Genomic DNA, 144,179 nt, shown 5'->3' with positions numbered 1-144,179 from the left:
GAAGTAAATCAACAACAGAATGGCTTAAACAGAAGGAAATACGCCTTCTGGAGTGGCCCAGTCAGAGTCCTGACCTCAACCCCATTGAGATGCTGTGGCATGACCTCAAGAAAGCGATTCACACCAGACATCCCAAGAATATTGCTGAAGTGAAACAGTTCTGTAAAGAGGAATGGTGAAGAATTACTCCTGACCGTTGTGCACGTCTGATCTGCAACTACAGGAAACGTTCGGGTGAAGTTATTGCTGCCAAAGGAGGTTCAACCAGTTATTAAATCCAAGGGTTCACATACTTTTTCCACCTGCACTGTGAATGTTTACATGGTGTGTTCAATAAAAACATGGTAACATTTAATTCTTTGTGTGTTATTAGTTTAAGCAGACTGTGATTGTCTATTGTTATGACTGAGATGAAGATCAGATCACATTGTATGACCAATTTGTGCAGAAATCCTTATCATTCCAAAAGGGTTCACATACTTTTTCTTGCAACTGTATATATGGTTCTTTGACAAAATGTGTATATTTTTGATGCTACTAACTTATTTGTACAAAGCCCCTTCCAAGTTGTTTCCCTTCTTCCCTCCCTTCTTTTTTTATGGGATGCCCTATTTTTTTCCTGAGGAGTTTTTTCCCCCAGCCAATGGGGACACAACTGTTTTTTTTTTTTGGAGGGGGGGGGGTGTAGCACCCACTAGTGTAGTGCAACAGTAGTAGTGTAGGTTTGTTAGTGTAGGTAAATTTAGTTTAGCTCAGGACTAAGCCTGAGCTGAGAATTTGGGTCAGGGTTCAGTGAATCAGGACTAGGTGACTCCTTCTGACAGCTTCCCTGGTGCCTCCCCCTGGTCTAGAATGTTGTAGAATCTTCTAGAGCTAGTGGGTGGAGGATAGGAGGAGCTGTCTTGAATATTTGTGAGGCCTCGGCCAATCCCCAAAAATGGGCTGGTAGGGTGCAGAGCTTACCTCATATATAGTCGTGGGCCATGCCAGCAGGGGCAGTCGGGTGGAAGATGGAGATATAGTGCAGAGGAGGCTGTCGGTGGCCCACAAGGGTGCCCCCTAGTCTGGGGGTGGGTGACCTTGAGCCAGGGCTTGGGTGCTGGAAGCATCCTGCCACAACACACAGAGGGAGCCCTCCCCAGAGGCACAGGACCAAGAGAGAGGATGGTGTGAGTAGTTTAGCACTACTGGGAACTTACAAGGGGGGAGACTGCCACATGTAGCCAGTTCTCCCTGAAGACAGCAGTGGGCCAAGTCTTCATCCCTTCCCTGGGAGATCTCCTGCAGAGTCAGCTGGTTGGGCTGGTGAGATAGTCATTCGGGTCGCCTATTAAGAGAGTCAGCCAGATGGGCTGGTAAGGAGTCAGTCTGGAGGATAGCTGTTGAGAAGTTTGCCTGGAGGGATAGTGAAAAGGGAAGCTGCAGCCAGGTGGGTTGGCAATGCCTGAGGTGGTGCTGGGATCAGTAGCCACAGGAGGAGGAATACAAGCTAATCACTGTATATTGCTACAGAACAAAGGGACTGTGATTTCCTGCCTGCAAAAGGGCTCTGAGTTCCTGCCTGCAAAGGGCTCTGAGTTCCTGCCTGCAAATGGCTCTGAGTTCCTGCCTACAAAGGGCTCTAAGTTCCTGCCTGCAAAGGGCTCTGAGTTCCTTCCTGCAAAGGGCTCTGAGTTCCTGCCTACAAAGGGCTCTGAGTTCCTGCCTACAAAGGACTCTGAGTTCCTGCCTGCAAAGGGCTCTGAGTTCCTGCCTACAAAGGGCTCTGAGTTCCTTCCTGCAAAGGGCTCTGAGTTCCTGCCTACAAAGGGCTCTGAGTTCCTGCCTACAAAGGGCTCTGAGTTCCTGCCTACAGAGGGCTCTGAGTTCCTGCCTACAAAGGGCTCTGAGTTCCTGCCTGCCAGGAATATACAGGACAGGATGGAGGTGAGGTGACAGCGCTGTGTGGGGGGTCAGTACAAGAATATACAGGACAGGGTGGAGGTGACAGCGCTGTGTGGGGGGTCAGTACAGGAATATACAGGACAGGATGGAGGTGAGGTGACAGCGATGCATGGGGGGGTCAGTACAGGAATATACAGGACAGGATGGAGGTGACAGCGATGCATGGGGGGGTCAGTACAAGAATAGACAGGACAGGATGGAGGTGAGGTGACAGCGCTGTGTGGGGGGTCAGTACAAGAATAGACAGGACAGGATGGAGGTGAGGTGACAGCGCTGTGTGGGGGGTCAGTACAAGAATATACAGGACAGGATGAAGGTGACAGCGCTGTGTGGGGGGTCAGTACAGGAATATACAGGACAGAATGGAGCTGACAGCGCTGTGTGGGGGGTCAGTACAGGAACATACAGGACAGGATGGAGGTGACATCGCTGTGTGGGGGGTCAGTACAGGAATATACAGGACAGGATGGAGCTGACAGCGCTGTGTGGGGGGTCAGTACAGGAATATACAGGACAGGATGGAGGGGAGGTGACAGCGCTGTGGAGGGATAGTGAAAAGGGAAGCTGCAGCCAGGTGGGTTGGCAATGCCTGAGGTGGTGCTGGGATCAGTAGCCACAGGAGGAGGAATACAAGCTAATCACTGTATATTGCTACAGAACAAAGGGACTGTGATTTCCTGCCTGCAAAAGGGCTCTGAGTTCCTGCCTGCAAAGGGCTCTGAGTTCCTGCCTGCAAATGGCTCTGAGTTCCTGCCTACAAAGGGCTCTAAGTTCCTGCCTGCAAAGGGCTCTGAGTTCCTTCCTGCAAAGGGCTCTGAGTTCCTGCCTACAAAGGGCTCTGAGTTCCTGCCTACAAAGGACTCTGAGTTCCTGCCTGCAAAGGGCTCTGAGTTCCTGCCTACAAAGGGCTCTGAGTTCCTTCCTGCAAAGGGCTCTGAGTTCCTGCCTACAAAGGGCTCTGAGTTCCTGCCTACAAAGGGCTCTGAGTTCCTGCCTACAGAGGGCTCTGAGTTCCTGCCTACAAAGGGCTCTGAGTTCCTGCCTGCAAAGGGCTATTGCTAAAATATGACTGAAGCTGTCTGATAAACCAACAGTGATTCAGTTGGGACCAGCATGCAAGTGTGTACAGGAGGAAAGTATTAAGTGAAGTGGGCATCCCATAACCTCCCATCCCTATCCAAGTTATTAACCCTCAATAAATAACAAAAACAAAGTCACGTACTGTTCTCTGACCTTGGAGTGCTGAGGAAACATATGGTGTGCCTGGCTGTGCAGGATAGGGAATCCCGGTTCATCTAAGGCCCCTAAGGGGGTGTGCTACATTTGGAGGCTCTTCCGGGATCTTGCCCACGATAACCTGCACTGCTTTTGCTCCTAGCACCTGTGGCCCCTAAGGGGGTGTGCTGCACAGGAAAGGATGGACGTCTAGTGACAGCGCTGCGTGGGGGTTCAGTACAGGAATAGACAGGACAGGATGGAGGTGAGGTGACAGCGCTGAATGGGGGGGTCAGTAAAGAAATATACAGTACAGGATGGAGGTGACAGCGCTGCATGGGGGGGTCAGTAAAGAAATATACAGGACAGGATGGAGGTGAGGTGACAGCGCTGTGTGGGGGGTCAGTACAGGAATATACAGGACAGGATGGAGCTGACAGCGCTGTGTGGGGAGTCAGTACAGGAATATACAGGACAGGATGGAGGTGAGGTGACAGCGCTGTGTGGGGGGTCAGTACAAGAATATACAGGACAGGGTGGAGGTGACAGCGCTGTGTGGGGGGTCAGTACAGGAATATACAGGACAGGATGGAGGTGAGGTGACAGCGATGCATGGGGGGGTCAGTACAGGAATATACAGGACAGGATGGAGGTGACAGCGATGCATGGGGGGGTCAGTACAAGAATAGACAGGACAGGATGGAGGTGAGGTGACAGCGCTGTGTGGGGGGTCAGTACAAGAATAGACAGGACAGGATGGAGGTGAGGTGACAGCGCTGTGTGGGGGGTCAGTACAAGAATATACAGGACAGGATGAAGGTGACAGCGCTGTGTGGGGGGTCAGTACAGGAATATACAGGACAGAATGGAGCTGACAGCGCTGTGTGGGGGGTCAGTACAGGAACATACAGGACAGGATGGAGGTGACATCGCTGTGTGGGGGGTCAGTACAGGAATATACAGGACAGGATGGAGCTGACAGCGCTGTGTGGGGGGTCAGTACAGGAATATACAGGACAGGATGGAGGGGAGGTGACAGCGCTGTGTGGGGGGTCAGTACAGGAATATACAGGACAGGAGGAAGGTGAGGTGACAGCGCTGTGTGGGGGTGGGGGGTCAGTACAGGAATATACAGGACAGGATGGAGGTGAGGTGACAGCGCTGTGTGGGGGGTCAGTTAGGAATATACAGGATAGGATGGAGGTGAGGTGACAGCGCTGTGTGGGGGGTCAGTACAGGAATATACAGGACAGGATGGAGGTGACAGCGCTGTGTGGGGGGTCATTAAAGGGAACATACAGGACAGGATGGAGGTGAGGTGACAGCGCTGTGTGAGGGGTCATGACGGTTGATACAGAGGACGTTATCTCACCGGGGTCCTTGTCCATCGCTGCTTTCTGACTGCAGAGTCGGACTTTGGAGACCAGGAAAAGAAGCTGTTTCTGGCAGAGGGATTTGGTTCCTCGGGGGCAGACTTTCCTCTGGGGGGGTGCGGGGCGGGATCCTCCAGAATCTCGGATTTCTCTCTTCTGCCGGATTAATTTACTGGCAAGTGCAGCCATCACTGTGTCCGATCCTCCCGGTGTGCGGCGCGTCAGCTGTCATGGGTCCCCATGTCTCCACATCCCTCAGTGGGTCCTGGAAAGTGTTCCCCTGTCCGATTCAGGTCTCCAGGTCCCGGTATTGGGGTGTCCAGTTCAGGTGTCCAGGTCCCGGTGTTGGGGGAACCAGTTCAAGTGTCCATGTCCCAGGGGAACTGGTTCAAGTGTCCAGGTCTGGTGTTGGGGTGTCTGGTTCAGGTCTCCCGGTCCCGGTGTTGGGGTGTTTGGTTCAGGTCTCCCGGACCCAGTGTTGGGGTGTCCGGTTCAGGTGTCCAGTCCTGGTGTTGGGGGAACCAGTTCAAGTGTCCAGGTCCCGGGGGAACCAGTTCAAGTGTCCAGGTCCCAGTGTTGGGGTGTCTGGTTCAGGTCTCCAGGACCTGGTGTTGGGGTGTTCTGTTCAGGTCTCCCGTTCCCGGTGTTGGGGTGTCCGGTTCAGGTCTCAAGGTCTTGGTGTTGGGGTGTCTGGCTCAGGTCTCCAGGTCCTGGTGTTGGGGTGTTCTGTTCAGGTCTCCCGGTCTCGGTGTTGGGGTGTCTGGCTCAGGTCTCCAGGACCTGGTGTTGAGGTGTCCGGTTCAGGTCTCCCGGTCTCGGTGTTGGGGTGTCTGGCTCAGGTCTCCAGGTCCTGGTGTTGGGGTGTTCTGTTCAGGTCACCCGTTCCTGGTGTTGGGTTGTCCAGTTCAGGTCACCCGTTCCCGGTGTAGGGGTGTCTGGTTCAGGTCACCCGTTCCCGGTGTTGGGGTGTCTGGTTCAGGTCTCCCGGTCTCGGTGTTGGGGTGTCTGGTTCAGGTCTCCAGGTCCTGGTGTTGGGGTGTTCTGTTCAGGTCACCCGTTCCCGGTGTTGGGGTGTCCGGTTCAGGTCTCCCGAACTCGGTGTTGGGGTGTCTGGTTCAGGTCTCCTGGTCCCGGTGTTGCGGTGTCTGGTTCAGGTCTCCATGTCCTGGTGTTGGGGTGTCCAGTTCAGGTCTCCTGGTCCCAGTGTTGGGGTGTCTGTTTCAGGTCTCCCGGTCCCAGTGTAGGGGTGTCCAGTTCAGGTCTCCCGGTGCCAGTGTAGGGGTGTCCAGTTCAGGTCTCCTGGTGTCCGGTGTCCGGTCACTGCTGCCCATCATTGATGTGCCGACACAAAGTATGGTAATTCCTCATCTTCTCCTTTATAACTGTTGGTGTTTTATAAATCCCGTATATTAATAAGCAGCTCTCCGGATTCGGCTTTGTCTGGCAGAGAACGCTCACCAAAGCTCTGCTCTTCGCGTGTCTAATGTGTCCCAGTCTTCTCCTTCCAGCGTCCCGCTCCCCCCTCCCTCCTCCACCAGCACCCCTCCCTCCCCCCTCCACACTCCGCCACCACCGGCCGCCCAGACTCATCAATCTGCATCTCCATTCACTCCTCGCCGTTATTGACTGACCTCAAGTAGCAGTGCGATCCGAGTACTACGCCGCCGCCGTCCCGACACCTCGCACAGCGCTGTCACCTCACCTCCATCCTGTCCCCTACCGTATGTCTACACTCACCGGCCACTTTATTAGGTACACCCGTTCAATTGCTTGGTAACACGAATTGCTAATCAGCCAATCACACGACGGCAACTCAGTGCATTTAGGCATCTGGACGTCGAAAGACGACTTGCTGAAGTTCAAACCAAACATCAGAATGGGGAAGAAAGGGGATTTAGGTGACTTTGAAGGTGGCGTGGTTGTTGGTGGGGCAGACGGGCTGGTCTGAGTATTTCTGGGATTTTCACACACAACTATCTCTAGGGTTCACAGAGATAATAATCTCTGAGGAATGTTTCCAAGGAGGTCCAGCCCGGTACTAGCAAGGTGTACCTAATAAAGTGGCCAGAGAGTGTGTATTCCTGTACTGACCCCTCCATCCTGTTCTGTATATATACAGTTTTTCTACTGATCCTGTAACCTTAGATACAGAAGGAGATATACAACATACAGTATATATATTCATGATTCAGTGGTCACTAGAATGGAGAAAATGTTCACAATTTAGAATTAGAATACATATATTGGGTCTGGCTGGATATCGGAAGAGTTAACACCTCGCTGCCAATGAATCTCTGACAAGACCCCGCAGGCTTCATGGCTGCAGATAAGGATGGACAACTATCACAAGCCATCCAATTAATTCTCTGAACCTTGTGACGGGAAAAATCAGCGGGTGGTAGAGGTCATCCCATGCTGGAGGCACCGGGCCGTTTTCAGTCGTTTGTCATTTTTGTAGATCAGCAGGAATATGTTTCATCTCTCATAAAACCATTAATATTCATTGTGAGGAGATATGAGTTATTCCTTCTGATATAGTCCTCCCCATCGTCCACCCACTAAATCACTGACTGCCCAGGAGATTGCCAATCATTTCCAAAACAAGACCGATGATGTGATGAGACCTTCACTGATCAGATATCTCCCATAACAGAACTTTTCTGCCACCACATGCCGTACATTTCACTTTGGACAATGTAAACTTTTTTTCTGATGCCCACCTTACCACCCGCCCCCTGGACCCCGTTCCCTCACAATTAGCACAATCATCTTCTGGCTCTATATAACACTCTCTAACTCACGTCTTCAATCACTCCCTCTCTACTGGCAGCTCTAAAACTGCCCGCCCCCCCCCCTTATTCTTGGAAAGACCTTGGTATACCCCACTGGGATGGGCAACCTAAGACCCAGCTCCTTGCTCCTGTGTACTCCCAGAACACCTAGTCTAGAACCACCTAAGCTACCACCTTGCTGATAACAACCTTGCTGACAGTGGCGGCTGGTGCGCAAAAGTTTTGGGGGTGGGCGCAAACAAACTGTGCCCATCAAACGCAGCCACTGTTCCCATCAAACGCAGCCACTGTGCCCATCAAACACAGCCACAGTGCCTATCAAACACAGCCACTGTGCCCATCAAACGCTCCCACTGTGCCCATCAAATGTTGCCACTAAGCTCCAAGTGCTGCCATTGTGCCCCAAATATTGCCACTGTGTCCCATGTGCTGCCACTGTGCCGCAAATGTTGCCGCTGTGCCCCAAATGTTTCCACTGTGCCCCAAATGTTGCCACTGTGCCCCATGTGCTGCCACTGTGCCCCAAATGTTGCCACTGTGCCCCATGTGTTGCCACTGTGCCCCATGTGTTGCCACTGTGCCCCATGTGTTGCCACTGTGCTCCATGTGCTGCTACTGTGCCCCATGTGTTGCCACTGTGCCCCATGTGCTGCCACTGTGCCCCAAATGTTGCCACTGCACCTAAAATGTTGCCACTTAGCCCCATGTGCTGCCACTGTGCCCCATGTGCTGCCACTGTGCCCCAAATGTTGCCGCTGTGCCCAAAATGTTGCCACTGTGCCCCATGTGCTGCCACTGTGCCCCATATGTGCTGCCACTGTGCCCCAAATGTTGCCGCTGTGCCCCATCTGCCCGGCACTTACCTTGTCTTGGGTAGGCAGCAGGTGACGGCGGCAGGCGGCTAGGGGTGTCCAGTGTCCTCCATCTTCCCTGACCCAATGTCTTCTCCCGCCCAGTTCTTCTCTTGTCCTCTGATGTGATTGGACGCCTGATTGGTGTTCAATAACAGTGCCTGTTGCTTCAGCCAATCAGGTGACAGGTAACACAAACCCGGTGGACCTGATTGGCTGAGAGGCGGGTCAATGTTAGGAAAGCGAATTCCTTCGCTTTCCTAACATACAGCAAGAAGCGAAGTGAGTGAGAAGTGAACGCACAGCGTTGCAGCCGTTTCTCACATTTTTGGGCGCCTATTAGAGCCTACGGCTCTAATCAGGTGCATCCAAAAAACAACCCCGGCGATGTAATTCAGGTGCCCGGTGCCCGAAAAGGGTCCGGACACCTGAATAGGGGGTTTCAGCAGCAACCATAGATAGGTTCATGCAATGCATGAACCTATCTATGGTAAATAGAGAGTGACAGGAGAGGAAAGCGGCGCTTCTGCGCCCATTATGGACGCACCGCCGCTGTTTGCTGACCCCTTTTAGTCTGGCTTTTGCCTGCAACAATACAAAGAAAATTCCCTGCAGAAACGCTCTAAGGACTTACTATCTGCTAAAACCAATGGCCACTTTTCCATACTCAGACTCTTATGCCCCGTGCACACGGTTGGGATTTCCGACAGGAAAAAGTCCATCGGAATCCCGATGGGGAAAAAAGAGTCCGATGGAGCATAGACACGGTCGGGATTCCCAACCAAAAGCTCTCATCTGACTTTTTCCGACAGGAAAACCGGTCGTGTTTATAGGGCAATCGACCTTTCTTCTGCCTTTGAAACAGTTTTTCCTAAAACCACTCCACTTCCTTGGCTTCCTCTGCTCTTTGTTGGGTCTATTTCTACCCATGGCAGTGCACCTTCACTATCTCCTACAACTCTACCTCCTCCTCTCCTCTTTCCATCGTGGTCCCCCAAGGCTCTGTCCTTGGATCCCTACATTTCCTCCCTGGGTCAGCTGATAGCCTTCCAAGGCTTTCGAAAACCATCTCAATGTTGAGGAGACCCAAATGTACCTTTTCTACCCTTCAGCTCCTCACCCATCACTTATTTACTATCGGATATATCATTCTGGATGTCTAACCATTGCATCAAACTCAAATCTTTCCAAGTAGTGTTGCTCACGAATATTCGCATTGCGAATATTTGTTACGAATATGGCATATTCGAATATTCGCGAATAACTCGAATTTCGCGGCCAATATTCGCTATTCCGAATATTCGTATTTTTTCAATTTTATTTTTAAAACAGATCACATCCTAGTGATCTCCATCGACGTCTAAAAGCATTGCTGGTATGATTAGAGACCCTGGGCCGAGTAGCTAAGCTGAGGCTGTGACGGTATCGGTATGATATCCCCGTCAAGCATTCCCTCCTCTCCATACAAGAACATCACAGGATCATCACACATGAGTCAAGGCTTAAGGCTGGAACAACACAGACTTTTAATAGTAAAAAACAGAGCTTATATGTGGTTACAACTGTTACAATGACAAATCTCCGCCCCCCCTTACACAGTGGGGGGTCTTCAATACAGCTCCCTTGAAATAAAGATATTTCTTTGAACTAATCAGTATCTAGCCGGTTTGGCTCGGCATATAGAGAGATAATTACCACAATGAAGCAATCAGCATAATTAACATGAGCCACTTATCTAATCACAGTAACCAGTAAACACAGGGCTAGAACAATTAACATTTGAAACAGGACTGGCTGCAGAAGGGTAAATACCATTAACAGCCTTAAACAAGCAGGGAGGATTAACCTGAAGCATATAGGTAAAAAGTCCTTCACAATGGCCCCCCTTTTTCTCCCTGCTCCGGCAAACCCGGTTGGACCTTCCCTGGTCCAGTAGGGTTGACGGGTTCAGAGCTTTTAGTCCGAGGTTAACTTCGTTTGGCGTGACTGACCTCCCTTGGCAACTGCTTCCGACTTAGGTATGTCACCGGGTCGTCAGATCACACGCCGGTCAGTCCCCAAGTCTTTGTGCGATCTGCAGAGTCACCAGAAGTCAGTGTGAAGACGGCGAATGGGTCTGTGCGCCGCCGTCTAGGTGTCCCGCCATGGGAGGGGCAGGTTATGGCTCTGAAGTGACAATCACAGGAGATTCATAAAAAGGAAAAGTTATATTTGTTGAAATGCTGTAGCACTGGTGCTCAGAGTCCGGGGGGGGGGAGGGGTCTCAGAGCCCCATAAGGTCAGCCACCCCCTGCTCCCTCCGCAGCCGCCGGTTCTCCTCTTTGAGCTTCTCCAGCTCCATCTCCAGTTCATGGAGCCTGGGGGGGTCAGCCCGCTGTGACCTCAGGTGGTTGTTCTCCTCCTCCATGCGGCTTATGCACTCCTCCAGCTCTATGTACTCACGGATCAGATCCTGCTTGCTCATGTCCTGCAGGCTTTCCACGTGGTCCTTCATCATCAGGAACTGGGTGGTGGTGTAAGGGGCCACCGGTGGGCCCTTGGCGAACATCTCGGCCCGCATCTGGGGCGCCTGCTGCGATTCAATCTCCTCCAGTCGCTTCTTCTCCTCCCAGGTCCGCTGGTTATATGACTTCCAGGACCTCTTCTTCTTGGAGGGTAGCTGGCGGTGCCTCTTTCTGCCCAGCTCCCTCCAAGGCCCCTCCGGCTCATGGCTGTCGCCCATGACCAGCTGACAATGGTGTTCCCTGTTGTCCGTAATAACAGATTGTACCATGAGGGCTTCGTAAGGGGTGCCCAATGGTTCTTCCTGACCCAGCTCCTGGGGATCCCAAGCCGAGTCTACACAATGGGCTGCTGCTGGTGGGCGGTACCCAGGTTGAGACCAATTTGACCTGGTGTTGTCATTCAGGGGGCAATTCTGCTTGAAGTGACCCAACTGTTTGCACCGGAAGCAGCGTTGTTCGTTGTCCTCCTGGCGTGGATAGCGAGGGCTCGATGTCATCGATCTGTTAGGCGGTTGGTATCTAGCGGCTGGTGGGTGTGAGGGCGCCGTTGGTCGTGGAGGTTGTACCCGTGGTGTGACCTGGTTTGTCTTGCGAGTATCCGCATATTCATCCGCCAACTTTGCGGCCTCTGGTAGAGTCATGGGCCTGCGATCTCTCACCCAATCTTTGACATCCGTCTGGATGTGATTGTAAAATTGCTCCAGGAGCATTAGTTGCAAAATGTCCTCTGCGGTGGTGGCCTGGCTGCTGTTAACCCAGTTAGAGGCCGACAGGGACAACTGGCATGCCCATTCCGCGTAAGAGTCTTTTGTGGTTTTGCGTGAGTCCCTGAACTTCTGTCGGTGGGACTCTGGGGTTACTGCATAACGAGCCAGGAGCACTTCTTTAACCCTGGCGTAGCTATGGATATCATGATCTGGCACTGTCCGGAAAGCATCAGAAGCTTTGCCTGACAGTTTGCCTGACAATATTGCAACCCACTCTCCTCTAGCTATTCGGTGCAGGTTACATTGTCGCTCAAAGTCTGCCAGGTAGTTATCAATTTCACAGTCCTTTTCATCAAAAGCTTTAAAAGCGCTAAACGGAATCTTCCTTGCGTCTGCTGTGCTGTACTCACTGTTTGGAGAATGTGCGGCTGCTTGTTGGACTGCTGCCAGTTTTAACTGTAGCTCTGCATCTCTTATTTGTTTATCCTTCTGTAGCTCTGCGTCTCTTATTTGTTTATCCTCCTGTAGCTCTGCGTCTCTTATTTGTTTATCCTTCTGTAGTTCTGCGTCTCTTATTTGTTTAGCCTCCTGTAGTTCTGCGTCTCTTATTTGTTTAGCCTCCTGTAGTTCTGCGTCTCTTATGTGTTTATCCTCCTTCGCTAACAGGTCCATCACTTTCAGCACCACATCCGGCGTTGGGTTCGGGCCGAACCACGCTAGCTTCTCTCTCATTAGCTTGTTGGTTGGTGACTCCTCCTGAATCACTGGTGTCTCCATCTCTTGTACTGCTGGCGTTGCTGCAATCCCGTCCTCCTGGTCCATCTCCATTAATTCTGCTATGATGACCCGCTTGGTTTTGTTGCTAGCAATCCTTCCACGAACTTCCAGTAGTTCTTTTAAGCAGGGTGTAAGCCTTCCATTCACTGTTCCCAGTGTCTGCTTGGAGTCCTGGTGTAAGGGAGAGTAGAAGGGAAGATCCCGCTGCTGCCAACCAATTGTGACGGTATCGGTATGATATCCCCGTCAAGCATTACCTCCTCTCCATACAAGAACATCACAGGATCATCACACATGAGTCAAGGCTTAAGGCTGGAACAACACAGACTTTTAATAGTAAAAAACAGAGCTTATATGTGGTTACAACTGTTACAATGACAAATCTCCGCCCCCCCTTACACAGTGGGGGGTCTTCAATACAGCTCCCTTGAAATAAAGATATTTCTTTGAACTAATCAGTATCTAGCCGGTTCGGCTCCGCATATAGAGAGATAATTACCACAATGAAGCAATCAGCATAATTAACATGAGCCACTTATCTAATCACAGTAACCAGTAAACACAGGGCTAGAACAATTAACATTTGAAACAGGACTGGCTGCAGAAGGGTAAATACCATTAACAGCCTTAAACAAGCAGGGAGGATTAACCTGAAGCATATAGGTAAAAAGTCCTTCACAGAGGCGATCCTTTTATGTTGCCGAATATTCGATTTCCGAATATTCGCGAATACTTTCTCCGCCCTTCTTTTGCATCAGAGCCAATCAGAGTTCTCCTACCACAGTTGTCATAGGAGAGAGTGGAGTGTTTATGTGCGTTTTTCCAGTGTATCACATCTTCAAAGAATTTTCCATATTTTGTCCCGTGTCATCATCATTTGCATTTCACCTCTTTAATGAGAATAATAACTGTTTAACATAAAGACATTTAAGAGATGTCAACGTAAACGGTTTACTTGTATTTTCCAAATCTATGGTTATTCAATATTTATTAAACTAATCAATATACAAATTGGTCAAAGTAAACCCTCAAATCTATATAATAATATATTTATTTTATTAATACCTTGTTAGTTGCAGGGTCCATTACGTAAAACCACACTTTTTCCAAAGGGCAGGTGAAATTGAATGTTTCAAAATTTCGCAATCAGTTTCACATTCGCATTAGCGAAATTTCGCCCAAAAATTTTTTTGATAAAATATCACGAATATTCGATTTTAGCGAATATTTCACGAATATTCGGCTATATATTCGTGATATATCGCGAAATCGAATATGGCGTATTCCGCTCAACACTATTTCCAAGACCAAGCTCATAATATTTCCTCCTCAAGGTTCTTGTTCCCTTGACTTTCCAATAAGATCAATGGCACAACCACGCCCAACTATCAGTTCCTCCCCTCATGCCAGTGTGTAGGAATAGTCGTTGACTCTGACCTCTTCTTAAGACTCCACAGCCAATCACTGTGCAAATCCTGACACCTTAAAGCGGGGGTTCACCCTAAGGCCCCATACTCACGAGCAAACATGTCTGCTGAAACTGGCCCGCAGGCCAGTTTCAGCAGACATGTTTGGTCGTGTGTGGGCGCGAGCGGGCCGAATTCCAGCAAACATTTGCCCGCCGGGCCTTTTCCCAGCGGGCAAATATTCCTGGACTTGTTTTAAAACAGCCCGCTGGAATTCAGCCCGCTCGGACATGTACGGTCGTCAGTACAGACCTACCGTACATGTCCAGGCGCCCGCCGTCCCTCGCATGCGTCGAATGACTTCGACGCATGCGTGGAAGCATTTTAAAGGCGGGCCGCCCACGTCGCCGCGTCATTGTCGCGGCGACACCGCGTCATCGACGCGGCGACACCGCGGACACGCCCCGCGTATTGTTTACGCGCGGACTTCTGTACGATGGTGTGTACAACCATCGTACAGAAGCCCTCTGGCAGACATGTATGGTGAAAACGGTCCGACGGACCGCTTTCACCATACATGTTTGTCCGTGTGTACCCGGCCTTAGAGGGCACTTTTTCCCCTTAGATTCCTGCTCGTTTTTACTAGGGGAATCGGCTATTTATTTTAAAATATGTGCAGTACTTACCCATTTACGAGACGCATCCTCTCCGTCGCTTCCGGGTATGGGCTTCGGGAATGGGCGTTCCTTCTTGATTGACAGGTTTCCGAGAGGCTTCCGACGGTCGCATCCATCGCGTCACGATTTTCCGAAAGAAGCCGAACGTCGGTGCGCAGGCGCAGTATAGAGCCGCACCGACGTTCGGCTTCTTTCGGCTACGAGTGACGCGATGGATGCGACCGTCGGAAGCCTCTCGGAAGAATGTCAATCAAGAAGGAACGCCCGCTCCCGAAGACCCATACCCGGAAGCGACGGAAGAAGATGCAGCTCGAAAACGGGTAAGTACTGCTCATATTTTAATATAAATAGCCGATTCCCCTAGACCGAACGAGCAGGAAGCTAAGGGGAGATTTTTTTTTTTTTTTTAAATGGGTGAACTCCCGCTTTAACCTCCTTAACATCTCTTAACCAATGACACCAAAACCACTGATTATCACCGCTGGAGTTTTTTTTTCATTAATAAAGGAATTTTTTCTAGGGTGTCTGTGTGTTTTTTTTTAACTATTTACACTTCCTTCGTGAAATGGTAGAGGTACAGTGTACCCCATTACCAATTCACATAGGGGGGGGCAGGTCCTGGGGGTCCCCTTTGTTAAAGGGGTCTTCCAGATTCTGATAAGCCCCCCGCCCGCAGACCCCCACAACCACCGGGCAAGGGTTGTGGGGATGAGGCCCCATGTTGAGGGCATGTGGCCTGGTGCGGTTCAGGAGAGGGGGGGCCGCACTCTGTCCCCCCCTCTTTTCTGCGGCTGGCCAGGTTAACATGCTCGGATAAGGGTCTGGTGTGGATTTTTGGGGGAACTCCACGCCATTTTTTTTTTAATTTGGGGTGGAGTTCCCCTTAAAATCCATATCAGACCTAAAGGGCCTGTTAATGGAATTTGGGGGGACCCCCACGCTATTTTTTTTATTTTTATGAATGAATCATCTCTGAATTGCCAGAGCCGACAATTCATTAGAGCCGCAAAGCCGGTTTTAAATGCCTTTTTTTCTTTCAGAAATTACACTTTGTGCAGGGACAGTTCTATGTACAGGAAACATGCGCTTTTTCACATGCTGACTTTACACCCCCCCCCCCAGGTACTAAATTTAAAGTAATATTACACTTTTATTGTTTCACTTTTAGCATTATTAAATTCACTGCTCCTGAAAAAACGTCCGTTTTAAAAAAAAAAATTTGCATTGGTACATGTTTCCTGGGACAGGACCCGGGTCCCCAAACACCTTTTAGGACAATAGCTTGCATATTAGCCTTTAAAATTAGCACTTTAGATTTCTCCCATAGACTTTAACAGGGTGTTCCGCGGCTTTTCGAATTTGCCGCAAACACCCCTAATTGTTCGTTGTTCGCCGAACAGGCGAACAGGCAATGTTCGAGTCGAACTGGAAGCTCATCCCTACTCCCTTATTATCTCTAGCCTCAAATATGTAAATTCCCACCTCATTGGAATATCTTTACACAGGGTATCTCCTCCTCATGCCAGACTCATCTATCTTAGCGACCACTTAGTGTCCTCCACCCTTCTCTGCCAATCCCACCACTGGCCTCCTCTCAGTGTCCTCCACCCCTCTCTGCCAATCCCACCACTGGCCTCCTCTCAGTGTTCTCCACCCCTCTCTGCCAATCCCACCACTGGCCTGCTCTCAGTGTCCTCCACCCCTCTCTGCCAATCCCACCACTGGCCTCCTCTCAGTGTCCTCCACCCCTCTCTGCCAATCCCTCCACTGGACTCCCCTTAGTGTTCTCCACCCCTCCCTGCCAATCCCACCACTGGCCTTCTCTCAGTGTCCTCCACCCCTCTCTGCCAAACCCTCCACTGGCCTCCCCTTAGTGTCCTCCACCCCTCCCTGCCAATCCCACCACTGGCCTAACAAGAACCAACAAATCCATCGACATCTCTGCCCCCAGCTACATCACCAACCTCTTCACAAATTATCACCCAAACCCATGCTCACCTCCAAAACTTTTCCAGACATTTTCCCATTCTGTGGAACTCCCTACACCAGGGGTGGCCAACCAGTGGCCCGGGGGCCACATGTGGCCCGCGGAGCCCTCTGATGTGGCCCGCGACCTCCTGCTCTGGAATGGTGGGTTGGCAAGCCCAGATCGCAGGTTGCGACCCGCCATACCACAGCATCAGTGTTGTAAATGAAGCTGGTGGTAGAGGAAGAAAGCGGCTGCGGAGCAGAGCCCCATAAGCCGATGCTTCCTCTAAAGCGTTGGCTTTTGCCACAGGCGGAGTCTATGGCAAAGTTCAGCTAACCCGCAGGATAGACACAGGTGCACTACGTTGCATCCGCGGTGTGGGTAAATAGCAGCACATCAGTGTGAAAGCAGCCTTAGGCCTTTTTTCACACGACCAGCCCAACCAAATGGGAACCTCAATTCACCTCTACAAAAAACAGAAGGGAATTCGTCCCCTTCCATCTGAGTGGATCGGAGGGCCTATATAGTATCCGTGATCTGTCATCCGCCTGCTCCGCTCATTGTGGCCCTCGACTGGTTACCAAGTTGCTTAAGTGGCCCTCGCTCTTTAAAAGGTTGGGCACCCCTGCCCTACACCCATCTGTCTAACTATTTCCTACTCTGTCCAACCTTAGGTGTCAGGGCCTGGACCTGAATCCGGCACCTCTGCTGTGTCTGGGAGTAATACCACGACCTTTTTCGGGTTGTAAAAAATTACGTTTTTTTTTAATGTCATTAAAAACGATTGTGTGTGTGCTCCAGAGCATTTTTTCACGATGTAAAAAATGGCCATTAAAAATTTCGAACATGCACTAATTTTTCACTTCGTTTTTAACATTGTCGTGTGTGGGCTTTAATGACGTGGAAAAAACATGCATGCTCAGAAGCAAGTTATGAGACGGGAGCGCTCGTTCTGGTAAAACTAGCGTTTGTAATGGAGTAAGCACATTCATCACGCTGTAACAGACAGAAAAGCGCGAATCGTCTTTTACTAACACAAAATCAGCTAAAGCAGCCCAAAGGGTGGCGTCATCCGCATGGAACTTCCCCTTTTATAGTGCCGTCGTAAGTGTTGTACGTCGCCGCGCTTTGCTAGAGCATTTTTTTTTCACGATCGTGTGTAGTCAAGGCCGGTTTAATGATCGGGTTGAAAAAAAACCTGCTTTTTCTAGACCCTTAAAAACTTAATTTTTTACAACCCGAAAAACGGTTGTGTGTACGCGGCATAACTCTTGTCACTGAGCCACCTAGGATGCTGGACAGCTCCCTGCCTTATTGCTTGGGCAACCTTGCCTTGTTTCTCTTGAACCCTTTGCTCCTCCCATGAACATTTAAGCCATGCCTTTGGACTTCCCGTTTGCTAGATTGTTGTGCTCTTCTCCAGCCGATATCTTTCTCGTGTCTCTCCAACTGCCATCCATATCTCCACAACCACTCAGGGCCGGTGCTACCACTAGGCAAACTAGGCAGCCGTCTAGTGAGCCCGGCCACTGGTGTTCCTACTCTTTTCTCTCTACAGCAAGCAATTAAGTCTCAGCATCCGCAGGCAGTGTCAGAGGCGCAGCGGCGGCCGAGGACTGTGTCTGTGTCACGACTCCCGAATTAATGGAAGCAAGCAAACATTCATTGATAAGCACTGGTAAGCTGCATTTGATGGGCGCTGGTCAGGATGCATGTGATAGGTGCTAGTAGGCTGTATTGATAGGTGCTGGTGAGGCTGCATTTGATGGGTGCTAGAAGGCTGCACTGATAGGCGCTGGTTAAGGCTGTATTGATGCACGCTGGTGAGGCTGCATTTGATGGGTGCTGGTGAGCAGGGCCGATCCGCCCTATAGGCTCACTATGCAAGCCGCTTAGGGCCTCGCAAAGCTGCGGAGGGCCCCTGAAATTACTAGAGGCCCCGTCTGGTGAGATGTCATTTTCGGCCCCTCTCCCCGCTTCTCAACTCGCTGGCTGCATGGGAGAAGAGGTAAGAAGTCAGCACCCCCCGCTTCTCACGTTAATGTAAGATGTCATTTCCGACAGCAGAACACCCCCCTCCCCCGCTTCTCAACTTTAATCTTTAATTTGACATGTCACTGTTGGCAGCCCCCGCTTCTCAACTTTAATGTGACATGTCATTTTGCTTAGGGCCCCAAGGAGGTCAGGATCGGCACTGCTGGTGAGGCTGTATTGATGCGCGCTCGTGAGGCTGCATTTGATGGGTTCTGGTGAGGCTGTATTGATGTGCGCTCGCGAGGTTGCATTTGATGGGTGCTGGTGAGGCTGTATTGATGTGCGCTCATGAGGTTGCATTTGATGGGTGCTGGTGAGGCTGTATTGATGTGCGCTCGCGAGGTTGCATTTGATGGGTGCTGGTGAGGCTGTATTGATGTGCGCTCGTGAGGTTGCATTTGATGGGTGCTGGTGAGGCTGTATTGATGTGCGCTCATGAGGTTGCATTTGATGGGTGCTGGTGAGGCTGTATTGATGGGTGCTGGTGAGGCTGTATTGATGTGCGCTCGCGAGGTTGCATTTGATGGGTGCTGGTGAGGCTGTATTGATGTGCGCTCATGAGGTTGCATTTGATGGGTGCTGGTGAGGCTGTATTGATGTGCGCTCATGAGGTTGCATTTGATGGGTGCTGGTGAGGCTGTATTGATGTGCGCTCATGAGGTTGCATTTGATGGGTGCTGGTGAGGCTGTATTGATGGGTGCTGGTGAGGCTGTATTGATGTGCGCTCGTGAGGTTGCATTTGATGGGTGCTGGTGAGGCTGTATTGATGTGCGCTCGTGAGGTTGCATTTGATGGGTGCTGGTGAGGCTGTATTGATGTGCGCTCGTGAGGTTGCATTTGATGGGTGCTGGTGAGGCTGTATTGATGTGCGCTCGCGAGGTTGCATTTGATGGGTGCTGGTGAGGCTGTATTGATGTGCGCTCGTGAGGTTGCATTTGATGGGTGCTGGTGAGGCTGTATTGATGTGCGCTCATGAGGTTGCATTTGATGGGTGCTGGTGAGGCTGTATTGATGTGCGCTCATGAGGTTGCATTTGATGGGTGCTGGTGAGGCTGTATTGATGTGCGCTCATGAGGTTGCATTTGATGGGTGCTGGTGAGGCTGTATTGATGGGTGCTGGTGAGGCTGTATTGATGCACGCTCGTGAGGTTGCATTTGATGGGTGCTGGTGAGGCTGTATTGATGTGCGCTCATGAGGTTGCATTTGATGGGTGCTGGTGAGGCTGTATTGATGGGTGCTGGTGAGGCTGTATTGATGTGCGCTCGCGAGGTTGCATTTGATGGGTGCTGGTGAGGCTGTATTGATGTGCGCTCATGAGGTTGCATTTGATGGGTGCTGGTGAGGCTGTATTGATGTGCGCTCATGAGGTTGCATTTGATGGGTGCTGGTGAGGCTGTATTGATGTGCGCTCATGAGGTTGCATTTGATGGGTGCTGGTGAGGCTGTATTGATGGGTGCTGGTGAGGCTGTATTGATGTGCGCTCGTGAGGTTGCATTTGATGGGTGCTGGTGAGGCTGTATTGATGTGCGCTCGTGAGGTTGCATTTGATGGGTGCTGGTGAGGCTGTATTGATGTGCGCTCGTGAGGTTGCATTTGATGGGTGCTGGTGAGGCTGTATTGATGTGCGCTCGCGAGGTTGCATTTGATGGGTGCTGGTGAGGCTGTATTGATGTGCGCTCGTGAGGTTGCATTTGATGGGTGCTGGTGAGGCTGTATTGATGTGCGCTCATGAGGTTGCATTTGATGGGTGCTGGTGAGGCTGTATTGATGTGCGCTCATGAGGTTGCATTTGATGGGTGCTGGTGAGGCTGTATTGATGTGCGCTCATGAGGTTGCATTTGATGGGTGCTGGTGAGGCTGTATTGATGGGTGCTGGTGAGGCTGTATTGATGCACGCTCGTGAGGTTGCATTTGATGGGTGCTGGTGAGGCTGTATTGATGTGCGCTCGTGAGGCTGCATTTGATGGGTGCTGGTGAGGCTGTATTGATGCGCGCTCGTGGGGCTGCATTTGATGGGTGCTATTAAGCTGCATTGATGGAGGCTGGTGAGGCTGCATTGATGCGCGCTGGTGAGGCTGCATTGATGGGCGCTGATGAGGCTGCAGTTGATGGGTGCTGGTGTGGCTGCATTGATGGGTGCTGGTGAGGCTGTATTGATGCACGCTCGTGAGGTTGCATTTGATGGGTGCTGGTGAGGCTGTATTGATGTGCGCTCGTGAGGCTGCATTTGATGGGTGCTGGTGAGGCTGTATTGATGTGCGCTCGTGAGGCTGCATTTGATGGGTGCTGGTGAGGCTGTATTGATGTGCGCTCGTGAGGCTGCATTTGATGGGTGCTGGTGAGGCTGTATTGATGCGCGCTCGTGGGGCTGCATTTGATGGGTGCTATTAAGCTGCATTGATGGAGGCTGGTGAGGCTGCATTGATGCGCGCTGGTGAGGCTGCATTGATGGGCGCTGATGAGGCTGCAGTTGATGGGTGCTGGTGTGGCTGCATTGATGGGTGCTGGTGAGGCTGCATTTGATGGGTGCTAGTAGGCTGCATTGATGGGTGCTGGTGAGGCTGCATTGATGGGTGCTGGTGAGGCTGCATTTGATGGGCACTGGTGAGGCTGCATTGATGGACGCTGGTGAGGCTGCATTGACCGTGATATTAGGTGATCTTTGGGAAACCCATTAATTCTGGAAATCCTATTCCATACCCACTTCTATCCTGTCCTCTATATCTACTATAACTGTACCGACCCTTCGCAAAGCTCTTTCCACGCTCCCCCACCCTCTCCTGTGTGCTTCTACTTTTTTTTCCCCCAACATAAATAATAGCAGATGTTCTGCAGCGCTCTCTGCATCCAGACTGCAACGTTTTTCAATTGACACATTTATTAAAAGTGTATTTTTTTTTTTAGATGGGCCGGGGGCCAGTTTGGCAGAATGGACAGGGAGAAGCAAGGAGAGGAGGGAGTGCCAGGAATCTGTCAGTTTGCTGTGCCAGCTTCTTTGTCTATGCGGAGCGAAGTGTGGGTCGGGGTAAGGTGAGGGATGGTACGGCAGCTCGGGGGGGGGGGGTTTGGGTGGGAGGGTGAGGATAGGGGGGTCAGGAAGACAGCAGAATTTAATATACACGGCTGTATCTGATCTGTGTTTGTCTTATATATTTAATCGGTTATGTCCGTGGAATAGTATTGGTGTGGGGATTAATCTTAATATATGTCACCTAACTAGCCGTGTCCTTGGTGTAGAGCTGAGGAGTATGTTGGCTCCATCAATATCAAATAAGCTGTGATATTCATTGCCACATAAATGGTCACTCCATTTCAAACCTGTGTCTGGTGGATGGTGGAGACCTAAACCCCCGGCATACACACCTATCTCTCATGGACTTTATTGCTGATGTGTCTGTACTGAAATCCCAGGTCTGTACACCATTCTGAGGGGTTCCCACCATCCCTGTGCTGAGTTCCGGATCTGTACACCCGCTGTGCCCATTATGAGGGGTTCCCACCATCCCTGTGCTGAGTTCTCGGGTCTGTACACCTGCTGTGACCATTCTGAGGGGTTCCCACCATCCCTGTGCTGAGTTCCCGGGTCTGTACACCTGCTGTGCCCATTATGAGGGGTTCCCACCATTCCTGTGCTGAGTTCCCGGGTCTGTACACCAGCTGTGTCCATTATGAGGGATTCCCACCATCCCTGTGCTGAGTTCCCAGGTCTGTACACCCGCTGTGCCCATTATAAGGGGTTCCCACCATCCCTGTGCTGAGTTCCCGGGTCTGTACACCCGCTGTGCCCATTATAAGGGATTCCCACCATCCCTGTGCTGAGTTCCCGGGTCTGTACACCCGCTGTGCCCATTATGAGGGGTTCCCACCATCCCTGTGCTGAGTTCCTGGTCTGTACACCTTAGGGTGACCACATTTTCAAACTACCATTCACATAGTTGCCAACATTTGAAAAAAAAATCCAGGGACACTTTGCAGCACAGCTATTAATTAATTACCACACTCACTTCCCCGAAGCTCCACCCACTCCGCAGTATGTACAGGAGAGGAGGAGGAGTGCAGAGGGTATGATGGGGGCAGTGTGTACAGGAGAGGAGGAGGAGTGCAGAGGGTATGATGGGGGCAGTGTGTACAGGAGAGGAGGAGTGCAGAGGGTATGATAGGGCAGTGTGTACAGGAGAGGAGGAGTGCAGAGGGTATGATGGGGGCAGTATGTGCAGGAGAGGAGGAGGAGTGCAGAGGGTATGCTGGGGCAGTATGTACAGGAGAGGAGGAGGAGTGCAGAGGGTATGATGGGGGCAGTATGTACAGGAGAGGAGGAGTGCAGAGGGTTTGATGGGGGCAGTGTGTACAGGAGAGGAGGAGTGCAGAGGGTATGATGGGGGCAGTATGTGCAGGAGAGGAGGAGGAGTGCAGAGGGTATGCTGGGGCAGTATGTACAGGAGAGGAGGAGGAGTGCAGAGGGTATGATGGGGGCAGTGTGTACAGGAGAGGAGGAGTGCAGAGGGTATGATAGGGCAGTGTGTACAGGAGAGGAGGAGTGCAGAGGGTATGATGGGGGCAGTATGTGCAGGAGAGGAGGAGGAGTGCAGAGGGTATGATGGGGGCAGTGTGTACAGGAGAGGAGGAGTGCATAGGGTATGATGGGGGCAGTATGTACAGGAGAGGAGGAGGAGTGCAGAGGGTATGCTGGGGCAGAATGTACAGGAGAGGAGGAGGAGTGCAGAGGGTATGATGGGGGCAGTATGTACAGGAGAGGCGGAGGAGTGCAGAGGGTATGATGGGGGCAGTATGTACAGGAGAGGAGGAGGAGTGCAGAGGGTATGATGGGGGCAGTATGTACAGGAGAGGCGGAGGAGTGCAGAGGGTATGATGGGGGCAGTATGTACAGGAGAGGAGGAGGAGTGCAGAGGGTATGATGGGGGCAGTATGTACAGGAGAGGCGGAGGAGTGCAGAGGGTATGATGGGGGCAGTATGTACAGGAGAGGAGGAGGAGTGCAGAGGGTATGCTGGGGCAGTATGTACAGGAGAGGAGGAGGAGTGCAGAGGGTATGATGGGGGCAGTATGTACAGGAGAGGAGGAGGAGTGCAGAGGGTATGCTGGGGCAGTATGTACAGGAGAGGAGGAGGAGGAGTGCAGAGGGTATGCTGGGGCAGTATGTACAGGAGAGGAGGAGGAGGAGGAGTGCAGAGGGTATGCTGGGGCAGTATGTACAGGAGAGGAGGAGGAGTGCAGAGGGTATGCTGGGGCAGTATGTACAGGAGAGGAGGAGGAGTGCAGAGGGTATGATGGGGCAGTGTGTACAGGAGAGGAGGAGGAGTGCAGAGGGTATGATGGGGGCAGTGTGTACAGGAGAGGCGGAGGAGTGCAGAGGGTATGATGGACACAGTTAGTACGGGAGAGGAGTTTGGAGGGTATGGCGGTGGCATAATGGGGAGGGATTTCTTGTGGTGTCTATGGGGTAATCAGGAAGTGATGTTGGGAAGATAAGGGAAGGTAAGTGACCATGGAATGATGTCCCTCAGCGGGGGGGGGGGGGGGGGGGTATTTCGCTTGGAGTGATGTCTGTATGATGTGATCTGGGGGTGATGCAAGCTGGGGGCAGTATGTACAGGAGAGTGGGACTGAGAAGTGGTCAGATAGCGATGTATATAATAAAAAAAAAAAAACTCATCCACTAAAAACATTTAAAACAATGAATCCTACAACAGTACTAGATGTAAGTACAGATCTATGTAATCCAGTTTATAGCACTCTGTATCCAATCCAATTGCTCAGACTAGATAATGTGGGGTCATTTATAGCCATTCATGTAACCTGTGTGTGTATGTGGTGAGTTCACACTTCTGATTGTACATGTATACAGGTTCTGAGTCTGTACAATGAGAAGTGTGAACTCGCCACATACACACACAGGTTACATGAATGGCTATAAATGACCCCACATTATCTAGTCTGAGCAATTGGATTGGATGATGTTTGCACAGAGTGTTCATGCTTAGAAGTGATTTGTCAAAATGTGTTTGGGCTGCAGACCTCACCCTGCCCCCCTCGCCCACACTCAAACTCACTATCTCCCCCGATTCTTCTCCTAAGAAAAAAATCTCCTTGAAAGTTTGTACTACTACTATCCACCCTAGGAAACTTCTCCCAGAAAAGTTCAGCTCACTCACCTCCTCCCTTCCTCTGGCCAGCCGACAGGAGCTACAGTGAGCTCCGCCTCCGAGGTCTCACAGCACACCGCGCTGCTGATTGGAGGGGGAGGCTGAGTCAGAGACAACAAGGACCCCGCACAGCACGAGACTGGAAGGAGGGAGGGAGGGAACAGAAAGGAGCTTTGCATCCCAAACACACAGCGCAGGCTCAGGTCCCTGCTGAGACCCAGAAGCCGCACCTGCCTTCCCCAATAGCCGGGACAAGTCCCGGCAGGCTAAATTAGCTGGGACTAGGTCCCAAATAACGGGACTGTCCCTTTAAAAACGGGACAGTTGGCAAGTATGCATTCAGGGACACCTCCCTTTCCAAAAATCAGCTTGTGCTGTAACGAATCACAGCACAGTGATTCGAGAAATCATAAATCCCGTCTCGTGTGTCCAATCACAAGCAGGGGGCGTGGATTGTGCTCCTCCAGGCATTCCCGGCCAGGACTAGTACTGTCAGTGAGTAAAGCGGTGATGTGGCGGCCTTTTTTGGGGGCATCAGATTGGCCCGGGGGGGGGGGGGTGGCTGTGTCAGTTTCATTTTTCATTCCGGGACACTGTATTGTCCTGGAATGAAGGTGCCCGGGACAGACCTGCAAAATGTGGGACTGTCCCGGGCAATCCGGGACACGGGGTCACCCTAGTACACCTGCTGTCCCCATTATAAGGGGTTCCCACCATCCCTGTGCTGAGTTCCCGGGTCTGTACACCTGCTGTGCCCCATATGAGGGGATTTCACAATCCCTGTGCTGAGTTCCCGGGTCTGTACACACGCTGTGCCCATTATGAGGGGTTCCCACCATCCCTGTGCTGAGTTCCCGGGTCTGTACACCTGCTGTGCCCATTATGAGGGGTTCCCACCATCCCTGTGCTGAGTTCCCGGGTCTGTACACCTGCTGTGCCCATTATGAGGGGTTCCCACCATCCCTGTGCTGAGTTCCCGGGTCTGTACACCTGCTGTGCCCATTATGAGGGGTTCCCACCATCCCTGTGCTGAGTTCCCGGGTCTGTACACCCGCTGTGCCCATTATGAGGGGTTCCCACCATCCCTGTGCTGAGTTCCCGGGTCTGTACACCTGCTGTGCCCCTTTTGAGGGGATTTCACCATCTCTGTGCTGAGTTCCCGGGTCTGTACACCTGCTGTGCCCATTATGAGGGATTCCCACCATCCCTGTGCTGAGTTCCCGGGTATGTACACCTGCTGTGCCCATTATGAGGGGTTCCCACCATCCCTGTGCTGAGTCCCCGGGCCTGTACACCCGCTGTGCCCCTTATGAGGGGATTTCACCATCCCTGTGCTGAGTTCCCGGGTCTGTACACCAGCTGTGTCCATTATGAGGGGTTCCCACCATCCCTGTGCTGAGTTCCCGGGTCTGTATACAAGCAGTTTCCTTTATGAGGGATTCCCATTTTGCAAATCAGAGGTATAAATGTGAGTCTGGGTTTGAACCACATAGAAGTGAGTTTCATACAATTTCCATAATTCGTGCTATGATGTATTTACATTAATAACAAGTGCCTACTAAATTGTATGAGGGGAGTATAGATCAGGTACCAAACACGCCTAGGTAATAATGTCCATTATATGGTTTGGTCACAGATCTCCTAAGGAGAATTCACATAGGATCAATATCATGCTTGAGGTCTATCAAACTGTGATTTCGTTCTGTGCAACAATATGTTGGCTGTTGGATTGGGCACCCTTTTATTTTACTGTCTATTTTGTAACATCTTTTTTCTAAAAATATATAAATATTTTCTTGCAACTTTTTATTCTCACATTATAACAATATTTAAAACATTTAATGTTGATCCTCTTTACGCTCTAAACAAAAAATAAAGATTTCTTGCTTCTTTGAAGAAAGCCTCCTTGTTATTACGATACTGAGTGTACTTTTCCGGGAATCGCAGGGGTAACCAGATTGGTATGCTGCAAATAGTGGAAGTTCAGGCTCTAATTAACAAACCTTTAGGCTCTATTCACACTAATGCGTTTTTTATGCATTTTGCAGAAATGCAGGGACATTTTTTTAACATGGGTTCCTATGGAACATGTTCACATCAATGCATTTTTGTGCCTTTGCGTTTTTGGAAAGGGTCAAGGACTTTTTTTGCGCAAAAATACAGCTTTTGCATGTAGTAGACTTCAATGGACCAGCATCCAAAATGTGACACATTATGCATTTTTTTTTACACTGTATATAGCTGGTTGCTAAGGAGGGAGTCGGGAAGCCGGCCACCACGCCCTTGACAACCAATGAGTCATCAGTTGTCAGTGGGCTTCCCGCTGAATGTAAAAAAACAAAAAGAACTGCTGGCTAAACAAAAAAAAATGTGGAAAAAAAAACAGTGTGTGGTCCCCCCAGGTCCTTAGGTCTAGAAAGGATTCGGAGGGGACCCCCCATGCCAAAATTTTAAAAACATGGTGTGGGGGTCCCCCCAAAATCTATGCCAGACCCTTATCCGAGCGAGCTCCCCCCTCCTAAACCATACCAGGCCGCATGTCCTCAACATGGGGGGATGGGTACTGTAACGGTATGGCCTGTGGGACCCAGAGGCTCTTGAAGGGTGTGGGGTACTCCTGTTTCAGCTTCACCAATGACTCTTGTGTCTAGGGTCATCGGATGACTGAGAAATTATATCTTGGATTACTGGAGATGGGACAGTAATGATAATCCACAATATATTCAAGAATGTCTGCAAAGAACTAATTACAGGTTGTTGATTCTGAACCCAACAGGTCAATAGGAGAGTGACTCATTCAATGTGGAACATAGACCGTTAAGGTGGTAATTAAGTTTGCTACTGTCATGTAAACTAACTCTAGTCTGGCTTCTAAAGACCTTTTCATTGTGTGATGCTAACTAGCACTGTATTGTGTGAAAGTTCTATTGATGAAATGTGTATTGTATAGCAGGTGAGAAAAGCTGGAGTCTTGTAGGTAGATTCAGGTACATTGGCTTATAGTTGCGGCGGCGTAGCCTAGCCTGTTTAGGCTACACCGCTGTAAATTAGTTAGGCTAATAGTGATTTTCAATCTACTTACCTGCTAATCTACGGCGGTGTAGCCTCAAACGAGCGGGCGTAAGGGCGCCTAATTCAAATTGGTTGGAGGGGGGCGTGTTGTATGGAAATGAGGCTTGACCTCACGTTTTTTGACGTTTTTTGCTACTGCGCATGCGCCGGCCGACTACATTTCCCAGTGCGCATTGCGGCTAAGTACGCCGTACGGGCCTATTGATTTAGACGTGGACGTAAACGACGTAAATCCCGATTCGCGGACGACTTACGCAAACAGCGTAAAAATTTCGAATTTCGCGGCGGGAACGGCGGCCATACTTAACATTACTAGTCCACTAGAGCCGTGTTCCCCAACCCCCGGTCCGCGGCCCACTACCGGGCCGCGGCATGAGAGAGCCCCACATGCAGACCGCTGCACTCTGCCATTCGGACCGCAATGAGACTTTTCTTTCTCCTGCGTCGCTCATAGAGCCGACAGCGGGAGGCGGAACAATTCTGGGTGGAGGGCGGAGCTGCCCGAGGTTATCAAACAGGCGATTGGCTGCTAGGACTGTCCTTCATCCTAGCAGCCAATCACCTGTTTGCTACCTCGGCCCTCCATCCAGAACTGTCCCGCCTCCCTCACTGCAACTTTTCTCCTCATGCTGTGCCTCCCTCCGATCTGTCCCTAAGTGTGGGGGAAGGAACCGAGGACTGTAATGTGTGGGGGACGGAACCGAGGACTGTAATGTGTGGGGGACGGAACCGAGGACTGTAATGTGTGGGGGACGGAACCGAGGACTGTAATGTGTGGGGGACGCAACCGAGGACTGTAATGTGTGGGGGACGCAACCGAGGACTGTAATGTGTGGGGGACGCAACCGAGGACCGTAATGTGTGGGGGACGCAACCGAGGACTGTAGTGTGTGTGTGTGTGTGTGGGGGGGGGGGAAGGCTGAGGACTGTAATGTGTGGGGGGGACTGAGGACTGTAATGTGGGGTTATGATATAAATAGGGGCAGATGACAGTACTGTTAATGGGGGAGCCCAGAGTATGACAACACTACCAGTGACAGGGTGAGTGTGAGCAGGGCCTAGTGGGGGCACTAGCTTCATCTGTTGGGGCCTTACCACATCTGGTGGCAGGCAGCATGGCAAGTGACAATCCGCATCTGGTGGCAGGCAGCGTGGCAAGTGACAATCCGCATCTGGTGGCAGGCAGCGTGGTAAGTGACAATCCACATCTGGTGGCAGGCAGCGTGGCAAGTGACACACTCAAAGCTCCCACTGATTCTGCATTATGGTGGGTTTAACTTTTTATTTTTTACTACAATGTAATAAATAGAAATAATGCGTTGACAAATTGCCATCCCTAACCTCCCCCCAACCGGGCCTTGGAAAATGTTCTTCCATGCAGCCGGTCCCCGGTGCCAAAAAGGTTGGGGACCACTGCACTAGAGCATAGCTCTAACTTTAGGCGGCCTATCTCTTACGGAAACAATGTAATTCGACTGCGGCGGCCGCGCGTACGTTCGTGAATCGGCGTACAAGCTCATTTGCATAATCTACGCTGGCCGCAATGGAAGCGCCACCTAGCAGTCAGCCAAAACATTGCAATCTAAGATAGGACGGCGCAAGCCGTCCTATCTTAGATATGTTTAAGTGTATCTCTGTTAGAGAATACACTTAAACATAGGTCGGTGCAGATTCAGAGTTAGGTCGGCTTATCTGTAGATAAGCCGGCCTAACTCTTTCTGAATCTACCTATTGATGTCTGACGTGTCAGCTGTAGCTAAATAGCTCATGTGGATTATATCGGTGGCAGAAAGTCTTACTAAAAATGTGTATTGGGCTCCTTGTGTCATGTTGTGGGTGGAGTTCAGTCATTGTTCATATTTGGTTGCCAACTGTATAAGAGCCTGAGTTTACCATTAAAAGATCTATTCGTTTTGAACCAGAGACAGAGCTGTGTGTCTCGTTTCTGGGGGAAATCCATATAGGCCGTGTTCGTCTGCTGAATTGTGGAGTGTCGATAAGCTGTTGGTGGAATGGTATATCCTAAACGGCGTTAACCCCTGCCAGTTACAGGTGCTTTTGGGAAGGGAGGCTCTGCACCCACCACCCCAAAGCACCTTGCCCCCATTTTGATGGGGACAAGGGACTCTTCCTGACAACCCTTGCCCGGTGGTTGTTGGGGTCTGTGGGCAGGGAGCTTATGGGAATCTGGAAGCCCCTTTAACAAGGGGGCCCCCTATGTGATGGAGTATGGGGTACATTGTACACCTACCCATTCACCCCCCAAAAAAGTAGTGTTAAAAAATACAGTAGACAGTTTTTGACAAGTCTTTTATTAAAAATATCTTCTTCTCTGCTTCTTCTTCCGGTCTTCCTTCATCTTCTCCCACATCTTCATCCTCCGGTCTTCTCCTCCGCCCCCTGCTTCTTCTGTTCTTCTACTTTCTTCTGCCTTCTTTGTCCGGTGTTCTTTTTCTTCCCTGCCACCACTCCCACCGATAACCCAATCTGTCCGCGCCAATGTCCAGCATTACTTGTGACATCACGGACCCATCATGGCCCGGGCACTGGAGAGGACTAGGAATAAGACTCTTACCCAAGGACTATTTATAGCACTGATCGCTGCATAAATGACAATGGTCCCAAAAATGCGTCCAAAGTGTCCGATGTGTCCATCGTAAAGTAGCAGTCATGATAAAAAAAAAAAACGCTGACTAGTAAAAAATAAAAATATTTTATAGATGTTATAACTTTTACGCAAACCAATCAGTAAATGCTTATTGCAATTTTTTATTGCCAAAAATAGGTAGAAGAATACGTATCGGCCTAAACTGTGGAAAAATTTCATATTTTTTATTGATTTTTGGGGATATTTATTATGGCAAAAAGTAAAAAAATATATAATTTTCTTCAAAATTGACGCTCTAAATTGGTTTATAGCGCAAAAAATAAAAACCGTAGAGGTGATCAAAATACCCCCAAAGGAAAGCTCTATTTGTGGGGAAAAAAATACATTAATTTTGCTTGGGAGCCACATCGCACGGCCGCGCAATTGTCAGTTAAAGCGACGCAGTGCCGAATCGCAAAAAAGTGCTCTGGTCTTTGGCCAGCGAAATGGTCCGGGGCTGAAGTGGTTAAATAGGCAAGAGGTGACGTCGCCTGGCAGCACTGCCCACTTGTGACGTCATGGACCGATGCATGAACTTTTTTAATGATCGGGAGTTCTGGTGCAAACCGAACCAGAGGGATGTTTGGCCCATCACTAATTGACACAGTAACCCCCTGGTTATGCTGTAATGTTTGTCTGTCAGCCTACCTCCTCCATGTGTTCACCTTAGAGGCCAGCCACTCTCACCTGGCTGCTTAAGTAATCTCTCCTCTAGCATGGCTCCACCCCAGGCCCTATCAGAGAACTCTATATTACCTGTGCTCTGCAAGCCACCCAGGCTGATCAACAGTGTTTGTTAAACTATTGTGTGGTTGAGTTCCTGCTTGCCGTGTGCTACGTCTGTCTCTGTTTTAACGATCTTGGCTTGTTCTCAACTATCCCTGTCTGCTTGTGACCTTGACCTTTGGCGTGTCCTTCGTTTATCCTCGTCTGCTAGTCGCCCTGACCTTTGGATTTTCCCCTCTCCATCTCTTGTATCCTGAGCTGCTGCTTCCCCTCTATCCTCTATAGCAGGGGGTCTCCAAACTGCGGCCCGAGGGCCAGATGTGGCCCTTTGCTAGTCTTTATCCGGCCCTTGGGGCACAATTCCTCCCACTGATATGAGGCAAAATTTGTCCCACTGACATAAACAATGGGGCACTATATATACTATACCTCCTACTAATAGGGCGGAATACACCTCCTCCTATTGGATACCAACCCTAAGGCCATATTTATTCTCACTGATGCCGAGTCTGTGACATTTTCTGCCCCTGCTGGCTACAATCTGGCCCTCCTAAAGTCTGAAGGACAATAAAGTGGCCCTTTGTTTGAAAAGTTTGGAGACCCCTGCTCTATAGCCTACTGTGAGCATGAGCTGGGGGACTCTGGGTCGCGACCTGGGACCTGAATCCAGTTGCAGCCCAGTCCATCCTCACCACTAGAGGCTCTGGTGAACACCTGCTGGATCTTAGACTCCACGCCCTGGGGAATCTTAGGCTCTAGCTCCCTGTGGGATCCCAGTTAGTGCTCCAGTGGACCTGTCTCCTTTAGCCACCCAGTGTTCCGTCTGCAGCAGTCAGCCGTAGGGTCCACTACCTTAGCGGTGCACGCCTGACCCCAGCGGTGTGCATCGGTCACCTGACCGCAGGTGACCCGACACCCTCGTTTAGGTCAAGGGGGCTACATATAAAAGTAAAAATGCTGAATCAAATGCATTTATAAATTATATTTATTATAAGTTTTGTTATCCGTCAATCCTTTATACAATGAGAATATTCAAAATCCTTGGAGAGGAAATGAAGGTTGAGTGGAGAGACTGGGGGGGATCCTTGGAGAGGAGGGTTGAGTGGAGAGATGAGGGGGGAGAGATCCTTGGAGAGGAGGGCTGAGTGGAGAGATCGGGGTGGTGAGATCCTTGGAGAGGAGGGCTGAGTGGAGAGATCGGGGAGGTGAGATCCATGGAGAGGAGGGTTGAGTGGAGAGAGAGATTGGGGGGTGAGATCCTTGGAGAGGAGGGTTGAGTGGAGAGATCGGGGGGGGGGGGTGAGATCCTTGTAGAGGAGGGTTGAGTGGAGAGATCGGAAGGGGTGAGATCCTTGGAGAGGAGGGTTGAGTTGAGAGTTCAGGGGGGGTGAGATCCTTGGAAAGGAGGGTTGAGTGGAGAGATTGGGTTGGTGAGATCCTTGGAGAGGAGGGCTGAGCGGAGAGATTAGGGGTGGTGAGATCCTTGGAGAGGAAGGTTGAGTGAAGAGATGAGGTGGGTGAGATCCTTGGGAGAGGAGGGTTGAGTGGAGAGATCGGGGGTGAGATCCTTGGAGAGGAGGGTTGAGTGGAGAGATCGGGGGGCGAGATCCTTGGAGAGGAGGGCTAAGTGGAGAGATCAGCGGGGGTGAGATCCTTGGGAAAGGAGGGTTGAGTGGAGAGATGAGGGGGGTGAGATCCTTGGAGAGAAGGGTTGAGTGGAGAATTGAGGGGGGTGAGATCCTTGGAGAGGAGGGTTGAGTGGAGAATTGAGGGGGGTGAGATCCTTGGAGAGGAGGGTTGAGTGGAGAATTGAGGGGGGTGAGATCCTTGGAGAGGAGGGTTGAGTGGAGAGATGAGGGGGTGAGATCCTTGGAGAGGAGAGTTGAATGGAAAGATGAGGGGGTGAATTTGGGGGGGGGGGGGTTAGAGAACAGGAAATGGGGGGAAAATTGAGAAAAATACGGAGGTAGATAAAGATAGATCATTATTCTTCTTTGGATTCAGGCGCTTTATTTGGCGATAACAGATATTTCATTTTCAGGGATCTATTTCTACATCTGGAGAGGATTCAGTCTGGAAAAATGATATAAAATATATCTCTCCCCCTATATACAAATAATGGGAATAATCAGACTTTTCCATTCTACACAAAGAAGTATCTCCACTTCCTTACATTTCCACTCCTAAAATTTGCACAACAACAATGTAAACTCTGTAAAGATAAAATAGACTTTTCCGACACATGGAAGAGAATTTTGTCTCCCGATGTGAAGAGATGATCCTGAGCAGATGAAGGTTTCTATGGAGAGATGCCTCCAGATATATATATACAGTCGGGGGTGACATCGCCCTCTGTGTGCTGCCAGCAGGGTACGGATATAATATATACATGCACACCGCCGCCAGCCACTGAGCTAATCAGAAAATTGATCAGAATTAAGGGAGGGACACCCTGTACGGGACGTGAGGCGAATCCATCATGTGCGATGCATCGCCGCCCTGCAACACTCTAACTTGTGATGTCATCGCGGTTAATGAAACCGAGACAGGGAAAGATGCTCTGCAGGAATTGGAGGGTAAGGGGTTAATGATGGAAAAGAGCGCTCTGCGGGATGTAGAAGATGATCTGCGGGACGTGGAGGGCGAGGGGTTAATGATGTTCCTATGGGAAGTAGAGAGGCAAAGACGTTCTTCAAGAAGCGGAGGGTGAAGGGTTAAAAGGGAGAAAGATTTTTATATTCACTGCAATGTTATTAAAGTGGTCTGCAGAGCATCTCTCTGCCTCTCCCACAATGCAAGCTGTTATGGTAACTCCTGTGCTCTGCAAAGCATTGCCAGTGCCTTGACCTTTGGAGAACGTCAATGCCGCAACTCTCCCCAAGCTTTAAAAGAACGTTGCTGGAGTAAACTTTTCTCTATGGAGCATTGTTGAGCCGCCTCGTGGTCTTGCAGAGCAATGCTGAACTTCTCTATGGTCCTGCAGAGCATTGCTGAGCTGTCTCATGGTCTTGCAGAGCAATGCTGAAACTCTGTATGGTCTTGCAGAGCAATGCTGAGCTGTCTCATGTTCTTGCAGAGCAATACAGAGATTCCTTATGGTCTTGCAGAGCATTGCTTAGCAGCCTCATGGTTTTGCAGAGCATTGCTAAGACTACTCATGGTGTTGCAGAGCATTGCTGAGCAGCCTCATGGTCTTGCAGAGGAATACAGAGTTTCCTTACGGTCTTGCAGATCATTGCCGAGACCATTAATGGTCTTGCAGAGCATTTCCCGAGACTACTCATGATCTTGCAGAGCATTGCCGAGCAGCCTCATGGTCTTACAGAGCAATACAGAGACTACTCATGGTCTTGCAGAGCATTGCCGAGCAGCCTCATGGTCTTACAGAGCAATACAGAGACTACTCATGGTCTTGCAGAGCATTGCTGAGCAGCCTCATGGTCTTACAGAGACTACTCATGGTCTTGCAGAGCATTGCTGAGCAGCCTCATGGTCTTAGAGACTACTCATGGTCTTGCAGAGCATTGCTGAGCAGCCTCATGGTCTTACAGAGTAATACAGAGACTGCTCATGGTCTTGCAGAGCATTGCTGAGACTACTCATGGTCTTGCAGAGCATTGCTGAGCAGCCTCATGGTCTTACAGAGACTACTCATGGTCTTGCAGAGCATTGCTGAGCAGCCTCATGGTCTTACAGAGACTACTCATGGTCTTGCTGAGCAGCCTCATGGTCTTACAGAGTAATACAGAGACTGCTCATGGTCTTGCAGAGCATTGCTGAGACTACTCATGGTCTTGCAGAGCATTGCTGAGCAGCCTCATGGTCTTGCAGAGTAATACAGAGACTGCTCATGGTCTTGCAGAGCATTGCTGAGACTACTCATGGTCTTGCAGAGCATTGCTGAGCAGCCTCATGGTCTTACAGAGCAATACAGAGACTACTCATGGTCTTGCAGAGCATTGCTGAGCAGCCTCATGGTCTTGCAGAGCAATACAGAGACTGCTCATGGTCTTGCAGAGCATTTCCGAGAATACTCATCAGAGCATTGCTGTGTGTCTAGAGCTATGCACATCATACTTTCAAAAGCAAAATTAAAACCCAATCATGATGCACCCAATAATAGTCCTAATTTAAGCAGGCCACTCCCGCTTTTATCTGCTCGCTTGGGAAGGGGGGAGGGGGGGCAGTAGTAAAATTGGAGCAGGTCTCAATCTCAGCAGATGTATGGTTGGTCAGGACTGCACTTTCCTAGCAGCAATTAGAAATTAATATACAGTGGAACCTCGGATTACAAGCATAATCCGTTCCAGAAGAACACTCGTAATCCAAAGCACTCTCATATCAAAGCGAGTTTCCCCATTGAAGTCAATGGAAATTAAAATAATTTGTTCCGCATTGACTTCAATGGCATGCAATACAACATGCGGCCAGAGGTGGGGGGGCACCGGAGAGCCTCGGAAACGGCCGGAAAGGTCCGAGGACAGCTCAGCTGACCTCGGCAATGGCGTGTTTCCGTGTCTTTCCGAGCATTCCCAAATGGCACAGGCGCCCCCCACCCCAGGCCAAACGCAGTACTGCACCCCTCTTTGGCCTATATCCTTCTCGTTTTGCGACACAACACTTGCAAACCAAGTTAGTATTTTTTTTAAATACAGCGCTCCTATTGAGAAACGTTTGTTAACCGCGTTACTTGCAATCAGAGGTTCCACTGTAGTGCTATTTGAGGGTATCATTACCCTAGCTGGGGTAACAGCTGGACCCCCTTTCCTCCTCCTCCTCCTCAATATCCTCCTTCTCCACCTTCTCCCCTTTCGCCACCTCCTTGGCCTCCCTCACCACCTCCTTGGCCTCCCTCACCACCTCACGGAGGTAGTATACTGGCTGTGTTCTTACCTCGGACACCTTACGGGCAAGGTAGTGGCCCTGGGCAGAGCCCAATAGCAGATCACATCCTGGTAAGAATGGGTTGGGGCATGAGCCTCGAAGGAAGGACAGGGAAAGCTCCTCAAGAAGCCCAAGAAAACAGGAGGCCGCATTCTGCCCTTGGCACAGGTACCCTTGTGGTAGCCTCTCACAGGCGTGGATGAGGGTGATCCATAATATATATGGACCTGGACCTCCGTGCTGTTGGAGTATGGGCCCCAACACAGCCATGGAGGCTCTTAGCACCCTGGACTGTGTTGGGTGTAAGTATCGTCGCATGTAAAGCTCAACACCTGGGAAGCCCACCCTCCACTGTCCCTCAGCTCCCCATGGGAGAAGATGGAACACCTGAGGTGGGACTCCATCTTCACCTAACCAGTCATCTAGATATTGAGCCCCTGGGGGCCAACCCCGAACTTCCACTACGGGGACAATGTCAAAGCGAATGAGGAGGGCACTAGATGTAGACAGCAAGATGGAGGCACAGTTACCCCACACATCAGCCCTCTCTAGGGTCAGAGGAGGGGAGGAATCACGGAGGCTGGACACCGCTGAGAGGAAAGAAGGCAGAAACCATTGAGATACATGGTCTGGGGTGAGGTGCGGGCCGTCAGAGCCGAGCTCTGGATGTGGCTTCTCCCAGAGAGATATGGGAAGGTGGTAATGACATGGACATGGCTGCGACAGGACATCGGGGGATGGTAGACGAAGGATGGGGACTAGGAGTGTATAGGAGATGGAGTACGAAATGAAGGGGGTCCGTGTTCCTAAATCAGTTGGGGAAACATCAAGAAGTCCAGAGCACAGTCCACCGGAGAGGAGAAGGAAGGCGTTCGGAGATGGCAGAGGATGGATCTGACCTGGAGAAGGAAAAACACAAATAGGACATTATATCTTTGGGTCGTGGTCTTCTCAAAGATCTACAGACAGTACTATAGTGAATACCGTATATACGCGAGTACAAGCCGAGATTTTCAGCCCTTTTTTAGGGCTGAAAATACCCCCCTCGGCTTACACTCGAGTCAGTGTACCTGAATTCTTGACTGGTGTCCATTTTTTGTAAAAGTCGCGGCTTCCTCCTAGCATTGCGTTTAGTTCTGCGATAGGCATTTGACACTGTGTTCTACCTATCATGGAGGTCCTCCCATCCTCGGACTTTCCCAGCAAACACTGTGTTCAGTGTTCCGCCAATCACGGACGCCCTCTTGTTCGAGGATGAAAGAATGTCCCTGATTGGTGGAACACTGAACACTGTGTCTGCTGGGAAACTGAGTCCGAGGATGAGAGGACCTCCGTGATAGGTGGAACACAGTGTCAAATGCCGTGGAACGGAACGCCAGGAGGAAGCCGTGACTTTTAAAAAATGGACGCCTGTCAAGAATTCAGGTACTCGGGCACAGTGAGGCTGCAAATGGGCACAGTGAGGCTGCAAATGGGCATTGTTGACCCTCTTTTTAGCTTAAAGTAGCTGCTGCATTCTCACCCTAGGCTTATACTCGAGTCAATAAGTTTTCCCATTTTTTGTGGTAAAATTAGGTCCTCGGCTTATATTCGGGTCGGCTTATACTTGAGTATGTACATCTCAGGAGGACACAGCAGGCACTGGGAACACCTAGACGGGGAATGCTGGGAACATTTGGCTTGGGGAACACCGACTAGTCCTTTCACGAGGGTCATGTTTCTGTAGGTTGAAAAGCATATCACACAAAGTTTGCCATGGAGTCACATTGACTGGTGGCAGAGCTGTGAATAAGAGGGTACCACTGGTCCTCCTGTACAGGGGCCTGGGGCAGCAAGGGGGCCAAGACAGCAGGGTGAACCAGCTTTGGGCAGGGAGGGTGATTCACGCAGCAGGGGGGGGAAATTACTAGAACCGATCCCCTGTATGGCTCTCTCTGCAGCAGCTGAAAGCTGCTTCTTCTCCTCTCCCTTCCACCAGGTTTCAGCTGCAGAGAGCCATACAGGGGGGGATCGGTTCTAGTAATTGCTCTAGGGCTGTTCCAGCAATTGCTCTAGGGCTGTTCCAGCAATTGCTCTAGGGCTGTTCCAGCAATTGCTCTAGGGCTGTTCCAGCAATTGCTCTAGGGCTGTTCCAGCAATTGCTCTAGGGCTGTTCCAGCAATTGCTCTAGGGCTGTTCCAGCAATTGCTCTAGGGCTGTTCCAGCAATTGCTCTAGGGCTGTTCCAGCAATTGCTCTAGGGCTGTTCCAGCAATTGCTCTAGGGATGTTCCAGCAATTGCTCTAGGGATGTTCCAGCAATTGCTCTAGGGCTGTTCCAGCAATTGCTCTAGGGCTGTTCCAGCAATTGCTCTAGGGCTGTTCCAGCAATTGCTCTAGGGCTGTTCCAGCAATTGCTCTAGGGCTGTTCCAGCAATTGCTCTAGGGCTGTTCCAGCAATTGCTCTAGGGCTGTTCCAGCAATTGCTCTAGGGCTGTTCCAGCAATTGCTCTAGGGCTGTTCCAGCAATTGCTCTAGGGCTGTTCCAGCAATTGCTCTAGGGCTGTTCCAGCAATTGCTCTAGGGCTGTTCCAGCAATTGCTCTAGGGCTGTTCCAGCAATTGCTCTAGGGATGTTCCAGCAATTGCTCTAGGGATGTTCCAGCAATTGCTCTAGGGATGTTCCAGCAATTGCTCTAGGGATGGTCTAGCAATTGCTCTAGGGATGGTCTAGCAATTGCTCTAGGGATGGTCTAGCAATTGCTCTAGGGATGGTCTAGCAATTGCTCTAGGGATGGTCTAGCAATTGCTCTAGGGATGTTCCAGTAATTGCTCTAGGGATGTTCCAGTAATTGCTCTAGGGATGGTCTAGCAATTGCTCTAGGGATGGTCTAGCAATTGCTCGAGGGATGTTCTAGCAATTGCTCTAGGGATGTTCCAGTAATTGCTCTAGGGATGTTCCAGTAATTGCTCTAGGGATGTTCCAGCAATTGCTCTAGGGATGGTCTAGCAATTGCTCTAGGGATGGTCTAGCAATTGCTCTAGGGATGGTCTAGCAATTGCTCTAGGGATGGTCTAGCAATTGCTCTAGGGATGTTCCAGTAATTGCTCTAGGGATGTTCCAGTAATTGCTCTAGGGATGTTCCAGTAATTGCTCTAGGGATGGTCTAGCAATTGCTCTAGGGATGGTCTAGCAATTGCTCTAGGGATGGTCCAGTAATTGCTCTAGGGATGGTCCAGCAATTGCTCTAGGGATGGTCCAGCAATTGCTCTAGGGATGGTCTAGCAATTGCTCTAGGGATGGTCTAGCAATTGCTCTAGGGATGGTCTAGCAATTGCTCTAGGGATGGTCTAGCAATTGCTCTAGGGATGGTCTAGCAATTGCTCTAGGGATGTTCCAGTAATTGCTCTAGGGATGGCGACCCCGTTGGCCACACCAATAGGGCCGCCATCAGAGGGGGAACAGGCATTACACTAAAGGGGGCCAAATGTACCCAGGGGCCCACAGACGAGGTAGAGGTAGCAGCCCCCGGTTCTCTGCTCGTGGCAGGAGAGAGAAGGAAGAGGTGAGCTGACACTTTCTGATTTTCTCGTCAGCCCCCCTCCCCGGTTCTCTGCTTGTGGCAGGAGAGAGAGGTGAGCTGACACTCAGATTTTCGGCAGCACCCCCTCCCCCCCCCCCCCAGTTCTCTGCTCCAGGGGGGCCATGCCTAAAGCTGTGTAAGGGGCCCCAACATTTTTAATGGCTGCCCTGCACACCAATCACCCTCCCTTTGCACCATACATTCCCCCCTGCTGCCCCTTCTTTTCATAAACACAAGGAGTGATCGGTACCGATCATTCACCGTGTTCATTCATAACTGAACCATAGTAAACTGTGTTTATTTGGATGGCTGCATGGGGCCCCATAAGTTCTAACAACAGCCCCGATTGGTGGGCATGTGAAAGGTTGGTGTTCCTAAAAGATTGTAGCACCCTCCTAGTTAGGTTGCTTATAGGGTTAGGGATATTTCGTTTTTGTCGCCTCTGTAGAGGAGCAGATTGATTGCTTTTAGCTGTTCTGGGTTTCACAGGCTGCAGGTTTGATTACTCCTTCCTGCATTCCACAACTCTCTGGGTAGTTCTGGGACATAGGTGTGGTGAAGTGACCAGCAGGGGGCTGAGGTTTGCATAAATAGTCTGGGACCTAGAACAGCAGGATCCTTGCTCTGATGGAGAGAGACCCAGGCTGGAAGGGCTGTCTGCCATTCTGTGCCACCCACAATAAGCCTCTTTAGTCGTTAAATCCTCTTGCCCTAGGCGGCCCCTCCCTGGCATCGATCTTCTGGGACACAACTCAGGTCCTCAGGTCCCAGATCAGCTGGCCAATAGGAGAGCGCAGCGCGACACGATGCACAGTGTGTGCCCAGCCGTGAAGCCATTAGTGGTGATGGCCGGGTGCCCACACTTGACAGTTGATGACGGCACTGAGGAGGGGGGGGAGAGGAGCGAGCCTCCAGACAGCTGCCTAGCTGGACCTTGGGTAAGGTGACCACAAGTCCTAGATGACCAGACCATTCGGCACCTACAACCCTGAATACAAAGTACTGTACAATACACATTATTGCAAGTATAAACACATAGATGAGAAGACAGACAGAAACAATAGGTGACTTGATTAACAATGGGGGAAATACACTTGACACATAACACCTTAAACAGATTATATCAGGATACTGTAAAATCTGGTTACTTTGAGCTGATGATATGTTCTGAGCTTCACAGTCTAAAGTAGTCATTGTTGGTAATGGGGCATCTATTAGGGCGACCACGTGTCCCGGATTGCCTGGGGACAGTTCCCCGCATTTTGCAGGTCTGTCCCGGGCACATTCATTCCAGGACAATACAGTGTCCCGGAATGAAACTGACACAGCCACCACCCCATGGGTCGATCTGATGGCCTCAAAAAAGGCCACCACATCACCGCTTTACTCACTGACAGTACTTGTCTTGGCCGGGAATGTCTGGTGGAGCACAGTCCCCGCCCCCTGCTTGTGATTGGAGAAATCATAAATCCCGCCTCGTGTCCTATGACTGTGCTGTAAATCGTTACACCACAAGCTGATTTTTGGGAGGGGGGGGGGGGTCCCTGAATGGTAGTTTGGAAATGTGGTCACCCCAACGTGGTGCAGGTGAGTGTTGGTTTATTAAAAGTCAACGACTATGCTTTTTGTAGCTGCAGACTTTTAATAAACGAAAACACGGGTGGAACTCCGCTTTCATTGACAGAGAAGATATAAACTAATTTGTCAGCCAAATTTGACTCTTTATAACCCTTTAAAATGATTCCTATTAAAATGAAAGGATGGGAATTGGGAATTGCACGCTTGCCTAGCTGGATGCTGCAACACTGAGAATCGATCAAACACCGCCAAACTCTCGGTTCTCACAGTTGCTGAATGCCGGCCGCCCGCAAAACAGAAGCAGTGTGGCCGCTTTATGTTGTCAGGCCGGGGAGCACCGATTTTTCAAAGCCGGGCACCCCTTCCATAGACTCCCATGTTAAACATCAGTCGAGGCATGGGCACAGTGAGGCATGGGCACAGTGAGGCCACACCCTAGGCTTATACTCAAGTCAATACGTTTTCCCATTTTTTTGTGGGTAAATTAGGTGCCTCGGCTTATACTCGAGTATATACGGTATGTGTTTATATAATTGTTTTTGCGCCATAAAGATATTTGATGGTTTTTGTTGCAGCTGTACACTTATGTTTTATCTCTAGCGCAGTATAACCGCTTTTATTTTCACATAGAGACAAAGACACCCGAAATTCAGGAAAACATTCATTATCGAGCTCATCATAGAGCAATATGTGCTTCAGGATCAGCATTGTCAGTTAATGGAAATGCACATCGCTAGAAGGCCTTTACATTATTATGGAGGGAAAGGTGGAGGGGGGGGGGAGTTTACCTGTTCTCATCTATACGTGAAATGTTCTTATCATATATAGTCCTTGTTATTCCATTTATTAATTAAAAAAAAAAAAAAATATATATTATATATATATATATATATATATATATATATATATATATATATATATATATATATATATATATATATATATATATATATATATATATATATATATATATATATATATTTTTTTTTTTTTTTTTTAAAAAGCAAATTTTAGTTTATTTACCGAATAAGCTTTTCTTTCAAGCCGAATACTTTTGTTACACCGGAAAGGTGAACTGTATATAAAACAACTTTCAATTTGTAAACCTACCCCACACAAAAAAAAAAACTTTTACTTTTTGCTATAATCAATATAATCACCCAAAAATTGAGGAAAAATAAATAAATTCCTCAGTTTTGGCTGATATGTATTCTTCTACATATTTTTGGTAAAAAAGTAAATAAAAAAAAGTTATAGGGCCAGATCCACAGTCAGCGGCGTAAATGTAGGAGAGTGTACCGTAGTTACGCTACGCCACCGCAACTTAGAGGCAAGTGCTGTATTCACAAAGCACTTCCGTCTAAAGTTACGACGGCATAGCGTAAATGTGCCGGCGTAAGCGCGCCTAAATCAAATGAGGATCAGGGGGGCGTGTTTTATGTAAACTAAGCATGACCCCACGTAAATGACGCTTTTTTTTCGAACGGCGCATGCGCGCGCATGCTCAGTATCACGTCGAATTTTCAAATTAAATTACGCCCGCTCAATGCCTAGACGACGTGAACGTAACTTACGCAAAGCCCTATTCACGAACGTTTTACGCAAACGACGGAAAATTCAACGCTGTCCCGACGTGCCAGTGTCAGTAAAAAAAAAATAGCTGTGACGGGTTTGGCTTGGAACTGCGCATGCGAATGATGTATTAGCACATGCCGCCAGGCGCGCCAGCATTTAAATTCTGTAACATTAACCAGGAGCACTGGAGCAGGAATCGAAGGCCGAGCAGCACGCAATGGCGGAAAGGAGGAGCCCTGCATCCAGGGCCAGGCAATCCAGTTTCCAGAGACCACGGGGACCGGGGAGAGCCGGGGACGGAGTGACAGCCCAGCCGACAGTGAAAGCAGGTGATGTGTCAGGCTGCAGGGTAGGGTGACCACATTCCCAAACTACCATTCAGGGACACCTCCTCCCGAAAAATCAGCTTGTGCTGTAACAAATCACAGCACAGTGATTGGACACAAGAGGCAGGATTTATGATTTCTCCAATCACAATCAGGGGGCGGGGATTGTGCTCCTCCAGGCATTCCCGGCCAGGACAAGTACTGTCAGTGAGTAAAGCGGTGATGTAGCCCCTTTTTTGGGGGGCATCAGATTGGCCCAGGGGGGTGGGGGGTGGGGTGGCTGTGTCAGTTTCATTCCGGAACACTGTATTGTCCTGGAATAAATGTGCCCGGGACAGACCTGCAAAATGCGGGACAGACCTGGGAAATCCGGGACACGTGGTCACCCTACCGCAGGGGGTGATGGTGGCAGGTGGTGTTGGGGGCACATTGCTATTTGCCCAGCGTACTTGTTTGTTGCCCAAATACTGAAACTTGCACCTAAAAATGTAATTTTGTAACTTGGCAGTAAAATCTTGGCGGTGCCAGTAAATTTTGGGCGTTGTGCCAGTCAATTTCAATCTTTCAGGCTGGCAACACTGTAACCTTGGATCATCTGGGATAGGCCCACAGCCTGCAACCAGGGCTGGAAACAAGGGGTGGCGGCAAGAGGGACAGCCTCCCAGGGCGCAGTGGTAGAGGCAAAGCCACCCCACACTCCAGATCAGTGGTTAGCAACCAGCTGGCTGTGGCTTCATGTTTGCTTTTAAAGCTACTGCTGTCACATTGTGCTCCAAAAATGCCCAAATCCCACCGCATATGCCCACAATTGATATGAAAAAAAAAAAACATGCACAACTACCTTCTAGCTGTCTAGAAAGCAAATGATCGGCCAACCATGGGCAGCTGGAGCAAGGGTTTAGAGAACGGGCGCAAGGCAACACCCATTCTACTCCATGCATTAGCAACAGGGAAGTCGGATGCACTTCTGTAATCTTGCCCTGGGCATTTGGGGAACTTGTCCCGGTACTGCCTACACCTGTCATTAGGAGGGAGATCAGGTGTTTCAATAGTTCAACAATTCCCCTTTAGCCATCCCTGAATCAGGTCGGTCTTTGATGTGCGGTGTAGCGTAGCAGGGCTCGGCCTCTACTCCGCCTCGGCTCCTTTCTCCCCCTGCGCCATGCTCCAGAGCAAATCAAGAGTTAACAATTGGAACAAGGAAGGATGGCAACAAAAGCCGAATGATAATGGAAACTGTTCAACTAAGAAATGTGCTCCTAAAAACTGTCAACGTGACGGAATCAACACGTCCAAAACATTTTTAATTTATGCAGATATATTGCATAGTGCTGATGGCTTGGCAGCCGGGTGTGGGAAATCCATTGCCAATAGAAGGCTGTGTGGCTCAGTTTACTGGTTGCATCCCTTGTAGACCTGGAAATGGTGCCAGGACAAGGCCCTTCTTCACCCAAGACGGAAGGCTAAAGTGCACCACACATGGCTGTGAACTACCAAAGCAGCATAGATTTTAGGCCTTGACCTTTTTCATCCTCTTCCCACTGGAGGGCCCAAGGCAGATCGGCTCAGTTTCCTGGTAGAAGCCCCTGTAGACCACACCAGGCCAAGGTCCTTCTCCACCCAAGGCAAAGGGCCAAAGTGTGCCGACCATGGGCTGTGAACTACCAGAGCAGCATAGATTTCAGGCCTTGACCTTTTTCATCCTCTTCCCACTGGAGGGCCCAAGGCAGATCGGCTGAGTTTCCTGGTTGAAGCCCCTGTAGACCATGCCAGGCCAAGGTCCTTCTCCCCCCCAAGGCAAAGGGCCAAAGTGTGCCACCCATGGGCTGTGAACTACTTCAGCAGCATAGCTCCTGCTCTTTTTGAACCCCCTTTCCTACTGAAGCACCCAAGGCAGATACCGCTTCTGGCCACCCCCTGATCTGCCCTAGCCTGGAAGGGTTCTTTGTTCCAGTGCCAGGTCCGATTCTGAACTGTCTGGGCAGTGCAGAGCCTATTGTTGAAAGGAAGAGTGGTTTTGAATAGATCTAGTTTCATGATCAATTATGGTCTAGACCAATGGTTTTCAAACTGTGGCCCCAGGGCCGTCTTAATAGCATCGTGGGCCCCTGGGCAAAGTAATGCTCTGAGGCCCCTACAATGGAGACAGTGCAGGTAAACAGACATCATGTAGGTAGGAGGCAGACAAGCAGAGCTTCCTCTTATGGGTGGCGATTCGCATTAACTACATGAACAATCATTCTGTACAGCAAATACTACATACATAAACTGACAAAGCTGCTAGATTGATGCCCCCCAGCACTCTGACCCCTCTACACCCCAGATATCCCCCCAGCACTCTGACCCCTCTACACCCCAGATATCCCCCCAGCACTCTGACCCCTCTACACCCCAGATATCCCCCCAGCACTCTGACCCCTCTACACCCCAGATATCCCCCCAGCACTCTGACCCCTCTACACCCCAGATATCCCCCCAGCACTCTGATCCCTCTACGCCCCAGATATCCCCTGTGAAGGATATGTCAGTGTAATTCTCCCTGCTTGGTTAAATTGTGGGTTAGAGGTAAAATGGATTCATGTGTTACAAGCTATTGACATGTTAATGACCCGTCTGCAGCTAGCTCCTTATTTCAAAGGGATGTTAACCCTGTTTACTGTGATTAGAGGTGACTCATGTTATGTATTCTGATTGCTTCATTATGCGGTGCCAGGCTGCCCAGCTAATGTGTTCTGTACACCTTGTAATTAACTTCCCTGATGTCATTATTTAAAGAAAATGTGTCTCAGGTCGGCTTCGAATTGTCTGGCTATATTCTGTATGAGAAACTCCAGAGTGTGTGAAAAGGGGGTGGAGCTCCCATTGTTCCTTGATTAAGGATTTAGCTTGTAAAACTGTATTTATAACCAGCAGCAAGCTGCCAATAAATCAGTCTTGGTTCCAGCATTCAGTCTTGACTCATGTGTGGATGATCCTGTGATGTTCTTGTATGGAGAGGAGGGAATGCTTGACGGGGATATCATACCGATACCGTCACAAATGGTGGCAGCAGTGGGATTTTCCCTTCTACTCTCCCTTACACCAGGATTCCAAGCAGACACTGGGAACAGTGAATGGAAGGCTGCTACACCCTGCTTAAAAGAAATACACTGAAAGAACTACTGGAAGTTCGTGGAAGGATTGCTAGCAACAAAACCAAGCGGGTCATCATAGCAGAATTAATGGAGCTAGACCAGGAGGACGGGATTGCAGCAACGCCAGCAGTACAAGAGATGGAGACACCAGTGATTCAGGAAGAGGAATCACCAGCCAACAAGCTAATGAGAGAGAAGCTAGCGTGGTTCGGCCCGAACCCAACGGCGGATGTGGTGCTGAAAGTGATGGACCTGTTAGCGAAGGAGGCTAAACAAATAAGAGACAAACAAATAAGAGACGCAGAGCTACAGAAGGATAAACAAATAAGAGACGCAGAACTACAGTTAAAACTGGCAGCAGTCCAACAAGCAGCCGCACATTCTCCAAACAGTGAGTACAGCACAGCAGACGCAAGGAAGATTCCGTTTAGCGCTTTTAAAGCTTTTGATGAAAAGGACTGTGAGATTGATAACTACCTGGCAGATTTTGAGCGACAATGTAACCTGCACCGAATAGCTAGAGGAGAGTGGGTTTCAATATTGTCAGGCAAACTGTCAGGCAAAGCTTCTGATGCTTTCCGGACCGTGCCAGATCAGGATATCCATAGCTATGCCAGGGTTAAAGAAGTGCTCCTGGCTCGTTATGCAGTAACCCCAGAGTCCCACAGACAGAAGTTCAGGGACTCACGCAAAACCACGGAAGACTCTTACGCGGAATGGGCATGCCAGTTGTCCCTGTCGGCCTCTAACTGGGTTAACAGCAGCCAGGCCACCACCGCAGAGGACATTTTGCAACTAATGCTCCTGGAGCAATTTTACAATCACATCCAGACGGATGTCAAAGATTGGGTGAGAGATCGCAGGCCCATGACTCTACCAGAGGCTGCGAAGTTGGCGGATGAATATGCGGATACTCGCAAGACAAACCAGGTCACACCACGGGTACAACCTCCACGACCAACGGCGCCCTCACACCCACCAGCCGCTAGATACCAACCGCCTAACAGACCGATGACATCGAGCCCTCGCTATCCACGCCAGGAGGACAACGAACAACGCTGCTTCCGGTGAAAACAGTTGGGTCACTTCAAGCAGAATTGCCCCCTGAATGACAACACCAGATCCAATTGGTCTCAACCTGGGTACCGCCCACCAGCAGCAGCCCATTGTGTAGACTCGGCTTGGGATCCCCAGGAGCTGGGTCAGGAAGAACCATTGGGCACCCCTTACAAAGCCCTCATGGTACAATCTGTTATTACGGACAACAGGGAACACCATTGTCAGCTGGTCATGGGCGACAGCCATGAGCCGGAGGGGCCTTGGAGGGAGCTGGGCAGAAAGAGGCACCGCCAGCTACCCTCCAAGAAGAAGAGGTCCTGGAAGTCATATAACCAGCGGACCTGGGAGGAGAAGAAGCGACTGGAGGAGATGGAATCGCAGCGGGCGCCCCAGATGCGGGCCGAGATGTTCGCCAAGGGCCCACCGGTGGCCCCTTACACCACCACCCAGTTCCTGATGATGAAGGACCACGTGGAGAGCCTGCAGGACATGAGCAAGCAGGAGCTGATTCGTGAATACATGGAGCTGGAGGAGTGCATAAGCCGCATGGAGGAGGAGAACAACCGCCTGAGGTCACAGCAGGCCGACCCCCCCCAGGCTCCATGAACTGGAGATGGAGCTGGAGAAGCTCCAAGAGGAGAACCGGCGGCTGCGGAGGGAGCAGGGGGTGGCTGACCTTATGGGGCTCTGATTCCCCTCCCGGACTCTGAGCACCAGTGCTACAGCATTTCAACAAATATAACTTTTTCTTTTTATGAATCTCCTGTGATTGTCACTTCAGAGCCATAACCTGCCCCTCCCATAGCGGGACACCTAGACGGCGGCGCACAGACCCATTCGCCGTCTTCACCCTGACTTCTGGTGACTCTGCAGATCGCACAAAGACTTGGGGACTGACCGGCGTGTGATCTGACGACCCGGTGGCATACCTGAGTCTGAAGCAGTTGCCAAGGGAGGTCAGTCACGCCAAACGGAGTTAACCTCGGACTAAAAGCTCTGAACCCGTCAACCCTACTGGACCAGGGAAGGTCCAACCGGGTTTGCCGTAGCAGGGAGAAAAAGGGGGGCCATTGTGAAGGATATGTCAGTGTAATTCTCCCTGCTTGGTTAAATTGTGGGTTAGAGGTAAAATGGATTCATGTGTTACAAGCTATTGACATGTTAATGACCCGTCTGCAGCTAGCTCCTTATTTCAAAGGGATGTTAACCCTGTTTACTGTGATTAGAGGTGACTCATGTTATGTATTCCGATTGCTTCATTATGCGGTGCCAGGCTGCCCAGCTAATGTGTTCTGTACACCTTGTAATTAACTTCCCTGATGTCATTATTTAAAGAAAATGTGTCTCAGGTCAGCTTCGAATTGTCTGGCTATATTCTGTATGAGAAACTCCAGAGTGTGTGAAAAGGGGGTGGAGCTCCCATTGTTCCTTGATTAAGGATTTAGCTTGTAAAACTGTATTTATAACCAGCAGCAAGCTGCCAATAAATCAGTCTTGGTTCCAGCATTCAGTCTTGACTCATGTGTGGATGATCCTGTGATGTTCTTGTATGGAGAGGAGGGAATGCTTGACGGGGATATCATACCGATACCGTCACATCCCCCCAGCACTCTGACCCCTCTACACCCCAGATATCCCCCCAGCACTCTGACCCCTCTACACCCCAGATATCCCCCCCCCAGCACTCTGACCCCTCTACACCCCAGATATACCCCCCCCCAGCACTCTGACCCCTCTACACCCCAGATATACCCCCCAGCACTCTGACCCCTCTACACCCCAGATATCCCCCCAGCACTCTGACCCCTCTACACCCCAGATATCCCCCCAGCACTCTGACCCCTCTACACCCCAGATATCCCCCCAGCACTCTGACCCCTCTACACCCCAGATATCCCCCCAGCACTCTGACCCCTCTACACCCCAGATATCCCCCAGCACTCTGACCCCTCTACACCCCAGATATCCCCCCAGCACTCTGACCCCTCTACACCCCAGATATCCCTCCAGCACTCTGACCCCTCTACACCCCAGATATCCCCCCAGCACACTGACCCCTCTATACCCTAGATATCTATGCTTTGGGGAGAGTGCAGGGGCCCCTGGGCAGTGCCCAGGTGTGCCCTCTCATTAAGACAGCCCTGTGTGGCCCAGGGGCCGGATGAAACCCTTTGTTTGCCTTTATCCAGCCCTTGGGGCACTATTCTCCCCCCCTCCCCCAACAACGGGGCACTGTTCCTCTTTGGCTAAACCCCCCCCCCCCCCTTACAGATAGCTAAAAAGATCAATGGTGTCAGTGTGGGGAAAAAAAGTATCCAATAGGCAGAAATTGCTTAAAGGGGTTGTAAAGGTTTCTAAATAGGTTCCTTTAAGCTAGTGCATTGTTGGTTTACTTACCTTTTCCTTCCATTTCCCTTCTAAATGTTTTTTTTCCCCCTTTGTCTGAATTTCCCACTTCCTGTTTCTCCTCAGTAAGCTCCCCATCATCTGGCTGGGGGTTAGACAGCCAGAACAGCTTACTGAGGAGGAACAGGAAGTGAGAAATTCAGACAAAGAAAACAAAGAATAAAAACATTTAGAAAGGAAATGGAAGGAAAAAGGTAAGTGAACCAACAATGTACTAGCTTAAAGGAACCTATTTAAAAAAAAAAAAAAAAAAAAAAGGACCTTTACAACCCCTTTAAAGTCGAAGGAACCCCTAGCAACCTCTGGAGGAACCCCGGTCCAAATATAATGACCCAACCGGTTTAAAGCAATGAATCTTCAACCTGCCCCCCCTCAGGGCTTTTTGGCCCTGCTGCTCTCTCCAAGTTACTTTTTCATAAGACTTTCAAATCGGAGAGAAACAGTCCAAAGGCAAACTTCTTCTACCCTCTAGGAATCTTGAGTGTAATAGGTATTGGAGCCTCAATACAGTCTTTTTATTCTGCTTCCCTGGTAAAGGAAGGCTCACCTAACGTCCCCTGTCCAATTCCAACCCCCCCCAAAGACCACCAGTCTACTTGAGATGTCAGGGATGTTCTCCCCCCTGAGAGGACCCCCCCCCCCCATTTAGACAAATAGGAGGCATCCACATCCTGCAGACAGTGATGTGGACACCTGAAGAAAGACCTCCAGGAAGGTGGGGGAGTCACTTGACAGTGTGTATGAGTAGGTAAAATGGACATTTAGATAGAGGAAGGAGTGAAGGGGGGGGGGTGCCAATATCCCAGAGGGAGGCTTCCAATGTTTATTTGTAAAATGTACATGGTAATAAAGAGATAAAACCATCAGTTGTAGAATGTAGAACATTGACCCAAACCAGTATATTGCGAGTTTAGGACTTGGGTGTGCTCTGCTGGTAGCAGAACGATTGTTTGCAGAACATATAATTGCCAACAGAGCAAGCAACTAACTGAACTCCGGCCAAGTGCAGCGCCGTCAGACTTTTATTTCACTCTCCATCTGCATGGCTTCTCCCAAAAACATCGCAAAATACACCCGAGGGAAGGTTGGTAAACTCCCAACAGTGGTCCTAATCCTGGACCACTCCGTCCAAAACCAGAAAGGTTTAGGCTGGAGCTCTGCGTGCCACAATTGTGTCGAATCGCAAAAAGTGCTCTGGTCTTTGGGTAGCCAAATGCTCCGGGGCTGAAGCGGTTAAGAATTCTGTGTTTAATGTTATTTATTTCCACTCCCTTTTTTTAACCACTTCCCGCCCAAGGACGTCATATGACGTCCTGGACTTTCAGTGGGGATATCTGAATGATGGGGGCAGCTAGAGGCATCATTCAGATATCCATCTCTTCAGCCGGCGATCCTGTGCACCATAAGAACGATCATAGCGGCAGTTCCACCGCTTGATCGTTCTTATAGGCAACGGGAGGGGACGTCCCCTCCCCCTCCCGCCGCCATCTGGTGCTTCTTCGGGCTCTCCCGTGCCATCGGAGACCCGGAGAAATGATCTGCCGGCACCAGATGGTCACCAGTCATCTCTTTGATCGCCAGGGGCCCGGGCGCGATGTTATGATGTCACGCCCAGGTACCGGAATGTAAACAAAGCTGCAATCGCGGCTGAAAGCATGAGATCTGTGATTTTTTTTTTTAACGATCTCATGCTTTCCAGCCTGGAGGAGAGATGTGGTGTCTTATTGACCCCGCATCACTCCATAAAGAGGACCTGTCACACACATTCCTATTACAGGGGATGTTTACATTCCGTGTAATAGGAATAAAAGTGATAATAAAAAAAGGAATAAAAGTGATAAAAAAAAAATAAAAAAAGAAGTGTAAAAATTATATATATATATATATATATATATATATATATATATATATATATATATATATATATATATATATATATATATATATATATATATATATATATATATATATATATATTTTTTTTTTAAACGCCCCTGTCCCCTGTAGCTTGTGCTCAGAAGCGAACATACACGCAAGTCCCGCCCACATATGTAAACCCCGTTCAAACCACATATGTGAGGTATCGCCAAGTGCGTTAGAGCGCCAGCAACAATTCTAGCACTAGACCTCCTCTGTAACTCTAAACTGGTAACCTGCAAAAAAAATAAAAAATTAAGCAACGCCTATGGAGATTTTTAAGTACTTAAGTTTGGCGCCATTCCATATGAGTGTGCGCAATTTTAAAGCGTGACATGTTAGGTATCCATTTACTCGGCGCAACTTCATCTTTCAAATTGGTTTAACTTTACAGTTTTGTTATTTTTTAATTCATGAAACCGTCCCCCCCCCCCCCCCCCCCCCCAAAAAAGGTGTTTGAAAAATTATTGCGCAAATACCGTGCGAGATAAAAAGTTGCAATAGCCGCCATTTTATTCCCTAGGGTGTCTGCTAAAAAAAAGTGTTTGGGGGGTTCTGAGTAATTTTCTAGCAAAAAAAAATTATGATTTTTGCATGTCGGAGAGAAGTGCCAGAATTGGCCCAGTATGGAAGTGGTTGATGATAAAGGTCTCCTACCTACTAAGGAGAAGATGAGGTCCTTGGCCTGCACACAGCTCTGCAGGACCTCCTTCTCCTGCAGGGTGCTGCTCTCTCTCCTCTCCAGCTCCTCCAGGAGTTTGTTTATCTCTTCGATACGAGAACCAGAACAGAAATCCACGTCCGTCAGAGGCCGGGCAGACGAGGTCATCCTGCAAAAAAAATAAAACTGCCATTTAGATTGCAGATCTGGTTATGGAGCTTTTAATAAAAAAAAAAAAAAAAAAAAAAAAAAAGACAACAAAGTCCATCAAGTTCAATCTCTCACAAACTACAAAAAAAAAAAAAAAAAACACACACACACCTCGGAGGCAACGGAACAGAAGAAATGAATTCAAAGGAGGAAGAAACTTCTTCCTGACAGTGACAGAGCGATCCGCTCCTCGGATGGAAATTCTCCAGCACCGTCCTTCCTTAATTATACCTTTGGGTGCAATTCATCTTTAAGATTCTCTAGTAGATTTTAAAATGATTTCTTTGTTCAGCAATTCCCACAAAGAACTTCCAACACTGGCGGCAACGTCATCTTCCCTCCATATTGAGGAGGAGATATGGGCCTCCATCTTTTGATAATATTTGGAGGTTAAGATTTTGTTTACCAAAACCTTATATTGACATTGGATACATTTTTATATACCCGGGAAGCCGACCCGAATATAAGCCGAGGCACCTAATTTTACCACCACAAAAAAAAAAAGGGAAAACTTATTGACTCGAGTATAAGCCTAGGGTGTCCATTAGTGTTGCTCACGAATATTTGTATTGCGAATATTCGGCTCGAATATGGCATATTCGAGTATTCGCGATATATTTCGAATTTCGAGGTGAATATTCGCAATTCCGAATATTCGCATTTTTTCTATTTTATTTTTAAAACAGATCACATCCTATCGACGTCTAAAAGCATTGCTGGTATGATTAGAGACCCTGGGCCGAGTAGCTAAGCTGAGGCGATCATTTTATGTTGCCGAATATAAAAAAAAAAAAATTGCGAATTTTCGCTAATGCGAATGCGAAAATGATTGCGAATTGTGGTAGGAGAACTCTGATTGTCTCTGATGCAAAAGGGGGGGCTTTGTGTATGTTTCTGTTATGAATATTTGTATGTTTGAAATTAATTTGATATTATTTTTTTTTGTAAGAAGGAAAAAATTGCGCATACCTTAAAAAAAGGGGAGAATACAGCAGCAACTCAAAAATGTTATACAACATAAATTAATACAAGACAGAAAATGGAGTCGCTCTACAAGAATAAAAAATATGTCTAGTGACGTGGGCAAATTATAAAATAAGCAAGCGCAAATAACTTGTGAAATACACAGTGAAACAAATATATAAAGAAATATAGTCCCAATAATAGAAAAATAATCTTTCATAAAAATGTCTTTGATATGTGAAGTGAAAAAAGTCCAAAGCATGCAGCATGAACGTGTTCAATCTTCAAGGTGTTTGATTGACAAACGGCTGTGACAGATGGATAGAGTAAAGAATCACCACCAATGCAAAACACTTTTTATTTTCTATTGTAAAATATCACGAATATTCTGAGCCAATCAGAGTGCTCCTTCCGCATTTGCCGAATATTCGCAATTATTTTGTATTGTAAAATATCAAGAATATTCTGAGCCAATCAGAGTGCTCCTTTCGCATTTGCCGAATATTCGCAATTATTTTGTATTGTAAAATATCAAGAATATTCTGAGCCAATCAGAGTGCTCCTTCCGCATTTGCCGAATATTCGCAATTATTTTGTATTGTAAAATATCACGAATATTCTGAGCCAATCAAAGTGCTCCTTCCGCATTTGCCGAATATTCGCAATTATTTTGTATTGTAAAATATCAAGAATATTCTGAGCCAATCAGAGTGCTCCTTCCGCATTTGCCGAATATTCGCAATTATTTTGTATTGTAAAATATCACGAATATTCTGAGCCAATCAGAGTGCTCCTACCGCAGTTATCGAAAATTCGCAATTATTTTCGCATTCGCAATAGCGAAAATTCGCAATCATTTCATTTCGATAAAATATCACGAATATTCGAATTTAGCGAATATATCTCGAATATTCGACTATATATTCGAGATATATCGCGAAATCGAATATGGCGTATTCTGCTCAACACTAGTGTCCATCTGCATGCCTCACTGTGCCCATGCCTGGACTGACGTTTAACTACTTAAGGACCGCCTCCTGCACATATACGTTGGCAGAAGGGCACAAGCACATACCTGTACGTCCTCTTTAAGTGCCCAGCTGTGGGTCGCGCCCGCGATGCGGTCCGAAGCTCCGTGACCCGTGTGTTCCTCAGTGAAACAGCAGCGTGGATCGGAGGAGAGAATGGGACAGCCGACTTCACAGACTGACATGCCTACAGCTCTGACATGGAGAGTGAGTGTATTGTTTTTAAACATTTATTTTATTAAAAACTTCCGCACCAGCAGCTGCCTGTCACCTCTCTCTCCCCACTTATGTTTTGACTCCTCTGTATTTGCAACCCCCTCTTCTAATTGCCCCCTTCTCTGTATTTGCACCCCCCACCTCCTCCTCTGTATTTGCACATACCCCCCCACCACCTTCTCCTCTGTATTTGCACACCCCCCCCACCACCTTCTCCTCTGTATTTGCACACCCCCCCCCACCACCACCTTCTCCTCTGTATTTGCACACCCCCCCCACCACCTTCTCCTCTGTATTTGCACACCCCCCCCACCACCACCTTCTCCTCTGTATTTGCACACCCCCCCACCACCTCCTCCTCTGTATTTGCACACACCCCCCCACCACCTTCTCCTCTGTATTTGCACACCCCCCCCCACCACCTTCTCCTCTGTATTTGCACACCCCCCCCCACCACCTTCTCCTCTGTATTTGCACACCCCCCCACCACCTTCTCCTCTGTATTTGCACACCCCCCCACCACCTTCTCCTCTGTATTTGCACACCCCCCCCACCACCTTCTTCTCTGTATTTGCACCCCCCCACCATCTCCTCTGTATTTGCACACACCCCCACCACCTCCTCCTCTGTATTTGCACACCCCCCCCCACCTCCTCCTCTGTATTTGTACTTCACGTCCACTGCTCCAAACCCCTAGCTGTCCAGGCCCCCCCTGTGTGCTGGGGCCCCATGATACCCAGTCAGCTGCCATGGGGTTATTGGAGGCAGGAGGATTTGCGCTGGTAGGGGAAGATTTGTAATAGGAGGGGGATGGGGATAATGGCACCCCAATCACAAAGCAAAAAAACTTATTTTGGATGACAGGCATCCCACAATTCTGTTTATGTGATTTTGCTGCAACTTGTCGGGTGACAATGACTGCAAAAATGCTGTGCGCCGCTAAAGTTTTCCCCAACTGGATTTGGCAGGGGGCAGGCCTCCTTCATAAGCTCAGGTCCAGCCCATCTGGAGAGAGTTGTCGGCTGGGAGACGTGAAGAATGGAGTGCTAGATCACAACAGGAGGCCCATCCCCGTCTGGGGGGGGGGGGTTGCGCACCTCGGCGGAGGAGCCCGGGAGCCTCATTTATGCAGGGTGTGACGGTATCGGTATGATATCCCCGTCAAAGATTCCCTTCTTCCATAAGAACATCACCCAATATTCCACTAGGAGGAATATTGCTAAGATCGCCCATTAAGCCACACATTAGTCCAGGCTTACTGCTAGAACAAGACAGAGTTTAATGTTATATCACACAGCTTATATGTCATTTCCAAAACTGTTACAATGACAAATCTCCGCCCCCTCACACTGGGGCTTCCATACAGATGATTAGACAGACACGACGGAGCCGATGCTGAAAACACATTTTCTTTAGACAATGACATCAAGGACGCCGATTACTAGTTGTACTGAATACATTAACTAGACCGCTCGACCCCGCATATAGAGAGATAATTACCACAATGAAGCAATCAGAATAATTAACACAAGCCACTTAAACACAGATCTCCTTCACACAACACAATAGATCAATTAACATTTAGAAATAGTGAGGGGACATTAGCACGTCAATAACCTGCTAGCCGAGGACAGAATCACACAGGCAAGCAGGGAGAATTAGACTGAGACATATAGGCAAATGCATCACAATGGCCCCCCTTTTTCTCCCTGCTACGGCAAACCCGGTTGGACCTTCCCTGGTCCAGTAGGGTTGACGGGTTCAGAGCTTTTAGTCCGAGGTTAACTCCGTTTGGCGTGACTGACCTCCCTTGGCAACTGCTTCAGACTCAGGTATGCCACCGGGTCGTCAGATCACACGCCGGTCAGTCCCCAAGTCTTTGTGCGATCTGCAAAGTCACCAGAAGTCAGTGTGAAGACGGCGAATGGGTCTGTGCGCCGCCATCTAGGTGTCCCGCTATGGGAGGGGCAGGTTATGGCTCTGAAGTGACAGTCACAGGACATTCATAAAAAGAAAAAGTTATATTTGTTGAAATGCTGTAGCACCGGTGCTCAGAGTTCGGGGGGGGGGGGAAACATGGCCCCATAGGGTCAGCCACCCTCTGCTCCCTCCGCAGCCGCCGGTTCTCCTCTTGGAGCTTCTCCAGCTCCATCTCCAGTTCATGGAGCCTGGGGGGGTCAGCCTGCTGTGACCTCAGGTGGTTGTTCTCCTCCTCCATGCGGCTTATGCACTCCTCCAGCTCCATGTACTCACGGATTAGCTCCTGCTTGCTCATGTCCTGCAGGCTCTCCACGTGGTCCTTCATCATCAGGAACTGGGTGGTGGTGTAAGGGGCCACCGGTGGGCCCTTGGCGAACATCTCGGCCCGCATCTGGGACGCCCGCTGCGACTCCCTCTCCTCCAGTCGCTTCTTCTCCTCCCAGGTCAGCTTGTTATACGGCTTCCAGGACCTCTTCTTCTTGGGGGGTAGCCGGCGGTGCCTCTTTCTGCCCCGCTCCCTCCAGGGCCCCTCCGGCTCAGGGCTGTCGCCCATGACCAGCTGACAATGGTGTTCCCTGTTGTCCGTAATACCAGATTGTACCGTGAGGACTTCGTAAATGGTGTCCGATGGTTCTTCCGGACCCAGCTCCTGGAGATCCCAAGCCGAGTCTACACAATGGGCTGCTGCTGGTGGGCGGTACCCAGGTTGAGACCAATTTGACCTGGTGTTGTCGTTCATGGGGCAATTCTGCTTGAAGTGACCCAGCTGTTTGCACCGGAAGCAGCGTTGTTCGTTGTCCTCCTGGCGTGGATAGCGAGGGCTAGATGTCATCGGTCTGTTAGGTGGTTGGTATCTAGCGGCTGGTGGGTGTGAGGGCGCCGTTGGTCGTGGAGGTTTTACCCGTGGTGTGACCTGGTTTGTCTTGCGAGTATCCGCATATTCATCTGCCAACTTCGCGGCCTCTGGTAGAGTCATGGGCCTGCGATCTCTCACCCTATCTTTGACATCCGTCTGGATGTGATTGTAAAATTGCTCCAGGAGCATTAGTTGCAAAATGTCCTCTGCGGTGGTGGCCTGGCTGCTGTTAACCCAGTTAGAGGCCGACAGGGACAACTGGCATGCCCATTCCGCGTAAGAGTCTTTTGTGGTTTTGCGTGAGTCCCTGAACTTCTGTCGGTGGGACTCTGGGGTTACTGCATAACGAGCCAGGAGCACTTCTTTAACCCGGGCGTAGCTATGGATATCCTGATCTGGCACGGTCCGGAAAGCATCAGAAGCTTTGCCTGACAGTTTGCCTGACAATATTGCAACCCACTCTCCTCTAGCTATTCGGTGCAGGTTACATTGTCGCTCAAAATCTGCCAGGTAGTTATCAATCTCACAGTCCTTTTCATCAAAAGCTTTAAAAGCGCTAAACGGGATCTTCCTTGTGTCTGCTGTGCTGTACTCACTGTTTGGATGATGTGCGGCTGCTTGTTGGACTGCTGCCAGTTTTAACTGTAGCTCTGCGTCTCTTATTTGTTTATCCTTCTGTAGTTCTGCGTCTCTAATTTGTTTAGCCTCCTTCGCTAACAGGTCCATCACTTTCAGCACCACATCCGTCGTTGGGTTCGGGCCGAACCATGCTAGCTTCTCTCTCATTAGCTTGTTGGCTGGCGATTCCTCCTCCTGAATCACTGGTGTCTCCATTGATTCTGCTATGATGACCCGCTTGGTTTTGTTGCTAGCAATCCTTCCACGAACTTCCAGTAGTTCTTCCAGTGTCTGCTTGGAATCCGGGTGTGAAGGGGAATAGAAGGGAAAATCCCACTGCTACCAACCAATTGTGACGGTATCGGTATGATATCCCCGTCAAAGATTCCCTTCTTCCATACGAACATCACCCCAATATTCCACTAGGAGGAATATTCCTGAGATCGCCCATTAAGCCACACATTAGTCCAGGCTTACTGCTAGAACAAGACAGAGTTTAATGTTATATCACACAGCTTATATGTCATTTCCAAAACTGTTACAATGACAAATCTCCGCCCCCTCACACTGGGGCTTCCATACAGATGATTAGACAGACACGACGGAGCCGATGCTGAAAACACATTTTCTTTAGACAATGACATCAAGGACGCTGATTACTAGTTGTACTGAATACATTAACTAGACCGCTCGACCCCGCATATAGAGAGATAATTACCACAATGAAGCAATCAGAATAATTAACACAAGCCACTTAAACACAGATCTCCTTCACACAACACAATAGATCAATTAACCTTTAGAAATAGTGAGGGGACATTAGCACGTCAATAACCTGGTAGCCGAGGATTGAATCACACAGGGCAAGCAGGGAGAATTAGACTGAGACATATAGGCAAATGCATCACACAGGGGAAGTGACTGAATATTAGAGTCTATCAGTTCTTTAAAAGCTCAATTCATTTTACCAATTTTGTAACCATGATGGTAAAGTGATCTGTTCTATGGCCATCCCATAATCCGCTTTCCCCAACCAAGTTATATCCCCCAAATAAACAAACAAAAACAAATGACTGTTCATCGTCTCCTGGAGAGTAATATATGTCTGTAGCGCCTGGTTACTTCAAAGTACCGGTGCCATTTAAATTTAGAGGGAGATCAGAGTGTTAGTTAAACTCTGATCTGGTTGATATGTTCAAATTGGGTCTCTGTCTCTGCTTGGCTGTGCTGTGGGCTCATTCTGTTGTGCTGGGGTGTTATTCCCACCCAAGTGCAGTAGATGGCAGCAGTGGAGTCAAGGTTTGGGTGCTTCTCCCCAGCAGCCAATCAGGAGGGTTGGGCCCTCGCTGTGCATGCTGGGGGAGGGTATTTATGGGGCAGACGCCATTAGTTCTGGGTCTCCTTCTTAAAGTGCGGCATCCACCTTTAGGGTGTCTGGACCACGGCGCCCCAGCGTTATGGCCTACCGGGCCAGGGCATGCGTGCCACGTGGAGTTCCTGGTTCCAGGACCATGTTGGTCCGGAACATTTGAGCTGTGGCAGGGAGCCCAGTGGTCAACTGGGTTCCCAATCCTGAAGATCCCAGGCGGTATAGCTGTTCGGTGGGGAGTCCATCTGAGGAGAGTCAATGAGAGGCTGGCGATCCAATAGGGTCTCGACAATCCACCGGGGATTGAGGTAACCGGACACTGAGAGGCTGGTCACCTGTCAGTCGGTACCTGAAAGCAACTTGAAGGAAATCCAGGTGTAATTCTACCAAGGAGGTTCATCTCTGTAACCACGATCAGGAGGGTCTGTGGCAGAGGTTTCTCTCTGAACCCATTCCAGGAGGGTCTGTGGCAGAGACTTTATCCTACAAAGGATCGAACGATACTCAGGAAGGCCCGGAGTGAAAGGAAAAAAGACAAGATAACGCAGGGCCGGGCATGACTGGGGTGGAGGTATGGGCAACATAGAGTTAACTGAAAGAGGAGGAGGAGGCTGGTCTGTATGAAGCACAGGGGAGGAACAAGGGGTGGAGCATTATATAATGGGGGCAGGTGATGCATGAGACTCAGTGCGGGAAAGGAAGTGACACAAGGAGGCAGTTTCCCACCCACCCTCCCTATTTGTTGTGCGTTTTTTTATTTTTATTTCAGGCCACGGACAAGGGTCGTCCTAACAGCTTTGGCGGTGTTCTTTTGTCTTTGATGGTGGCAATTAACAGATGTGATGGAAGTGGTGGTGGGCTCATCGGTGGGATGGGCCCCTTATGGGGGTTATTCCAGTGGAATGGTGTCCACTGGAATACGGTTATAGTTGCACTGCGGGAAAAAGGGTTCGTCTCTGAGCTGGTTACGGCTGGGGCCTGTTATGGTTAATGGTACTGCAGTGTAGTGGTAAAATTAAGGTTTAAGCCGGGTTGCCGTCAAAGACCAAAAAACTTGTTTTTGTTAAATTGTTAATGAAGGAATATTTGGTATTATTTAATTAAACTATTTAAAGCGGGAGTTCACCCATTAATCTATTTTTTTAAACAATCCCCTTAGCTTCATGCTCGTTTTGTCTAGAGGAATCGGCTAGTTGTTTTAAAATATGAGCCGTACTTACCGTTTTCGAGATGCATCTTCTCCGTCGCTTCCGGGTATGGGTCTTCGGGAGCGGGCATTCCTTCTTGATTGACAGTCTTCCGAGAGGCTTCTGACGGTCGCGTTCCATCGCGTCACTAGTAGCCGAAAGAAGCCAAACGTCGGTGCGGCTCTATACTGCGCCTGCGCACCGACGTTCGGCTTCTTTCGGAAAATCGTGACGCAATGGATGCGACCGTCGGAAGCCTCTCGGAAGCCATCTCGTAAACCGTAAGTACAGCTCATATTTTAAAACAACTAGCCGATTCCCCTAGACAAAACGAGCATGAAGCTAACGGGAAAAAGTATATTGTACGGGTGAACCTCCGCTTTAAGTGTTGCAAATAAATAGGCTGTTATGGCCATTTTACTCCAACATCTGTGTCTCTCATTAATGTTAGAAGGGGGGTAAGTTAATATTAAGAAGGGGGGGGGGCGATGATGGTTATGGGGATAAGGTTGGTCTATCTGAACTACACTAGTCATGGCTGCCAGGTCAATGAGAGAGGCCTGTCCAGGTACACCAAGTCCACTCAGGCAGGAGTGGCACAAGAAGTGTTACACGTGGGAGCAGGACTTTTTCCCTATTGCTACGCCTGAATCTGCTGTTCTTCTTTCAACTCAACCTTTCACCACAAGTTTTATTATTTTTACCCGGCTTGGTAATAAAGAGTAGGGATGAGCTTCGAGTTCGAGTCGACTCGAACATTGCCTGTTTGGCGAACAACGAAAAATTTGGGGTGTTCGCGGCAAATTCGAAAAACCGCGGAACACCCTGTTAAAGTCTATGGGAGAAATCAAAAGCGCTAATTTTAAAGGCTAATATGCAAGTTATTGTCCTAAAAGGTGTTTGGGGACCTGGGTCCTGCCCCAGGGGACATGTATCGATGCAAATTTTTTTTTTTTTTTTAAATTGGCAGTTTTTTCGGGGGCAGTGAAATTGATAATGTTTAGAGTGAAACAATAAAAGTGAAATACTCCTTTAAATTTCGTACCCGGGGGGTGTAAAAAAATGCCTGTGAAATAGCGGATGTTTCCCGTACTTAGAACGGTGTCTGCACAAAGTGTCATTTCTGAAAGAAAAAAAAAGCAATTTAAAACCACTCGCGGCTATAATGAATTGTCGGCTCCGGCAATACAGAGAAAAATTCATTCATATAAAAAAAAAAAAAAAAAAAAAAAAAAAGCGTGGGGGTCCCCCCAAATTCAATTACCAGGACCTTCAGGTCTGGTATGGATATTAAGGTTAACACCTGCCCATTGGTTGTGGGGGTCTGTGGGCAGGGGGCTTATCAGAATCTGGAAGACCCCTTTAACAAAGGGGACCCCCAGATCCTGCCCCCCCCCCATGTGAATTGGTAATGGGGTAAAAAAATAAAAATCCAGCGGCGGTAATCTCTCGGTCCGGCTCCCCGCTCAAACGTTGTCGGTATCCAGCGACAGGTGATCTCCTCTCCGGTCCAGCGATGAGAAGATCGTCCGGGATCCAGAGCGCAGCATCGCCGGCCTCCTCCCTCCACCTGAGACAGCCCGGCGAATGACGCTGTCGAAGCTGTGACAATTCTTTTATAGGTGAGGCGGGGCCACCCGTCATGTGACCCCGCCCCCTCTGACGCAAGGGGGAAGCCAGGCTTCCCCAGTAACGTAGCAGAGGGTGCGTCAGAGGGGGCGGGGTCACGTGACGGATGGCCCCGCCTCACCAATAAAAGAAATGTCACAGCTTCAGCCGCGTCATTCGCCGGGTTGTGTCCGGCGGAGAGAGTGGGCCAGTGATGCTGCGCTCTGGATCCCGGACGATCTTCTCATCGCTAGACCGGAGAGGAGATCACCCGTCGCTGGATACAGACAACGTTGGAGCAGGGAGCGGGGACCCAGAGGATTACCACCGCTGGATTTATTTTTATTAATAAAGGACTTTTTTCTACGGTGTGTGTGTGAGTGAGTGAGTGTTTTTTCCAACTATTTACACTTCCTTCGTGAAATGTTAGAGGTACAGTGTACCCCATTACCAATTTACATAGGGGGGCAGGATCTGGGGGTCCCCTTTGTTAAAGGGGTCTTCCAGATTCTGATAAGCCCCCCAACCGCAGACCCCCACAACCAATGGCCAGGGTTGTGGGGATGAGGCCCTTGTCCCCACAACCAATGGCCAGGGTTGTGGGGATGAGGCCCTTGTCCCCATCAACATGGGGACATCCTCCCCATGTTGAGGGCATGTGGCCTGGTGCGGTTCAGGAGAGGGGGGGCCTCGGATAAAGGGTCTGGTGTGGATTTTTGGGGGAACTCCACGCCATTTAAAAAAAAAAAAAAAAAATTGGGTGGAGTTCCCCTTAAAATCCACACCAGACCTGAAGGGCCTGGTAATTAAATTTGGGGGGAACCCCACACTTTTTTTATGAATGAATTCTCTGAATTGCTGGGAGCCGACAATTCATTATAGCCGCGAGTCTGGTTTTAAATGACTTTTTTTCCCTTCAGAAATGACACTTTGTGCAGGGACAGTTCAAAGTACGGGAAACATGCGCTATTTCACAGGCATTTTTTACATCCCCCCCCCCCCCCCCAAGGTACGAAATTTTAAGGAATATTTCACTTTTATTGTTTCGTTCTAAGCATTATTATATTCACTGCTCCCGAAAAAAACTGCAGTTTTAAAAACTTTTTTTTGCATCGATACATTTTCCCTGGGGCAGGACCCGGGTCCCCAAACACTTTTTAGGACAATAACTTCCATATTAATTAGCACTTTAGATTTCAAACGTTCGAGTCCCATAGACTTTAATAGGGTTCTAAAGTTCACACGAACATTTGGTGTGTTCGCAGGTTCTGGTGCAAACCGAACAGGGGGGTGTTCGGCTCATCCCTAATAAAGAGCACAGAAAAAGACACCTGTCGTGGACATTCCATTACTACTGCATTCATCATACACCCCTAAGACGGCGGAGGAGCCATGAGGTAACATGCCACCCAAAACAAACCAGCAGCTCCTCCGGGGGTAATGCTACATGGAGGTCTGGCAGCAGGGTGATATGGTGAGGTTAGCATCTAGTATATAATCACCTATATATGATTAGTCACGGTAACTGACGCATGTTGAGGAGCACACTCTAGTCTGGGCATCTAGACTCCAATTACCCCCCATTCGCTCTCCCGTGGTGTTCAGTTTTGGGTTTCTGTTAGGACTCTCACCTTCTGTTTGGAGAGGTTTAGACATTCAAGACTTCCTCGGTCCTGGCATGCAGCGGGTCGCCAGGTTCCCCATAAGATGTCAATACTTCATACAGGACATAAGTGCCGCCACCTGGAAGAGAAGGAGGACATTGTGATGGAGATGTCCGGGGTGAAGACAAGGATACCAATTATTCCACATCCAAGTGTTGGTCCAACCAGATCTGATATTTCTGTGACTAGATCTCCCTGACATTCTAATAAGATATCTGCATCTGACTTCACCTTTCTGAAAGGGAAACAGCAATCTCCGGCAACTCACAATGGCCAGTCAAGCAATGGCAATTCGAATGTTTTTGTAAACTTAATGTGTTCCTTAACCACTTAAGAACCCCTTCATGCAGATATACGTCGGCAGAATGGCACGGCTGGGCACATCCACGTACCTGTACGTGGCCCTTTAAGCCCAGCCGTGGGGTCGCACGCAGGACCCGATCGCCGTCGGTGTCCCGCGATCGGTCCTCTGGAGCTGAAGAACGGGGAGAGGTGAGTGTAAACACAGCTTCCCCGTTCTTCATTGTGGCAGTGTCATTGATCGTGTGTTCCCTGTTATAGGGAAATGCGATCAGTGACGTTACACGTCCAGCCCCGCCCCCTACAGTTAGAAACACATATGAGGTCACACTTAACCCCTACAGTGCCCCCTAGTGGTTAACTCCCAAACTGCAATTGTCATTTTCACAGTAAACAATGCATTTTTATAGCATTTTTTGCTGTGAAAAAATGACAATGGTCCCAAAAAGGTCCGGGTCTTAAGTGGTTAAAGACTCAAGATTTTTTTACCTTAACCACTTAAGGACAGAGCGTCTTTTTCAGATGTGCTGCTTACAAGTTAAAAACTTATTTTTTTGCTAGAAAATGACCGTACTTCGAAAAAAAAAAAATGTATAATGTTTGGGGGTTCCAACACCCTAGAGAAAAAAAATGGCAGTCATTACAATACTTTGTCACACCCTATTTGCGCAGTGGTCTTACAAGCGTATTTTTTTTTAAAAACTTTTTTAATTACAAAAATAAAAAAAAAACAGTAAAGTTGGCCCAATTTTTTTTTTATAATGTGAAAGATAATGTTACGCCGAGTAAATTGATACCCAACATGTCACGCTTCAAAATTGCGTCCGCTCAAAGAATAGCGACAAACTTCTACCCTTAAAAATCTCCATAGGCGACGTTTAAAAAATAAAACATTCCACAGGTTGCATGTTTTGAGTTACAGAGGAGGTCTAGGGCTAGAATTATTGCTCTCACTCCAACGATCGCGGCGATACCTCACATGTGTGGTTTGAACACAGTTTTCATATGCGGGCGCTGCTCACGTATGTGTTCGCTTCTGCGCACAAGCTCGTCGGGCCGGGGCGCTTTGGGGAAAAAAAAAAATGTATTCTTAAAAAATGACAAATTTCTATTTCATATTTTTATTGCATTTTAGTGTAAATATGAGATGTGAGGTCTTTTGGACCCCGGATCTCATATTTAAGAGGACCTGTCATGCTTTTTTTTTTTCTATTACATTATTTGTAATCGGAATAAAAGTGACCCAAATGTTTAAATAAAAATAAATAAAAAAAATTAAAAATTAAAATGAAATATTTATTTTCTTTCAATTTTTACACTTTTTAAAAAAAAAAAAAAATCTTATATATATTTTACTTTATTTTATTACATTTTTACACAGTAAAAAAAAAAAAAAAAAAAAAAAAAAATTGGATTTTGTTTAAAAAAAAAAAGTAAAATTTCAAAAGATTATTTCATTGAATTTTTACACTTTATTTGTATTTTTTAAACATTTGGGTCACTTTTATTCCGATTACAAATAATGTAAACATCCCTTGTAATAGAAAAAAAAAAAAAAAAAAAAAAAGCATGACAGGTCCTTTTTTTAAAAAAAATATGAGATCTGTGGGTCCAAAAGACCTCACATCTCACATTTACACTAACATGCAATTAAAAAAAAAAAAAAAAAATTTGGCATTTGAATTTTTTTTTTTAAAATGGCCCTTCAAGAGCTTTAGGCGGAAGTGAAGTTTTGAGGTCACTTCCACTATGCTATAGAGATGGGTGAGGGCCATCTTCCCTTCACTCGTCTCTGTACCCAGGAAGGAGAAGGACCCAATCGCCGAGGGCTCCGGTAAGCTGGCAATAATGGTGATCTTGCGGCGAATCCACTGCAGAGACCACCATGATCGTAATCTGGGCCGCTAGCTGCTGCCATAACAGAGATATCCTGCTTCAAAAGAGAGGACGTACATAGTCGTGAGGCGGTCCGGAAGGGGTTAATGAATTACGGCGAAAAATCTGAGTGCAGCTTCCCCCACCACAGCCCCCCCTTTATACTTGAGCTCCATCATGACCCAGCAACGTGCATGAGAGCAGCTGCTCTCCTGTGGTCTCTCTCCTCATTGGCTCACACAACAGCAAGTGTCATTGGCTCCTGTCGCTGTCAATCACAGATAGTGAGCAAGGGGTAGGGCCCGAGAGCGTGGCTGGGGAGCAAGCCTACTTGTGCCCCCCCCCCTCCCCCATAGCAAGAGGCTTGAAGGCAGTACGGTCGGCGGGGACCCAAGAATAAGGAGGATTAAAACCATTACACAGAGCAGGCAAGTACCTCCGATTACAAGCATAACCCATTCCCAGGAGAACGCTCGTAATCCAAAGTACTCGCATATCAAAGCGAGTTTCCCCATTGAAGTCAATAGAAATGAAAATAATTTGTTCCACGTTTACTTCAATGGCATGCAATACCGCATGTGGCCAGAGGTGGGGGAGCGCTGGAACGCTGAAAATGGCTGAAAAAGGCAAAGGACTCTTCAAGCTTGTTTCCTGCTCCCCCGTACCTCAGGCCAAATGAGGTACTGCAGGCCTATTTCTGGCTCTGCTCGGCTTCTGCGCCCCCATACCTCAGGCTAAATTAGGTACTGCAGGCCTATTAAGCTTAAATTCTGCTCGTCTTGCGAGTCACTCACAAACCGAGTCAGATTTATTTATTTTTTTCTTTAAAGTTGCTCGCAAATCAAAACGCTCTCAAACCAAGGTTCCACTGTATAACATTCCCCGCCCCCCCTTCAGAATGACTTTAAAGTGGATCGCTCTTTCTCATTAAAACATCAGCGTCTAACATATTTCCCGTTGCTCTCGCCAGTACATCCATTAATTTTCCACTTCTCTTATTCCTGTAACGGGCCAAGCTGTCCAGTAAAAGTAATGGTTAGGTTCACACTCTCCAAAGCTCTGAAAAAAAAATGATCCACAGCCACCATCAGGTGTTCAGGAGGTGACCTTGTTGCTTTTTTTTAAAATTTTAAATTTTTTTTCTGGGAGCTCAGTATCACGGCCAGCCGCTTGTAAGAATGCCAATCTTTATCGAAACTTGCAAACGACCCAGAAAACGGAAGCGCTTTCTTCAGCAAACACAAAATAGTCCATAACTCTGGTGCCACAGAAACAGGAGAACGGCTCACCGCCACCATTTCCAGTCCCACACTGGGGGTTTGGGGTTTCCCCAGTCGGCTTCACAGGCAGTGTCGATCCTGACCTCCCTGGGGCCCTAAGCAAAATGACATGTCACATTAAAGTTGAGAAGCGGGGGCCCCGGCTGACAAAAATGACATATTAAAGTGAGAAGCGGGGTGAGGGGCTGAAAATGACTTCTCACCAGGCGGGGCCTCTAGCAATTTGCGGGGCCCTAAGCGGCTTGCATAGTGAGCCTATAGGTCGGATCGGCCCTGTTCACAGGTCACATAAAAAAGCTGAATTTCACAGTTCAACAGCCTTGGCTCAGTCCCAAGCTAGTCCACCTTGCTCCCCCAGGTGTGTCCTGCTCTCTCCTTCGGTTTCCTCTTCCCCTTTAGGACTCTGGGTGACCAATTCAGGACCATAGTTCCCGTTATCAGAGTTCGGAGGTTCTTCTCTCCCTTACCAATCCAGAGAGCCCTGGAAATCAGTCCTCTCCTCTCCAGTGGGACTACACCAGAGCCCCTCAGCCTGCGTTGGGTGAGAACTCCGAGTACCCAACATCGCTGTTGGGTGAGAATCCCTGAGTACTCAATATTGCCTTCACACCTTAACCACTTGCCGACCGCTTCACGGACATTTACGTTGGCAGATTGGCTCCTGTGGGCAAAGCAACGTACCTGTACGTTGCTTTGAAAATCCCGCCGTGCGGGTGCACATGCCCGCCACGAGCTCCGTGACCCCAGGACCCGCAAACTAAAAAAAATAATATCACAACCGTGTCACGGATCGGCAGAACATGGAGTTGCAAACAAGGCATTTCCCTGTTCTTCCTAGTGACAGGACAGTTATCTACTGCTCCCTGTCATCAGGAGCAGTGATCAATGCTGTGTCAATGGTAGCCTATCCCCCACACAGTTAGAATCACTCCCTAGGACACTTAACCCCCCTTGTCATTTTTACAGCGATCAGTGCTATAAAAAAAAACAACACACCGATTACTGTGTAAATGATCAATGGTCCCAATCGCCCTGGCTGTGCTGTGATTCATTACAGTACGAGCCGATTATTATTATTTGTTGGGGGGGTAGTAGTGTCACCAAAATATTGATAATTGGTCCCCGTAAAGAAACACTACCTCCCATCCCCCCTCTCACCTGCCTTGTGATCCTGCAATGTTCCCTAGTGCAGTGTTTCTCAACTCCAGTCCTCGAGGCGCCCCAACAGGTCATGTTTTCAGGATTCCCCTCAGATGAATTGGCTGTGGTAATTACTAAGGCAGTGAAACTGATCAAATCACCTGTGCAAAAAAATGGAAAGCCTGAAAACATGACCTGTTGGGGCGCCTCGAGGACTGGAGTTGAGAAACCCTGCCCTAGTGATCCAGCACAGCAGCCTTGTGCCACCATTTTCTGATGTCCCCGGGAGGGCGTCAACTGTCTCTACTGGGTTGAACACTCGATTCATGGGCATCAGGGGGAAAACTTCATTTATAGGTAGCCAGTCCCTCTGGCGATGATGAGTACCCCGTGGCCTCCTGGGACCCGAGACTTGAGGACCACTTTCCTAGGATACCAAAGTACCCCCAACAGGCCATGTTTACAGGTTTTCCCTTATCTTGCACAGGTGAATTAAAATCAGAGTCAATGGCTTGGTATTTTCGACAGCCATTTTATCTAAGAGAAATTCCCAGAACATGGCGTGTTGGGGGTACTTAAGGACATGCTTGAGAACTATTTTTCCAGGATGCTGTGGGCACGGTTCATTCAATTCTGGCTTATGAGAAAGGTACGATTAAGGGGAGGGATGTGTTTCCCAGAAAATACATTTACCCTCACCCTAAAAAATATCAAATTAAAAAAAAAAAAACACACACACACACACACACACACACACACACACACGTGGACTGGCGCCAAACTTCGGTACTTAAAAATCCCCATAGGCGACGCTTTAAAACTTGTTACATGTTTTGAGTTACAGAGGAGGTCTAGGGCTAGAATTATTGCTCTCGCTCTAATGTTTGCAGCAACACCTCACATGTGTGGTTTGAACACCTTTTTTTATATGTTGGCGGGACTTGCGTATGCGTTCGAGCTCACGGGGACAGGGGCACTTTAATTTTTTTTTTTATAAAATATATATTGTGACAGGAAGTCAGGTAAATCTGTGGGTGTTGTCCCAGACGGGACATACATTTCTGCCTTGTTAGACAATACACCAATCATTATTAGGCGTCGGCTGCGAGAAATAGCCAGGAAGGCTAAGGGCCGTTGGAAGACTCCAGCTGTTCAGAGTGAGGCAATTAAAGGCCTCTATAAGAAGTCCAAAGGATTACCACTAACTGGCTACATTCACTCCTAAGGCTGTGTGAGTAGGAGAGCAGTGCCAGAAGGACTTCTGTGGAGGAGAGGATTGATTTTTTCTGTGTGAAACAAAATCAAGACTATTGTTTTGTGCTGTATGACCAACACTGTCTACCCAGCAGTAGGCTGTGTTAGACTTCATAGGATAGGTTCCTGTGTGGAAGGTAGACGCCCAAAGTGGCTAGGATTTATTTTAGGTTTGATTTTGTTTATGCTGTTTGGATGCTTGCACTTGTTTCCAGCAAGATGGAAAAATAAACCAAAAACGTTGTTTTCAACCGTCTTCGACTGCCAGTCTGTATAAATTCAGTGTGTAGTGAACCCATCCAAGGGGTCACACACCCCGCTACCGAGCAAACCCCTCACAAAATATATATATAATTTCACTTTTATTTCTATTACAAGGGATGCAAACGTCCCTTGTAATAGGAATATGTAATGGCAGGACCTCCTTACAGTGAGATATGGGGGGTCAAGAAGACCCCACATCTCACCGCTAGGCTGGGAAGCCTGTAATAATAAAAAATTCCCAGCCGAGGTAGCGCTGTTTTTTTAATGCAGAGGCCGGGCGTGACGTCATAACATCACGCCCGGCCTCTGACGATCATAGAGACTCCAACGACCATCTGGTCCACTGGAAACATCTATGGTAAACATCTGGGGTCAGCGGATCCGTTCTCTGACTCACCGATCGTAGAGGTAAGTCGGTAGAAGCACCAGAGGGTGGCGGGACGCCCCCCTCTTGCCGCCCATAAGAACGATCAAGCAGTTGCCCAGCCGCTATGATCATTCTTATGGTGTAGGAAAATCACTGGCTGAAAAAGCCAATAACTGAATGATGCCTGTAGCTGCCCCCATCATTCAGATATCCCCCACTAAAGTCCAGGACGTCATATGATGGCCAGCCGTCAATAGTGTTGAGCGGAATACGCCATATTCGATTTTGCGATATATCACAAATATATAGCCGAATATTCGTGAAATATTCGCTAAAATCGAATATTCGTGATATTTTATCAAAAAAAATTTTTTTGCGAAATTTTGCTAATGCGTATGCGAAACTGATTGCGAAATTTTGAAACATTCAATTTCACCTGCCCTTTGGAAAAAGTGTGGTTTTACGTAATGGATCCTGCAACTAACAAGGTATTAATAAAATAAATACATTATTATATTGATTTGAGGGTTTACTTTGACCAATTTGTATATTGATTAGTTTAATTAATATTGAATAACCATAGATTTGGAAAAGCCAAGTAAACCGTTTACGTGGACATCTCTTAAATGTCTTTATGTTAAACAGTTATTATTCTCATTAAAGAGGTGAAATGCAAATGATGATGACACGGGACAAAAGATGGAAAATTCTTTGAAGATGTGATACACTGGAAAAACGCACAGAAACACTCCACTCTCTCCTATGACAACTGTGGTAGGAGAACTCTGATTGGCTCTGATGCAAAAGAAGGGCGGAGAAAGTATTCGCGAATATTCGGAAATCGAATATTCGCGATTGCGAATATTCGGCAACATAAAAGGATTGCCTCAGCTCAGCTACTCGGCCCAGGGTCTCTAATCATACCAGCAATGCTTTTAGACGTCGATGGAGATCACTAGGATGTGATCCGTTTTAAAAATTAAAAAAAAAATACGAATATTCGGAATAGCGAATATTGGCCACGAAATTCGAGTTATTCGCGAATATTCGAATATGCCATATTCGTAACGAATATTCGCAATGCGAAATATTCGTGAGCAACACTAGTCGTCAACAAGTGGTTAGAGAGTGGGAGAATAATTTCATAAAGGTCTATGACATTGTATGTGTAGCGCCTGGTTACTTCAAAGTACCGGTGCTATTTAAATTTAGAGGGAGATCAGAGTGTTATTTAAACTCTGATCTGGTTAAAATGTTCAAATTGGGTCTCCGTCTCAGCTTGGCTGTGCTGTGGGCTCATTCTGTTGTGCTGGGGTGTTCTTCCCACCCCAAGGCAGTAGGTGGCAGCAGTGGAGTCAAGGTTTGGGCGCTCTTCCCCAGCAGCCAATCAGGAGGGTTGAGCCTCGCTGTGCATGCTGGGAGAGGGTATTTATGGGGCAGACGCCATTAGTTCTGGGTCTTCTTCAAGTGCGGCACCCACCTTTAGGGTGTCGCACCACGGCGCCCCAGCGTTATGACATACGTGCCGAGTTCTTGGACCATGTTGGTCCGGAACATTTGAGCTGTGGAGGGGAACCCAGTGGTCGACTGGGTTCCTAATCCTGAAGATCCCAAGCGGTATAGCTGTTCGGTGGGGAGTCCATCTGAGGAGAGCCAATGAGAGGCTGGCGATCCAATAGGGGAACGAGGTATCCGGACACAGAGGCTGGTCACCTGTCAGTCGGTACCTGAAAGAAATTAGAAGGAGATCCAGACGTAATTCTACCAAGGGGGTTCATCTCCGTAATCACAGTCAGGAGGGCCTATGGCAGAAGTTTCTCCCCGAGTCCATTCCAGGAGGGTCTGTGGCAGAGACTTCTCGCCAAAGGTCCGAGTGATACTCCGGCTGCCAGGTCAGCGAGAGAGGCCTGTCCAGGTACACTATACCCACTCAGGCAGGAGTGGCCCAAGAAGTGTTACAATTGTGAGCAGGACTGTTTCCCTATTGCTACGCCTGAATCTGCTGTTCTCCTTTCAACTCTACCTTCTTCATCACCAGTTTATTGTTTTTTCCCGGCTGGGTAATAAAGAGCACAGCAAAGAGCACCTGTTGTGGACATTCCTTTACTATTGCTATATGCGCCATTCACCCCTAGGAATTCGGAGAGCCACGAGGTGAATGTACCACCCAAAACAAACCAGCAGCTCCTCCGGGGGTAGTGCTATATAGAGATCTTCTGTGCATGTAGACTCCATCTTGTCCTCATACATGCAGGGCTTTTTTTCTCAAACAATAGGTGCTGGAACTTACTCACGACCCCACAAAACCCCTCCCCCTACACACACCCTCCAAATCACATCAAATAGTAGGAGGGCCTTAAAGGGGCATTACGTACCAGAATTTCAGTACAGAGTGCAGAGCTGTCACTTGTAAACACATAAACCTGACTTCTGTGTTTACAAGTGATTGTGGTGAGCAGGCACCAAAGGGTCTGAGCCAGAGGTGGTGGAACTGAGTTCCCCCAAGTTCCCCCAGAAAAAAAGCCCTGCATACATGTATATCTGAAGGGCAAAGCTGGGCGACGTGCAGGACTTTTCATAACAGTATGCAAGTGTCTTTATTGAGCTTTTTACAGAATTTTAGGAGGAGTCCTCGGGCCGAGCAGACACGTTTTCTATCCCATAAAGAGACCACAATAGATTGTTAACTCACCATATAAAGAATTATGGAAAGTATCTACACGTCACATCTGTAGATATACTTTCCATAATTCTTTATATGGCGAGTAAACAAAGTATATCTACAGATGTGAAGTGTGGATACTTTCCATAATTCTTTATATGGTGAGTAAACAATCTATAAACCTATGGCCTTGAGGCTCAAACTTTTAGAGGGCCAAATTCCATCTACAGGCCGTCTCTCCCTTCATTCCAAAGAATGGACCAAGCCAGCTCAGCCAATTACTCAACAGTCTCCATGTCAGCTTTGATTGACGCCGATATGCACCAGCTGACATGAATGCAGTATAGCTCCAACACCACAGGGGCCATTGGTATTAAATGGTCCCATACCCCATGGCAGCACACACAGTCAGGCACATGACATTTTCTTCTCGCTTATTGGCTCTAGAGTTATCTTTTGTATTTTTTTTTGCTGATGTAAAACTTGAATAGGTATAGGTTAATGAAAGGCGTTTGCAGAGTGAGGATATGTCTGCCGGTGAAAGGGTCCCTGTGTGATGTACAGATGATCATCTGAGGTGATGTATTCGCTCTGCAAATGCATTATCGAATTTGGCGGATGTGCGCGATTTTCATAAGAAATTTGGTCCTTTAGAGCTGCCATACAGAAGGCAACCTAGTTGGACACTGGACCCTCATAAGACTTCATGGCCATCTTGGGTGAGGGCATCTTTTACATAAGGGACCCCGCGTCATTTTGATGTGCTTTTGGTCAGTGTGTGGTAGGGAAAGGAACCTGCTTGTGAGGGACAGGGTTTAGCACAGGGTCAGGTTCTAGACAAGGAGGAATAGCTCAGGGAAGCTCCTTCACTTCGGTAAAGAAGTGCAGAGGTCCGGAGCCAGTACAGACTGACAAAAGATCCATTGCCTATCCCATCAAGGGTATTACCCCTGGGAACGGAAGCCAACCTTCTATAAAAGTATTGAGACTGCATCTCTTTCACGTACCTGGTGAAGACTGGAATGTTGTGGAGGAAGCTTTTGCAGCTCCTAGAGCTAGAGACAGAAAGTGTGAGGACAAGGGGTGGCACGAGTGCCAGGAGTAGCTGGTGATGTCCACTCAAGTGGGTAAAGCTGGTAGTCGCAGACCTCAGAACAGGATGCAGAAGCAGCTTGGCACCAGAGCAGGAGATAGAAGCAGGGCCAGGAGACAGGCAGCGGTAGGCAACAACCGGGCAGTGAGGGACCAAATCGGCTGGCAGAGCAAGTCCAGGAAGCAGGACAAGGTCAGCAAAAGCTGGAAGCCAACTTTCTATAAAGTATTGAGACTGCATCTCTTTCATGTACCTGGTAAAGACTGGAATGTTGTGGAGGTCTCTCTTGCAGCTCCTAGAGCTGGAGACAGTCATGTCTGTGAATGTCAGCGTTTTAAATGTGAGGGAAAGGGGTGGCATGAGTGCCAGGAGCAGCTGGTGATGTCCACTCAAGTGGGTAAAGCTGGTAGTCGCAGACCTTAGAACAGGATGCAGAAGCAGCTTGGCACCAGAGCAGGGCCAGGAAACAGGCAACTATAGGCATCCGGGCAGTGAGGGACCAAAATCGGCAGGCAGAGCAAGTCCAGGAAGCAGGCCAAGGTCAGTAAATACTATGCAACACAGTACAAAGTCAGCAGGCAAAGACAAGTCCAGTAAACAGCCCGGGGGCAGAGCAATCAGGTGAACAGAGCTGAGGCAGGAAGTCCAAAAGGCAAGCTAGGTCATGCACAGGTAAGCAGGTACTCAGGAACAAGCTGAAGACCCTTCAACAACTGCTCATAGTAACACAGACCAGTTTAAATAGTGCGCCGGGCGTCAGGTCCAATTGGTCTGCACATGCTGGTGATGAAGTGGACCAGCACATCTAACCTTGCTTGTTCGCTTAGGAATTTGAGCATGTGTGCAATGCGCATTGACCCGTACCGGTCTTCTGATGCTGGAGATCCAGTTTACCCCAAAATATTTCTTGGGTAGCATATACCTGTGCTGAAGAACAGTTATTTGTGTTGTTACTAGACTGTGGCAATTTCCATAGACGACCATACCCTATTAACGTGTGTGGGTATTCCCTCCTATTACAAGGATAAGACAAGAGAGACCCTGCTACATGCCAAGTGGAGGTCTAAAAAGGGGCAAGACCCTGCTACATGCCAAGTGGAGGTCTAAAAGGGGCAAGACCCTGCTACATGCCAAGTGGAGGTCTAAAAGGGGCAAGACCCTGCTACATGCCAAGTGGAGGTCTAAAAGGGGCAAGACCCTGCTACATGCCAAGTGGAGGTCTAAAAGGGGCAAGACCCCGCTACATGCCAAGTGGAGGTCTAAAGGGGCAAGACCCCGCTACATGCTAAGTGGAGGTCTAAAGGGGCAAGACCCTGCTACATGCCAAGTGGAGGTCTAAAAGGGGCAAGACCCTGCTACATGCCAAGTGGAGGTCTAAAAGGGGCAAGACCCTGCTACATGCCAAGTGGAGGTCTAAAAGGGGCAAGACCCTGCTACATGCCAAGTGGAGGTCTAAAGGGGCAAGACCCTGCTACATGCCAAGTGGAGGTCTAAAGGGGCAAGACCCTGCTACATGCCAAGTGGAGGTCTAAAGGGGCAAGACCCTGCTACATGCCAAGTGGAGGTCTAAAGGGGCAAGACCCTGCTACATGCCAAGTGGAGGTCTAAAGGGGCAAGACCCTGCTACATGCCAAGTGGAGGTCTAAAGGGGCAAGACCCTGCTACATGCCAAGTGGAGGTCTAAAGGGGCAAGACCCTGCTACATGCCAAGTGGAGGTCTAAAGGGGCAAGACCCTGCTACATGCCAAGTGGTGACCCTGCTGATCCCCCCCCCTCTCCCAGGCAGAACACCACTTTACATGCAGAGGCAACATGGCCTGTGTCATGTGCCATGATTGGCTACCAGCTAATAATAATAATAATAATAATAATAATAATAATCTTCTTAACAAACACAAATAAAAATAACAAATAATAATACAATTAACCAATAATGCAAATAAAAGCAACAATCATAAAAAAAATAATAATAATAATAATTATAATAATAATAATATTATTATTATAAAGCGCTGACAAATGATGTCATAACATTTACAACATTCTACCGGGGAAATCACCAGATAACCCGTTCCCTACCGAGCCATTGTAAAATGACGTCGGCGGGAACCTTCCCTCCCTCAGAGTGGACGTCATATGACGTCCTTGCATTCCGGGGCGGCTAGGGGGCGCGCCGCTGCATTGTTCGGGACCCGGTGCTCGTGCCCAGCGGCCGCGATGTCCGACAGGCACCCACGATGTGTGTGTGTGTGTGTGTGTGTGTGTGTGTGTGTGTGTGTGTGTGTGTAAACACACAGATCCATGTCCGGTCAGCGGTGAGGAGACCGATGTGTGTTCCCAGTACAGAGGAACACACATCGATCTCCTCCCCTTCTGAGTCCCCACCCCCTACAGTTAGAACACACACACACACACACACACACACACACACACACACACACACACACACACACACACACACACACACACACACACACACACACACACACACACACACACACACACACACACTTGTTTTTCTATTATATTGACATGTTGTAATAAATTTATACTTTTTTTATGACCTTTTTGTCCTATATTTGTTGCCTTAAAAATCACATTCCCATTGAGGTTTTTTTCAGTTTTTAACAGTTAGAACACACTTTAGGGAACATATTAACCCCTTCAGCGCCCCCTAGTGTTAACCCCTTCACTGTCAGTCACATTTACACAGTAATCAGTGCAGTTTTATAGCACTGATCGCTGTATAAATGTGAATGGTTCCAAAAATGTGTCAAAAGTGTCCGCCGCAATGTCAGTCACAAAAAAATAAATCGCAGATCGCCACCATTACTAGTAAAAAAATAAATACAAATGCCATCATTTTATTTCCTATTTGGTAGACGCTAGAACTTTTGCGCAAACTGATCAAATACGCTTATTGCGATTTTTTTCTACCAAAAATATGTAGAAGAATACGTATCGAACCAAACAGAGAAAAAAAAAAACGTTAAAAAAAAAAAAAAAAAAATGATATTTATTAAATCAAAAAGTAACAAAAAGATATTGGGCCAGATTCAGAAAGAAGTTACGCTGGCGTATCTGTTGATACGCCGCGTAACTTCTAGGAAGCGCCGGCGTATCTTTTTTCTGTATTCAGAAAGCAAGATACGCCGGAATTTTGCTAAGATACGACCGACGTAAGTCTTACACCGTCGTATCTTAGTTGCATATTTACGCTGGCCGCTAGGTGGCGCTTCTGTAGATTTACTCGTAGAATATGCAAAGGTAGATACGCCGATTCACGAACGTAGTTGCGCCCGGCGTATCTATATGCGTCGTTTACGTAAGGCGTCGGACCGGCGTAAAGTTACCCCTGCTATATGAGGCGTACGCAATGTTAAGTATTGACGTCGGGACAGCGTCAAATTTTCCGTCAATTGCGTAAAACATTCGCGAATAGGGCTTTGCGTTAGTTACGTTCACGTAACGTAACGAAAGCATTGACTATTTGCGACGTGATTTCGAGAATGCGCACTGGGATACGTCCATGGACGGCGGATGCGCCGTTCGAAAACAGCGTCAATTACGTGGGGTCATGATAGTTTAACATAAAACACGCCCACTACCAGCCAAATTTGAATTAGGCGGGCTTACGCCAACACAATTACACTACGCCGCCATAACTTAGGGCGCAAGTTCTTTCTGAATACAGAACTTGCACCCTAAGTTACGGCAGCGTAGTGTATCTGAGATACGTTACGCCCGCCGATTTTTGTTTATAGCGCAAAAAAAAACAAAAAAAACGCAGAGGTGATCAAATACCACCAAAAGAAATCTATTTGTGGGGAAAAAAGGACGTCAATTTTGTTTGGGAGCCACGTCGCATGACCGCGCAATTGTCAAAGTGCGACAGATCTGAAAAGTAAAAAAATTGATCTGGGCAGGGAGGAGGGGGAATGCCCGGTATGGAAGGGGTTAAACAGCCAATAAAATGAAAGGACGTAAAAACAACACAAACTGCAACAATGTATAACATGACAACATATCACCCCTGGACGGTGTAGCACAGAATTGAGCACACAGGGACCCTCTTTCTATACCAATCAGATTGCGGGATCCCCCCGGGTTGGGAGTATCAGGTGACGTTACCTGTCTGTGATTTACGTGTCTCCTCCGGTAACAGACATCTCCATCCCCCCCTCTTCCTGGATGTGACGGCAGAACTCTCACCTGTGTGCTCTGCTGCCCCGCCCCCTTTACCTGTCTATTTCCTCGTCACCTGATCCCTCACCTGTCCTACCTGTAGAGGAAGCTCCGCCCCCCTGAGCACTGATTGCAGTCACACCTGGAGGCACTGGAGGAGAGAAAACACACATTGATCAGACGGGACGGATCTGAGACAGATTTATAGATCCATCACCAAAGATGGGACAGACTTTTACTCGCCCTCCAGAAGATTTACCCCCCTTCATGACCAGGCCATTTTTTTTTTGCGATGCGTCGCTTTAACAGACAATTGCGCGGTCATGCGACGTGGCTCCCAAACAAAATTGCCGTCCTTTTTTCCCCAACAAATAGAGATTTCTTTTGGTGGTATTTGATCACCTCTGCGGTTTTTATGTTTTGTGCTATAAACAAACAAAAAAATATATATATTTTTTACCTTTTGTTATAAAACATATCCAATAAAAACATCAATTTAGGCCAATATTTATTCTGCTGAATATTTTTGCAAAAATAAATAAAAAATCCCCTTCACACCCATCCCATTGAACGTTCCTGCAGTGCTTTTTGCTGAGCTTTCTGCATTTATAAAAAAATAATATTTTAACATTTTTTGGCACATTTTCAAAGCGTTTTGCATTTTTTTTGCTTTTTTTTTTTTGCCAGTTTGTTGTTAGGCAAATTAACCACTTAAGACCCGGACCTTTATGCAGGTAAAGGACCAGGCCAGTTTTTGCGATTCGGCACTGCGTCGCTTTAACTGACAATTGCGCGGTCGTGCGACGTGGCTCCCAAACAAAATTGGCGTCCTTTTTTTCCCCACAAATAGAGCTTTCTTTTGGTGGTATTTGATCACCTCTGCGGTTTTTATTTTTTGTTAAGAAAAAAAAATACAAAACCGTTTTATATTTTGTTACAGAATTTTGCAAACAGGTAATTTTTCTCCTTCATTGATGGGCACCAGTGGGGGTCTGCGGGCGGGAGGCTTATCGGAATCTGGAAGCCCCCTTTAACAAAGCGGACCCCAAGATCCCGCCCCTCCTTGTGAATTGGTAACGTGGTACATTGTACCCCTACCAGGGCTCAAGTCCTGTGGGAATGGAGTCCCTGCACTTTTTTCACAGCAGGAACGCAGTTCCCTTTGCAGGACTGGAGCAGCCGAGCAAATCCTTCACTAAGCGGCGATGCCCAGCTCGAGTCACGGTCAGGGGCAGGCGAACCTTAGTAATCCTTTATGTTACTGGCCCGCTTCCTGTATATGGATTCATCAGGTAGTATGCGAGTATTCCGTCACTTCCTCGATGCCGCAATGTCTCCTGGGAGCTTTTGTCATTGTTCCCAGGAGACATTGCGGAGGTCTGCCGCGAGTTATCGCAGGATTTAGAAAGAGCTTGCGGTTTAGTAATTATGCATATGAGCGTATCATTTTTTTTTTTTTTTGGCGGGGGAGTGGATTTTGGGTGGGAGTTCCCACACTTTTTCCCCAGGACTTGACCCCTGGACCCCTACCATTTCACCAAAAAAGTGTCAAAAATGGTAAAAAAGACAGGAGACACTTCATTTATTAACCACTAAAAGTCGTTGTATAGGTGGTTTTGTAACTTTTACCTACAGGTAAGCCTATAATAAGGCCTATAACATACCTCCCAACTTTTCAACTTCAGAATGAGGGACAAGTGAGCATACCTCCCAACGAAGTTGTTGAGCGGGGGGGGAATCCCGTGGAACGGAGTTGTTGAGCGGGGGGGGGGGGGTTATCGCTAATCGCGGGGGGGTGGGGGTTCCACGGAATCGCGGGACTCTAGCACTGATCGCGGGACCGCGGTATTTACCGTGAATCGTGGGACAGTCCCGCAAAATCTGGGATGGTTGGGAGGTATGCCTATAATAAGTCTTACCTGTAGGTATAAAGAATATCTCCTAAACCTGTACGATTTAGGAGATATTCCCCCCGCAATGCGCCGCTGATTGCAACGGGGATCCTCGGCTAAAGGGCCGGCAACCCCCGGACCTTGCCGGTTTGAAGTCTCCCGCGCGCATGCGCTGGAGTGACGACATCACCGCTCCAGCCAATCACAGCGCTGGAGCGGCGATACACGGAAGACACGCCGAGTCAAGATGACATCTCGCTCGGCGTGGACCAGGTAAGTTCTCTTCACCTTGTGCCGAGGTAAGTATTTCATAATGAGCTAATATGTGGTGCATACTAGCTCATTATGGCTTTTGCCTTGCAGGTGAACAAAAAAAAAAATAATATTTGCGGGTATACAACCGCTTTAAGACCCGGACCTTTATACAGGTTAAGGACCTTGCCCCTTTTTGCGATTCGGCACTGCGTCGCTTTAACTGACAATTGCGCGGACGTGGCTCCCAAACAAAATTGGCGTCCTTTTTTCCCCACAAATAGAGCTTTCTTTTGGTGGTATTTGATCACCTCTGCGGTTTTTATTTTTTGCGCTATAAACAAAAATAGAGCAACAATTTTGAAAAAAAAAAATCAATATTTTTTTCTTTTTGCTATTATAAATATCCCCCAAAAATATATAAAAAAATAATAAAAATCGTAATAAGCGTTTATCGATTGGTTTGCGCAAAATGTATAGCGTCTACAAAATAGGGGATAGTTTTATGGCATTTTTATTAATAATTTTTTTTTTTACTACTAATGGTGGCGATCAGCGATTTTTTTTCGTGACTGCGACATTATGGCGGACACATCGGACAATTTTGACACATTTTTGGGACCATTGTCATTTTCACAGCAAAAAATGCTATAAAAATGCATTGATTACTGTAAAAATGAAAATTGCAGTTTGGGAGTTAAACACTAGGGGGCGCTGTAGGGGTTAAGTGTGACCTCATATGTGTTTCGAACTGTAGGGGGGCGGGGCTGGACGTGTGATGTCACAGGGAACAGACGATCAATGACATTGCCACAATGAAGAATGGGGAAGGTGTGTTTACACACACCACACCCCGTTTTTCAGCTCCAGGGACCGATCGCGGGACACCGGCGGCGATCGGGTCCGCGTGTCCCGCGGGCGCGGTCACAGAGCTTTGGACCGGGTCGCGAGCTCCCCACCGGCGCCGCCGGTTGGGCTTAAATTGCACCAGCCAATGATTGGACTGCTTTAAAAAGGGGGCGGGGCCACATACACCTAGTGGCCCGTCCAGATACCATCCCATTGGCTGATGTAATATAGCTGCTGGGTCCCGCCCACCCCGGCTGGGTCCCACCCACCCCCGACATCGAGCTGACAGCTTCTCTCTCTCTCCTCTCTGTAAGGGCCCTTTCACACTGGTGCGTTTTCCCCACGTTTTTGCCGCGTTTTCGTGGTAAAAATAGCGCTATTAAAACGCCCATAAAACGCTCCCCATGCCCCCTTCATTGAAATGAATTAAAAACCGCTGTAAAACGTGGTAAAAACGGAGCGTTAAAATCGCGGTAAAACACCACGATTTTACCGCGTTTTTACCGCGATTTTACTGCGTTTTTACACGGTAAAAACGCACCAGTGTGAAAGGGCCCTTACTTGTCAGGAGAAGGGAGGAGGAACGGTGGTCAGTGTAAAATATCGGCCTAATTTTGACAATAATCGGCCGATGCCGATTTGTCAAAAATGGCCAAATATCGGCCGATATATCGGTCTACCTTTAGTACAATGTACCCCGTTACCAATTCACAAGGAGGGGCGGGATCTGGGGTTCCCCTTGTTAAAGGGGGCTTCCAGATTCCGAAAAGCCCCCCACCCGCAGACCCCCACAACCACCGGGCAAGGGTTGTGGGGATAAGGCCCTTGCCCCCATCAACATGGGGACAAGGTGCGTTGGGGTCAGACCCCAAAGCATCCTCCCCATGTTGAGGGCGTGTGGCCTGGTACGGTTCAGGAGGGGGGCGCTCTCTCGTCCCCCCTCTTTTCCTGCAGCCTGCAAGGTTGCATGCTCGGATAAAGGGCCTGGTATGGATTTTGGGGGGGGACCCCACGTCATTTATTTTAAATTTTGGTTTGGGGTTCCCCTTAATATTCATACCAGACCCAAAGGGATTGGGGGGGGGATGCAGTTTTTTTCAATGACTTTTATCTGTATTGCTGGGACCCGACAATTCATTATAGCCGCGAGTAGTTTTGAATGACTTTTTTTCCTTTAGAAATGACATCGTGTGCAGGGACAGTTCTAAAAACTTTCTAAATACTTTACAGGCATACTATACACACCCCCCAGGTACAAAATTTAAAGGAATATTTCACTTTTATTGTTTCACTCTAAGCATTATTAACCACTTCACTACTGGCCCATAGTCATTTGTAGTCCACAGAGGGGATCTCCCATCCTGGGTGGACGTCATTTGACGTCCCGGGCTTTGTGAGGGGATATCTGAATGATGGGTATCAGATATCAGATATCATTTGTTAGTGCCGGGCTCTCCCGCGCCATCGGGGGCCCGGAGAAAGAATCGCCCAGCGCCGGATGGGAAGCATAGAGATAACTGGTGACCAGATGGTCACCAGTCATCTCTATGACCGTCGGAGGCCCGGGCGCGATGTGATGACGTCACGCCCGGGTACCCGGGAGTAAACAAAGCCGCGATTGCAGCTGGTAAGCATGAGATCGTGAATTTTTTTTGACGATCTCATGCTTTCCAGCCTGGAGGAGAGATGTGGGGTCTTATTGACCCCGCCTCTCTCCATAAAGAGGACCTGTCACACTGATTCCTATTACAAGGGATGTTTACATTCCTTGTAATAGGAATAAAAGTGCAAAAAAAAAAAAGTGTAAAAAAATAAATAAAAAAATAAAAAAATTAAATTAAATTAAAATGCCCCTGTCCCGGTAGCTCGCGCGCAGAAGCGAACGCACACGTAAGTCCCGCCCACATATGTAAACGCCGTTCAAACCACACATGTGAGGTATCGCCGCGTGTGTTAGAGTGGCAGAAACAATTCTAGCACTAGACCTCCTCTGTAAACCTAAACTGGTAACCTATAAAAAATGTCAAAGCGTTGCCTATGGACATTTTTAAGTACCGAAGCTTGGCGCCATTCCATGAGTGTGCGCAATTTTAAAGCGTGACATGTTAGGTATCTATTTACTCGGCGTAACATCATCTTTTCATATTTTACACAAAAAAAATGGGCTAACTTTACTGTTTTGTTATTTTTTAATTCATGAAACCATTTTTTTTTCCAAAAAAAAGGCGTTTGAAAAATTATTGCGCAAATACCGCGCTAAATAAAAAGTAGCAAAGACCGTCGTTTTATTTCCCAGGGTGTCTGCAAAAAAAAAACATATATAATGTTTGGGGGTTCCGAGTAATTTTCTAGCAAAAGAATGATGATTTGTACATGTAGGAGAGAAGTGCCAGAATAGGCCCGGTATGGAGGTGGGTATAAAGCCCGGTATGGAGGTGGGTATAAAAGCCCTGTATTGAAGTGTTTTTTTTTTTTTTCAAAATATTTTATTGAGTTTACAGAAAATAATATAACAAAGACAAAAGAACTGAGGTACAATGACTAGTCCAATGAAAATTATACACAGTCCAGTGGTGTACATCATTATCGCGCAGGTAAAGATACGTCATGAACTAGCTTGAATGTTGATCAGTTTAGGACTAGAGGACAGACCTCCAGGGAGAGGTAAAGGTAAAGGTGAGTAAAGGCTAGAGAGGGAGGTAGAGAGGGAGAGGAGGGCAAGAGAAGGGTTTTTTAAAACTTTTTTTTTGCATTGATACATGTCCCCTGGGTCAGGACCCAGGTCCCCAAACACTTTTTATGACAATAACTTGCATATTAACCTTTAAAATGAACACATTTGGTTTTTCATACTCATAGACTGACAGTGCTGGCGTGGTCTTCAGCTCATCCTTAACCACTTCCCGCCCGGCCTATGGCCGATTTACGTCTGGGAAGAGATTATGAAATCCTGACAGGACGTTCCAGAACGTCCTGCAGGATTTCATGCCCCGGGGGCGCGCATCGCGGCGATCTGTGATGCGGGGTGTCAGTCTGACACCCTGCATCTCCGATCTCGGTAAAGAGCCTCTGGCGGAGACTCTTTACCACGTGATCAGCCGTGTCCAATCACGGCTGATCACGATGTAAACAGGAAGAGCCGTTGATCGGTTCTTGCTCACTTGCGTCTGACAGACACGAGTAGAGGAGAGCCGATCGGCGGCTCTCCTGACAGGGGGGGTTCGCGCTGATTGTTTATCAGCGCAGCCCCCCACCTCGGATCACCACACTGGACCACCAGGGTGGGAAAAAAATAAATAAAAGCATGCAAAAAAAAAAAAAGACGTTTAAAAAAAAAAAAAGCATTCAAAAAAAGAAAAAAGATGCCAATCAGTGCCCACAAATGGGCACTGACTGGCAACCTGGCAAAATCAGTGCTGCCCCACAGTGTCCATCAGTGCCACCCCAGTGTCCATCAGTGCCACCCCACAGTGTCCATCAGTGCCACCCCACAGTGCCCATCCATGCCCAGTGCCCACCTATCAGTGCCCATCTGTGCCACCCATAAGTATCCATCAGTGCCACCCATAAGTGCCGCCCATGAGTGCCCATCTGTGCCGCCTATGAGTGCCCAGTGCCGCCCATGAGTGCCCATCAGTGCCGCCTATGTGTGCCCATCAGTGCCGCCTATGTGTGCCCATCAGTGCCGCCTATGTGTGCCCATCAGTGCCACCTATGTGTGCCCATCAGTGCCACCTATGAGTGCCCATCAGTGTCGCATACCAGCGCTGCCAATCAGTGCCACCTCATCTGTGCCCGTCAGTACTACCTCATCGATGTCCATCAGTGCCATCTCATCGGTGCCCATTAGTGCCGCCATATCAGTGCCCGTAATTGAAAGAGAAAACTTATTTACAAAAAAATTAACAGAAAAAAATAAAAACGTAATTTTTTTTCCAAATTTTCAGCCTTTTTTTAGTTGTTGCGCAAAAGAAAAAAAAAATCGCAGAGGTGATCAAATACCACCAAAAGAAAGCTCTATTTGTGGGGAAAAAAGGACGCCAATTTTGTTTGGGTACAGTGTTGTATGACCGCGCAATTGCCATTCAAAGTGCGACAGTGCTGAAAGCTGAAAATTGGCTTGGGCGGGAAGCTGCGTAAGTACCTGGTATGGAAGGGGTTAATCCTGACGGACAGATCCGGCTTTTCACCTCATTCAGCTCTGAGCCACATGATCTGCTGTGCAGGGAATTTCACTGTGACATCACGCACCATAACGCACATTGACAAATGTCAACCATCTGTGTGTTGGAAAATAAAAATGTAGGGGTTTATGTTGATAACGTCGGGCACCTTAACCACTTAAGGACCGCCTCCTGCACATATACGTTGGCAGAATGGCACGGGTAGGCACAAGCACGTACCTGTACGTCCTCTTTAAGTGCCCAGCCATGGGTCGCGGGCGCGCGCCCGCGACCCGGTCCGAAACTCTGTGACCGCGGCCATGGGACCCGCAGACCCGATCGCCGCTGGAGTCCCGCGATCGGTCCCCGGAGCTGAAGAACGGGGAGAGCTGTGTGTAAATACACCTTCCCCGTTCTTCACTGTGGCAGTGTCATTGATCATGTGTACCCTGTTATCGGGGAACACGATCAGTGACGTCACACGTCCAGCCCCGCCCCCCTACAGTTAGAAACACATATGAGGTCACACTTAACCCCTACAGCGCACCCTAGTGGTTAACTCCTAAACTGCAATTGTCATTTTCACAGTAAACAATGCATTTTTATAGCATTTTTTGGGGGTAGATTCAGGTACGGACCGCGTATTTTTGTGCGGGCGTAACGTATCCTATTTACGCTACGCCTCCGCAACTTTGACAGGCAAGTGCAGTATTCACCAAGCAAAGTTGCGGCGGCGTAGCGTAAATAGGCCGGCGTAAGCCCGCCTAATTCAAATGTGGAAGATGTGGGCGTGTTTTATGTAAATGTATTGTGACCCCCACGTAAATGACGCTTTTTCCGAACGGCGCATGCGCCGTCCGTGAAAGTATCCCAGTGCGCATGCTCCAAATTAACCCGCAAAAAGCCAATGCTTTCGACGTGAATGTAAATTACGTCCAGCCCTATTCGCGAACGACTTACGCAAACGACGTAATCGACGGAAAATTCGACGCTGGCCCGACGTCCATACTTAACATTGGCTGCGCCTCATATAGCAGGGGTAACTTTACGCCGGGAAAAGCCTAACGTAAACGGCGTATCTGTACTGCGTCGGCCGGGCGTACGTTCGTGAATAGGCGTATCTAGCTGATTCACATATTCTAGGCGTAAATCAGCGTACACGCCCCTAGCGGCCAGCGTAAATATGCAGTTAAGATACGATGGCGTAGGAGCCTTACGCCGGTCGTATCTTAGCAACATTTAAGCGTATCTCAGTTTGAGCATACGCTTAAAGTTGCGACTGCACGGATTTGGACTTACGACGGCGTATCTACTGATACGCCCGTCGTAAGTCTTTCTGAATCTGGCCCAATGGTCCCAAAAATGTGTCAAAATTGTCCGAAGTGTCCGCCATAATGTCGTGGTCACGAAAAAAAAACGCTGATCGCCGCCATTAGTAGTAAAAAAAAAATATTAATAAAAATGCAATAAAACTATCCCCTATTTTGTAGACGCTATAAATTTTGCGCAAACCAACCGATAAACGTTTATTGCGATTTTTTTTTACCAAAAATAGGTAGAAGAATACGTATCGGCCTAAACTGAGGAAAAAAAATGTTTTTATATCTTTTTTTGGGGGATATTTATTATAGCAAAAAGTAAAAAATATTGTTTTTTTTTCAAAATTGTCGCTCTATTTTTGTTTATAGCGCAAAAAAATAAAAAACCGCAGAGGTGATCAAATACCACCAAAAGAAAGCTCTATTTGTGGGAAACAAAGGACGCCAATTTTGTTTGGGAGCCACGCCGCACGACCGCGCAATTGTCATTTAAAGGAATCGCAAAAACTGGCCGGGTCCTTAACCTGCATAAAGGTCCGGGTCTTAAGGGGTTAATGCACACAGACGCGTTGCGTCCACCCGCGCGCCTTTAATGCGATGCATAGTGTGACTGCGGCCTCGGAGACCCGGCAGCTTTTGGTGGATAAGAAGCACCGGTGATGTAATCTCTGGATGCAGCCTGCAATCTAATTACACCGTGTCCTCTGTCCCCCGGGGACCGCAGGAGAGCGTGCGCGCTGGGATAATATTAGTGATTGCCATCTACACATTCCCATGATGTCATCCGAGCGCACGGCTGCCAGAGACCCAATATCAGTCCAATATCTGAGTGGGGGGGGGGGGGGGGGGGTCGCATCCATATTGATGCTTAGAGGACAGCCATGGCTGACCACAAAATCAGGATGAGGCGCAGAGATGGTAGAGGTCTCCGATTGGTAGCTTTTCTCTAGGTCAGACAGGCTCCGCCTTCTGCGCTGGATTTGTCGTGTCTGGCATCAACTTTTCAGAGCAGTTTTATATGCATTGGCCCAGATTCAAGAAGCACTTGCGCCCGCGCAACCATAGGTTACACAGCGCAATTGCTGACTTGCTCCGGTGTAACGAGTGCTCCTGATTCAGGAACCTCGTTACACCGACTGCAGGCTAAAATCTGCGCGGCATAAGGCTCTTATGCCTCGCAGATTTTAGGCTGCATTCTTGCGTGTGCCGCTAGGGGGCGCTCCCATTGTGTATCAGCGTGTAGTATGAAAATTGCATACTACCACTGATTCACAAGCTTGCGCGGGCCCTGCGCAAGCCAGGTACGGAGTTTCCGTACGGCTACTTTTAGCGCAAGGCTGCCCCTTCTAATAGTAGGGGCAGCCAATGCTAAAGTATAGCCGGCCTTCCCGCGTAAGTGAAACGTGAATGGCGCTGGACGCCATTCACTTTGAAGCAAATGACGTCCTTGCGACGTCATTTGCCGCAATGCACGTCGGGAAAGTTTCCCGATGGAGCATGCGCTGTACGCTCGGCGGGGGAGCGCGCCTAATTTAAATGATTCCCGCCCCCGGCGGGATCATTTAACTTGCGCGCGCTTACGCCGGGCAAATTTGCCGGCACGCCCTCGCAATTCACGGAGCTACTGCTCCGTGAATCGAGGGCAGCGCAAAATATTTGCGGGGGCGCAGGGCAAAATCGTTGCCCTGCTCCCCCGCAAATATCGCGCAATTCTACTTGAATCTGGGCCACTGATTTTATTTTTTTAGTTTTTTTGGGGGGGGTGCATTTGAGGTGCCATTTCAGATACAACAACATTGATTTACTTTCCAGGAATAAAAAGGAACATGGGGGGCATTCTTCTTCATTTGTGAGGTTCAGAGGGTCTGGGGCCCTTTAAACAGCTTTAGGCAGGGCCCCCCTGGAGCAGACAACCTGGGGGGGGGGGGGGGGCGAAATCATAATAACCGGGGGGGGGGGGGCCTTACAGGTGTAATGCAAAAAAAATGGGAGGGGGGCCAGCCGTGCCTGTAAGGGGCCCCTTACAAGTGTAATGTGCAAAAAAAACAGGAGGGGGGCCGTCGGGGCCTGTAAGGGGCCCTGGGGACCATTGGGCCCCTTACAGGTGTAATGCAAAAAATACATAAATAAATGCAATAAAAATAAAAATAAAAACCGGGAGGGGGGCCAGCCACGCCTGTAAGGGGCCCTGGTGACCATTCAGCCCCTTACAGGTGTAATGCAGAAAAAAAAAAAAAACGGGAGGGGGGCCAGCCAGGCCTGTAAAGAGCATTGGGGACCATCAGGCCCCTTACAGGTGTAATGCAAAAAAATAAATAAAACAAATAAAAATGAAATAAAAAAAATAATGGGAGGGGGGCCAGCCGGGCCACTGGGGACCATCGGGCCCTTTACAGGTGTAATGCCTGTACCTCCCTGATGGCGGCCCTGCAGAGGGTACCAGGGTTGTCAACTGTCAGTAAATTTACAAACAGTTTGTAAAATATGGCATTTTTACATCTGTCCATGAATGTCCATTATGTCTGTAACTGAAATTACTGGACATATGCAAAAAATTGCGGATTTTAGAAACTGTTTGTAAATTTACTGACAGTTGGAAACCCTGGAGGGTGGACATGGGAAATATTTATTTTGAGCATTCCACATTTACTATTTTCAGCAGACAGGTGGCGCTGTAGACTCTCTCCTCGTCTACCGTAATGACAAAATAAAAACGAAATCTGAAGCTCAGATTACATACACAGCTGCTTGAGAGAAGCCGGCTTAGCCTACCTTCCTTACATAGACAGAGCCCCCCTCCCCCGCCCGCCTGCTAACAAAACAGATACTAGAAATTAGATTCACAAAGCACTTACGCCGATGTATAACAAGTTACGCCGACGTGAGTGCAAATGTGCGCCGTCGTATCTGTGCGCAGGACCCACAAACTTATATGCGCCTAAAAACAGGCTACACCCGGCCGACGTAGCTTGCTTACGCCGGCGTAGGGTGCGCGCACATTTAGGCTGGGCGGATGGTGCCGCTCCCATTGATTAGCCATTCAAACATGCAAATGAGGAAAATACGGCGATTCACGAAACCTGCGTGTGCCCGGCGCATGCTACGCGAGATGCGCGTAAGTTTTACGTCCGGCGTAAAGTTATTCCCCCATAAAGGAGGTGCAACCCAGCAACAGACATGCACAGGTCTGCACCAGGGAACACAAGCCGGCGTATTGTGCGTTCGACGTGTGTTTGGCTGGGCGTACGTTACGTTCATGGCGTACGCAGTGATCCGGCATAGCTTAGGCAGTTGTGCCAGCGTGGTTGTGAGCAGGCGCAGGGGGGTGTGCGCATGCGCAGTTCGTGATACGTACCTGTCTGGCGCTCGGCCCATCATTTGCATGGGGTCACGGTTCATTTGCATGGGTCACGCCCACTTCCACCTACGCCGGCGTATGCCTACGAAACCCATGCCACGCTGGCGCAGCGTTGGGAGCACTGGCTTGCTGAATTCAATGCTTGCCTCTCTGCACTGCGTTGGCGTAGCGTACGGCGGTTACTCTACGGCGGCGTAATGTGCGCTTTGCTCTCTGTGAATCTGGGCCTTTGAGTCTGGAATAGATTTTAAGGGGGCACCTCATGCAGGGCCGTCATAATAGCATTATGGGCCCCTGGGCAAAGTAATGCACTGGGGCCCCTACCAGCCTGTCCCAAGTATAAATAGTTGATAGAATTAAACATAATAAAATTGATCTTAAACATAAGGAAACCATGCCATAAATAAAATACTGATCAACACAAAGGGCACAGGTTCAGGAGGGCACAATACTCGGATCAGAAGGGCACAGTACAGGGGGGTGGTCAGGTTGGGCACAGAACTTGGATAAATAGGGCACAGTACAGGGGGTGGTGCACAATGGCACAGTACAGGGAGATCAGGGGGGCATAATACTGTGATCAGGAGGGCACAGTACAGGGGGTGGGGCAGAAGGGCACAGTACAGGGGGGTCAGGAGTGCACAGTACTGGGATCATAAGGACATAGTATCAGGGGTGGGGCAGAAGGGCACAGCACATGAGTAGTCAGGGGGGCATAATACTGGGATCAGAAGCACACAGTACAGGAGGGGTCGGCAGGGCACAATACTGGGATCAGACAGACACAGTACAGAGGGGGTCAGCAGGGCACAGTACAGGGGGAGTCAGGAGGGCAGAATACTGGGAACAGGAGGGCACAGAACAAGGGGAGTCAGGAGGGCAGAATACTGGGATCAGGAGGGCACAGTACAGGGGGAGTCAGGAGGGCAGAATACTGGGATCAGGAGGGCACAGTACAGGGGGAGTCAGGAGGGCAGAATACTGGGAACAGGAGGGCACAGAACAGGGGGAGTCAGGAGGGCAGAATACTGGGATCAGGAGGGCACAGTAAAGGGGGAGTCAGGAGGCCAGTATACTGGGATCGGGAGGGCACAGTACAGGGGGGAGTCAGGAGGGCAGAATACTGGGATCAGGAGGGCACAGAACAGGGGGAGTCAGGAGAGCAGAATACTGGGATTAGGAGGGCACAGTACAGGGGGAGTCAGGAGGGCAGAATACTGGGATCAGGAGGGCACAGAACAGGGGGAGGCAGGAGGGCAGAATACTGGGATCAGGAGGGCACAGAACAGGGGGAGTCAGGAGTGCAGAATCCTGGGATCGGGAGGGCACAGTACAGGGGGGAGTCAGGAGGGCAGAATACTGGGATCAGGAGGGCACAATAAAGGGGGAGTCAGGAGAGCAGAATACTGGGATCAGGAGGGCACAGTACAGGGGGAGTCAGGAGGGCAGAATACTGGGATCAGGAGGGCACAGAACAGGGGGAGTCAGGAGGGCAGAATACTGGGATCAGGAGGGCACAGAACAGGGGGAGTCAGGAGGGCAGAATACAGGGATCAGGAGGGCACAGTACAGAGGGAGTCAGGAGGGCAGAATACTGGGAATAGGAGGGCACAGTACAGGGGGAGTCAGGAGGGCAGAATCCTGGGATCGGGAGGGCACAGTACAGGGGGGAGTCAGGAGGGCAGAATACTGGGATCAGGAGGGCACAATAAAGGGGGAGTCAGGAGAGCAGAATACTGGGATCAGGAGGGCACAGTACAGGGGGAGTCAGGAGGGCAGAATACTGGGATCAGGAGGGCACAGTACAGGGGGGGTCAGGAGGGCAGAATACTGGGATCAGGAGGGCAGAATAGAATTGCTTCTCTTCCAAGAAATGTTCTAAGTTTTTCTTAAACTCATTTGGCATTTCTACATACAGGCATCCCCCCCCCTTTTGTTCTATTTGAATCTTGATTTTAACCAGGTCATTCGAGTGCTTACAATGGTCGCACAAGTGACCGGGATCTGTGGTATTTCCCGCTGTGGTTGCTTTCCCCCTACTCCCTAGCCCCTTTGGTGTTTCCATCTACTTAGGGGAAATAGGGCCTCTGGCGTTGCTCCTTTTGTCTATGGTTGACGCATACATCCCCCGATGAAGCCCAGAGGCGAAACATGTCGGGATAACGTATGATCGCAGCAAACCTTTAATGCAACCACTACTTGGAATTACTCGGCACTGAATGACCTTTTAAACAATTTTGTGTCACTTGGAATAACATTTTTGTAATTTTTATTTACTGTGTTTGAGTCTTCCATTGTTATGGCATTATATGATTAAGCACCACCATAGTCCCCTATTCTTCCCCATTTCTAAGGCCCCCTTATATCCCAAGAATTTTTTTGTAAAAAAAGAAAACAGAAGGATTAACTTCCGAAGATTAGAAAGTCTTGGTAGCAATCCTCCAACAAGGGAATTGTCCCCCCCCCCCACATCCCCGGTCTGATCATCAATTTCATGGATGAATTTGCACATCTCCAGACGTAATGTGTATCAGTAAATAACAACGTGCCACGGATCAGTGACCCGAGGGACGTAAGTGGAATAAAGTAATAATATAATGTAACTTTATTATATAATCAGATCGATCGGCTGATGCGGGATCCTGCTACTCCCATCAATAATGAGGCCGCTACCAGAGAGATAAACAAATACATGAATTCATAAAAATCCCATCAATGCCTTGGATTCATGCGGCTCGGATTCGGATGCAATAACAGTTTATGGGAACTTTACAGGTTTATCATATTTTTAGGTGTCGCTTTGTATCCATGTTGTAAAGGTTCTGTGTGCCGGATGGGGACTTCACCTGTCTGCCACCTGAGCAAACCCCTCACATTTATGGGTGTGGCACATATTGTCGCATAAATCTTTAAAAATAAAACCTAAACTTAACATTTTAATGCATTTTATTCCCGGAAGACTCAGCAGGGCTTTTACAGTGCTTCTGGGTGGGGTTTTAGTTAGACTCTCATTCTGTGCTATACAGCCTTTGTGGAGAGACAAAGATGTCATTGGTATCCCATCCAAACGGAGGGCTGGGCGCCGCCCCCCTAATCCATGCATCCGGCCCCTAATCTACATGAAGGGCACCGGTCACATGGATTCCAATGGTGGGAGGGGGTTTTGAGGCACGTGATTAGAGCCAGAAGCTTTGACTGACTTCGAAAAAAGGGTGGGCTCGGGGCGCAGAGCACTGCGCCCCCCGAGCCCTCCCACTTGTGTGACAATATTCGCTTTTGTCATCCTGATCCTCCTCCAGGCCAATCAAGAAGCAGGTTCTAAAACCTGATTGGCCGAGAGGAGGAGCGACTGTATTAGCCGCCAAGGAGGAGGAGACGCAGGGGAAGCCGCCGGGAACCTGTCGAGGAGAAAGACGCAGGAAGGATGCTGAACCTGTCCATGACAAGATCATCTAGAGCTCAGGGCAAACATGTCAAATTGCACCCCCCCCCAAGATGTATGAGCATTATGTATCAGCTAACCCCCTCCCTCCAAAAAAAAATAACGAGCACTAATCTGCATGCTTACACCCTAAGCATAAATTACCCTTCCTACCAATATAAATCTTCCCCTTGCTGAAAACCCCCTCCCAGCTCAAATCCTTTCATTCCCTATATGTCCCCAGCACAAATCCCCCCAGAAAAAAAAATTCCCTCCTAGTACAAACCCCCTACCTCTCAAATTTCCCCTCTAAACACAGATCCTCTTCCCTCTCTCCAAATCTCCCCTCCCAGCACCAATTGTCCCCAATCCCCCATTCTAGTACAAATCCCCTCAAAATTTCCCTTCCTAGTACAAATACCCCCCAGTCATACCTCCTAGCACAAATCCCCTCTCCCCCTACCATATTACCTTTTCTAGAACAAATCCCCCAAAATTCCTCCTCCTAGTACAAATCTTCCTCCCCCTTCCCCTCTCCCAACATAAATCCCTTCAAACCACCACTCCTAGTACCCCTCCTCAAATTCCCCCTCCTAGAACAATTCTCATCCCCTGCTGCCCCCCCAAATTCCCACTGCCCCCAACCTCTCTCAGCAGCAGCTAAAAGCCAGCGGGAAGGTGAGGAGAAGAAGCCAGCGGGATGGCGAGGAGAAGAAGCCAGTGGGAAGGCGAGGAAGAGAAGTCAGCAGGAAGGTGAAGAGAAGAAGCCAGTGGGAAGGCAAGGAGGAGAAGCCAGCGGGAAGGCATTTAGAAGAAGCCAGCGTGAATGGGAGGAGGAGAAGTCAGCGGGAAGGCGAGGAGAAGTCAGCGGGAAGGCAAGGAGAAGAAGCCAGCGTGAATGGGAGGAGGAGAAGTCAGCGTGAAGGCGAGGAGAAGAAGCCAGCGTGAAGGCGAGGAGAAGAAGTCAGCGTGAAGGCGAGGAGGAGAAGCCAGTGGGAAGGCGTGTAGAAGAAGCCAGCGGGAAGGCAAGGAGGAGAAGCCAGCGGGAAAGGCGAGGAGGAGAAGCCAGCAGGAAGGCGAGGAGGAAAAGCCAGCATGAAGGCGTGTAGAAGAAGCCAGCAGAAAGCCAAGGAGGAGAAGTCAGTGAAAAGGCAAGGAGAAGAAGCCAGAGGAAAGGCGAGGAGAAGAAGCCAGCGTGAAGGCAAGGAGGAGAAGCCGGCGAGAAGGAGAAGTCAGCAGGAAGGCAAGAAGAAGAAGAAGCCAGTGTGAAGGCGTGTAGAAGAAGCCAGCGGGAAGGCGAGATGGAGGAGCCAACAGGAAGGCAAGAAGGAGAAGCCAGTGGGAAGGCATGTAGAAGAAGCCAGCGGGAAAGCAAGAAGAAGAAGCCAGAGGGAGGGCGAGAAGGAGTAGCCAGCATGAAGGCAAGGAGGAGAAGCCAGCGGGTAGGTGTGTAGAAGAAGCCAGCGGGAAGGCGAGCAGGAGAAGCCAGCAGGAAGGCGAGCAGGAGAAGCCAGCGGGAAGGCGAGGAGAAGAAGCCAGTGGGAAGGTGAGGAGGAGAAGCCAGCGGGAAGGCGAGGAGGAGAAGCCAATGGGAAGGCGAGGATTAGAAGCCAATAGGAAAGCGAGGAGAAGCCAGCGTGAAGGCAAGGAGGAGAAGCCAGTGGGAAGGCGTGTAGAAAATACCAGTGGGAAGGCGAGGAGGAGAAGCCAGCGGGAAGGTGAGGAGAAGAAGCCAGCATGAAGACAAGGAGGAGAAGCCAGCGGGAAGGTGTGTAGAATAAGCCAGCGAGAAGGCAAGGAGGAGAAGCCAGCGGGAGGGCGAGGAGGAGAAGCCAGCGGGAGGGCGAGGAGGAGAAGCCAGCGGGAGGGCGAGGAGGAGAAGCCAGCGGGAAGGCGAGGAGGAGAAGCCAGCTTTCAGCTGCTGCACAGAGAGCCATCTAGGGGATCGGTTCCAGTAATTGCTCCCCTGCCATGCCAATCAGTCTCCCTGCCTACACTTGATTCACCCAGCTGCCTGAGCCCCCCTACTGGCCTGTGCCCTGAAAAGGAGGACTGGTGGAACCCACTTATCCATGGCCCTGTGTGACCGAACTACAACAAGGGGATTACAAAAAGCCCAGAGAGTCTATTATTGCTCAGTGTGATGAGTAGGACATCTGCTGGTTAAAGTTAGAATTTTTCACCCAGCATACAGGACAGGTAATGTCATACTGAGTGCCAGGCCAGCTCCCATCCTCTTCCATCAATATATGATGATGCCAGCTTATGGGACAACAATCTAAGTGTCAACAGAATGGAAGGGATCTACACTTGGATCGGTTAAGTCTTTACACACACAACAGCTTCCACCACATATTTTATCAGAAAAGGAAATGGATCTCTGTGGTTGCTGTAGAAATTCTGAAATTTAAGAAATGTCTGTAATACACGCTGCCACGCCAGACAGGGGTATGACAAAGATGAAGATCCATAAGAGATGGGGATTCTTTAAGTTCTTGTTTAGAACATTAGAGATGAAGCTTAACGGCTTTAAAATATTGTTTAATGGGAGAAAAAGAGACAAAATATGAGGAAATATGAGGAAGAAGGAACCCTCCAAACGTGTTGCTGCAAGAGAGTCCGTTGTGATGTGTGTGCTTCTACATGGACTTGAGCTGATGGTTTTATGACAAGCTATGATACAAACATTTCCTTGTTTTATTCATTAAAGACATTTATTGAGGATAATGCACTAGGCACGTGCGCTCTCTTTTATGTTTTATGTTTTTAGGGTCCAATTCAATGTATCATAAACCAGGCTTTAAAACCAGGATGTGCGGACCTAGTAAACCAGATTTAGATCACCCCCCCCCCCCCCCCCGCCACACCTGACTTACTTTACGATGCTGCTAGAATTTTACCATCTTCTGCTATGAAGGTTTATTGGAATTGACTACACCTTTCTTGTCTCCAAAGCCCAACAGTTCAGCCCTATGATTTAATTGCTCAATATGGAGTCTGATGTATGACCCCCCCCCCCATTCTCCACCCAGTTTGGGGTCCTCAGACCTCATTCTCACAAACCCAACATACAGGACAAGAGAAGTGACATTTCACAGTTGGTGTCCATATCAGAATAATAGAAAAATAATAACAAAATGCCCATAAATTTGGATTATGTGGTCATGTGACACCGGTTGGCCCTTATCTCCAGTTTTATTGTGACAAAGGAAGATACTTTTTTTTTATTTCAAGTTTTTACACTGGTTGGAGGCGTATATATATATATACAGTTTATATGTATTGGGCAGAACTGGTCGGGTGAGATTCACAGAAGATTTGGTTCCTCAGTGACAGTGAGGACAGCGGCAGGACAGAGGTGAGTGATGATCTGTCAGGACCAGTTACTGGAGACAATGAGGTCCTTATTCTTCATTCTGCTCTTCTCATTTCTTCTACATTTTTTACTGGAATTTGTCAAATTGTGCTTATAAATACAATATTGAAGACAGCAGTGCAGGTGTGGAGCATTGTCCCAAAGGTATGACATGTTGTCCCCAGGGATGGAGCATTGTCTCCAGGCATGGAACGTTGTACCCAGGGATGAAGCATTGTCTCCAGGCATGGAATGTTGTTCCCAGGGATGGAGCATTGTCTCCAGGCATGGAATGTTGTTCCCAGGGATGGAGCATTGTCTCCAGGCATGGAATGTTGTACCCAGGGATGGAACATTGTCTCCAGGCATGGAATGTTGTACCCAGGGATGGAGCATTGTCTCCAGGCATGGAATATTGTACCCAGGGATGGAGCATTGTCTCCAGGCATGGAATGTTGTACACAGGGATGGAGCATTGCCTCCAGGCATGGAATGTTATACCCAGAGATGGAGCATTGTCTCCAGGCATGGAATGTTGTTCCCAGGGATGGAGCATTGTCTCCAGGCATGGAATGTTGTACCCAGGCATGGAACATTGTCTCCAGGCATGGAGAATTGTCCCAAAGGTATGACATGTTGCATCCAGGGATGAAGCATTGTCTCCAGGCATGGAATGTTGTTCCCAGGGATGGAACATTGTCTCCAGGCATGGAATGTTGTACCCAGGGATGGAGCATTGTCTCCAGGCATGGAGCGTTGTACCCAGATATGGAGCATTGTCTCCAGACATGGAATATTGTACCCAGGGGTGGAACATTGTCTCCAGAGATGGAGCGATGTACCCAGGGATGGAGCATTGTCTCCAGGCATGAAATGTTGTCTCCAGGCATGGAATGTTGTACCCAGGGATGGAATGTTGTACCCAGGGATGGAACATTGTCTCCAGGCATGGAGAATTGTCCCAAAGGTATGACATGTTGCATCCAGGGATGAAGCATTGTCTCCAGGCATGGAATGTTATACCCAGGGATGGAGCATTGTCTCCAGGCATGGACCGTTGTACCCAGGGATGGAGCATTGTCTCCAGGCATGGAGCGTTGTACCCAGATATGGAGCATTGTCTCCAGACATGGAATATTGTACCCAGGGATGGAACATCGTCTCCAGAGATGGAGCGTTGTACCCAGGGATAGAGCATTGTCTCCAGGCATGAAATGTTGTCTCCAGGCATGGAATGTTGTACCCAGGGATGGAATGTTGTACCCAGGGATGGAGCATTGTCTCCAGGCATGGAATGTTGTACCCAGGGATGAAGCATTGTCTCCAGGCATGGAATGTTGTACCCAGGGATGGAGCATTGTCTCCAGGCATGGAGCATTATACCCAGGGATGGAGCATTGTCTCCAAGCATGGACCGTTGTACCCAGGGATGGAGCATTGTCTCCAGGCATGGACCGTTGTACCCAGGGATGGAGCATTGTCTCCGGGCATGGAATGTTGCACTCCTTGATGGAGCATTACTTTCTAGCATAGACTCTTGGCCACTGATATGGATATTGTCCCCTGGGATGGATTGTTGATCACTGGGATGAAACATCGTTCCATGGGATGGAATATTTTCCCCTGGGATGAAGCATTGTATGAGATGGAATATTGTCTCCTGGGTGGATTATCGACCACTGAGATGGAGCATTGTCCCCATGAAATGTAGAATTTTCCCCAAAATGGATTACTGTCCTGGAAATAGACTCTCTGAGATGGATTATTGCCCTCTGTAAAGAAATATTGCCTTTTGGGACAAAGCATTATCCCAATGGATGCAATACTGTCCTCTGGGATGGAGTATTGCCCTCAAAAATTAAGCATTGTACCAATGGAAGGTATACTGCACCTCAGAGATTGCAAAATCGCTCCAGTCCCTGGGATGGTAAATTGCCATCTGGGATTGTTTTTTTCCCCTGGGATATAATATTGACCTCTGTGTTAGAGCATCATTCTTGTGGGATGGAATATTATCCTCTGGGATGGAGCATTGTTCCCTTGTGTGAAAAAATTGCCTCTGGGATGGAATTTTGTCCCATAGGCTGGAATATTGGCCTCTAGGATGGAACTTTTTTACCCCTGGAGTAAATGAATGCCTCCTGATATACAGCTTATAGTAGATTATTGCCCCTTGACGTACATGATTGGTTCTCTGGGATGGAGTGTTAGTCTCTTGAATGAACTGTTTGCCTCTGAGGTGGATCACAGATCCAAGGTACAGAGCATTGCCACTTTGTCACAAATAAAGGTCTGTCAGCAAGGAAATATTGTCCCCTTAGATAAGGTTTTCCCACTGGGTCTAAATATTTCCCTCTTTAGAGAGATTAGTAGTTTCTAGGAGGCAATATTGTACTTCAGGTTGTTTCAAATAGAGAGATAACAAGTAACATTGTTTATAAACATTGATCAGACAGGAGATAGAGAGATACAAAGTAACATTGGGCTAGATTCAGGTAGGGCTGCGCACTCTTACGGAGGCGCAGCGTTCCGTTTTTACGCTACGCCTCCGTAAATTACTTGCGCTACGCTTCATTCACGAAGCAGCAGCTCCGTAATTTGCAGGGGCGTTCCGTAAAAGTGGCCAGCGTAAGCGCGCGTAATTTAAATGATCCCGTAGGGGGCGTGGATCATTTAAATTAGGCGCGTTCCCGCGCCGAACGTAGTGCGCATGCTCCGTCGGGAAACTGCATTGCGGTAAATGACGTCGCAAGGACGTCATTTGCTTCAACGTGAACGTAAATGGCGTCCAGCGCCATTCACGATTCACTTACGCAAACGACGTAATTTTCAAAAATCGCGACGCGGGAACGACGGGTATACTTAGCATTGGCTGCGCCTGCTAATAGCATGAGCAGCCTTACGCAGAAACCGACGAATGCAAACGACGTAAAATTCGAACGCCGGGCACGCGTACGGTTGCGAATCGCCGTGAGTATGCAATTTGCATACTCTACGCTGACCACTACGGGAACGCCACCTAGCGGCCATCGTAAGAATGCAGCCTACGATACGACGGCATAAGAGCCTTATGCCAGTCATATCTTAGGCTGCAGTCTAATACAGAAATCTGCAGTCTGAATACAGAAAAGTCGATACGCCGGTGCTACTTAGCAATTACGCTGCGTATCTATGGATACGCAGGCGTAATTGCTACCTGAATCTACCACTTTAAGTTCATAAATAAATAACTTTGCCATGCTTGTACTGGAATAACAGAGTATTTCAGGAGAGGAGAGTTCTGGAGGAAGGAGCAGAGTCCTCCAGCAGAGTATCTCAGCAGAGGAGAGTTCTGGAGGAAGGAGCAGAGTCCTCCAGCAGAGTATTTCAGGAGAGGAGAGTTCTGGAGGAAGGAGCAGAGTCCTCCCCCCTCCTGTGTATTATTCCTCAGTGTTTGTTGCTCTGTAATAACAGGAGATGGATTAGTGATGAGGGCCCCGGGGCTCCGCTCAGACGGCGGTACAGAGGTGACCTACAGACAATGGCGCTCTGTGATTGACAGATGTCACCGCTCTATGCCGTGTCAGCGTATTCACCTCCTACCACCGCGTGCCAGACTCTGACCGTCCCGGCCAATGACAGCCAACCGCTCGCCGAGAACTCCTGACCACTCAGCTAGAAATATATATATATACACAGAGAGCCAGATTCTCAGCAGAGTTACGACGGTGTATCTCAGGAAACACCGTCGTATCTCTGTTTCTGAGCCCGGGTATCTATGCGAGTGATTCCTAGAATCATTTTCGCATAGATACGGCCAAGATCCGACAGGTGTAAGTCACTTACACCGTCGGATCTTAGATGTAATGCAACGCCGGCCGCTAGGTGGTGTTTACGTTCAGTTCTCATTTGACTATGCAAATGAGCCTGATACGCTGATTCCCGAACAAATTTGCGTCGCGTAGTCGTCGCTTACGTCGTTTGCGTAAGCGTAAGGTTACCCCTGCTATATGAGGGGTAACCTTACACCAGTCCGCCGTATGCCATGGTAAGTATTGCGTCGGGTCAGCGTCGTCTTTTTCCGTCGAGTAAGTTGTTCTACTAAGTCGTCGACGAATACGACTTTACGTCAATGACGCTCACGTCGGCGTCATTGACGTTTTCCGTCGTGAACTGGAGCATGCGCACTGGGCTCTTTTTCCGCCCGGCGCATGCGCAGTTCGATCGGCGCGGGGGCGCGCTTAATTTGAATACAAGCCGCCCCCTTTGAATTCCGCGGCCATACGCTGGTCCATTTACACTACGCCGCCGCAAATTACGGAGCAAGTGTTTGGGGAATACGGCACTTGCTCCAGTAAGTTGCGGTGGCGTAGTGTAAATGGTTCACACTACGCCAGCGCAGAATCTTAGAGAATCTGGCCCAGTATCTGACAAAAGTAAGTACACCCCTCACATTTTTGTAAATATTTCCTTCTCTCTTTTTATGTGACAACACTGAAGAAATGACACTTTGTATCTACAATGTAGTGTAGTGAGTGTACAGCTTGTATAAAAGTGTAAATTTGCTGTCCCCTCAAAATAACTCAACACACAGCCATTAATATACAAACCGCTGGCAACAAAAGTGAGGACACCCCTAAGTGAAAATGTCCAAATTGGCCCCAAAGTGTCAATATTTTGTGTGGCCGCCATTATTTTCCAGCACTGACCTAACCCTCTTGGGCATGGAGGTCACCAGAGCTTCACAGGTTGTCACTGTCCTCTTCCCCTCCTCCATGATGACATCACAGAGCTGGTGGATGTTGGAGACCTTGCGCTCCTCCGCCTTCCGTATGAGGATGTCCCACAGATGATGAATAGGGTTTAGGTCTGGAGACATGCTTGGCCAGTCCATCACCTTTACCCTCAGCTTCTTTAGCAAGGCAGTGGTGGTCTTGGAGGTGTGTTTGGGGTCGTTGTCATGTTGGAATACTACCCTGCGGTCCAGTCTCTGAAGAGAGGGGATCATGCTCTGCTTCAGTATGTCACAGTACATGTTGGCATTCATGGTTCCCTCAATAATCTGTAGCTCCCCAGTGCCGGCAGCCCCAGACCATGACACTCCCCCCACCATGCCTGACTGTAGACAAGACACACTTGTCTTTGTCCTCCTAACCTGGTCCCCCCACACACGCCTGACACCATCTGACACCAAATACCTTTATCTTGGTCTCATCAGACCACAGGACATGGTTCCAGTAATCCATGTCCTTAGTCTGCTTGTCTTCAGCAAACTGTTTGCAGGTTTTCTTGTGCATCATCTTTAGAAGAGGCTTCCTTCTGGGACGACAGCCATGCAGACCAATTTAATGCAGTGTGCGGCGTATGGTCTGAGCACTGACAGGCTGACCCCCCACACCTTCACCCTCTGCAGCAATGCTGGCAGCACTCATACGTCTATTTCCCAAAGACAACCTCTGGATATGATGCTGAGCACGTGACCTCAACTTCTTTGGTGGACCATGGCGAGGCCTGTTCTGAGGGGAACCCGTCCTGTTATACCGCTGGATGGTCCTGGCCACCGCGCTGCAGATCAGTTTCAGGGTCTTGGCAATCATCTTATAGCCTAGAGACCATCTTTATGTAGAGACACAATTCTTTTTTTCAGATCCTCAGAGAGTTCTTTACCATGAGGTGCCATGTTGTACCTTCAGCGACCAGTATGAGAGAGTGAGAGCGATAACATCAAATTTAACACACCTGCTCCCCATTCACACCTGAGACCTTGTAATACTAACGAGTCACATGACACCGGGGAGGGGAAATGGCTAATTCAGCCCAATTTAGACATTTTCACTTAGGGGTGTACTCACTTTTGTTGCCAGTGGTTTAGACATTAATTAATTAATCCTGGTGTCTGTACAGTTCTTGGCTGTGCTCACAAATGTCTGACACAGATCAGCCCCCGTTACAGCCCCTCACCTCGAGACTCGACATGCAAAGTTACAATGTGGCAGTCACTAGGGTTGGTGTCACCCGGTGCTGTGAAACATGTTGTCATCCCTCCCACCGCGGACATGATACAAAGAGATGGTCAAAGACTGCAGAGAGGACACAAGAGATGGTCAGAGATTGTGGCTATAGCCATGCTCGCAGTGGTGTGGTGGGTGTCTCCAGGAGCCATGGGTGGATGGTACAGGGGTCTGGTCTCTGGGACTCAATGTGGCCATGCTCACAGTGGAGTGGTGGGTGTCTCCAGGAGCCATGGGTGGATGGTACAGGGGTCTGGTCTCTGGGACTCAATGTGGCCATGCTCACAGTGGTGTGGTGGGAGTCTCCAGGAGCCATGGGTGGATGGTACAGGGGTCTGGTCTCTGGGACTCAATGTGGCCATGCTCACAGTGGTGTGGTGGGAGTCTCCAGGAGCCATGGGTGGATGGTACAGGGGTCTGGTCTCTGGGACTCAATGTGGCCATGCTCACAGTGGTGTGGTGGGAGTCTCCAGGAGCCATGGGTGGATGGTACAGGGGTCTGGTCTCTGGGACTCAATGTGGCCATGCTCACAGTGGTGTGGTGGGAGTCTCCAGGAGCCATGGGTGGATGGTACAGGGGTCTGGTCTCTGGGACTCAATGTGGCCATGCTCACAGTGGTGTGGTGGGAGTCTCCAGGAGCCATGGGTGGATGGTACAGGGGTCTGGTCTCTGGGACTCAATGTGGCCATGCTCACAGTGGTGTGGTGGGAGTCTCCAGGAGCCATGGGTGGATGGTACAGGGGTCTGGTCTCTGGGACTCAATGTGGCCATGCTCACAGTGGTGTGGTGGGAGTCTCCAGGAGCCATGGGTGCATGGTACAGGGGTCTGGTCTCTGGGACTCAATGTGGCCATGCTCACAGTGGTGTGGTGGGAGTCTCCAGGAGCCATGGGTGGATGGTACAGGGGTCTGGTCTCTGGGACTCAATGTGGCCATGCTCACAGTGGAGTGGTGGGAGTCTCCAGGAGCCATGGGTGGATGGTACAGGGGTCTGGTCTCTGGGACTCAATGTGGCCATGCTCAATCCCCAAACCCCTATAGTGACGCCACTGGTCTGATCTCCGGGAGAGGGGAGACTGAGGAAATTCTTTCTACTGCCTGCACCAAACTGATGACATCATCTCAGCCTAGGTAAAGAATACTGGAGCTCTAGAAAAGCTTTGTCTGGTTGTTCTTTGCAGGAAATGGTAACATATATAAGGTCACTATGTTGTCATTGGTTGCCCCTTGCACAGAATGGGGACATATGAGGTCATTGGGTTGTCATTGGTTGCCCCTTGCACAGAATGGGGACATATGAGGTCATTGGGATGTCATTGGTTGCCACCTTGCACAGAATGGGGACATATGAGGTCACTATGTTGTCATTGGTTGCCCCTTGCACAGAATGGGGACATATGAGGTCACTATGTTGTCATTGGTTGCCCCTTGCACAGAATGGGGACATATGAGGTCACTATGTTGTCATTGGTTGCCCCTTGCACAGAATGGGGACATATGAGGTCACTATGTTGTCATTGGTTGCCCCTTGCACAGAATGGGGACATATGAGGTCACTATGTTGTCATTGGTTGCCCCTTGCACAGAATGGGGACATATGAGGTCACTATGTTGTCATTGGTTGCCCCTTGCACAGAATGGGGACATATGAGGTCATTGGGTTGTCATTGGTTGCCCCTTGCACAGAATGGGGACATATGAGGTCACTATGTTGTCATTGGTTGCCCCTTGCACAGAATGGGGACATATGAGGTCACTATGTTGTCATTGGTTGCCCCTTGCACAGAATGGGGACATATGAGGTCATTGGGTTGTCATTGGTTGCCCCTTGCACAGAATGGGGACATATGAGGTCACTATGTTGTCATTGGTTGCCCCTTGCACAGAATGGGGACATATGAGGTCACTATGTTGTCATTGGTTGCCCCTTGTACAGAATGGGGACATATGAGGTCACTATGTTGTCATTGGTTGCCCCTTGCACAGAATGGTAACATATGAGGTCACTATGTTTTTATTGGTTGTCCCTTGCAGGTAATGCAGACCGTCACAGTACAGCCATCCTCGGTGGTCACAACAACAATAGTGTCCCAAAACAATGACTGGAGCACCGGAATCTGTGACTGCTTTGATGACATGGGCTCATGTAAGTTCCACTTTTCTTCTTCTAGGACAATTAGAAAAAAACAATCCCAACAATTCATACAAACGTTCCCCCTAATTCCTGACTCAACCATCATCTCTGGTTCTGCAGGGGCGGGACTTAGCATTTGAAATGCTCTTTAACCACTTCCCATCGGGGCCAATTTTGGCACTTCCCTCCTACATGTAAAAATCACATTTTTTTGGCTAGAAAAATACTCAGAACCCCCAAACATTATGGGCCAGATCCACGTAGATCAGCGTAATTTTAAGCAGGCGTAGCGTATCGTAGTTACGCTAGGCCGCCGCTACTTTGAGAGGCAAGTGCTGTATTCACAAAGCACTCGCGTCTAAAGTTAAGGCGGCGTAGCGTAAATGTGTCAGCGTAAGGGTGCGGAATTCAAATGACAAAGATGTAGGCGTGATTTATGTTAATTCAACTTGACCCCACGTAAATGAAGTTTTTTTTTTAATGGCGCATGCGCCGTCCGTGGGGGTATCCCAGTGCGCATGCTCGGAATCACGTCGCAAATAGTCAATGCTTTTGACGTGAACGTAATTTACGCAAAGCCCTATTCGCGAACGTTTTACGCAAACGACGTACACAACGGAAAATTCGACGCTGGCCCGACGTCCATACTTAACATTGCGTACGCCTCATAGACCCAGAGATATCGTTACGCCGAAAAAAGCCTTACGTCAACGATGTAAAAAATGTGCCGGCTAGACGTACGTTCTAAGAATCGGCGTATCTAGCTAATTTGGATACACTACGTGGAAATCGACGGAAGCGCCACCTAGCGGCCAGCGTAAATATGCACCTTAGATCCGACGGCGTACTAAGACGTACGTCAGTTGGATCTAGCCCACATTCAGTTGTATCTTGTTTTGTGGATACAAAACAAAGATACGACGGGGCATCCTAGAAGTTACGCGGCGTATCAATAGATACGCCGGCATAAGTTCTTTGTGGATCTGGCCCTATATATGTTTTTTTTAGTAGAGACCCTAGAGAATACAATGGCAGTCATTGCAACTTTTTATCTCGCACGGTATTTGCGCAGCAATTTTTCAAACGCTTTTTTCAAAAGCTTTTCATGCTTACAAATCAAATAAAAAATGGAAATATTATCCCAATTTTTTTGCATAATGTGAAAGATTAAGTTACGCCGAGTAAATGTCACACTCGTGGAATGGCGTCAAACTTCGCTACTTAAAAATCCCCATAGGGGATTGTTTTGAGTTACGGAGGAAGTCTAGGGCTAGAATTATTGCTCTCACTCCAACGTTCGCGCTGACACTTCACATGTGTGGTTTGAACACCGTTTTCATATGTGGGCGGGACTTACGTATGCGTTCCCTTCTGAGTGCGAGCACACGGGGACAGGGGCATTTTAAAAAAAAAAATGTTATTGTTCATTTTACTTCAAATTTTTATTTTTTTTTACACTTTTAACCACTTAAGACCACGGACCTTTAGGCAGGTAAAGGACCCGGCCAGTTTTTGCGATTCGGCACTGCGTCGCTTTAACTGACAATTGCGCGATCGTACGACGTGGCTCCCAAACAAAATTGGCGTCCTTTTTTTCCCACAAATAGAGCTTTCTTTTGGTGGTATTCGATCACCTCTTCGGTTTTTATTTTTTGCGCTATAAACAAAAATAGAGCGACAATTTTTAAAAAAATTCCATATTTTTTACTTTTTGCTATAATAAATATCCCCAAAAAATATATAAACTTTTTTTCCTCAGTTTAGGCCGATACGTATTCTTCTACATATTTTTGGTAAAATATTTTTGGTAAAATCGCAATAAGCGTTTATCGATGGGTTTGCGCAAAATTTATAGCGTTTACAAAATAGGGGATAGTTTTATTGCATTTTTATTAATTATTGTTTTTTTACTACTAATAGCGGTGATCAGCGTTTTTTTTTCGTGACTGCGACATTATGGCGGACACTTCGGACAATTTTGACACATTTTTGGGACCATTGTCATTTTCACAGCAAAAAATGCATTAAAAATGCATTGTTTACTGTGAAAATGACAATTGCAGTTTGGGAGTTAACCACTAGGGGGCACTGAAGGGGTTAAGTGTGACCTCATCTGTGTTTCTAACTGTAGGGGGGCGGGGCTGGATGTGTGACTTCATTGATCGTGTTTCCCTATATTAGGGAACAGACGATCAATGACGGCGCCACAGTGAAGAACAGGGAAGGTGTGTTTACACACAGCTATTCCCGTTCTTCAGCTCCGGGGACCGATCGCGGGACTCTGGCGGTGATCGGGTCCACAGGTCCCGCGGCCAGGGAGCTTTGGACTGGGTCGCGACCCACGGCTGGGCACTTAAAGAGGACGTACCTGTACGTACATGTGCCCAGCCGTGCCATTCTGCCGACGTATATGTGCAGGAGGCGGTCCTTAAGTGGTTAAAAAAAAATTGGGATCACTTTTATTCCTATTACAAGAAATGTAAACATGAGATATGGGGGGGAGGGGGGGCGGGGTGGTCAATAAGACCTCACCTCTAGGCTGGGAAGCCTAAAATTAAAAAGAAAAAAAAAGATCACCGCTTCACAGCCGAAGCGGCGCCATTTTTTTGGAATGCAGAGGCCGGACGTGACGTCATAACATCGCGCCTGGCCTCCGACAATCATAGAACTTCCGGCGGCCATCTGGTACGCCGAAAATCTCTATGGTCAAGACCTGGGGCCGGCGGATCAATTCTCCAACTGCAGCGGTGAGTCAGGAGAAGCACCTGAGGGCGCCGGGAGGGGGGGGGGACATCCAATTTTGCCGCCCGTAAGAACAATCACATGGTGGAACAGCCGCTATGATCGTTCCTATGGTAGGGAATCGGCAGCTGAAAACGGCAAAAAAATTAATGAGGCCTGTAGCTCCACCCATTATTCAGATATCACCGCACAAAGCCCAGGACGTCTTTGGACATTAGGCGGTCGTCAAGTGGTTAAACTTTCCGATAGCCACTGCTGACTCTTGAGGCCGCTATGAGGTGAACTAGGCACGACTGACAATGAGATGCAGTTCTAGGGAGCGCCGCAAAGGCTGCCGAACCTAGAAAGTGCGAGGAACGGATGAAGCCAGAAAAGTGGTATTATTGGAGAGAATCCTAAAAAGTGGAGACTTCCTGGAACCACGTAGGAGATGTTTGCAGTTTCCAGTGACTGGCCTGCCCAGGGTTGATGGAGCATCTGATGCCGCGTACACACCACCATTTTTAATGGTCTAGAAAAAACAGAGGCCCGGATTCAGGTACATTTGCGCTCTATTTGCGGAGGCACAGGGCAACGATTTTGCCCTGCGCCCCCGCAAATATTTTGCGCTGCCCTCGATTCACGGAGCAGTAGCTCCGTAAATTGCAAGGGCGCGCCGGCAAAATTGCCCGGCGTAAGCGCGCGCAATGTAAATGATCCCGCCGGGGGCGGGAATCATTTAAATTAGGCGCGTTCCCTCGCCGATCGTAAAGCGCATGCGCCGTCGGGAAAGTTTCCCGACGTGCATTGCGGCAAATGACGTCGCAAGGACGTCATTTGCTTCAAAGTGAACGTGAATGGCGTCCAGCGCCATTCACGTATCACTTACGCAAACGGTGCGAAATTCAAATTTCACGACGTGGGAACGGAGGGTATACTTTAGCATTGGCTGCCCCTACTATTAGAAGGGGCAGTCTTACGCTAAAGACGCCATACGGAAACTCCGTAACTTGCGTACGCAGGGCCCGCGCAACATTGTGAATCGGCGTAAGTATGCAATTTGCATACTATACGCTGACCACAATGGGAGCGCCCCCTAGCGGTCAACGCAAGAATGCAGCCTAAAATCTGCGTGGCATAAGAGCCTTATGCCACGCAGATTTTAGGCTGCAGTCGGCGTAACGAGTTCTCTGAATCAGGAGCACTCGTTACGCCGGCGCAAGTCAGCAATTGCGCTGCGAAACTATGGTTACGCAGGCGCAATTGCTACCTGAATCTGGGCCAGAGTTTTTTTCAACCCGATTATTGTTAAACCGGCCTTGCCTACACACGATCGTGAAAAAAAAATGCTCTAGCAAAGCGCGGTGACGTACAACACGTACGACGGCACTATAAAGGGGAAGTTCCATGCGGATGGCGCCACCCTTGGGGCTGCTTTAGCTGATTCCGTGTTTGTAAAAGACGATTTGCGATTTTCTGTCTGTTACAGCGTGATGGATGTGCTATCTCCATTACGAACGGTAGTTTTACCAGAAGGAGCGCTCCCGTCTCATAACTTGCTTCTAAACATGTGCGTTTTTTTTTTCACGTCGTTAAAGCCCACACACGACCATTTTTTACGACTTTAAAAACGACAACGTTAAAAATGGCCATTTTTACGTCGTGACAAATGCTCTGGAGCCCACACACCATCGTTTTTAACCACTTCCGGACTGCCGCATGTACATATACGTCGGCAGAATGGCACGGACAGGCACATTGGAGTACCTGTACTTCCCTGCCTAGACGTGGGTCGGGGGTCCGATTGGCACCCCCCCCCCAGTACATGCGGCGGTTCCCGTGGCTTCAGGAGCGATCCGGGACGAGGGCGCGGCTATTCGCTTCTAGCCGCCCCCTTGCGATCGCTCCCCGGAGCTGAAGAACGGGGAGAGCCGTATGTAAACACGGCTTCCCCGTGCTTCACTGTGGCGGCTGCATCGATCGAGTCATCCCTTTTATAGGGAGACTCGATCGATGACGTCAGACCTACAGCCACACCCCCCTACGGTTGTAAACACACACTAGGTGAACCCTAACTCCTACAGCGCCCCCTGTGGTTAACTCCCAAACTGCAACTGTCATTTTCACAATAAACAATGCAATTTAAATGCATTTTTTGCTGTGAAAATGACAATGGTCCCAAAAATGTGTCAAAATTGTCCGAAGTGTCCGCCATAATGTCGCAGTCACGAAAAAAATCGCTGATCGCCGCCATTAGTAGTAAAAAATAAAAAAAAATAAAACTATCCCCTATTTTGTAAACGCTATAAATTTTGCGCAAACCAATCGATAAACGCTTATTGCGATTTTTTTTTTTACAAAAATATGTAGAAGAATACGTATCGGCCTAAACTGAGGAAAAATATTTTTTTAGATGTTTTTGGGGGATATTTATTATAGCAAAAAGTAAAAAATATTGCATTTTTTTCAAAATTGTCACTCTATTTTTGTTTATAGCGCAAAAAATAAAAACCGCCGAGGTGATCAAATACCACCAAAAGAAAGCTCTATTTGTGGGGAAAAAAGGACGCCAATTTTGTTTGGTAGCCACGTTGCACGACCGCGCAATTGTCTGTTAAAGCGACGCAGTGCCGAATTGTAAAAACCCCTTGGGTCATTTAGCAGCATATTGGTCCGGTACTTAAGTGGTTAATGACATAAAAAAACCGTCCTTTTTTACAACCCGAAAAACGTCTGTGTGTACGCGGCATGAGGCTCAGGCTGGGGCATTTTTCTACTCCCACTGGCCACAGTCTGGCCCGTCTAAGTTCTAAGGCCCCTTTTACACTGAGGCGTATTTCAGGCGTTTTAGCGCTAAAAATAGCGCATAAATAATCCTGCCCCAGCATTCTCAATGTGAGAGCCAGAGGGCTTTCACACTGAGGCGCTGCGCTGGCAGGAGGAAAAAAAATCTCCTGCAAGCAGCATCTTTGGAGCGGTATAGGAGCGGGATGTTTACCACTCCTATACCACTCCTTTCCATTGAAATCAATAGTAAAACGCGGTAATAGGCATGTGCAAATTCGGACAAATTTTTCATTATTCGGACATCCAGATGCATACGAATTCCCGAATTGCAATATTAACTAATTTACCGAATCCGAACGAATTGAAAACCCACGGACGAAATTCGATCGGAATTCGAAAAAAAAATTATATTCGAAAAGAGACTATTTGTTTTAGAATCCGGTCGAAATATTTTCGATTTCGACCAGATTTTTCGAAATTCGGTCGAAAACGAACGAATTCCGAAAACGAATTTAACACATGTAACAAATCTAACTTAACGAAATTAATTAAATAACTAATTAAAACAATTTTTTCCCTTTTGCACATGCCTACGCGGTAATACCGCCGGCAATGCGCCTCTGCAGAGGTGCATTGCCGGCGCTATTAACCCTTTTCCGGCCGCTAGCGGGGGTTAAAACTGCACCACTAGCGGCCGAACATCGTGGTAATTACGACGGTATAGTGGCACCGCACCTCACATGCCCAGTGTGAACCTAATTTTTACCACAAAAAAATGGAAAAACGTATTAACTCGAGTATAAGCCTAGGGTGAGAATGCAGCAGCTACTGTAAGTGGAAAAGAGGGTCAACAATGCCCATTTGCAGACTCACTGTGCTCATCTGCAGCATCACTGTGCCCATTTGTAGCCTCACTGTGCCCATCTGCAGCCTCACTGTGCCCACCTGTCTCATCAGTGCCCATCTGCAGCCTCTCTGCCCACCTGTCTCATCAGTGCCCATCTGCAGCCTCACTGCCCACCTGTCTCATCAGTGCCCATCTGCAGCCTCACTGCCCACCTGTCTCATCAGTGCCCATCTGAAGCCTCACTGTGCCCACCTGTCTCATCAGTGCCCATCTGCAGCCTCTCTGCCCACCTGTCTCATCAGTGCCCATCTGCAGCCTCACTGCCCACCTGTCTCATCAGTGCCCATCTGCAGCCTCACTGTGCCCACCTGTCTCATCAGTGCCCATATGCAGCCTCACTGCCCACCTGTCTCATCAGTGCCCACCTGCAGCCTCACTGTGCCCACCTGTCTCATCAGTGCCCATCTGCAGCCTCACTGTGCCCACCTATCTCATCAGTGCCCATCTGCAGCCTCACTGCCCACCTGTCTCATCAGTGCCCATCTGTAGCCTCACTGTGCCCACCTGTCTCATCAGTGCCCATCTGCAGCCTCACTGTGCCCACCTGTCTCATCAGTGCCCATCTGCACCTTCACTGCCCACCTGTCTCATCAGTGCCTATCTGCAGCCTCACTGTGCCCACCTGTCTCATCAGTGCCCATCTGCAGCCTCACTGCCCACCTATCTCATCAGTGCCCATCAGCAGCCTCACTGTGCCCACCTGTCTCATCAGTGCCCATCTGCAGCTTCACTGCCCACCTGTCTCATCAGTGCCCATCTGCAGCCTCACTGTGCCCACCTGTCTCATCAGTGCCTATCTGCAGCCTCACTGCCCACCTGTCTCATCAGTGCCCATCTGCAGCCTCACTGCCCACCTATCTCATCAGTGTCCATCTGCAGCCTCACTGTGCCCATCTGTCTCATCAGTGCCCATCTGCAGACTCACTGTGCCCACCTGTCTCATCAGTGCCCATCTGCAGCCTCACTGTGCCCATCTGTCTCATCAGTGCCCATCTGCAGCCTCACTGTGCCCACCTGTCTCATCAGTGCCCATCTGCAGCCTCACTGTGCCCACCTGTCTCATCAGTGCCCATCTGCAGCTTCACTGCCCACTTGTCTCATCAGTGCCCATCTGCAGCCTCACTGTGCCCACCTGTCTCATCAGTGCCTATCAGCAGCCTCACTGCCCACCTGTCTCATCAGTGCCCATCTGCAGCCTCACTGTGCCCACCTGTCTCATCAATGCCCATCTGCAGCTTCATGTACCTTGTTGCATGCAACTGCAGTCGGCGGTGTTCTGTTAAAAGTTCCAATTTATTTAATTCTCCAACCGGGTGTACTGCACATGCGCAAGCGCGTCCACGAGAACGCCTTGACCTACAACGTCTTACCCATCAAATACACCAACTCCACTAGCCACCGCACGGCAAGAAAGACATTCTCGTGGATGCGCTCGCACGTGCGCAGTACACCCGGCAACAGTTAAGACAGCAAGATACAGCAGGAGACTTGATTATAAGCCGGGGGGTGTGGGGGGGGCATTTTTTATACGGTAACTTAAAAAATAAAAAACACTGAAATAAGGAAAAAGCTCTTTTATCATTTGTTATATTTTGATTGAGAAGGACGTGTGTATTTTTGTGGAAGGTGGTGTAAGATGCCTCCAAAGGGGCCCTCAGGTTGCTCAGCACTGGTGTTCTTTAGGGGCCCATTTCCAGGGCCTTTCATTGTATATGACCTCTAACCTCCAGTAGATATGAAATTCCACGACATAACGGATTCTCTCCACCTCTTGCCTTCTCCCGTCTCTTCTCAGGTTTATTTGCCTCCTGTTGCTTCCAATACTTCCAATGTGCGACGGTCCATGACCATGGCGAGTTCATGTGTCTCCCCGCACTGGACACAAGCTGGTTTGGCTACTCTCCGGTTGTCCCCCCTGTATCTCTGGCACTGCGAACGTCGATCCGGGAACGGTACAAAATACGTGTAAGTACCTGGCTATGGCCAAAGCGTAAGAGCAATTCACCTCTTCCGATACTTACAAACATAAAAAGTACATTCATGGATTGCCCATGTGTGAAGGTTAATGCCTAGGGAGGAGGGCAGCTCCACTGCTGGACTATATACAGAGACAACAAGGACTGCCAACAAAATCCAATATGGCCGACTCCTCCTGGGAACTAAGGAGTAATGATGAAAGGCTGTAGACATAACAATGTTCTCTGATCTGACCAGGGCTGCTGGAAGGATTACTACTTCCACCCTTGTGTTCCCAGTGTGTCCCAGCCTGCTTCCACCCTTGTGTTCCCAGTGTATCCCAGCCTGCTTCCACCCTTGTGTTCCCAGTGTGTCCCAGCCTGTTTCCAGCCTTGTGTTCCCAGTGTGTCCTAGCCTGCTTCCATCCTTGTGTTCCCAGTGTGTCCCAGCCTGTTTCCAGCCTTGCGTTCCCAGTGTGTCCCAGCCTGCTTCCACCCCTGTGTTCACAGTGTGTCCCAGCCTGCTTCCATCCTTGTGTTCTCAGTGTGTCCCAGCCTGTTTCCAGCCTTGTGTTCCCAGTGTGTCCCAGCCTGCTTCCATCCTTGTGTTCCCAGTGTGTCCCAGCCTGCTTCTACCCTTGTGTTCCCAGTGTGTCCCAGCCTGTTTCCAGCCTTGTGTTCCCAGTGTGTCCCAGCCTTCTTCCAGCCTTGCGTTCCCAGTGTGTCCCAGCCTGCTTCCAGCCTTGTGTTCCCAGTGTGTCCCAGCCTGCTTCCACCCTTGTGTTCCCAGTGTGTCCCAGCCTGCTTCCAGCCTTGTGTTCCCAGTGTGTCCCAGCCTTCTTCCAGCCTTGTGTTCCCAGTGTATCCCAGCCTTCTTCCAGAATTGTGTTCCCAGTGTGTCCCAGCCTTCTTTCAGCCTTGTGTTCCCAGTGTGTCCCAGCCTTCTTTCAGCCTTGTGTTCCCAGTGTGTCCCAGTCTGTTTCCACCCTTGTGTTCCCAGTGTGTCTCAGTCTGCTTCCACCCTTGTGTTCCCAGTGTGTCCCAGCCTGCTTCCAGCCTTGTGTTCCCAGTGTGTCCCAGAAGCCAAGCCTTAAATGAGAAAGATTGGATGTGAAGACATTCTTTTACTTGACAAAATTTGGACTAGAGACTAGGAGTCACCTATGGGTGCTGCACCTTACCTCCTGACACGAATGTGGGGCCCCGGGGTGGAATTAACAAAGAGCGATGCAAGCACAATCCTTGCTTCACTCTTCTGAACATAAAAAAATGAGCAGATGTTGCTCCTAGTTGACAAAAGGGGTGCACGCCTCTTTATTAATTAGGGGCAATCAGTTCTGTGGCCCTGGGAAGGAATAGCTGGGACTTCCCATCCACACCCCTCGCTCAGTTTAGAGCAGGAGGGAGGAGAATGGTTGCTAACCCTTCAGGCTCTGCTCGTGCAGGGTGATCACAGTACACAGGCAGAGATAGGAATGAGAGTGGTATGCTTACAGCTCACATTCTGTCCACCAAGGCCAAACCTGGGGGACTCCGTGGCAGTTTTCTATATAGGAAACGTCCTCATTCCCTCTATTAATCAGGTGCAGACCTGCTCTAGTTTCTATTTCACTCTGATATAGAAAATGGTTTGAGTGGCGCAGATAGGCCTGAAACAAGTCTATCTGCTTAGTTAATATGGTTCCCACCACGTCTGACAGTTCCCCGTGCCGTTATATTGGATCAGGAAGTTTTGTTAATTTCCCGGATTTCATTTAAAAAAAGAGGACTGCACACCAGGCTTCTGGGCTTTGTCACCCGGCTGACCGGCAACATTGAGGAGGAACAAGGCAGGTTTGGCGGTGGTGGGACGTGCTGTGATCATCTAATTCCCCTGATTGTCCCCAAAACCATCTTCTGGTGGGAATTTTATGTCTTTTTATTCATTTTTACAGTATTTATATCCCTTCTGGAAACAAGATTATGACTTTAGATTGCTCTTTACTGTTCTTTTTTGATTAGTATTTACCTGTAAAAGAAAGCTGAAACATTCTTTAATCCATTACAGACTCCGCCTCTTCTAAATAAAACCAGTTCTGGAATTAAACAAAGTCTTATTCTATATTATCGGTACATGTTGTGTATTGTATTATACTTCAATGAAAGTAATTCTGTTTAAGGCCTGGAGACCGAATAACGTTCTGTATCTTCCCGTCCTCTTCTTTCTCTATCTACACTCCCTTTTTACTTTCTCTCTATCCCCTCTATTCTACTCCGTTCTCTCTCTCTCTCCACTCTCCCACCCACCCTCTGTCTCTTCCTCCCTCTCTCCTTTACTTTCTCCTCTCTCACCCTTTCCATCACTCTCTCCTTCCCCATCACTTTCTCATTTTCTCTCCTCTCCCACCCTCTCTATCTCTCTTCCCTTTCCCACTCACCCTCTCTCCTCTACCTCCCTCCCCCTCTTTCTCCTCTCCTTGTCCCCACCCTCTCTCTCTTCCTCTCTTTCTCCTCTCCTAACCTATCTATCCTCTCCCACTCACCCTCTCTCTTTCTCTCTCCTTGTCCCCACCCTCTCTCTCTTCTTCTCTTTATCCTCTCCCATCCTCTCTATCTCTCTCATCTCCCATTTCTCTATCTCTCTCTCTCCTCTCCCACCCCTCTATCTCTCCTCTCCCACCCACCCTCTCTCTTTCTCTCTCCTTGTCCCCCCACCCTCTCTCTCTTCTTCTCTTTCTCCTCGCCTACTCTCTCTATCTCTCTCCTCTCCCACCCTCTATATCTCTCTCCTCTCTATCCTCTCCCACCAACCCTCTCTCTTTCTCTCTCCTTGTCCCCCACCCTTGCTCTCTCTTCTTCTCTTTCTCCTCTCTATCTCTCTCATCTCCCATTTTCTCTATCTCTCTCTCTCCTCTCCCACCCCTCTATCTCCCCTCTCCCACCCACCCTCTGTCTTTCTCTCTCCTTGTCCCCCACCCTCTCTCTCTTCTTCTCTTTCTACTCTCCTACCCTCTCTATCTCTCTCCTCTCCCACCCTCTATATCTCTCTCCTCTCTATCCTCCTCTTCCACCAACCCTCTCTCTTTCTCTCTCCTTGTCCCCCCACCCTCTCTCTCTTCTTCTCTTTCTCCTCTCCTACTCTCTCTATCTCTCTCCTCTCCCACCAACCCTCTCTCTTTCTCTCTCCTTGTCCCCCACCCTTGCTCTCTCTTCTTCTCTTTCTCCTCTCCCATCCTATCTATCTCTCTCATCTCACATTTTCTCTATCTCTCTCTCCTCTCCCACCCCTCTATCTTCCCTCTCCCACCCACCCTCTCTCTTTCTCTCTCCTTGTCCCCCCACCCTCTCTCTCTTCTTCTCTTTCTACTCTCCTACCCTCTCTATCTCTCTCCTCTCCCACCCTCTATATCTCTCTCCTCTCTATCCTCCTCTCCCACCAACCCTCTCTCTTTCTCTCTCCTTGTCCCCCCACCCTCTCTCTCTTATTCTCTTTCACCTCTCCCATCCTCTCTATCTCTCTCCTCTCCCATCTTCTCTATCTCTCCTCTGCCACCCACCATCGCTCCCTTCTTTTCTCTACTCTCTCACCCTCTTTCTCCTCTCCCTTCCACCATCTTATTCTCACCCCACCCTTTTTCTTTATTTCTCTCCTGTCTGACCCTCTCTTTCTCCTCACCCCGCCCCCCTTTCTCCTTCTCTTTCTTCTCACCCACGCTCTCTATCTCTTCTGTCCCGCCCTTACTCAATATCTCTTGATCCTTTTTCCTACTCACCCTCTATCTCTCCTTTCCCCCACCATCGTTCTTTTTCTCCTGTCCTACCCTCTCTATCTCTCCTCTCCCACCCACCATCACTCTCTCCTTCATTCCCCTCTCCCACTCACCCTCTCCATCTTTCAATCTTTTTTCTCTCCCTCACACTCTTTCTCTCTCCCCTTCTTTCTGTCCTCTCTGACACTCTTTCTCCTCTCCCCCAACTCTCCCTCCCTCCTTCCATTTCTACACTCCCACACTGTCTGTCTATCCTCTCCTACCTGTTATCACTCTCTCCTGTCCCACCCTTTCTCTCTTTTCTCTCTCTCTCTCTCTCTCTACTGCTCATCCTCTATCTCCCTCTCTCCTCTATCCCCCACCCTTCCTCTCTCCTACTCCTTCTCTTTCCTGTCCCACACTCTCTATATCTTTCCCCTCTCCCACCCACCCTCTCTCTATCCTCTCTTTCCCACTCACTTTTTCCTTTCCCACCCTCTCGCTCTTCACTTCCCCACCCTCTCGCTCTTCACTTCCCCCACCCTCTCGCTCTTCACTTCCCCCACCCTCTTGCTCTTCACTTTCCCCACCCTCTCAATCTCCTTCTTTCTCTCCTGTCTGACCCTCTCTCTCCTCTCCCACTCACGATCACTCTCTTCTCTTTACTGTTCCTCTATATCTCCCCCCTCTCTTTCCCTCCCCTCTCTCGCTATCTCTTTCTTACTTTTTCTCCTCTGCCTTCATCTCTTTCCTTCTTCAACCTGCTTTGCTCTCTTCCTCTCACTCTTTCTCTTCTTTTATTTATCCAATCCCCAAATATCTCTCTCCTCCCCCCCCCCCCTCTATCTGCCTTGTCTACCCCTCTTCTCTTTTCCTGCACACTTTTTCTCCTCTCTCCACTCTCTCTGTTGCACTCCTCTGCTTTGTACCCCCCTCTCTCAATCTCATCTCTCCCCCTCTCCTCTCTCTTTCCCCCCCTCTCATTGCTCCCCTCTTCTCTCTTACCACCTCTACACCCCCCCCCCCCCCAGGGATCGATGTGTGAAGACTGCCTTATGTTGTATTGCTGTTTGTGCTGCACCTGGTGCCAGATGGCTCGAGAGATCAAGAGACGCAAGCAGCCGGCTTACATTGTAACAGCCCAGACCACCACCGTGACGATGCCAGGGCAGAATGTCAGGTACCCGGCCCCCTCATACTAGCCTTAGTCATGGGGCTTGGTGAATGTGAACTCTAAGAACCCAGAACGTTACAATGGAGCGAAGACACCGACCTTCTCAGTGGAGGTCCACCACCACTACCCAACGAGGAGACACTGAGAGACATGGGGGGACCACCACTACCCAATGAGGAGACACTGAGAGACATGGGGGGACCACCACTACCCAACGAGGAGACACTGAGAGACATGGGGGGACCACCACTACCCAATGAGGAGACACTGAGAGACATGGGGGGACCACCACTACCCAACGAGGAGACACTGAGAGACATGGGGGGACCACCACCACCCAACAAGGAGATACTGAGAGACATGGGGGGACCACCACTACCCAATGAGGAGACACTGAGAGACTTGGGGGGACCACCACTACCCAATGAGGAGACACTGAGAGACATGGGGGGACCACCACTACCCAACGAGGAGACACTGAGAGACATGGGGGGACCACCACCACCCAACAAGGAGATACTGAGAGACATGGGGGGACCACCACTACCCAATGAGGAGACACTGAGAGACTTGGGGGGACCACCACTACCCAATGAGGAGACACTGAGAGACATGGGGGGACCACCACTACCCAACGAGGAGAGACATGGGGGGACCACCACTACCCAACGAGGAGACACTGAGAGACATGGGGGGACCACCACCACCCAACAAGGAGATACTGAGAGACATGGGGGGACCACCACTACCCAATGAGGAGACACTGAGAGACTTGGGGGGACCACCACTACCCAATGAGGAGACACTGAGAGACATGGGGGGACCACCACTACCCAACGAGGAGACACTGAGAGACATGGGGGGACCACCACCACCCAACAAGGAGATACTGAGAGACATGGGGGGACCACCACTACCCAACGAGGAGACACTGAGAGACATGGGGGGACCACCACTACCCAATGAGGAGACACTGAGAGACATGGGGGGACCACCACTACCCAACGAGGAGACACTGAGAGACATGGGGGGACCACCACCACCCAACGAGGAGACACTCCGAGAGACTTGGGGGGGATAGAGAGATTTGTAGTCACTGTTTGATGTAATACATGTATATGATAAAAAAAATAACACTTTTTACTCTTCTTGTGTTTTCTTTTTTGAGTGATTTTTCAGTATAAACTTTGTCAGGATTATCCAAAGCATTTAATTTAAAAGCTCACAATGTATCAACAGTTGGTTCTTGAGTTGAGTTAACATTTTATAGGTTTGACATTACAGAGTAACGCAATATGCGATCCACAAGAACAGTTACATGACTATATAATGAATTAACAAAAATGTGTAAAACTCCATAAAACAAAAACGGGTAACACACCACAAAACAAAAAAATTGTGAAACACCACAAAACAAAAATGTGTAAAACACCGTAAAACAAAAAGGTGTAAAACAACATAAAACAAAAATTGGTAAAACACCATAAAACAAAAACGTGTATGTAGCGCTACCCCCTCAGGAGCCGCTGGTTGTTGTTGGGATCGGCATATTAACCACTTAAGGACCGCCTCCTGCACATATACGTCGGCAGAATGGCACGGCTGGGCACATGTACATACAGGTACGTCCTGTACTAGTGCCCAATCGCGGGCGCGCGCCAGTAACCCGGTCCGAAGCTCTGTGACCGGGACCCGCGGACCCGATCGCCGCTGGAGTCCCGCGATCGGTCCCCGGAGCTGAAGAACGGAGAGAGCCGTATGTAAACACAGCTTCCCCGTTCTTCACTGTGGCGGCTGCATCGATCGTGTGATCCCTTTTATAGGGGGACACAATCGATGACGTCACTCCTACAGCCACACCCCCCTACAGTTGTAAACACACTTCAGGGAACACATAAACCCATCAGCGCCCCCTTGTGGTTAACTCCCAAACTGCAACTGTCATTTTCACAATAAACAATGCATTTTAAATGCATTTTTTACTGTGAAAATGACAACGGTCTCAAAAATGTGTCAAAATTGTCCGAAGTGTCCGCCATAATGTCGCAGTCATGAAAAAAATCGCTGATCGCCGCCATTAGTAGTAAAAAAAATAAAAGAAAATAAAAATGCAATATAACTATCCCCTATTTTGTAAACGCTATAAATTTTGCGCAAACCGACCGATAAACGGTTATTGCGTTTTTTTTTTTACCAAAAATAGGTAGAAGAATACGTATCGGCCTAAACTGAGGGAAAAAAAAGTTTTGTTTATATATTTTTGGGGGATATTTATTATAGCAACAAGTAAAAAATATTGAATTTTTTTCAAAATTGTCGCTCTATTTTGGTTTATAGCGGCAAAAATAAAAACCGCAGAGGTGATCAAATACCACCAAAAGAAAGCTCTATTTGTGGGGAAAAAAAGGACGCCAATTTTGTTTGGGAGCCACGTCGCACGACCGCGCAATTGTCAGTTATAGCGACGCAGTGCCAAATCGCAAAAAGGGGCCTGGTCCCTAGCTGCAGTTTGGTCCGGGTCTTAAGTGGTTAAGTTTACCTCTTACTGTTGTCTAGGGGTGAAGTTGATGAGTAGATTAGTGAGCGAATGTCCAGTCAATAACAGCGCCCCCAGAGGCGATTCAGTTCGCATGTGTTGCGCTTTACAAGTTTCTCACTCACTCAATAAATAGAGGTTTTCTGAATGCTTTATTTCTCGGCCCAACATGACCAACATCAACATGAGGTGGAGAGGAAAGGTTGATGAAGCGATAGAGAACTTTGCGGTATCAGGCCTGGATATGAGAAAGAGCAATCCTGCTCTCAGTAGTAGTAGATACAATTCGTCGCCACTCTAGGCAGAGTGGGTGAAGTGCCTCCGGACAGACTCCTGCCACGAGCCTGGCAGCCGAAGTGTCACTTTAGGTTGCTGGGAGGAACAGGCCTCTGCCACAGACCCGGCTCTAGGGACCTCTGCCACAGACCCGGCTCTAGGGACCTCTGCCACAGACCCGGCTCTAGGGACCTCTGCCACAGACCTAGCTCTAGGGACCTCTGCCACAGACCCGGCTCTAGGGACCTCTGCCACAGACCCGGCTCTAGGGACCTCTGCCACAGACCCGGCTCTAGGGACCTCTGCCACAGACCCGGCTCTAGGGACCTCTGCCACAGACCCGGCTCTAGGGACCTCTGCCACAGACCCGGCTCTAGGGACCTCTGCCACAGACCCGGCTCTAGGGACCTCTGCCACAGACCCGGCTCTAGGGACCTCTGCCACAGACCCGGCTCTAGGGACCTCTGCCACAGACCCGGCTCTAGGGACCTCTGCCACAGACCCGGCTCTAGGGACCTCTGCCACAGACCCGGCTCTAGGGACCTCTGCCACAGACCTAGCTCTAGGGACCTCTGCCACAGACCTAGCTCTAGGGACCTCTGCCACAGACCCGGCTCTAGGGACCTCTGCCACAGACCTAGCTCTAGGGACCTCTGCCACAGACCCGGCTCTAGGGACCTCTGCCACAGACCCGGCTCTAGGGACCTCTGCCACAGACCCGGCTCTAGGGACCTCTGCCACAGACCCGGCTCTAGGGACCTCTGCCACAGACCCGGCTCTAGGGACCTCTGCCACAGACCTAGCTCTAGGGACCTCTGCCACAGACCTGGCTCTGGGGACCTCTGCCACAGGCCTATTACTTGGGTGAGCTGAATGGATTGAGCGAATCCTCCCAGTAGATTAAGTCAGGGTCACCGGGTGACAGTTGAAGTGTACCGTCAATGTCCTGGTCACCAGATCCCCGATGGTTCGTTCAAGCCCTCTTGGACAACCTGCCTCCGGGTCCTCCTCAAGCCGACCCCCCATCGAACAGCACCCAGCCTGGGATCTCCTCAATAGAGCTGGGGACCCAGTAAGTCACTGGGGCCCCTTTCAGCAACATGGAGCTCTGCGTAGCGTGTGACCCCGGCCTGGTAGGCCATATCGCCGGGGTCTGTTGGATGCGCGCACCCTGAAGGTGAGTGCCGCCCTTGGAACCCGTGAAGAACCAGGGAAAATGGCGTCTGCCACAGATATACTCTCCCCCCAGCATGTCCTGCGTGGGAAAACTCCTCTAATTGGCCGCTGGGGAAAAGTGGCTCTGCCAGAACCCCTCTAGCGCCAACTGTCACCCAGGGGTGGGATCGGCACCACTGGAGCGCAGACTGACCTACAGGACAGTTCAGGAATGACAGCAGCCCAAAATTTAGCAAATCATGAATGGAAGCAAAATAACTCTCCCATTCCCCACTAACTTTAGCGTAGTGCCCATACTGAAAGTAAGGGGGCGCTTCATGTAAAACACTATAAAACAACAATGTGTAAAAAAAGATGGATAAAGCACCACAAAACAAAAATGTGTAAAACACCACAAAACAAAAACGTGTAAAAAAAAATGGGTAAAGCACCATAAAACAAAAATGGGTAAAACATCATAAAACAAAAATGTGTAAAGCACCACAAAACAAAAATGTGTAAAAAAATGGGTAAAGCTCCACAAAACAAAAATGTGTAAAAAAAAATGGGTAAAGCACCATAAAACAAAAATGGGTAAAGCACCATAAAACAAAAATGTGTAAAACACCATAAAACAAAAATGTGTAAAACACCACAAAAAAAATGTGTAAAAAAATGGGTAAAGCACCATAAAACAAAAATATGTAAAACACCACAAAACAAAAATGTGTAAAAAAATGGGTAAAGCACCATAAAACAAAAATGTGTAAAACACCACAAAAAAATTTGTAAAAAAAGGGGTAAAGCACCATAAAACAAAAATGTGTAAAACACCACAAAACAAAAATGTGTAAAACACCACAAAAAAAATGTGTAAAAAAATGGATAAAGCACCACAAAACAAAAATATGTAAAACACCACAAAACAAAAATGTGTAAAAAAATGGGTAAAGCACCATAAAACAAAAATGTGTAAAACACCACAAAACAAAAATGTGTAAAAAAATGGGTAAAGCACCATAAAACAAAAATGTGTAAAAAAAATGGGTAAAGCACCATAAAACAAAAATGGGTAAAACACCATAAAACAAAAATGGGTAAAACACCACAAAACAAAAATGTGTAAAAAAAAATGGGTAAAGCACCATAAAACAAAAATGGGTAAAACACCATAAAACAAAAATGTGTAAAACACCACAAAACAAAAATGTGTAAAAAAAATGGGTAAAGCACCGCAAAACAAAAATGTGTAAAAAAATTGATAAAGCACCATAAAACAAAAATGGGTAAAACACCATAAAACAAAAATGGGTAAAACACCACAAAAAATGTGTAAAAAAAATGGATAAAGCACCACAAAACAAAAATATGTAAAACACCACAAAACAAAAATGTGTAAAAAAATGGATAAAGCACCACAAAACAAAAATATGTAAAACACCACAAAACAAAAATGTGTAAAAAAATGGGTAAAGCACCATAAAACAAAAATGTGTAAAACACCATAAAACAAAAATGTGTAAAACACCACAAAACAAAAATGTGTAAAAAAATGGGTAAAACACCACAAAACAAAAATGTGTAAAACAAAATGGGTAAAGCACCATAAAACAAAAATGGGTAAAACACCATAAAACAAAAACGTGTAAAAAAAATGGGTAAAGCACCATACTGTAAAACAAAAATGGGTAAAACACCATAAAACAAAAATGTGTAAAACACCACAAAAAAAATGTGTAAAAAAAATGGGTAAAGCACCACAAAACAAAAACGTGTAACACACTATACAACAAAAATCTAAATAAAAATGCATGTGCAGAAAAGGAAAGCACCACCCCCATCTAGTGGTAGCAAAGCAAATCACACCTTCAAAAAAATAAGGCTGATGCATTAGTCCTAGAGGCTCTTGTTAGGTGCTGTGTTATGTACCACAGTGCTTTATCCTGTAGCGCACCCCCCTAAGGACGTGCAAGTAGAATGGGACCCCCACCCTGCACAGCCAGGCACACTGAATTTTCAGAGTCTCCCAGAGTCAGAAAACAGTCGAGTACTTTGTTTTATTGGGTGTATTGAACTTGGATGGGGTGTAGGGGTATTATAAGATGACCACTTGACTTTATACATCTTCAGGCACAACGTTCCTATATACAGTCTATATACACTCCTCTCTTCCTCCTTGCAGAACTACAACTGGCACACTGATAGTTAATCTGACACAGCACTTGCCCATTACAGGCAGGGACCCTTTGGTTGTGTAGCAAAAAGTCCAGTGTCCACAATACATCCCTGTAGTTACTGATCCCAGCACCACCTCCTCCGGCACTGCCAACCCGCCTGGCTGCAGCTGCCCCTTTCACCAGCCCTCCTGGTTAATTCTCTACAGTCCTCCCAGATTGCTCACTCACCAGCCCACCCAGCTGACTTTTCAGGAGACCCTCCTCCCTCCCTCCAGCACCTGGGCCCAGGGCCCGAGGTCACCTTCTCCCCTCAGAGTAGGGGGGCACCTTTGCCAGGGCCTCCAACAGCCTCCATCTCCATCTTCCACCCACCAGGCTTGGGTTGAATCTGGGTCAGGGATGAGTGTCTCAGGGAGGCTGGATGACTCAGCAGGCAGCATCTCTGGTGACTCCGCCATGCTTTCTGGAACCTTGGAGAAGCTTCTAGATGCAGAAGGGAGAGAGTCTGGGAGGGGTTGCCTGGAGTATTGATGAGGGCCCCAGCCAATCCCCAGCAAAGTAGGCTGGCAGGACCCAGGAGTATTTATAAGGGCTTGCCCCCTGCCAACCCACTTTGCTGGGGATTGGCTGGGGCCCTCATCAATATTCCAGGCAACTCCTCCCAGACTCTCTCCCTCCTGCATCTAGAAGCTTCTCCAAGGTTCCAGAAAGCACGGAGGAGTCACCTGAGATGCTGCCTGCTGAGTCATCCAGCCTCCCTGAGTCACTCATCCCTGACCCAGATTTAACTCAGCCAAACCCCATTTTCCTACACTAACTTTGTACATCCTATCCAGCACACTAGAGGGTGCTACAATCCTTAATCCTTTAAATTTGTCTCTACACACTCCCCCTCTTCCGATTGCCTTGCCCCACCCTGCCCCCACACCAAGTAGTTGCTAGTTAAAAACCAGGAGGAGGAAATGCCGCCCGTCGCCAGGAGGAAGTGCTGCCTACGACCTAGATGGGGTAAGTGCGGGGCCGGTGACCGACGGACTCAGCAGAGCAGAGTATTTCAGGAGAGAAGAGTTCTGGAGGAAGGAGCAGAGTCCTCCAGCAGAGCAGAGTATCTCAGGAGAGGAGAGTTATAGGGGAAGGAGCAGAGTCCTCCAGCAGAGTATTTCAAGAGAGGAGAGTTCTGGAGGAAGGAGCAGAGTCCTCCAGCAGAGCAGAGTATCTCAGGAGAGGAGAGTTCTGGAGGAAGGAGCAGAGTCCTCCAGCAGTGCAGAGTATATCAGGAGAGGAGAGTTCTGGAGGAAGGAGCAGAGTCCTCCAGCAGAGCAGAGTATCTCAGGAGAGGAGAGTTCTGGAGGAAGGAGCAGAGTCCTCCAGCAGAGCAGAGTATCTCAGGAGAGGAGAGTTCTGGAGGAAGGAGCAGAGTCCTCCAGCAGAGCAGTGTATCTCAGGAGAGGAGAGTTATAGAGGAAGGAGCAGAGTCCTCCCCTCCTGTGTATTATTCCTCAGTGTTTGTTGCTGTGTAATAACAGGAGATGGATTAGTGATGAGGGCCCCGGGGCTCCGCTCAGACGGCGGTACAGAGGTGACCTACAGACAATGGCGCTCTGTGATTGACAGATGTCACCGCTCTATGCTGTGTCAGCGTATTCACCTCCTACCACCGCGTGCCAGACTCTGACCGTCCCGGCCAATGACAGCCAACCGCCCGCCGAGACCTCAGCTAGAAATATAAACAGAGATAGAGAAAGAAAAATACGATTACACGCGGAGTGAGTAGAATACGTAATAATATACGATTATAATGGAGATCGATGATCGGCACACACTGATATCACATCCTGTAGAGGGAGGGATCGGAGAATTATAAGATTGGGGATCAATAATCAAAGACATGGAAGGATCTGCGGTGTGTGTTGGAATGTACTTGCTCAATAAAATGCGGTGGACTTTCCTGTAGTCCTCTGCGTGCGGGAAACTTCTCCTCTGCGTGTGGGAAACTTCTCCTCTGCGTGCGGGAAACTTCTCCTCTGCGTGTGGGAAACTTCTCCTCTGCGTGTGGGAAACTTCTCCTCTCCGTGTGCGGGAAACTTCTCCTCTGCGTGCGAGAAACTTCTCCTCTGCGTGTGAGAAACTTCTCCTCTGCGTGCGGGAAACGTCTCCTCTGCGTGCGGGAAACGACTCCTATGCGTGCGGGAAACTTCTCCTCTGCGTGCGGGAAACTTCTCCTCTGCATGCGGAAAATTTCTCCTCTGCGTGCGGGAAACTTCTCCTCTGCGTGCGGGAAACTTCTCCTCTACGTGCGGGAAACTTCTCCTCTGCGTGCGGGAAACTTCTCCTCTGCGTGCGGGAAACTTCTCCTCTGCGTGCGGGAAACTTCTCCTCTGCGTGCGGGAAACTTCTTCTCTGTGTGCGGGAAACTTCTCCTCTGCGTGCGGGAAACTTTCTGGAATTGAAGTGTGGTGTGGAGCAATGAGGGGTCCTGAGAGGGGTCACCCGCCTCACCCCCAAGATAAAAGAGGGTCCAATTCCTGGAAATCTTTTCTATTCGTCCTCACAGTGCTGATAACAAGAAGAAGATTTCACTATCACATCTTCACACTTTACTGATTCCTTCTCAGTGAAGAAGAAAGTTTTATCCTCCAATAGAATTGTATCAATCCAATACAGGATATGAGGCTCCGCCTCTTCTACACACACCCCTCATTATAAACAATTGTTCATTATCACCGGATCATGTATATTGTACTTCAATGGAGAATTTCTGTTCAAGGCCTGGAGAACGATTAACTCTCCTCTCCTCTCCTCTTCTTTCCTCTCCTTCTCTTCTTTCCTCTCTCATCTCTTCTCCTCTTCTTCATCATCATCTCCTCTCCTTCTTTCTCTCTCCTCTCCTTCTTTCTCTCTCCTCTCCTTCTTTCTCTTTCCTCTCCTTCTTTCTCTCTCCTCTCCTTCTTTCTCTCTCCTCTCCTTCTTTCTCTTTCCTCTCCTTCGCTTCTTTCCTCTCTCATCTCTTCTCTTCTTCATCATCTCCTCTCCTTCTTTCTCTTCCCTCTCCTTATTTCTCTCCTCTCCTTCTTTCTCTCTCCTCTCCTTCTTTCTCTTTCCTCTCCTTCTTTCTCTTTCCTCTCCTTATTTCTCTCCTCTCCTTATTTCTCTCCTCTCCTTATTTCTCTTTCCTCTCCTTATTTCTCTCCTCTCCTTCTTTCTCTTTCCTCTCCTTATTTCTCTCCTCTCCTTCTTTCTCTTTCCTCTCCTTATTTCTCTCCTCTCCTTCTTTCTCTCTCCTCTCCTTCTTTCTCTTTCCTCTCCTTCTTTCTCTCTCCTCTCCTTCTTTCTCTTTCCTCTCCTTCTTTCTCTTTCCTCTCCTTATTTCTCTCCTCTCCTTATTTCTCTCCTCTCCTTATTTCTCTTTCCTCTCCTTATTTCTCTCCTCTCCTTCTTTCTCTTTCCTCTCCTTATTTCTCTCCTCTCCTTCTTTCTCTTTCCTCTCCTTATTTCTCTCCTCTCCTTCTTTCTCTCTCCTCTCCTTCTTTCTCTCTCCTCTCCTTCTTTCTCTTTCCTCTCCTTATTTCTCTCCTCTCCTTCTTTCTCTTTCCTCTCCTTATTTCTCTCCTCTTCTTCTTTCTCTCTCCTCTCCTTCTTTCTCTCTCCTCTCCTTCTTTCTCTTTCCTCTCCTTCTTTCTCTTTCCTCTCCTTATTTCTCTCCTCTCCTTCTTTCTCTTTCCTCTCCTTATTTCTCTCCTCTCCTTCTTTCTCTTTCCTCTCCTTCTTTCTCTTTCCTCTCCTTATTTCTCTCCTCTCCTTATTTCTCTCCTCTCCTTCTTTCTCTTTCCTCTCCTTATTTCTCTCCTCTCCTTCTTTCTCTTTCCTCTCCTTATTTCTCTCCTCTCCTTCTTTCTCTTTCCTCTCCTTATTTCTCTCCTCTCCTTATTTCTCTCCTCTCCTTCTTTCTCTTTCCTCTCCTTATTTCTCTCCTCTCCTTATTTCTCTCCTCTCCTTCTTTCTCTTTCCTCTCCTTCTTTCTCTTTCCTCTCCTTATTTCTCTCCTCTCCTTATTTCTCTCCTCTCCTTCTTTCTCTTTCCTCTCCCTCTTTCTCTTTCCTCTCTTTATTTCTTTCCTCTCCTTCTTTCTCTTTCCTCTCCTTCTTTCTCTTTCCTCTCCCTCTTTCTCTCTCCTCTCCTTCTTTCTCTTTCCTCTCCTTCTTTCTCCTTCCTCTCCTTCTTTCTCTTTCCTCTCCTTATTTCTCTCCTCTCCTTCTTTCTCTTTACTCTCCTTATTTCTCTCCTCTCCTTCTTTCTCTTTCCTCTCCTTATTTCTCTCTCCTTCTTTCTCTTTACTCTCCTTCTTTCTCTTTCCTCTCCTTATTTATCTCCTCTCATTCTTTCTCTCTCCTCTTCTCTCCTTTATTTCCTCTCCTTCTCTCCTCTGATCTCTTCTTCAGTCTCTCCTCTTTTTTATTCTCTCCTCCTCTCTTATCCTCTCCCTCTTTCTCTCCTCTCCTTATTCTCTCCTCTACCTCTCATCTCTTCTTCTCTTCTTTATTCTCTCCTTTCTCTCTCTCTCTCTCTCTCTCTCTCTCTCCTCTCCTCCCCTTTAAGGTCGTGATTGATAGGGGGTCAAATACTTATTTCACTCATTAAAATGTAAAGAAATGTTTAACTCTTTCAATGCGTTTTTTCTGGATATTTTTGTTGATATTCTGTCTCTCACTGTTATAATAAACCGACCAATGAAAGTAATTTTTTTTCCATATTCGCACAGAATGAGTCTCCATTCACATTCACTCGATGAAAGGCTGTACAGATTCTTGTAGATACAGTAGACCCCTAAGTGCCCCCCCCTATACAATGCTTTCCATAGATCTCCCTGGGCTCCCGGCTTCTGTGAATTGCTTCTCTCGGTGACGCTCAACAGAACAATGAAAATTCGGAGTCAGCTCGACACACAGATAATGTCAGGAAGTCCTACAAGACAAGGAGATTTCCCAGAAACAGAAGAAAGTATTTCTTTAAAAATATTTATAAGTTCAAAAACCACAAATCCTCCCAGTTGCCCCATACAGCTGCTCCCAGTACAACGCCATAAAGCCTTGGAAAATCCTGTATTTTAAATGCTTTGTAATCATGTGCGCAGGGGGTGTGACAGGTGTGCCTGGGCTCACCCTAATCACTCTGTGCGGTGCCGATGCCCCCTAATGCTCCCTCCAGTGTTGCGCCTCCACCGCAGTGGTGCTGGCTTCCCTCCCCTTCCCCCCGGATGCTGCGGGGGATGTTTCAGGATGGAGAGCATGGAAAAGGGCTAATCAATGTATCATTTACCGACCCCTTCCTTTTCTAAATGAACACAGTGAACACCAGTGGTGGCTGTTTTTTTTTTTTGGGGGGGTGGCAAACAACCACAACCCCCCCTTCTGCTCGCTCACTCACTGTCTGACAGTTGGTCTGGCATTAACCCCCATCTAGGTGGCGGGAAGTGGGCTGCGGGCAGCGGCTCTGGTGTCCTCTCCAGCACAACGGACCCCATCGAGGTGGAGGGCAGTGGCTCCGGGTGTCCTCTCCTCCAGCATGGCGGACCCAATCGAGGTGGTGGGCAGCGGCTCCGGGTGTCCTCTCCTCCAGCATGGCGGACCCAATCGAGGTGGTGGGCAGCGGCTCCGGGTGTCCTCTCCTCCAGCATGGCAGACCCAATCTAGGTGGTGGGCAGCGGCTCCAGGTGTCCTCTCCTCCAGCACAGTGGACCCAATCTAGGTGGAGGGCAGTGGCTCCGGGTGTCCTCTCCTCCAGCATGGCAGACCCAATCTAGGTGGTGGGCAGCGGCTCCGGGTGTCCTCTCCTCCAGCACAGTGGACCCAATCTAGGTGGAGGGCAGTGGCTCCGGGTGTCCTCTCCTCCAGCATGGCAGACCCAATCTAGGTGGAGGGCAGCGGCTCCGGGTGTCCTCTCCTCCAGCACAGTGGACCCAATCTAGGTGGAGGGCAGCGGCTCCGGGTATCCTCTCCTCCAGCACAGTGGACCCAATCTAGGTGGAGGGCAGTTGCTCCGGGTGTCCTCTCCTCCAGCATGGCAGACCCAATCTAGGTGGTGGGCAGCGGCTCCGGGTGTCCTCTCCTCCAGCATGGCGGACCCAATCTAGGTGGTGGGCAGCGGCTCCGGGTGTCCTCTCCTCCAGCATGGCCGACCCAATCTAGGTGGTGGGCAGCGGCTCCGGGTATCCTCTCCTCCAGCATGGCAGACCCAATCTAGGTGGTGGGCAGCGGCTCCGGGTGTCCTCTCCTCCAGCATGGCGGACCCAATCTAGGTGGTGGGCAGCGGCTCCGGGTGTCCTCTCCTCCAGCATGGCCGACCCAATCTAGGTGGTGGGCAGCGGCTCCGGGTGTCCTCTCCTCCAGCATGGCAGACCCAATCTAGGTGGTGGGCAGCGGCTCCGGGTGTCCTCTCTTCCAGCACAGTGGACCCCATATAGGTGGCGGGCAGTGGAAAGCAGCTCCGAGTGTCCTCTCCTCCAGCACGGCGGCCCCCATCTAGGTGGTGGGCGGTGGGCAGCGGCTCTGGTGTTCTCTCCTCCAGCACAACGGACCCCATCAAGGTGGCGGGTGGAGGGCAGCGGCTCCGGTGTCCTCTCCTCCAGCACGGTGAACCCCATCTAGGTGGTGGCAGGCAGGCATTGGCTCCATGTGTCCTCTCTCCAGCACAACAGACCCCATCTAGGTGGCGGGTGGTGGGCAGCGGCTCTGGTGTCCTCTCCCCCAGTACAGTGGACCCCATCTAGGTGGCGGCTGGAGGGTAGCGGCTCCTTACCGTTTCGCACTATAAATTAGTGCTTAATCATAGCTCATGATTAAGCACTAATTTATAGTGCGAAGCACGTCAGCTGTTTTACTCCCCTGTAGTGTGCTGTGACTTGTATTGCATTTTTCCTTTTTTAAATAAAGACAACCATCAAGTTTTTTTGGAGTGCGGCTGTCCATATTTTCTTTTTCCATTTAGACCTCATCTAGATATTGTGAGTGGGAAGCAGCTTCAGTGTCCTCTCCTCCAGCACAATAAACCCCATCCAGGTGGCGGGCAGCGGCTCCGGGTCCTCTCCTCTAGCACAGCAGACCCCATCTTGGTGGTGGGCAGCGGCTCCGGAGTCCTCTCCTACAGCACGCTGGACCCTATTTAGGTGGCGGGCAGTGGCTCCGGTGTCCTCTCATATAGCACAGCAGACCCCATCTAGGTGGCGGGCGGTGGGCAGAAGCTCTGGGTGTCCACTCATTCAGCACAACGGACCCCATCTAGGTGGCGGGTGGCAGGCAGCGGCTCCGGTGTCCTCTCCTACAGCACAGCGGACCCCATCTAGGTGGTGGGCAGCAGCTTTGGGTGTCCACTCATCCAGCACAACGGATCCCATCTAGGTGGCGGCTAGAGGGCAGCAGCTCTGGGGTCCTATCCTACAGCACAGCGAACCCAATCTAGGTAGCGGGCCGTGGGCAGGAGCGCCGGGGGCATGGGCGTCCGCTCCATAGGCAAGGGGGGTCGTTTGCCCCCCCTGGAATCGCCAGGGAGAGCCAGGAGCAGGGTCGAACTGGCCATGGGCCGATTTAAGCGGCGACTGCAGCGCTTCCCTCCTTCTGTTCTCCGGCACTCGTAACGTATGTCATGGAGCTGGGTCTGTGTGCAAGGTCCCGCCCCCCTAGTTCAGCTCGTCTGATAGTCTTCTAGTGTTCCTCCTATCACACGAGTCGAACTGAAATAAATATACTGTCAATATAATGTAGTGTTTGAGTCAAGGGAAAGGGGTGCTGTGTAATGTAAAGGGGTCCAGAGGTGCAGGGTGCTGTGTAATGTAAAGGGGTCAAGAGGTGCAGGGTGCTGTGTAATGTAAAGGGGTCCAGAGGTGCAGGGTGCTGTGTAATGTAAAGGGGGCCAGTGATGCAGAGTGCTGTGTAATGTAAAGGGGGCCAGTGATGCAGGGTGCTGTGTAATGTAAAGGGGGCCAGTGATGCAGGGGGCTGTGTAATGTAAAGGGGTCCAGAGGTGTAGGGTGCTGTGTAATGTAAAGGGGTCCAGAGGTGCTGGGTGCTGTGTAATGTAAAGGGGTCCAGAGGTGCAGGGTGCTGTGTAATGTAAAAGGGTCCAGTGATGCAGGGTGCTGTGTAATGTAAAGGGGGCCAGTGGTGAAGGGTGCTGTGTAATGTAAAGGGGTCCAGAGATGTGAGGTGCTGTGTAATGTAAAGGGGTCCAGAGGTGCAGTTGTGGAGAGGGGGGTACACAGTAGTGACAAAGAGATATTGAAAGATGCAGGGGGCACAGTGGGGTGTTTTTACATTTTAACGTGTGGGGGGGGCGTTTTTAACCCCTGTTAGCGGTCAAAGAAAGGGTAAAATGCGACTGTGTATCGCCACTGCCGAAGCGCCCCCCCCTGAAAAAATGTCAGCGGATGCCCATGTCCGGGGGTTCTCTCCTTCAGCACAACAGACCCCATCTAGGTGGTGGGCAGCGGCTTTGGTGTCCTCTCTTCCAGCATGGCGGACCCCATCTAGGTGGTGGGCAGCAGCTCTGGTGTCCACTCATCCAGCACAACGGACACCATCTAGGTGGCGGGTGGTGGGCAGCAGCTCTGGTGTCCACTCATCCAGCACAACAGACCCCATCTAGGTGGTGGGCAGCGGCTTTGGTGTCCTCTCTTCCAGCATGGCGGACCCCATCTAGGTGGTGGGCAGCAGCTCTGGTGTCCACTCATCCAGCACAACGGACCCCATCTAGGTGGCGGGTGGTGGGCAGCAGCTCTGGTGTCCACTCATCCAGCACAACGGACCCCATCTAGGTGGCAGGTGGTGGGAAGCGGCTCCTGTAGCCTCTCATCCAGCATGGCAGGCCCTATCTAAGTAGCAGGTGGTGGGCATTGGCTCCGGGTGTCCTCTCCTCCAGCACAACAAACCCCATTTAGGTGGTGGGTGGCGGGCAGCGGCTCCAGTGTCCTCTCCTCCAGCACGGTGGACCCCATCTAGATTGCAGGCAGTGGGCTGCGGGCTCCTGTGTCCTCTCCTCCAGCGTGGTGCCTTCCACCGCGTGTCTCCTCTCTCCTCCTCCTAGGCATTAGGCATCCAATTGGATCGCCTGACGCTTTGGCCAATCGGAAACGGGTCTCACGACCCGCTTGCTGATTGGCGGGGAGTAGGTTTAGTGTAAAAACTGTGAATATTCATTCGCTATTGTCAAACAACTGGGTGGGCTTGGAGCCCAGTGCCCCTGGCTCTAATCACATGCTTCAAAAAAACACCCCCTCCATTGGAATCCATAGTCCGGCACCCTGTATGTAGATGAGGGGGGAGGACACATGTATAGGGGGGGTGGCGCCCCTAACTGGCTAACACACTTACTCACTGTGTTCAATCATACCTGAAGCATAGTAAGCTGTGCTGAGGCTGCAGAGTAAGGCATGTGTGTGTTTGAGCTTTGGGGCGCACCCCTCTAATACAATGGGCTGTGCAAACCTTTGTAATGATTAGATTGTGAATGTAATGCTTTTGGAATAAAACTTTGTACTTTACTTTTCAAAAGCAACTGCACAGTTCTTTTGATGCAACCTTGAATTTCTACTTCCTTAAGAAAATAAAATGAACAAGAACACATAGTGAGAATTACACCCGGCATACAGAACAAGACAAGTGGCCTTTCACAATCGGTGTTCATATTGGAATAGATAGAAATCTAATAATAAAATGCACCAATTGCGGTTGTGTGGTCATGTGACACCTGGTTGGCCCTGATCCCCAATTCAGGGAAGTCAATATACAGGTTAGGGGTGTTCCCGGGGGGGAGGACACATGTAAAGACACATTCTGTATATATTGGGCAGAACTGGTCGGGTGAGATTCACAGAAGATTTGACTCCTGCAGGTGACGTTCGGTGACAGCGAGGACAGCGGCAAAGACAGAGGTGAGTGATCATCTGGCAACGTTAGAAGCAGCTACTGGGGACAGCGATATCCTTATTCTTCATTCCGCTCTTCTACTTCTTTTTCTATAATTTTTTACTGGAATTTGTCAAATTGTATGAGTATTTGAGACAACTGTGCAGATGTGGATCATTGTCCCTAGGCGTAAAGTGTTGTCCCCTTGGGATGGAGTATCGATTCTTCGCATAGCCTGTTGACCACTGGGATAGAGCAATGTCCCCTGTGATTGAATATTGCCTCTTGATATTGTGGATCGACCACTTAGAATTGTTCCCTGCAGGGGTTGAATACTATCTCCTGGGGTTCAGCGTTGTCCCCAGTTATTGAATATTGCCCTTTATGGTGGCGCGTTACCTCGCGAGATTGAGTATTACCCCCAAAGATGGATTACTGCCTTGGGAATAAGCTCTCTGAGATGAATTATTGCCACTTCCCCACCCCTGCCGCAGGATAGAGTGTTGTCCTCTAAAATGGAACATTGTTCCCTGGAGCATTGTCTCCTGGGTGGAATATTGTCCTCTGAAATGGAGCATTGTTCCCTAGGATAGAATATCACCGTCTGGGATGGAACATTGTCTCCTGGGTGGAATATTGTGCTCTGAGATAGAACATTGTCTCCTGGGTGGAATATTGTCCTCTGAGATGGAACATTGTCTCCTGGGTGGAATATTGCCGTCTGGGATGGAACATTGTCTCCTGGGTGGAATATTGCCGTCTGGAATGGAACATTGTCTCCTGGGTGGAATATTGTCCTCTGAGATAGAAAATTGTCCCCTGGGGTGGAATATTGCCCTCTGGGTAGAGAAGTGCTCAATGAGATTGAGTATTACCCCCAAAGTTTGATCACTGCCCTGGAAATAGGTTCTCTGAAATGTATAATTGCCCTCCCATAGGGTGGAATATTGCTATCTAGGATAGAACATTGTTCCCTGGGATGGAATTTTGTTTGATTCTGATTTTGTTTTACAAATTTTTACATTTTCTCTGTATTGCAACATTCATATCACACCTCTTGGGGTTGATGATCGGCCTCTTAGAAGGAGCATTGTTCCCTGAGGTTTAATATATTCTCCTGGGGAAGAGCATTGTCCACAGGTATTGAATATCACCCCATAAGATTGAGTATTACCCCCAAAGATGGATCACTGCCCTGGGAATAAGCTCCCTGAGATAAATTATTGCCCCCCCTAGGATAGAGTGTTGTCCTTTAAAATGGAACGTTGTTCCCTGGGATGGATTATTGTCCCCTGAAATGAGGTATTGTCACCAAACTTGAAATATTGTCTCCTGAGACGGAATCATATCTTCAGGAGTGGATTATTGACCCCTGAGGTGAAACATTGTTCCCAGGGACATATTATTGCCCTTTAGGGTGGAGCATTACTCAATGAGATTGAACATTACCCCCAAAGTTTGATTACTGCCCTGGAAATAGGTTCTCTGAAATGTATAAATGACCTCTATGACAGAGTATTGTCCCAGAAGGTGGAATATTGTCCTTTAGGATGGAGTATTGTCCTTTGGGAAGGAGCTTTACACTCTGGGATACAATATTGCCCTCTGGTATGGCACATTGTTCCCTGAGATGGAAAGCTGCCCTAGAAAATGGAGCCTTGTTTCCTGGGATTGAATATTGCTCTCTGAAATTGAGCATTGCCTCCCGGGATGGAATATTGTCTCATGGGATGGAATATTGTCTCCCGGGATGGAATATTGTCTCATGGGAGGGAATATCGTCTCCCCGGATGGAATATTGTCTCATGGTATGGAATATTGTCTCCCGGGATGGAATATTGTCTCATGGGATGGAACATTGTCTCCCGGGATGGAATATTGTCTCCCGGGATGGAATATTGTCTCATGGGATGGAATATTGTCTCCCAGGATGGATTATTGTCTCATGGGATGGAATATTGTCTCCTGGGATGGAATATTGTCTCATGGGATGAAATATTGTCTCCCAGGATGGAATATTGTCTCATGGGATGGAATATTGTCTCCCGGGATGGAATATTGTCTCCCGGGATGGAATATTATCGCCTGGGATGGAATATTGTCTCCCGGGATGGAATATTGTCTCCAGGGATGGAATATTGTCTCCAGGGATGGAATATTGTCTCCCGGGATGGAATATTGTCTCATGGGATGGAATATTGTCTCCCGGGATTGAATATTGTCTCATGGGATGAAATATTGTCTCCCGGGATGGAATATTGTCTCCCAGGATGGAATATTGTCTCCCGGGATGGAATATTGTCTCATGGGATGGAATATTGTCTCCCAGGATGGATTATTGTCTCATGGGATGGAATATTGTCTCCTGGGATGGAATATTGTCTCATGGGATGGAATATTGTCTCTCGGGATGGAATATTGTCTCATGGGATGGAATATTGTCTCCCAGGATGGAATATTGTCTCATGGGATGGAATATTGTCTCCCGGGATGGAATATTGTCTCCCGGGATGGAATATTGTCTCATGGGATGGAATATTGTCTCCCGGGATGGAATATTGTCTCATGGGATGGAATATTGTCTCCCAGGATGGAATATTGTCTCATGGGATGGAATATTGTCTCCCGGGATGGAATATTGTCTCCCGGGATGGAATATTGTCGTCTGGGATGGAATATTGTCTCCCGGGATGGAATATTGTCTCCAGGGATGGAATATTGTCTCCAGATATGGAATATTGTCTCCCGGGATGGAATATTGTCTCCTGGGATGGAATATTGTCTCCAGGGGTGGGATATTGTCGCCTGGGATTGAATATTGTCTCCCGGGATGGAATATTGTCTCCCGGAATGGAATATTGTCTCATGGGATGGAATATTGTCTCATGGGATGGAATATTGTCTCCCAGGATGGATTATTGTCTCATGGGATGGAATATTGTCTCCTGGGATGGAATATTGTCTCATGGGATGGAATAGTGTTTGCCAGGATAGAATATTGTCTCATGGTAGGGAATATTGTCTCCCCGGATGGAATATTGTCTCATGATATGGAATATTGTCTCCCGGGATGGAATATTGTCTCATGGGATGGAATATTGTCTCCCGGGATTGAATATTGTCTCATGGGATGGAATATTGTCTCCCGGGATGGAATATTGTCTCCCAGGATGGAATATTGTCTCCCGGGATGGAATATTGTCTCATGGGATGGAATATTGTCTCCCAGGATGGATTATTGTCTCATGGGATGGAATATTGTCTCCTGGGATGGAATATTGTCTCATGGGATGGAATATTGTCTCCCAGGATGGAATATTGTCTCCCAGGATGGAATATTGTCTCATGGGATGGAATATTGTCTCCCGGGATGGAATATTGTCTCCCGGGATGGAATATTGTCGCCTGGGATGGAATATTGTCTCCCGGGATGGAATATTGTCTCCAGGGATTGAATATTGTCTCCAGGGATGGAATATTGTCGCCTGGGATGGAATATTGTCTCCCGGGATGGAATATTGTCTCCCGGGATGGAATATTGTCTCATTGGGTGGAATATTGTCTCCCGGGATTGAATATTGTCTCATGGGATGGAATATTGTCTCCCGGGATGGAATATTGTCTCCCAGGATGGAATATTGTCTCCCGGGATGGAATATTGTCTCATGGGATGGAATATTGTCTCCCAGGATGGATTATTGTCTCCTGGGATGGAATATTGTCTCCTGGGATGGAATATTGTCTCATGGGATGGAATATTGTCTCCCGGGATGGAATATTGTCTCATGGGATGGAATATTGTCTCCCGGGATGGAATATTGTCTCATGGGATGGAATATTGTCTCCCAGGATGGAATATTGTCTCATGGGATGGAATATTGTCTCCCGGGATGGAATATTGTCTCCCGGGATGGAATATTGTCTCCAGGGATGGAATATTGTCTCCAGATATGGAATATTGTCTCCCGGGATGGAATATTGTCTCCTGGGATGGAATATTGTCTCCAGGGGTGGGATATTGTCGCCCGGGATGGAATATTGTCTCCCGGGATGGAATATTGTCTCCCGGGATGGAATATTGTCTCATGGGATGGAATATTGTCTCCCAGGATGGATTATTGTCTCATGGGATGGGATATTGTCTCCTGGGATGGAATATTGTCTCATGGGATGGAATAGTGTTTGCCAGGATGGAATATTGTCTCATGGGATGGAATATTGTCTCCCGGGATGGAATATTGTCTCATGGGATGGAATATTGTCTCCTGGGATGGAATATTGTCTCATGGGATGGAATATTGTCTTCCGGGATGGAATATTGTCTCACGGGATGGAATATTGTCTCCCGGATGGAATATTGTCTCATGGGATGGAATATTGTCTCCCGGGATGAAATATTGTCTCCAGGGGTGGGATATTGTCGCCTGGGATGGAATATTGTCTCCTGGGATGGAATATTGTCTCCAGGGGTGGATTATTGACCCCTGAGATGAAACATTGCCCTTTAGGGTGGAGCATTACTCAATGAGATCGAACATTACCCCTGAAGGGGGATAACTATCCTAGGAATAAGATATCTGAGATGGGTTATTGTCCCCAAGTATAGATTTGAGTCTCATGGGGTGGAATCCTGTCCTCTGGAATGGATAATTATCATCTGGAATTGAATATTGTGCCCTGCGATGGAGAATTATCCCCTGGGATGGGTTATTGCCCTTTGGGATAGAGCATAGTTCCCTGGGATGAGGTATTGTCCCCAAGCTTGAAAAGTTGTCCTCTGAGTTTGAATATTGCTTTCTGGGAAGAATTATTGAATACTGAGATTTAAAAGTTTACCCTGTAATAGAATATTGCCCTTTGGGATAGAGCAGAGGTCTCCAACTGCAGCCCGGGGGCCAGATGTGGCCCTTTGCTTGATTTTATCCAGCCCTTGGGGTGCTTTTTTATTCATTGGCACCAATGAAGAGGCAGAATTCCTCCCAATGACACCAATGAAGGGGCAGAATTCCTCCCAATGACACCAATGAAGAGGCAGAATTCCTCCCAATGACACCAATGAAGGGGCAGAATTCCTCCCAATGACACCAATGAAGGGGCAGAATTCCTCCCAATGACACCAATGATGGGGCAATATTCCTCCCAATGACACCAATGATGGGGCAGAATTCCTCCCAATGACACCAATGAAGGGGCAGAATTCCTCCCAATGACACCAATGATGGGGCAATATTCCTCCCAATGACACCAATGATAGGGCAGAATTCCTCCCAATGACACCAATGATGGGGTTCAATGACACCAATGATGGGGTTCAATGACACCAATGATAGGGGATTTTGTACTCTGATGGCCAGTCTGGTCCCCTTAAAGTCTGGAGGACGGAAGTCTGGCCCTTTGTTTAGAAAGTTTGGAGACCCCTGGGATAGAGCATTGCTCTCTGGGATGGAGTGTTGTTCCCTGGGATAGGATATTGTCCCTGTGATTGGGTATTGTTCCCAAGTGTGACAGGAGTGACTTTTTTTACCCTACACTGAGGTGTTGTCTGGTGACTGGGGGGGGGGGGGGGGGGCTGGAGAGTCTTGGATGGTGCTGGTTCTGGACAGAGGAAGCATTGATGGCGGACCAAGTTTTGTTTAAGGACAAGGGTTCGTCACACCAAGCATGAAATGTTTTCTCCTGAGATGGAATATTGATGGAATATTGCCTCCTGGGTGAATATTGATGGAATATTGCCTCCTGGGTGGATTATTAACCACTGAGATGGAGCAGTGTCACCAGGGGTGGAACATTGCCCTCTTGGGCAGAGCACTACTCAATGAGATTGAACATTACCCCCAAAGTTTGATCACTGCCCTGGAACTAGGTTCTCTGAAATATATAATTGCCCTCTATGACAGAGGCCCACATTCTCTCTAAAAATCCGCGGGCTGCGCTTAAGGCACTTACACTCCGCTGTCCCAACTTACAGGAGCAAGTGTTGTATTCCCCAAACACTTGCTCCGAAAGTTGGGACGGCGGAGTGTAAATCCATGGCGTAGCCTGGCGGATCTCCAAGGGGACGGCTTGTATTCAAATTAAGCGCGCCCCCGATTCTAATGAACTGCGCATGCGCCGGGCTTCAAAAAGCCCAGTGCGCATGCTCCAGTTCTCGGTGGAAAACGTCAATGACGCCGACGTGTGCGTCATTGACGTAAAGTCGTATTCAAGAACGACTTACGGAAACAACGTACCCGACGAAAAAACACGACGCGGACCCGACGCCATCCGTAACATGGCCTACGTGGGACTTGCGGAAACTTACTTCTCATATAGCAGGAGTAAGTTTCCGCTTACGCAAACGACGTTAGCGACGGTTACGCGACGCAAACTCGTTCGGGAATCGGCGTAGAAGGATCATTTGCATACGCAAATGAGTCCTTCACATAAATGCCATCTAGCGGCGGCCGGCGTCATTGCATTTAAGATCCGCCAGTGTAAGTGACTTACAGATGGCGGATCTTAAGTGTATCTATGCGAAAATGATTCTAAGAATCAGTCGCATAGATACACGGGCCAAAAAAGGGAGTTACGATGGAGTATCCTGAGATACTCCATCGTAACTTCTATGAGAATATGGCCCATAGTATTGTCCCATAAATTGTAATATTGTCCTCTAGGATGAAGTATTGTTCTTTAGGAAGGAGCTTTACCCCCCAGGGATGCAATATTGCCCTGGGATAGTGCATTATTTCCTGGGATGGACTATTGCCCACTAAAATGGAGCCTTGTTTCTTGAGATTAAATATTGCTTATTTTGATATCGATGGAATATTGCCCCCCGGGAAAGAATATTGCCCCTTGTGTACTGAGCATTATTCCCTAGGATGAAATAGTGGGGTAGATTCAGGTACATTTGCGCATTTTTTACAGAGGCGCAGCGCACCGTTTTGCTGCTGCACCTCCGTAAATTACCTGCGCTACGCTCGATTCACGGAGCAGTTCCCACGCCGAGCGTAGTGCGCATGCTCCGTCGGGAAACTTTCCCGACGTGCATTGCGGTAAATGACGTCGCAAGGACGTCATTTGCTTCAAAGTGAACGTGAATGGCGTCCAGCGCCATTCACGATTCACTTACGCAAACGACGTAATTTTCAAATTTCGCGACGCGGGAACGACGGGTATACGTAGCATTGGCTGCCCCTGCTAATAGCATGGGCAGCCTTACGCAAAAACCGGCGTACGCAAACGACGTAAACTGCGTACGCAGGGCGCGCGTACGGTTGTGAATCGGCAATAGTATGCAATTCGCATACTCTACGCTGACCACTACGGGTACGCCACCTAGCAGCCTGCGTAAGAATTAGGCTGCAGTCGGTGTAACGAGATTTCTGAATCAGGAGCATTCGTAACGCCGGCGCAGGTAAGCAATTGCGCTGCGTAACTATGGTTACGCAGACGCAATTGCTCTTTGAATCTACCTTATCTTATTTATAAATAGGGCTGCACCGATACTGATTCTAGTATCGATATGAGTGCCGATACCGATCATTTGCTTCTCAGGTCCCCCCTCCATGTCCTCCTCAGGTCCCCCTCCATGTCCTCCTCAGGTCCCCCTCCATGTCCTCCTCAGGTCCCCCTCCATGTCCTCCTCAGGTCCCCCCTCCATATCCTCCTCAGGTCCCCCTTCATATCCTCCTCAGGTCCCTCCTCCATATCCTCCTCAGGTACCCCTCCATGTCCTCCTCAGGTCCCCCCTCCATATACTCCTCAGGTCCCCCTCCATATCCTCCTCAGGTCCCCCTCCATATCCTCCTCAGGTCCCTCCTCCATATCCTCCTCAGGTCCCCCTCCATGTCCTCCTCAGGTCCCCCCTCCATATCCTCCTCAGGTCCCCCTCCATGTCCTCCTCAGGTCTCCCTCCATGTCCTCCTCAGGTCCCCCCTCCATATCCTCCTCAGGTCCCCCTCCATGTCCTCCTCAGGTCCCCCTCCATATCCTCCTCAGGTCCCTCCTCCATATCCTCCTCAGGTCCCCCTCCATGTCCTCCTCAGGTCCCCCCTCCATATCCTCCTCAGGTCCCCCTCCATGTCCTCCTCAGGTCTCCCTCCATGTCCTCCTCAGGTCCCCCCTCCATATCCTCCTCAGGTCCCCCTCCATGTCCTCCTCAGGTCTCCCTCCATGTCCTCCTCAGGTCCCCCCTCCATATCCTCCTCAGGTCCCCCCTCCATGTCCTCCTCAGGTCCCCCCTCCATATCCTCCTCAGGTCCCCCTCCATATCCTCCTCGGGTCCCTCCTCCATATCCTCCTCGGGTCCCCCCTCCATGTCCTCCTCGGGTCCCCCCTCCATGTCCTCCTCGGGTCCCCCCTCCATGTCCTCCTCAGGTCCCCCCTCCATATCCTCCTCAGGTCCCCCTCCATGTCCTCCTCAGGTCCCCCTCCATATACTCCTCAGGTCCCCCTCCATGTCCTCCTCAGGTCCCCCTCCATGTCCTCCTCAGGTCCCCCCTCCAGGTCCTCCTCAGGTCCCCCTCCATGTCCTCCTCAGGTCCCCCCTCCATGTCCTCCTCAGGTCCCTCCTCCATGTCCTCCTCAGTTCCCCCCTCCATGTCCTCCTCAGGTCCCCCCTCCATATACTCCTCAGGTCCCCCTCCATGTCCTCCTCAGGTCCCCCTCCATGTCCTCCTCAGGTCCCCCCTCCATGTCCTCCTCAGGTCCCCCCTCCATATCCTCCTCAGGTCCCCCCTCCATATCCTCCTCAGGTCCCCCTCCATATCCTCCTCAGGTCCCCCTCCATGTCCTCCTCAGGTCCCCCCTCCATATCCTCCTCAGGTCCCCCTCCATATCCTCCTCAGGTCCCTCCTCCATATACTCCTCAGGTCCCCCTCCATATCCTCCTCAGGCCCCCTCTACATGTCCTCCTCAGGTCCCCCCTCCATATCCTCCTTAGGTCCCCCTCCATGTCCTCCTCAGGCCCCCTCTACATGTCCTCCTCAGGTCCCCCTCCCTATCCCCCTCAGGTCCCCCTCCATGTCCTCCTCAGGTCCCCCCTCCATATACTCCTCAGGTCCCCCCTCCATGTCCTCATCAGGCCCCCTCTACATGTCCTCCTCAGGTCCCCCTCCCTATCCCCCTCAGGTCCCCCCTCCATATCCTCCTCAGGTCCCCCCTCCATGTCCTCCTCAGGTCCCCCCTCCATGTCCTCCTCAGGTCCCCCCTCCATATACTCCTCAGGTCCCCCCTCCATGTCCTCATCAGGCCCCCTCTACATGTCCTCCTCAGGTCCCCCTCCCTATCCCCCTCAGGTCCCCCCTCCATATCCTCCTCAGGTCCCCCCTCCATGTCCTCCTCAGGTCCCCCCTCCATATACTCCTCAGGTCCCCCCTCCATGTCCTCCTCAGGCCCCCTCTACATGTCCTCCTCAGGTCCCCCTCCCTATCCTCCTCAGGTCCCCCTCCATGTCCTCCTCAGGTCCCCCCTCCATGTCCTCCTCAGGTCCCCCCTCCATATCCTCCTCAGGTCCCCCCTCCATATCCTCCTCAGGTCCCCCCTCCATGTCCTCCTCAGGTCCCCCTCCATGTCCTCCTCAGGTCCCCCCTCCATATCCTCCTCAGGTCCCCCTCTATGTCCTCCTTAGGTCCCCCTGCATGTCCTCCTCAGGTCCTCCTTTTTCCCAGATCTGTCAGGATGGAGAGCGGAAAAAGGAACAGGTAAATCTGTAATTTATTGGCTCCTTCCTTTTCTGAATGAACATCACTGACTGTCCATTCACATAACTGAGCATCTGCATTGCTCTGCTTCAGTTTATGAATGGGGAGGAGCCGCTGTCTCCTCTCCATTCATCTTCAGTGCAGCTGAGGCTGCAGAGAAAAGAACTGAGGAATCTCTGTTGTCCTCAGTCCCTTTTCCTGTCTCAAAGGGAAGATTTCAGGGGTCATTTAGACCCCTGATATCTCACCAAATATGCCCTCCAAAATCAGGGTTGATAAAAAAAAAAGAAGCAAAAATTGTAATAAATAAATATTTAAAAGTTACATTGTAAAATATAATAATAATAAAAAAAAAACACTGACACCATC

At 48.9% G+C, this 144,179-nt stretch overlaps 3 protein-coding genes across 3 annotated transcripts in view; 1 reads left to right on the top strand and 2 right to left on the bottom strand.

Moving 5' to 3' along the window:
- FGF11 (fibroblast growth factor 11) overlaps positions 1-6,046 on the bottom strand; it is a 34,518-nt gene extending 28,472 nt beyond the window's left edge. The window contains exon 1 of the mRNA XM_040347124.1: positions 4,532-6,046. Coding sequence (XP_040203058.1) covers positions 4,532-4,721 — 190 coding nt within the window. The 5' untranslated portion in view covers positions 4,722-6,046. The remainder of the gene's footprint in view (positions 1-4,531) is intronic.
- A 29,321-nt stretch (positions 6,047-35,367) lies between these two features.
- LOC120933748 (transmembrane protein 102-like) lies at positions 35,368-78,156 on the bottom strand. The gene is made up of 4 exons (XM_040347122.1): positions 78,026-78,156; positions 63,627-63,738; positions 51,957-52,129; positions 35,368-36,643 (listed from the first exon to the last, which is right to left on the bottom strand). Exons 3-4 carry the CDS (start codon positions 52,126-52,128, stop codon positions 35,598-35,600), a joined length of 1,218 nt encoding a protein of 405 aa, XP_040203056.1. The 5' UTR covers position 52,129; positions 63,627-63,738; positions 78,026-78,156; the 3' UTR covers positions 35,368-35,597.
- An 18,459-nt stretch (positions 78,157-96,615) lies between these two features.
- Positions 96,616-118,460, top strand: LOC120933747 (cornifelin homolog). The gene is made up of 4 exons (XM_040347121.1): positions 96,616-96,691; positions 104,713-104,824; positions 113,023-113,192; positions 117,942-118,460. Exons 2-4 carry the CDS (start codon positions 104,716-104,718, stop codon positions 118,110-118,112), a joined length of 450 nt encoding a protein of 149 aa, XP_040203055.1. The 5' UTR covers positions 96,616-96,691; positions 104,713-104,715; the 3' UTR covers positions 118,113-118,460.
- The last annotated feature ends 25,719 nt before the right edge of the window (positions 118,461-144,179 follow it).

Source organism: Rana temporaria, chromosome 3 (assembly GCF_905171775.1).
Source record: "Rana temporaria chromosome 3, aRanTem1.1, whole genome shotgun sequence".
Classification (NCBI taxonomy): domain Eukaryota; kingdom Metazoa; phylum Chordata; class Amphibia; order Anura; family Ranidae; genus Rana; species Rana temporaria.
This window is presented reverse-complemented; position numbering and strand designations above follow the sequence as displayed.

Bases quoted from the DNA above. Each gene is read 5' to 3' on its own strand.
- LOC120933748 (XM_040347122.1), bottom strand. From the start codon at position 52,128: ATGACCTCGTCTGCCCGGCCTCTGACGGACGTGGATTTCTGTTCTGGT. The intron at 36,644-51,956 runs GTAGGAGACCTT...TTCCTTCTCCAG, and splicing joins CCTCATCTTCTCCTTAGTAG to GTCAGATCCATCCTCTGCCA.
- LOC120933747 (XM_040347121.1), top strand. From the start codon at position 104,716: ATGCAGACCGTCACAGTACAGCCATCCTCGGTGGTCACAACAACAATA. The intron at 104,825-113,022 runs GTAAGTTCCACT...GTCTCTTCTCAG, and splicing joins CTTTGATGACATGGGCTCAT to GTTTATTTGCCTCCTGTTGC. The intron at 113,193-117,941 runs GTAAGTACCTGG...CCCCCCCCCCAG, and splicing joins GGGAACGGTACAAAATACGT to GGATCGATGTGTGAAGACTG.